Source organism: Gavia stellata, chromosome 3, assembly GCF_030936135.1.
Source record: "Gavia stellata isolate bGavSte3 chromosome 3, bGavSte3.hap2, whole genome shotgun sequence".
Classification (NCBI taxonomy): Eukaryota; Metazoa; Chordata; class Aves; order Gaviiformes; family Gaviidae; genus Gavia; species Gavia stellata.
The window spans coordinates 36,689,360-36,833,538 of NC_082596.1; the positions used below are offsets into that span (position 1 = coordinate 36,689,360).

The 144,179-nt window shown below is 39.8% G+C and overlaps 1 protein-coding gene across 9 annotated transcripts; it reads left to right on the forward strand.

The window, feature by feature from the left end:
• Positions 1 to 1,697: 1,697 nt before the first annotated feature.
• EYA1 (EYA transcriptional coactivator and phosphatase 1) lies at positions 1,698 to 83,956 on the forward strand. Of its 9 annotated transcripts, XM_059835957.1 has the most exons (18): positions 1,698 to 1,825; positions 2,385 to 2,399; positions 14,574 to 14,654; positions 16,543 to 16,612; positions 16,995 to 17,137; positions 21,324 to 21,485; positions 27,857 to 27,939; positions 28,361 to 28,528; positions 35,690 to 35,693; positions 40,120 to 40,259; positions 41,403 to 41,486; positions 47,571 to 47,660; positions 72,302 to 72,360; positions 72,558 to 72,718; positions 72,928 to 73,042; positions 73,327 to 73,448; positions 75,414 to 75,514; positions 83,876 to 83,956. In XM_059835957.1, exons 1-18 carry the CDS (start codon positions 1,702 to 1,704, stop codon positions 83,954 to 83,956), a joined length of 1,803 nt encoding a protein of 600 aa, XP_059691940.1. In that variant the 5' UTR covers positions 1,698 to 1,701. The 9 variants fall into 9 exon arrangements, with proteins under 9 accessions (XP_059691940.1, XP_059691938.1, XP_059691939.1 ...); XM_059835955.1 differs by lacking the exons at positions 2,385 to 2,399; positions 35,690 to 35,693 and adding an exon at positions 3,637 to 3,699 and having other exon boundaries at positions 16,992 to 17,137; positions 21,348 to 21,485; positions 28,361 to 28,547; XM_059835956.1 differs by lacking the exons at positions 2,385 to 2,399; positions 35,690 to 35,693 and having other exon boundaries at positions 16,992 to 17,137; positions 21,348 to 21,485; positions 28,361 to 28,547.
• The last annotated feature ends 60,223 nt before the right edge of the window (positions 83,957 to 144,179 follow it).

Sequence of the window (144,179 nt, forward strand, 5' to 3'; positions counted from 1 at the left end):
TGGCCGCCGTCCCCCGGCGCGGGGAGGAGGGAGAGAGACCTGCCGAGGAAACAACAGTTGAGCCTTCAATTTAAAGACAATGTGCCTTTCACGAGCACCGCACCCTCCTCCTCTCCTTTTGGGTTTAAAGGACAGAATTGTCATCCGCGGTGATATCCTTTCTTTAAATTAAGGCCTCGTAGTAAAGTGGAGTAATAGAGGCTTCTGTTTGTTTCCCTGGTTTACAGGTGCAGAAGTCCCAAACTAGTTCAGATGTTGCTGTTTCCTCAAGCTGCAGGTAAGGATTTGCTTAAAAATTGCTATTTTTCTGCAAGCCTTTTTTTTTTTTTTAACTTCAGGTGATAAGTAAATATTTATTCTTGTTTTCTACATTTAGCAGATGAGTAAGTGCTGGAGCGTCGCTTTTATGTGCATGCGACCAAGTCTGTAAACCACGAGCACATACGCTTTTTCATGAAATTCTTTGACTTCATATTAGATACTGGCTTTTCAAACTCGTTGCGATATCATCCTTTTTTATGTGTCGATTGGTTTAGGTATGAAGTATAAAAGAAGGATTTGTGTTTAGAACTTGTGATAAAATCTCAGTTAAAACATGAAAACTTCATAGCCGAAGTGACACTTATGCATAAGGATATTTATACCATTACTGTGGGAGGAATTTTTTATATATCATTTTAATAGTCTTTAAAAGAGCCTAAGCATTTCTTTTAAACAGAAAAATTACTGGTTCAAATGCCTTGGAGGCACAGTAACCTATGAAATTTCTACTGGGAGCAATTACTTAGGCTGAGTACATCAAATAACATTATCAAAAGTTTTAGGTATAAAGGAACAGAAGGATGGGGCACTTCAATCGTAAGCTTCCTCAACATCAACCAAGGCTTATGTCATGGTGGTGATGGCTGTTGGCCTTTTTATATAAGGCTATTGAAAACGCAGATTGGAAATATTCAACTGCTTGTATGCTGTATAAACATTTAATTTTTGCTTTGAATCGGAATTGCTCTTTTCTTATTTTGACTAAGTGACAGCTGCTGAGCTACGGCAGAGTGGTAGAGCATACTAACGCCTATATGGATTCACTGTATGTTGGTCATATCCCTTTTCAATTGGGCACGCTTTATGTAATCCACAAAGCAAACAAGTGAGCAGACATAATAATGTTTTAATGCTGCATTTGTTTCAACGGAAACAGAGGAACAATTAAGTAGTTTGCCAGAGTAAACACATACATCAGGAATATCTCATTCCCTGTCAGTAGATGATAGGTTTCCACAATTGCTTCAAGTGTTTTATTTGGTTTGGAGGCCCATTATATTGCCACTGAGTGGTAAATCTTGAAAAAGCAGAGTGTTAATTTGTTGTTAAGAGAATATATGTCTTCGTATATTGGCGATTCCATCTTCATGTGTATCTTAAAAATACGAGGCGACATGAATGTCTAAAGTACAGTACTTCCTATCTAAATTTTATTCTGTTAGAAGCTGCAAAAATAATTATGATAGCTGGTCAGTCATGTGGGGGGAGGCTACAAAATGAGTTTAGCACTAGAAAAGATCAAGTTGGGAGAAGCTGTTCATTTTTTACTAAGCATTTTCGGGTTGTTGATTAATAGTGGGCTGCATCTCATATAGATGATTCCTCTATAATCCATGTTGAATATGTCACTAAAACTAGTTGCATCTTGTTTTCAGGTCTATGGAAATGCAGGATCTAGCCAGCCCACATAGCCGACTAAGTGGTAGTAGTGAATCCCCCAGTGGTCCAAAACTTGATAACTCTCATATAAATAATAATTCCATGACACCCAATGGCACAGAAGGTGAGCCACCATTTTTTTTAGTGTTTCATAGTTTGTTTTTTCTCCTTTTGGCATTGGTGTTCTTGCAGTCTGTAAGCCATATAGAGAAAATGTTTTACTATTTTAGGTGTTATGTGTTTATATAATATGGTGTATAGAGCTGATGTTCAATGTTTATCAGTAGTTACTATTATCAAGTTTCAGCAATAGCTTTCATTCCAGGTTTAGGTTCCTTTCATGGAGTTTGAATGGACCGGGCAGGTAGTACGTGCAGAGCTTAAAAAAAAAAAAAAAAAAATCCAAAACCCCCGAAAAGGTAGTTTAGTGATGAGAAAAAAGGAGGTGTTTACAGTTGTCATGCTATAAAAGGCAATCTTTCTGTCTTTTCCACTATTTCAGTATTTCTTTATGTTCTCACTTTTTGCAAGCTCCTAAGGCTATGAAAGTTTTGTCAAGTAGGCTAATAAAACTGAGTGTTGAAATTTCCTCAGGCTAGCTTGCTGCTCCGATGGAGTGGCCAAAATTCAAACAGGTGTAGTAATTCAATGGGGTAAACTGATACCTATTTTTCAAGAAGCAGTCAGCCAGTTGATAAGTTATGTTTGTTCTCAGTAGAATACTAAGAGCAGAACGAGCTAACAGCTTTGCCAATAAGGACATATAATGAAACGCAGAAGGGCTTATATAATAAGCAGTGAAAAATACTCCTTCCTGTAATATTTCTATGGCAATAGTAGGAAAGATCTTGTATAATCTTTGGCTAGCTATGTGGACAGAGATTTTAATATGTTACTAGCAAATAAAATCACACATCTTCAAATAATGCTTTTCAATATAAATGTACAGCTAAACAACTGTAGTAGCAAAGATACGCCTTTTTTTCCTAAGAACTGGGTCATATTAGTGCTGTCAGACTGTTTAAGATTATGGACATGCATTGCATTCTTCCAGGAAAGGCACATGTCAGTCAAACAGATGTCGTCCCCCCTCAATTCCCCAAACATCTCTGTTATTCATTCTAATTGGAGTCCTCTGTAGTGGGGAGGGTTTATGGGTTATCAGATTAACAGGCGTTTGTGCCAGAGCTGTGTATAACTTACTTTTTGCTATTGCTGTAAAACTATTGCCGCAATTGAATTTTAAGCTGTTTGAAAAAGGAAAAAAAAAAAAAAGGTAGCTTTTTAAAGAATAAAGAAAGTGTCTAATGCGTTAATGTAGTTTAAGCAGAAAAATACTTCATGCCCACAGATGAGCCGCCTTCCTTTTTAATACCCAAGTATATTTTTATACTTTTATATCGTATTATCAGGTGTGTACCAGTTTTGGTACAGGATAAAATTGCTTGACCCTTTCAAATTAAAATTCCTCTGGCTCACAAAAGCCTTTGCTGTGAACCTCATCAGCTTTTGTACCTTCTGTGTAACTTCAAGGTTCTTTAGTAGCACAAAAATAGAGAGTGTTCCTTGAAACGCTGAAAGACACTCGCCATCTGGCTCGACTTCTTGTTCTAAGTAGTTGTTTTGTGCAGGCATACACTCTGAAAAATGGGGTGCTTAATATTACCTTGTCAGTAAATTAGCTGTATATTGTATCTATTCATGCACTGACCTCAGGTAGCAAATAATTTTGGAAATGATATCCCAGCTTCTCAGTGGGTATCATAGTTTGTCAAAGAAAGTAAATCATGGTAATTTATTTATCTGACAGTAGAATTCTAAAGTTCAGGCTTATTCGTTGTGAGTGAATTCTACCAAGAGAGTATGACTTGCGATACGTGTTTACCTTCTGAGCCGAAGCCAAACGGTTTTCTTTTGTTTGCAATTTTCCCTCAGGTGACATGACCCTCCTCAGCACTGCAGACTGGTTGCTAAGCCCTAGCACACAGAGCCCCGCAGGTTTGGGTGGCTGCGGTGGGTGCCGCAGGCGTGGGCACTCAGCATGCGTTTTCAGATGTTGTCCAGAAAGCGTCCTGAGAAATAGCTTGTGCTTGGCGATTCTGATCTAAACTTTCTAAATTGAAAATTCCTGTCTCTGATTGCTCTTAAGTGACAAAGAAGGAAAAGTTTGTGAAAGAATCATAACTGAACAATTTATTTCTGAATTAGATGTGTGCCAAGAGGCAAAATTTGTGAGCGACGCAGATGCCTAAGAGTCTGAAGGTGGAATTTTTGCTGTTAATCTGTTTTATCTTGAGAAAATGTTTGGTTTGGGTTCCTTGAGCTGCTAAACAGGCTTAAGAAAAAATGGAGTGAATGAAGCAAGGGTTTCCTTTCTCTTTTTTAGTGAAGGGTGAAGTGAAATTATTTTTTCTGAGATTCTTGAAGCAGAATCCTGCTGAGGCACAAGTGGCAGATTGTATGGATGCAGTCGTAAGGGCTTGCCAAACACCTTTCTTAAAATGCTGCAGTGTGGTTTGCTTGCTTGTTGCACGTGGAGTGGAGACGTGGGTTGCTGAACCTTCACGTGTTAAGTATCATATATGAAACCAGCTTCTAACCTACTACGCACTCATTCACACTAACATGAAAGAGCCCTCCTTTTCTGGCATAAGGGACCTTCATGTGAGCAAGAAACAGGGCCTCTAGGTATTTGCATGTTATAAATATCTTGTAAAGATATGTTAAATTTGATTTGACTATGGGTGTGATTTCGGCAGGTTTCCATACCCTGAAGTTCAGGATATGTTCACTAGATGAAGGGGAGGGAAAAAAAGAAGAAAAAAAAAACCTGTCCCAAAGTGAAATGGCCCCGTTTCAAACAAATGTTCATTAATTCCTCTAAGGCACACTTTCAGACTTGTCTCTTATTGATGTTGTTCTACAAGAGGATGTGGCTGGAAGATAGCTCACTGTTATTAGCTAATATTTTTAGCTTCACTCTTAGTGGTAAATTTTCAAAGCACTGAATGGGGATTTAGTTGTGTGATTGAGTCTGAGTTTAATCTCTGTGTGCAGCTTTGATATAATAACTCTTTGTGTGCTTCATTTCACTTTGGTAGAGCAAAATTACTGTAGTGCAGAACTGACCAGGTAGTGCTGGCTGAGGACTGCAGCTGATGAAATTCAGGGGGTTTTGGGTGACTGCTATTTATTTCCTTCTATCTAAACATTTTTAAACAAGTCAGATTTACTACTTCTTATCTCAGATAGCAACTCCTCTATGGGATTCTTTTAGAGCATAGTGATTTCTGTAGAACAAACACTATTCTTTTAAGTTTGTTGCAGATCATGAGACAGTCTTCATAGCTCTGGATGTATGTCTGGTGAGGGGAAAAGTAACATTTCCTTAACATCCTGATTAAAAAAAATAAGCAATAATTACTTTGCTGGTGTTTGGTTTTTTTCTTCCTCTTCTCCTGGCCAGGCAGCATGGTCTTCAAACCAGTGATGGGGAAGTAACATGGAAATTATAGACCCTGACCAGGCAGAAATTTCCCAGGATCAAATGCAGAGGAGTAACACTAAAATATCTGGCTAAAGACAGTCAGAAAAATCAGTTCTGGCATGCCAAGATGGTGCTGATGATGTAAATACTGCAGTATTTGAGTTTTCCGTGATCTCTTTAAGTGTTTTTCCATAAAATACCCTCTGTTGTAGGGAACAGCAGACACTGGACACCATTAAAAATTTGGCCCTGTATGACTTGTCTAATAAAATATGTTAAAAAAAATAAGAGAATTGAAGTAGGGATCAAAATGTTCATATTTGTGTAATCTTCCTGTGTCAGCAATTTGCTATAGTGTGTTGATGCTGAAGGAGTTAAAGAAACAATGACAACAAAAGCTAATAAAATTGCCATTCATTAAGTTTTATCAGACAGCTAGTGGCTATTCCAGCAACAGTGCCCACTTTGGTAGATATGCTTTAGAAAGGGAAGGCTGCATGTAGTCAATAAATTTGAAAGGAGTAGCAAAGCTGTTTTCCATAGCAGACAACTGCATCCAGTTTCTGCCTATAGTGATTTTTACTTTTATCTGAAGAATGTAAATCATTTCTGATGGATTACATAGAGTCAGGAACAGAAGCCTGTGACCCATCGCGATGATGTTTTATGCAGCTGGAATGGAAGAGAATAGATGAAGATTGGGAGAAGGAGCTGTGGTTTTCCAAGCCACTACACTTCATTCATGTTAGGAGCATGGAGCTGCTCCTGCCCTCATTTTCACGTGTTCAGAAGGAAGAAGAGAAGGCATTTTCATATCAAGCAGGAAGGGAAAATGGGTAACAAATTGAAGATCAGATTTTCAAAGATACATAGGAAGGGAGGCTTCAAAGGCAGTTGGACATCAAAATTCCTTTGGAAAAAAAGGTTCTTGCTCTTTAAGTACCTGCTGCAACATGAGAATGAGATCCCACACAAAGGCATTCAAAGCTCCCTACTACGTGACTATCTGATGGGTGGCCATTAGAAAGGTTGTTTTAAGTCTGGTGAACGTAAATCCATCTTCAGGGTTTCAAAAGGCAGCATCTGTAGTATGTTTGCTGTCGAATTGCAATATTGTAGAATGGAGAAAAAATTGTTTTCAGTATTTTCTGAAGTAATGGTGGAGTAAGATGTTGAAATCCATAGAAAGAGTATGAGCTGGTCATTGTTATGGAACATGATGTAGACTTCTGTAAGTAAATGATATATTGAGTATTTGTTGTAATTCTAACAGTACTTTGTAGCACTCAAAATAGTCTTTCAGTATTGCAATTAAACCTGCACATTGGCAGTGAATAATTTTAATTTTTGTATAAGTTATGAATAACCATTAAAAGTTATGAATAACCATTAAAAATTATGAATCATTTTGTGTACTTTGGGGTGCAAAGTTGTGTGGTAGGTGATGGCAATCAGACAAAATGATACTCCTTTACGAGATGTTTGGGTTCTGGTGTCTTTTAATTCCTCATTTCTGGGGTTTCTGCCAATTATGTATGCTGAAGTTTCTAGACTTGTATTTGTGATGGAGAGCTTGATGGTATCAAACTTGTAATTGATGCAGGGATATCTCCATATTTAGACACCCTGAAATAATAGCCTGGTAAAGGTGAATCTGATCTTTGCATTTCAGTAGGGTGTTAGCAGTGAATCTAATCTTTGCATTTCAGTAGGGTGTTAGTATCAAGAACTATTTATGCTAGCTTTACTCAGCCCCAGAAGAGCGCAAGAGGACAGTTGTGTGGCCAGAGGTGAAGACTGCAGTGGTCCCAGGCCCCAGTCTGGCAACAGCAACCTAGGGGTCTGCAGGGGCTAGTAATCTGGTCTTCAACCTGCTGCCACTTCAGGAGGGTAAAAACCAGATACACATCACTCTGCCCGTTTATGTAAAGGCAAGGGGCTGACTTGGACTCTCTTTTCTTCCCTGCTCTTCACCTTTTTCTTCTTGCTGTATTGCATTGGCTTCCTTCCAGACTCTTTGTCTTATTTGTGCTTTTATTCTCCTGCTTCGCTAAGACTCCTGTCTGTTCTGAGCACATGTAGCATAATGCTCTATTATTCCTTTTTCATAGGGTTTTGGCCAGTGAAATAACTTGTCTACTCCTCTGTTCGCTCACTCCAGCAGCTCCTGTTGCCAGGTCTAGAGGAGAAGACTGGCCAATAAATATTTATGTATTTATTGTCTTTTCTGTATGTATGTGCATCTGTTTGTGAAAGCTTCACCATTTTGTTTTTCCCCATAACATTGTCCTGAAAGAAAGGACCTCATTTAAGTGAGAAGTCAATAGCAATACTGGTTCCCACGGACATTTGAGAGAAAGGAAAAACGACAAAGGATCTTACAAAAAACCCAATGGATCATCTTGGAAGCACCATTTTTTTAAATATAATTTGTTTTTGCAAGCTTCTTATAAATGTTTTTGCAGCAAAAGCCCTGCCAGACTGTGGATGGAGAGCGGTGGTGTGAGAGCACTCTCTGAGCATGCCTGAGGCTCCCAGTGCCCCGCTGGCACAAGTAGCTTTGCACAGGCTGCAGGATGTCAAGAACCTATGAAGATATTCACTACTTCACTGAAAACTGTAACTGCAACACATCGTGCTAGGTGCGGCATCTCTCCAGTGGGACCAGCCGGTTATGCACCATCTGCACGTGTGCAAATGCGTGATTGTGCAGCATAACATAGGAATGTCATACACCTGGCCAGTAATACAGAAGAGAAGGAAATTCAGCCCCTGCTGTCGGTGTTCACCAGCAGAAACTCCAGGGATCAGGAGTAAGACATCTAAATCTAGTCTAAGATAGTGCCTTAACAGGCAATAGGGTGATATTTGAAGAGCCTTAGCAAATTCAGAGACTTGTGACCCTTCAGACAATTTAACACTGCCATTTGCGTCTTGTAGTCTTCTGAGGGGTTTTTGCTTACCACAGGTAGATAAAAAAGCATGAAACTTGGTTACACTTCAGGGTTAGCCAGGTCATCTGACCCCATGTCAGTGAGTGAAGTACCCGTGCCACCTGGTTTGATAAGACAAGCTGGGGAGTCTGCTGCTGCTGCTGCTGGGTGCAGGGGAATGCAAACTGGCGCTACCCCTCTTGGTCCAGGTGATGAATTTGGCTTTAAGTCTGGCAGTGCTGGAGTTCAGACCCTGGCCAAAAGTAGAGGATATTATTTCCCATTTATGAAAGACCCCACCTGCTTTGTCATTCTGCTTCTGTCTTCACGTCTCGGTCTTGTACACCTACATGGCAGAGCAGGCTTGACTTCTCCATGATGCTCCCGGTTCACTTGAAGCCCTCCATGTTCCCAGAAGGTAGCTGAAGACAACCTGTTTTTCATTAATGGCTGGGTCTGTGATGCTGTGTGGTTGTTCTGTCTGGCTTTCGTTAAAGAGTACAGATATTTTACATGCAGGTGGTGCAAACCGTTACACATGTGTAGGGGAGTTGCCATGGTCAGATTCCCAATCAAGGATTTAAGAAAGCAAAAAAAAGGGAGATAGACCATAACACCTCTAAAAGGATTGTTTCTGGATATATGCTGCCTCCATTTGCACAGGAGAGATACAATCATTCGGTATAAATTGACAAGAGAGTGTGAAGGGGTAAAAGCATTAATTTTACTCAGATATTCTCATCTCCTAACTGCAGTGAATGAGACTATTTTAACCCATGACACTACTTCTCGGTCGAATATCCAGGTTAAATCTTGATTAGCAGCTACAAATACTATCAAAACTTGTCTCCACCTACATGGTTTTGAATTGTCTTTCTGATTTTGCACTGTAGTAGTGACGCCATTTCTTTGTAAATTTAAGGTTTTTACTGCTAGATGAGCAGGTTACAATGACATTAAGGCTCTTTCAGTTGTAATGTGTAACGTAAGAGGAAGACGAGGGTCGTGGGGGAACCGTGCACGCAGTGAAGGCTAGGTGTTAGCCACAGCCAGAGTACTGCAGAAGTTTTGAAGCCTTCTCACATCAGAGGAGAGGAGAGCAGGAAACAGTCTGGGCTTGAACTAGAATGTGCTGCTTTGAGCAGGGACTTTCTTTGAAAACTGAACATAAATTTAGGCTGGAAATTACCTTGTAGTAATTACCTTCTGGTAATTTCCAGACAAATGAGATTCAGGAAGAGTCCTCTGCTTTGCGAAGCAAGAGCTAGTAAGTTTATTGGGCTTCATGGTCAGGAGCTGATGATTTGATAGTCTGTGATAAAAAGAGAGATTTTGGATAGGAATCAGTATAATTGAGTAACTGGATAGGAATTAGTATAATTGAGTAACCTGTTTACAAGGAACCTGTAATCTTTAGTAACCTGTTTATAAATGCAAGATTTTTCAGTACAAAACAGTTGAGACTTTCAGTAAAATAAAGGAAAATATCATCAGCATAGGGACTCAAGGTAGAATTTTTGTCCTGTTGTTAATGACAAATAATTTTCTTTGAGCTTTCAGGTGAGCTTTGGGCTTCTAGTGGGTACAGAAAGAGTATGGTATCAAGGAAAATAGTGTATGAATAGTAATGGGTACATAAAATACTTAATATATAGCGGTGCAGAATCTGTCATGAAAATTTGCATCATCATAGTGTTTAGCTGCTAACGTTATTTGAAGATGTCACCTTGAGACAGAACAAAATAAGGCTAGAGATTGTATTTATATGTATGTCTGTAAACAAACTAACAGCCTTGCTTACTTTGTTGAGATTCTTTGTGCCCTGTGAACATTGACAGCTTTCAGCCAGGAATTATTTCGTTTTGTCCACTTATTTGCATAATACAAAGTCTATAACATTATAGGATTAATTCAGTCTTAAAACTGCAAAATTAAAACTGACCTAGTAACTCAGACATGTTTACAGTATTTCTATTCTGGTTTAATGAATATGGCATGGGTGTTAAAAAAGACAAGTTCAGTAGAGCAAGCCTTATATGTGTTTTAGATAATCAAAGTAATTTTAAAAAGGTATTTAAAAACCTTACTTTTTGCATGCTTGAAGGTGCAATCTTTATGATGTATTCATATGACTTTTGTGTTAGGAATGCCCAAATGTTAGGTCTCTAAATCCATATTTAAAACAGCTAGCATCTTATTCCTCTTTACTGCTATATATGCCAGTGACTGCGTCACAAGCTGTGAACTCAGAAAATTGTTAGTTGGCCAATGAACCACATGAACTTGTGGGTTCTGGTCTGAAGTTCTCTCTCTTGATGGAGTTCAGAAACTACTGTGTAGTCATTATTAACTACCTTTTGTAATGTGGCTGACAAAACAGGGCACATTGCACTTGCTATCTCTGAATGTCTTGAGAAGAAATATCTTGACAATCAATATAACGTTAGATCAGCAGTTGTGCTGTCTTGGAATTTTTGTGCTTTTTTTCTCAGAGCTAGCATGTGTGTTATTATCTGCTACTCCTATTTTTTCTATTTTTCTGTTGTGTTATTTTCTTATACAGTTTCTTTTTAAATCTTGATTTTAGAATCTCATAAATGATTAGAAAAAAAAAATAAGGAAGAAAAATGTCTCTGTTGACATAGCTTCTTAAGCTGCTTGGTATATAAATCAGATCTATATCAGTAAGTCTAAATATCTGTTGAATTTTTGCAACAGATTAAGAATACATTAGATTTCTTCTTGAACTTCTTGTTGATAATCTGTTTTATTACACGAGTGATTTTGCTGGCACTAAAACTTAGTAGCATATTGCTAAATCAGAGTCTGTCTCCATAATGTAAGTCTGATGACTCTGCACCTCTGTAAAGGTCTGTTTTGATAAAGGAGCAGCAGAAATGGGGACTCTCCTGTTTCACTTTCTGTGGTCTCTGCCACGACTGAGCATGCTGTTGGAAGTTACTGGCAAGCTCTCAACGCGTTCTGTGTAAATGTGGCAATATTCCCACTGATTGCCCAGTGTCATCCTGTGAAAGCTTAGGACATGTTGCAGAAATGTTAATTGTCATGGAAAATGTGGAGAGCTGAAATCCAGAGCACGCTTAAGGAGCACGCGGCAGGGCCAGATCCGTGCCCTACCAAAGCCTTGATTCCTTGGACAGCTCCATACGTCTCTCATGATAGACATAGATCACTGACGAGCTACTGTGATAGAGTGGCAGACTTGTCACCTTAGGAAATCTTCTTTCCCCGTGATTCTGGGGGGAAATAGGCTCTGTTGCAGGTCAGTTTTTGTCTTGGGCAAATGAGAGACCTTCCTTTGCAGCAAGAATCCACGTGCTGAATATTTCCAACTGGTAAAACCATGGCTGTTTCTTCTCAGTTTATTTCTTTGTATAGCAAGCTTTCATCCTCTTGAAATATTTTGAGGCTCAGATAGAAGGAAGTACGCAGTCATTTTCTGGCATTTTGATTAAAATGCTCGGGTAATGGAGGTCTTTTCAGTTCTTATCCATCTTTATTAAATTCCTAACTAACTGCGACACAAGGTCTGTTAAGGTCATGGTTGTTCCTAAAGACAGCATGATAGGGCTTATTTATGATCACCCTACTAATGGGTATCCAGATCAGGAATAATGTGAACAGCATTTCTTATCCCGTTTTTTCATATATTCAGAAATACAACAGCTGAGAGAGGAGACAGTTGTTATGAAAAATTTGTGAGCACCTCAGTCAGCAACTAGAATTAATGTACATCAAGAAGGCACTGCAGTGTATTTCATGTATGTTTTCCTGTATCTTCAAAAGTCGTATGTTTAATAAAGAGCATTCAGTTATAAACATGGCTGCACTGAAGCATTGCTCATGAGTCATAGAGACAGAAATTCCATTTTGATGAGGTTTTTCCCAAAATGGTATCTTTAACAAGGATCTGAGATCCAAATAGGTGGCAAACAGTGCATGTGAAGTAGGCTTTTAAGCCAATGGCATTTACATCCAGTTAGAACGAAATTATCCTAAAAATCTTTTATCTAGAACAAATGATGCTATAGGTCTTGATATTGTGTGAGGTGGCTCAAGCATAGTCCTTGGGCTGCTAGTTTGCAGTGATCCAAACAATGTTATTTTATTTTATAAAAAATATAAAAGAATTGTTTCTCCAGTAGAGAAGAGGGGAAAAGTTTGGAGCAAGTGTATACTGAAAACTTCCACCCTTTACCACAAGTTAGGTTGTTCTGTCTCATCTTCCTCTCTTTTCCTCCCCCACAGCTGTCAGCTGTAGAAAAAAGCATCATTCATTGTTATTTCCAAAAGTGTAATTGCATTATGGAAATTAGGTTCAGAAGACTTGCAAATTTTTGGGAAAGCTGGACTAATCTATGAGGGGAGTATTAGTCTGACTGTAAAGTGTAGCTGTGATAAACTCCTAAGAAAAAGCAGAAGATAATGTAGATGCTATAATTCTTGGTATCTAGATTAACAAACTGTGTAGAACTTGCTGTAAAAATCTGGTAGTTTCTGGAAAATTACTTGGGATAGACACTTTGCAACAAATAGTTTGTTGCATCTGTATGTTAGACTTTCAGTATTTAGTTATGAAATGCTTGTTGGATATGTTATATGCTGTGTTTTTTAAGAAATACATTTGTATTAGAGTTGTAGTCCAGATCGTGAGTGCGCTCTTGAAGTGAACCTCTTGGCCACCCCTTCTTACCACACAATAATTCACCTTGTGGAGTCTCTTGAACTTCACTTCTTTCAAAAATGTGCTCTGCAGGAGTGCAGCTAATGTTCTCCAGCTGCTGGTGGGTGCTCACTCCTTGGGACAAGACTAAACTTAGCGTGAATAACCCCCTCAAAATGCCTAAACTGTGGATACTGGACCCTCTGCACCAACCATTTCACTCCATGAAACTTTTCTTACTGGGCTGCACTGCTTGCTAATGCAGATGTAGCGGAGTTTTGTGTGGAGCTGGTATTGATCTCCTGAGTTAGTCTGTGCAGACAAAACATCCTGCGTGAGAATCAAAAGAACATGGTGGGCAATTAGTAAAATCTTGAGAGATTGCCTGTAAATCCCTTGGATGAGGTTAGGTGAAGGAAATAGTGAGGTATGCGGAAATAAGAGTTTGGATTGGCAAGGAAAGGAAAGGTCCTTTGTCAAAAGGGGATCCCTCACCCTTTGCAAACCTGGCACCAAAAGGGTTTCTGCTAGTGATGGTTGCAATTCCTGAACACATATGTGTAGACAAATATACATGCACACATGCACGCCTATGTCAAGATAACACTAAGGCTTTACGTGTCAAATGGGGTGCAAGGTTGCCTTGGTTTCCCTGGATTCACTTTCTGCAGTGTTACGGAACTGCCTCGCTGAAAGGTCAGGTATGCACCAGCACTTGTGTGTGGGAAGCAGCGATTGTCTGTGTCAACAAGAGCGAAGCGGTGGGATGTTGACAGTAAGACCAGCTCTGTTGTTTTCTGAAACGTCATCCTCAGTTGCTTTTAGTGTGCTGTAACTCCAAAAGCTAGGTATGTAAAAATGGATTTGAGAGATTGCTGTGCTGACCTGGTAACTCCCTGGGAGTAGGTATTGTGCCTGTTTGCATCCATGCCGGGTCAGCCCCATCCTTGCTCCATGGGCTGGAATACTGTTGTTACCGAGATGGCGCTGAAGTAACCGAGAGGGAAATTTGCTTATTTACTTGAGGCTTTATTAAAAGTCATTAATTAATAATTAATTATGAAGCAGCATGAGCCAGGAGAGAATCTCTCTGACTCTCATTCTTTTTCACTCTCTGACAGCTGTGTTGGGTCAGGGGTGCAGAAGGAATAAAATGTAAAAGCATTCTTTGAAGTGTCTGGTGAGGACTGTGTCCCCTTTGTTTATTCAGGGTTGCTGAGTATAAAGTTGGTTTTCATTTTGAGGGGAGAAATCCACCATAAGGAAAGTGTTTTACTTCATTAGAAATTGTCATTTTTCCTCTGAAAATTTACTTGGATGGAAAAAAAAATTGAACAGCCCTCAGAGAAACCCATTTAAAAATGATTTCCTTTTTTGTCTTATTCAAATTGCTGTCTTTCAAGCCTGTAAATGTCTGTGTGACCTGATCTAAATGTGGACCCTTATTGTTGGGTCTGCAGGATTAAGAGGAATCAGGACAGGTGCAGAGAGTTGCATGGGGACTTCTGGTTTGTTACAGTGGCTCTTATTCCTTGGGGACAGAAATAACCCTCTTGATCATTTTATATGTATGTGTAAATCATAGCTGCCAGTAGTTTGCATTGTTTGTATACAGAAATACATAAAATGCAAAATATTGATAGCCATGATTTAAAACGTTTTCCGCAGATTTTTGTTTTGTTGAATTTGTGGCTGTAGTGAGTGTGTGTGCATGCGTGTGCAAGAATATTAGGTGCATATAGAATATATTTTATTTATATTTCTATAGTTAAAACAGAACCAATGAGCAGCAGTGAGATTGCTACTACTACTACCACAGACGGGTCTTTAGACAATTTCTCAGGATCAGGTAAGGAATAAACAAAGGTTTAAGCTCAGCATTTTTTAATTTGCTATTTTCTTATCCCATGTGGTCTAAACCTGTGCATAGCTGTGGAAAAGCCTTGTGTACTTTGCAGCTTATGCCTATTTCTGACAGCGTGAGTCAAATAGGAGTTTTCCCCGAGTAAGGAGCATTACAGCATCAGGCTTACTAATGTCCATTGGTGTCTTCGGTGGGAGTCTCACCAGGGAGTATTCTGGCCCAGAGTAATTACTCTTTTGTTTTCTGTGAGTAAACATACCTGCCTCTGTGATTAGTGTTGTAATTGAGGGGTAGGTCTTCCTCATTCGTTGTAATTTATTATTATCAAGGTATTCATTCTTTTGTCAGGCTTTTTTTTTCCTTCCTGGAAGCCACACACATCTTAGCTTCTAACATACAGGAGACAAACACTGTGAGAAAATCCTAAGATGTTTGCACAGTTTTGCATACCCATGGATTAACAGTGGTATTTCTAGCACATCATTTTTACGGTGCAAATCAAATAAAAAAAGGATCTAATACTGTGTCGTGGGATTGTATTTCCAGAGTGGCAAATTTTGACATCTCGGCTCCAAGCAGCCAACCCTTTTCTGGTCTTGTCACAGCCTCCATTTTCCGCGCGTGCTCTTGAGTATGAAAGTATCAAACTTGAAAGCCAAAGAAAGCTTTCTAGAGTATTTTAAAGCTCTGAAAGAAGAAAAAGTAGTATGTTTAGTAGTAGCGACGTACATCTGTGGTGATCTGACGAAAGGTCGGACTGTAACATTTGACGTATCTGCAGGCTTGCAGGCCACAGAAAGGAAAACTATCAGGTGTGGAAGGCACGGAAAGAGATTCCCTGCTTCCCTCCACGCTTCGCGAGCGCTCCCGGAGTGTAAAAATGATGGATTTTCCCTGTAGTTGGCCAGGAAAGGGGTAGCTGGCGAAGGGTAATTATCCGTGCCTTGTTTATTTCCAAGTACTTAGCAATAGGGCCTGTTGTTTCTCCGGCTGTCTGATTTTACAGTAGTCTCATAACCTGCTGCTGACCCCTTCCTGGCAAAGGCTTCGAAATCCACCTTGGGACCTAGAGAAGAAATGGCACCCGAATAGTAACCAGAGAGAGAAGGGCTCCCAAAACTAACGCCCGGAGCAGGGCATGCCGGCACATCCGCCACGCTCTCGGCAGCACCCAAAAACACCAAAAGAAAGCGGGATGGGTTGGCATAAAGCTCTGTCTCAGCAGTGGGGGAGAAGCTCAGGATTTAGCCTCCTAGGCTTAAGTGTTTCACTAAGAAAATTTGCACATTGGTCATGGCATCTTTATACAATACTGAGTGTTTTGAAGGTCTGAAAGCATTTTAGCAAGCAGATAAGATGGGGAAAAAGAGAAGGAAGTGTAATATAGTAGTACGTCGTCTGCATTACGCAATTATTTAAAAAAAAAGAGACACGTGCTCTGAAGCTGGCCATATGTTTTCAATCGAGGCATGCATAAAGCTCCTTCATAAAATGTAGGTCTTAAAAATTCTAAAAGTTAATAAAATGTTGCACTTGAGATATCAATAATCCTTTGAAAATATGAAGGGAAATGTTTCCATTAGGAAATAGATTGTTTGCATTGAAAATGTTGTCTGCGTGCAAGGAAAGAATAAACTATTGCTCGGGAGTTGTACAAAGGGGCAATTTAGTATTTGAAATTTGTAATCAAGATTTTAATGTTAAGCATTCTTGTATAGTTCCTGATAAAATATTATCTTCTATCTAAGGTATCAATGATATTTGAATTTAATTAAAATCTTGTTAATACTCTGAAATTCTATTAGGAAAAATAATATTTATCTTTAGCGTGTGTATTTACACTTCTGTGTGCTTTCTTTTCTCCTTGGTGCAGCAATTGGAAGCAGTGGTTTCAGCCCAAGACAAACACATCAGTTCTCCCCACCACAGATTTACCCTTCCAAGTATGATATCTTTTAAAAATAATAATAGTAGTAGTAATAATAATAACTGAAATAGGCAGATTTTAACCTCATTTGAAATAATAATTGGGTCCATCTGTTAAGTCATAATGTAAGCCACAGCAGCTTCTAGGGAAAAAGAATATTTTTTTTAAATGCTAAGAATGTATTTGAAAAATATTTGGAAAATTCTTATTTTACTTATTCTTTTAATATTGATTTCTTATTGTTGTTTTGTCTTTGTCTTACAGTTTCTGTTGTCTAGCACAGCCTATAATTACGTGTTAATGAAGTAGCAGGTTTATAATAAGGCTGAAAATAAGTACACGCATGTCTGTCTAATGCAGTGTCTGTCCTATTTTCTGTCATTTGTAATCAATAGCAGACCATACCCACATATTCTTCCTACCCCCTCTTCACAAACGATGGCTGCGTATGGGCAGACACAGTTTACAACGGGGATGCAACAAGCTACAGCTTATGCCACCTACCCCCAGCCTGGCCAACCTTATGGAATTCCTTCGTATGGTAAGAAACCATGTCTGTGTTATTTTATTCCAGAGGTAAATAAATATTTTTTAGAAGAAGATTACGTGACCCTTGTGTCAGTCCTTAGTGGGACAGCTGTGGTCTCGAGCATTTCTTGTCGAAGACTGGTAATTTCCCCATTGGAGTGAGTGATGCTTAAATTATGTATTAAAGAGCTAAGAAGCTACTCAAGAGGATGACTGTTTTGGGATCAAGGAGAGAGATTCATTAAGTTTTTATTGGTCATATAAGAAAACCAGCACTGAAACGGGAAAAAAGATCTAGGGACTTCCATTACACAGGCACAGCTCCTGGTGACTTGCCGAGGAGCTCTGCTCTCCAGCAACGCAATAGGGTACGTTGGTACATAAAGGTCTGAATTTCAGCTGATTCAGATTACTGGAACCCAAGTGAATCAGTGAGGCTGCACTGATTTTCAGCAGGTGAAGAACTGATTCAAAAAGACGCCCACCAAAAAAATCTCACTTTCAATGTTTTAAAACTCCCTGGAGGTGAAAATTGAGGTAAATTGCCATTAAAGCTCTGTCTGCCTGATGAAGGAGATAGTACTAAATAGCAAATACTTCCAAAAAAATTTAATTTAAAAACAAGCTGCTGTGGGTGAGACCATTTTGCTGCCAGACTGTCTGCTGGCAGACCACATAGCAGTTCAGCAGCAAGGATGTATTATTAGAAAATAGGTCTTATATTCCTCTGGGGGAATATATTGAAAATATACAATCCACATGCTTTTAGCAGTATATTTTGTAAAGATGTCTTCAGGTAATGTAAGTTTTATACCAAAAGGACAGAACTCACAGTACAAACTGTGCCCCTTAAAATCATTAAAACTTTTATGTGCGAAACTGGTGAATCTTTCATCCTGAAATCTGCAAGTTGAAATCCACTGGGTCTTAAGCATATCCTACAGCAGATTGTTGTGAACAGTAGGCAAAATAAATAGATTATTATTTCTTCTTACTTTAAAAAATGTGTTTCATTAATATGTCATCAATAATTATTCTTCCTGTGGCTACAGCCTTGATTACTTACTGCCAAAAATAAGGTTATAAACATGAATTGGATGTTTCAGTTTGAGTTCCATTCCACGTATTTTAAACTTAGACAAACAAAATACTCTAAGGACATTTAAACTACATTTTCAAGACTAAGGAGATGGGGATTCTTCCTCCCCTGCCGCCCCCCACAAGCTCATGTTGCTGATGAGAGCTTGTCTGCTATTTCCAGCTGGATCAGGTGGTGTGATAACAGACGACCCCTTTCCCCACCGCGCTCTTCGTGACCCGTTTCTCCTGCGGACACCTCGTGTTCACACTTGGCTGGCTGCAGTGGCTTGGGCAGCCCAAACAGTGACTTTTTGTTTTTTGCTTGGTTCCTCTGGATGAAATCCTGACCTCGCTGAAGTCAACTATAAAACTCCTGCTGACTTCAGCCAGGCCTTGATTTCACTACTTGAGTTTAGCTGTCTTGCTGTCGTCGGAGCTATAATTGAGAGTTGCTTTACTTGGCGACTGCTCGCCAGGGGTTAACGTGCCTGCCCGCTCTTTTGTTTTGCTTTGGTTTTTTGCCCACTCCATCCCCCGTGCCTAGGACTTCGGATAATTTTGCCTAACGTTTTACATTGCAGAGCTGCTTTTGACCACTGAGCCCCCCGGCTCCTGAGCCAAGTGGATTTTAACGCGTTTTGTTCTTTTCAGGCAGTGCCTCGTGACTGGGGCTAAGGTGCTCCTCGCTGATGTGCTCTATAGCAGTAATATTTAAAAGCAGATAACCACTAAAAAGTTTGGGGACCTAACACCACATAAATTTTTGCATATTTAAGGCACATCATATAGTCCGTGTTCCCAAAATAAATTACGCGGGGAACACTGGGATGCTCATTTGCCACAGGCAAGCACTGAAGCCTTGTTTAGAGCCAAAATTCTCCTCTTGGGTCTGCAGCTTAGACCCCCGTACCATCTGCCTTGCCTTTCTCTTGTCCAGGCAGAGAGCTTCCGGCAGGTATAAAGAGAGGAGACTTGTGGCGTATGTGAAAGGGAAAACTCTGAGTTGGAGTGGGGGCTTTCTTTCTTTTTGTTTCTTTACTCTGGGGCTTCCTGGAAGAAAAAGTATTCGTGAATTCACGTATCAGCGTCCCTCAAGTTTTCTCTCTCGGGCAGAGTTTGGGAAGGTGCTGGCTCAAACGCGCCTCTAGCCTCCTCGTTTTTCCACTCCCCCACCTCCACGGGTGCAGCCGAGCAGGCAGGAAGCGGGGTGGGGGGAATGCCACTGACAGCTGCCTCCCAGGGGCTCCTGGCTCCGGTTGATCTGCAAAGCCCCTGAGGAGGCTGGAGAATTTCCTGAAGCTCCCTCCTCCTGCCTCTCCGGTACCAGCATCTAGCAAAGACTTCGCTTACCAGCTCTTTCCTTTCCAGTTACTGGCAGTCCCCTGATGCTTTCTCGCTGTCCCTTCCCGCTTCCTTGCATACATTAGACTTGGGAGAAGGAGAAGAGAGCGTCAGGGTTTGATGAGTGAAGGCCTTCTGGATGAGAGCAGGTGGGAAGAGTAGGTCCCAGGAGATGAAAGGCTCTTCATAGCACGGAGGTTTGCAAAAGGGCACGTCAGTGCCAAGTTGTCTTCACTCAAGTGGCATCCTCCTGCTGCTGCCTTTAATCGTCTTCCTCCCTCTTCGTCCGAGATGGAGAGGTGAATCAGGCCGTTAAAGCTGGACTAGAAATGTAACGCGTGATTTAGTTAAACTTTCTCTAAGCAATGTTTAATCAGCATTTCAGAAGTCCTTTAAACAGGCAACAAATAGGGATCGTTGATACTAAAACATCTATGGCAGGAGTTTCCCCTTGGAAAGAAGGTGTCAGATTCATCATTGGGATTGTTTAATTGTAACATGAAACAGAAGCAGCAAGTAAGCATCAGGGAAAAACAAGCAAACAGGGTTAGTCTGGCAGTTAGCAAGTCTGGCAGAAGGAATTAAGGGTAATTAATGACAGCAGTTGAAAAATAATGATTTAAATGGCAGAAGAAAATATGCTGCCATTTGTATATAGGGAGATACTGGAGTTTTGCAAACACAGTAACTTCTCAGCCCTCCTCTACCTTCAAACATTGTTGAATATTGTTTAAAAAAAAAATCCAACCAGGAAACGGGCTTAGATTAATAGTTATTTTCAAAGGAACGTTACTAATTCACACTTAGTTAATTCAGTTCAAATAACGGTGGTTTCTGAACAATGAGGTATCACTGAACGCCACAGTGAAACCTAAGAGTATTGTATTACTTTTCCATTGCTTTGGCTATAATTATTTTTAAATGGTAGTTCATGTTGGGACAACCTTATAATTAAAACTAAGAGACAGAGGCTGAATTGTGTGCGTTTCCTCAGTGTTTCACTTGCTGATATTTACGTGCTTGTTGCCTTACAAATTGGGGGAGGAATCACTGAAGTTGGGAGGCAAGTCATTCATTTAATTGGACTTTGGATTCTTTTATTACTACATTTGGAAATGAGAGGGTAATGTGATGTGTAATGGATTTCCCTGTCAGTGCAGATTAATGACTCTCTGCTATGTTTTTCCCGGTTTGGGAGATTGCTTCAGGAATAGTTCCTGTCTATTAGGTGTTTATTTGTTAAAAGACTGAATGCCTCCTATAGTGTTTAATTAGCTTTGAAAATCATCATTACACTTAATGCTGCTAGTTCTCTTTATCCACTCCTAATTCCTTAGAAAGCCATTGCACTTGGAGCCATGTAATTTTCATGTAGGAATATTACACAATGCAAATCTCAGTTATGTCATTAATGGGTGGATGGCAGGAGAGCTTGGCTATGCTATGCTTCATTAAAATCATATAAAGTTGCTAATCTACCTCTGTGAAATGTCATGAATATATGGAAAAGTTAGCCTCTGGCAGGAAAGGAAAAAAGGAATAATGCAACTTCCTGTTCATGTATAAATTTCTTTTGCAGTTATTGGAAACACAGTTTTAAATTTAACCTCTCCCTGGTGAACTTCAGTTTTATGTGTGCTTTTAGACTGCCCTTCGCCCGTTCATTTTTGCATGCTCTTGGTATTCGTTCTCTCATGCACGCAGTAGTAGGTATATGTTAAAAGTGCTGTTAATTAAGTGATTTGATTTTCCACCCCTGTTTGAATATGAACAAATAGATTTGCTGTCACTAACTGATTTAGGTGCATTGTGGGCAGGCATCAAGACAGAAGGTGGATTGGCACAGTCACAATCACCTGGACAGACAGGATTTCTAAGCTACGGTGCCAGCTTTAGCACACCTCAACCTGGACAGGCTCCCTATAGCTACCAGATGCAAGGTCTGTATAAACAGATATTACCATTAATTAGCTATAGTTAATGCTATGGTTTTTTTCTCCCCCTTATTTCTTTACATTCCTAGGGTAAAAATGAATGTTTGCTAGAGCACTTACCTCTGATGTTATTGCAGTTGGAGCTGAAATGATGATTGCCTTTGCTGAGAGCAGCGACGGGCCAGCTCTCAGCAGTTTGGAAGATCCCTCGCTTAGTGACTTCATTAATTTTTAAATAGTGAAGTGTTGTAGTGTTATTACAGTAAAAATGTGTCTCCGAATAGCAATAGTTCAACAAATAGTGAGTGTGACAAAGCGAGTCCTGGAAAACGTGTCAGGATTATGAATTTAGGAAGTGCCAAATATAATTTGACACCTGAGTGTGTTTGGGGAGGGAGAAGAAGATAAAAATACCTACTGCAGCTGTGGAGGTAGCTAAGTAATGATTGAAGTCTGTTTCTTTGAAGTCTATTTAAAAGCTGTAAGTCTTTGTATGTGCGGGCTATTATTATCAATTATATTTTGTAGCCTTACTTGCCTGTTTAGTTTACTTAATAACTTTCCACCTTGTTCTCACAATTCCTTTTTCCCCTTCTGTACCGGGAAGTCGCCGGGTGTGCCCGATTCTGCATTTTCACCACTTTAAGGGATATTTTAAAAAATCTGTGTTTACTACAAATAGCTAATTTTGCATGTCTGCTACAGTACTTTTTAACCCTGAATTTGACAGTAGAAGTCAGGTGTGTTGCAGATTTTAGAATTGTTGAAATAAGTGATCACTCACAGAATTGGAACACATTTTCTAAAAGTTTAGCACCTCTCTTTATTATTATCATGCTCCATTTTAAACTCTGCCCCATCATGTAAACGCTCCATGAAATGTCTTGAGGCAGAAGTGCTTTCAGAGACCAAGTGAATGAGGTTTTGCATTTGTCGCATGGCTTTAAGGGTATATTGATCCAGTCCTTCTCTCAGACAAAGATGTCCTTCACTCAGAGAGATGTTTTTTGGGTGTTTTTAAAACCCTCTTTTGAACCGTGTGTTGAGTAGCTCTGTAGGTCAGAAGCGACCATCTGACATCTGAAGTATTGCTTACTTACAGTGTGCTCTAACAAGTAAGAGAAGATAGTGCAAGAGTAGTATGCAAACTTTCATCTACATGCTGAATAGCCGTGAACTTCTACTCACCTGAGTAAACATAACCACAACCAGGTTATCGGTTTTGCTTTCTGCAGATAGAGACACTAAAACAAAAAACCCTGGAAAAAACCCTACCTCTCTGTAGGAGAGAGCTCAAAATGCTTTCCAGCAGCAGCTATGAGGAACTCCTAGATTGACATTCCAGCTTTTAAGGAACTGATAATTCATGATCACTAGGAAATAGAGTTATTGAAAAATCACGTTGTCTGTGTTGCCTATAATTTCTGTTGCAGTAGTGCCTTCATGCCACAGTCTTGTATTGGGATTCTGTTGTGCTAACTTATACAGCCAAATGAAAATATAGTCCCCATAGAAGTTGGAGGCTAAAATAAAACACACAGGCTTATTAGGGCCTAATATAACAATAAAGCTGACACTGTTTAGGCATAATAAACAGTTGTCACCCCATATTGGTTATCTAACAGCCGTAAAGGTGGGGTTTTTGTAAGATACAGAGCAGAGGGATGTCAGTAAAAAGGGATTTTAGGGATGACAATGAAGTGGTTTTGCAGATGTCTATGGGAAACTCATTCGATGGAGGGAGGAAAGGGGGAGCAGCATGGGATAATGAGAGAGAGTGCTTGCTGGAAAATTTTAAGAGTAAGCAGTGAATTCTGGCATTAGAGCAAAGTTAGGACTCAGTCAGTGGACTACATAGAGGTCTGTCATAAAGGGTATTGCTTTGTTTTCTGCGATATGCAAAATGTGTATAAGACCAGAATTGTCAAGGTGATGAAAGGGTGGCGGCTGTCAAGAGATGGAACAGTAAGATCTTGGACAGCATTTCAGCTGTACACATTGAAAGGCAAGGATCTAAAAATATTCTGCAAAAGAAATGTGTTAAAGATGACCCAGTTGTGAAGCTCTAATGAGAGGAGGGTCAGAGGCATTGATTTCACAATAGTATTGTCTGCAGGGCTGAGGGAGGAGGGGTCTGAGTCAGGGTTTTGCTCCAGCCATGCCATGCTTGGGCGAAGGGCTGCCCACCCGTGGAAGGCAGCAGATCGCTGACAGTCTGGTTGGGTGGAAGAGCCACAGGTCAAAGTGGGGGAGCCTGGGGGTCCCCGTGGTGTGTATGTCATTTCTCTTGTGCTCATGAACATCACGGCATGTGGATGAGGGAAGGACTGGTCTCCTACAGGAATCTTACAGACCCTAAGAATGGAAATAAGGAGACTATTTCAAATGAAAATAAGGAAGCTAAACTGACTTAATTCTTTCTTTTGATTGAACAGATGTTAGAAGTAAACAGGAACATTTGTTTCCCTTTCCTCATTTAATTTTGGAAAGAGAACCTATTTGTAGTTTCAACTATTATTTAAGGACAAAACTGATTCTCTTGACAAGAGACGGGGGTAGTGCCGCTGCTGTTCAGCAGTTTGTGCAGAAACCTCCAGAGAGGGAAATGAGTTTATTCTCCCTTTCCCCTCTAGCAGTATATGAGGAGGCTGCAGCCTCAGCCTTGTCATAGCCTGCAGTAGCCGCTCTTCATCTCCTGTGTGCGGCTGCTGAGCTGCTAAATGGAGATAATGGATCCCACAACCTACTTCACAACCAAGCATTACATGACAGCGTGCTCGGGGCCCTGCTGGCATTCTTGCCGGCAGTCAAGGGGATTTCCTAGCAGCCTTGCAGTTGCTGTGCTCGTGCTCCCTGATTGGGGTTACCTCGCGCTTGAAAGCTTTGGATTTATTCTGGTTCCTCTCCCTGGGGTGAATGTCTCCCTGCAACGTAAAGGCGCTGCCTTGTGGTGCGTGTGCAGGCAATTAAACCCAGTGCTTTTCCTGACCCTGCTAAAATTACGGTGTGATTAGTCACCGAACAATAGCTGAGGGAGAGACTGCCAACTTTTGAAAATGGTGAGGAAAATCGCTGCCTGTGACTCCTTGCTAAGGTTATTCTGGTAATTGGATTTTTGTTTGTTACAAATTTATCATCCCTATAACGGGGGGCACGGAGGGGAGAGGGCGGGCAGAGGACCTAGGCGGTTCTGCTGCCCCGTCTCCCCACTCCCCCCCTCCCTTACTTTGATGAGTATGTTCCTTAAGCTGTATTTCATGTAAGTTGCTTCATAGATGTTGAAAGACCACTTACATGACTAATGGCTGTGGGAATGGGCCGTTGTTCCTATATTGGCAGAGTTATAAGGATTGCTCAGTGAGCATATATGGAGCGGAGAAGGGCTGGGGAAAGGAAAGAACTCCGTTTGCAACTTTCTTCTTGAGTACCCTTTGATTTTGATAAAAGCGTGGCTTTTACCCTGCACCCGAGTATCCTGCTGGTGGAAGGGTACTAGACCTGTGATGAGCACCAGCATTGTTTTAGTTACCAAGACTGTGATGTTTGAGAATATGCTAACCAATTGGTTTGGGAATTCATCCATAAAAAAGTAAATGTTAAGGTATTTGGTTATTATTATACAGTATAAAAATATTGTGCTGGATGGCTAAGCAGTTACTAGGACAACAAGGGGGAGTTTGCCAAGGATTTTTAAACACTGTAAGCAAACGGAAGAAGCCTTGAGTTTAAATAGCCCATCTGGCCGTCTTAGGCTTTCCCAGGAGAGCTGCGCTAAACTTCTGCCACATACATTGTACCCTGATGATAGACATAGCCCATGGCAAGGAGACTGAGCTAGGAAAGCAAATGGACTTCTGTGGCAAATACACAGGGGAGGACCGCATCCTGCGCCTCGCGGCGGCACGGGGGCGAGCCCGGTGCCTGGAGCCTGCGCCCTGGCCCCAGCAGGGTCCGGCCGTCTTCCGACGCTGACTGGGATTCCCAGCTTTAATGTGGGTCCGCGCTCTTTGCAAAATAGACCTTTGACCTGCAATTTACAGCTTTTATCACATTTTAAAGCTACGTAGCGGGCAAACTTGGGGCAGTAAATCTTGTGCGTTTTGTAAAGATGCTTATTTTTGTGTTTGCTCAGCTAAGGCAGGAACAGCAGCTCTATGCTGTGCCACGGCCGATTATTTAAAAAACAAATGGCAGAATTGGAGTATTTTAAAAACAACTTTAGGCCAGTAGTTCTGGGTGGCCCACAGAGCCGTTTCTGAGAAACCTGCTTCATGTTTGTTACGGTCTAGGAGACCCCTGCCCCTCCTCCACAGGACCCAGCGCTGACCATGAGATGAAAGAGAGAGATCTGTGTGTTAGTATGTGTGTGTCTTTGTCTGAGAGGGAGAGATGCTGGCTGGCATGTAATTACTTTCCTCATTTGCTCTTGCAAATTATTTGCCAGACTTTCTGTGGAAAGGTAATGTATTCATCAAAAAAAGTTTTGGGGCTTTTTTTTGCTTCTTATAACTATGAGAGGCCTTTTATATCTTTTTGGAATAGCTCAAGCCATGCACCTATAAAACCTGTGTTTGAATGTATTACTACATCACTCAGAAATAACTACAGAAATAAAAAGGGACACTGTGACTTACATTCTTCCAGCCAAAGCACTCTCAGAAATAAAATAGCATTTCAAAGTTTTGCAATTTAAAATATTTTTCAGCTGTATTTTGGCTCTGGGGTTTGTTATAATAAAAAATAACATCTGTTTTCCAATTTTAAATTAAATTTAAAACAACATGTTTTTCTCATTAGTACTGTTTATCTGTACTATCTGCTAAACTTGGATGTCAACTCTCCTGCTGAAGTAATCTGATTTTAGTTCACAGGATTAGTAGCATCTATCAACAACCACAGAGCTTTTGCACTAATAGCGAATACAAGAGAAGTGTTTACAGTCATTATCGCACATTAAGTTTAAGCTTCATCTTTTACTCCCACTGCTGTTGGACGTACTTCACATCTACTTTGAGGCTTAACTTGTGTGCGTTTTTAGTAACTTTTGCAATCAAAGCATTTAAATATTCTTCCTTCTGACTTCTTATAGCTAGGATACCTATTGGGTCTTTTTTTATTTAAAAAAGTAAATAGCTCACAAATGCCCTTTAGGGATTGGACTAAGCATGCAGCCCTGCCTGCATTCCTCACTGTTTGGAGTTGCAAGAAATGTCGCTTTTCCCAATGAGGAACCACTGCATAGGATTTGGTTGTTAATTGCGTTGTGTCAGGTACATCAGAGGATTGGTGCATCTGTACGCCTGGCTCCCTGTTGATTTCCATCCCTCCTCGCCTCCTTTGCTCACCTGCAAGCTTTTGCTCCCCAGGTCTCGCTATATCTTTGCACTACGGCGGGTTTTGGTGGCGAGGGAGGCCGTAACCAACCCGCACTCTTTAATGCGAGCTGCTCGCTGGCTGGTGCTCTTCTGCTGGACAAGTTCAATAGGTTGCCTCATTACAGACTTTCTGGTGGCTTATGTAGCTCCACCCTGCGCATCCATATGTCTCAGCTGGTGGCTGTGTCACTCCCGGGTTATAACCAGTGAGGGCAAAACAGCTGAAAGGGGGTTGCTGCCCTTTTAGCAGAACAGCTTCTCAGGTTAGGTATTAAACAAGAGCCCCATCTGTCTATTTTTGGTGGCTTGTGAGGGGAGGAGGGAGGTGAAGGCAGTAATTCAGTCTCTGGGCTAAATTCAATCTTGGGTCTCCCTTCTCAGAGAGGTGCGGTTTTTTTCCCATGTGTCATGCCCAGTAGACTGTCAAAAAAGAAAAAGGTTTGCGGCCCAAGGCTGTCCATGATCGATTAGCAAATCCTAATGGCTTCGCAGTGAGGCTGAGCTGTTTGGAGCGGGGAGTTACGGCTTTTGCTGTTCCTTCGGGTGCTGGGGCTCAGGGAGAGGAGAGGACCCGGTTCTCGAAGGTGGTAGGAGAAATGGAGCTAGTAGGCTTCAGTGAGGGGAGATGGCATCTCTTGGGACAAGCCTTGCAGTTATTGTTCAACAAAAACTGAAAGTGAAGAAACCCTCATTACTTCCACAATGCTGGGGATTATTCAGAGGGCTGGGATAGCCTAATGTTCAGTCAGACCTGAGGTGGCTGCAAATTCCTGTCTAAATTGCAAGTTTTTCTTTTTATTGCAAATAATGAAACACAGGGTGTAGGAACGATGAATTATCACTTTCCCTGTATTAACATGTTACAGAGCTGATGACAACCAAATCGGTCAACATATGGGAAATATTACAAATATGCCATATCCTTATGATATAATCGCATGATGGAAGTTATTTTACGACACTGTGCTTTAGTAATTCACATAATTTTTCATTTCATTTCAGGCAGCAGTTTTACAACATCATCAGGAATATATGCAGGAAATAATTCACTCACAAATTCTACTGGATTTAATAGTTCACAGCAGGTAAATTTGTAAATATGAGTCAAGGAAACTTTGGCAAACTTAGAGTTATCATCCACTGAAAAAATGTAACCCTTAAATAGCTTTCTGAATGAAATTAGCATCATTTCAAGTTAAACTAATGTTTATAAATGTTTTTCTTCAATTCATCCTCTTCCAATAATAGAACTAATTCTCTGGGTTCGATGTTCTTATTCACACATCTTCAGTAGTGTGCCTAATAAACTATTTGTATGAGAAGACATACTAAATTATGTGTAATTTAGATTTCGTTTTACTGCCTCACAGCTTTAGGTCCTACAGCATCCAGTCCAGGAAGCGTACGTGCTGAAAGTCTGACATGTGTTTGTAGTTATATTTTGGAATTTATACTAAAAAGTAGCAACACTTTGATGGACTATTCAGTTGCTTTTTTGTCTTGCAGGAATATCCCTCTTATCCCAGTTTTGGCCAGGGCCAATATGCACAGTATTACAATAGCTCACCGTATCCTTCACATTATATGACAAACAGCAACACCAGCCCAACAACACCCTCCACAAATGCAACATACCAGCTTCAAGAACCACCATCTGGCATCACCAGTCAAGCGGTTACAGATCCTGCAGCAGGTAATTACATGGATTTTATGGTCCCTATGAAGCACGTTTTTGTAAGCTGAAATAGGGTTGAATTGGATTTTTTTTTTGTGTGTGTGTGTGTAGTTGCTGATTTTTTTTTTTATTATTTCTTAATCCTGAGCCTGTGGCACGTCTTGCACAGATTCGAACAGAAAATAGACTAAAGAAAAACTGGGATGAGTAAAAGTTTAAAGCTTGTACGAAACAAAAATTGTTTGTATTTATTTGTAAAATGCTTGTGTTAAAAATTGCAGGATATGGGAAGGTCTTTCCACTGAACCAGAACCTGATGCTTTTAAGCTCTGTCTTCATTAAGATAAACTCCTTTGGTTTTTCCTAAGACAGACTGTAATTGAGAGGCCTTCAGACCATAGCCCAACTGTCCACTTGAAAGAGAGCTTTTGTGTTTTTCACTTTCGGAGGACATAATAATGCTTGTAATGGGGAGTTGAAATTGCACAAGTGTTTCCATTTTAAGAAAAGATTTTCGGTGGCTTGTCCTTCTTCCCAGTCGTTTTACCTTTCTTGCTGGAATTTGGCAGTCCTTTACTAGTTGAGATTTTTTTTTGAACATTTATGCCAAACTGCTCCAGCTGTTTTTTGGAAATGAGAGGTGAAAAATACTTTTCCCATTATTAAAAAAAAGAATAAATACATTTTTAACAGTTCAAACATGCCAGTAGTTAGTAGATGGCCGAAGTTTGAAATCTGTCAGAGAGAAAGTCCAATGTTGCCGACGTGTTTCTCTGTAATGCAGTAAGAAGCAGCTATGATTTGGCAATGTTATCGGGAGGTTTTGTTTTGGAGTTTTGTTGGGGGAGGTTGTTTTTAGTTTTCTTGAAGTACTTGATGGGACTGATCTTGCATGTGCATTGTGAGCTTTAATATAATTTGCTAGGACTCTCTTGCTTTTTTGCATGAGTGTGTACCTGAAGAAAATGTATGCAGTGTTGTCTCTTTTGATATATTTGCTGAAAGTAAGTAAGGAAGAAAATACAGCTGGTCTGTGTGTTTGATACCCAAGATCACATGTGCATGCAATATATCTGAGAAAGGAATCTTTCTAAATACATGAATGCAATATTGGAGTCTGTGGCTTTTAGAATATATGGATTCGTATTGGAGTCTGCATAATTACTCTGCTTTTCAACTTGTAGTTAATTTTTTTTGTTTTGTTTTCTTGTGGGTTTTTTTGCTTTTCTTTTTAACTTGGAAGCAGTAAGTTCCTCTTACCCCAAAAAACAAATGTGATGAAGTTTTAGCTTTTATCAAGATACTAAAATTGAATCATTGTATCATCTGGGTCTTGATCTTTTGCAAAATCTTTGCATATATTTTTTTAAAGTAGTTGATACTTCCTAAAAGCAACAGTAAACAGATATACAGAGAGAGGAGGTATATTTTTCACAAGCTCAAACTTTGTGGCTTAAAGGCTGTCTTCTTATTTAAATCGTTTTCTGTGCTCTATAAGCCTGGACAGAACTTTTGTATCAGTTCCTTTTTAAGAAGTTTTTCTTTTCTCAATCCTCAAATCTTCCACACTGTTGTTAAGACAGTTTTGTCTAAAAATTTCAAAGAAGGTGGGCTTTCTCATGGATGGCTCCTACACCTAAGCCTCCTTCTAGTTTATGCTTTCATGTATTGAAAGCTGTACATCTGTGGGTGCCCTACCACTGCTCCCCTAGACATGTTCCTTGGTCATGTGCACACCTCCTCTGGCATTGCTGGAACTGCGGTCTCTTTCCCTGAGATATTTATGTTACTGATTTAACAATTCTGAAAAAGTTCCTTCAAATGGTTTGCAAATAACAAGCCTTAATGTAGGTATGGGGTTTTCCTGAGCTGGCTGCCTGTACCACAGGCAGGGACGCATTTAGGAAAGTACCTGCTGTGGGCCACGTTCTATTAGGAGGAGCTAATGGAAGCCATCTCTCTGTTCCCCTTCACCAACACGGTCGCAGTTGGCAGAAGGTATAGGGCTAGACTGAGATTTCTCTATTTACCTTTATGCACATGTCTTTATGCATTTAAGTTAGGATCAAGCCCATTTAGGCTCATTCTGTATTGAGTGGAGAGAGATGAGTACCTCTATTTAGAGTTCAGTTTAACTACAACCTTAATTCTGAGGTGCCAAAGCCTCTCCACTGGTATGAGAGCAGTTTAAGGTGGCTGACATACGAGTGTTGGGTTCCTAGGTTAAAGTCAGGTGAGAACCTTTCACTGCCGCACAAACCTTCAACCCTGGTAGAAGGGAAGTGAGGACCAGCCAGTGAACCCAGTGCTGTGCCTGCCATTCCCCCTTGGACAGTGTCATTTTTTTTACTTTATTCTTGCTGAAGCGTATTGCGAAGCCTCAGTGGAGCTCATACACGGTATGCTCGGAAGATAAAGGAAGGCTGGGGTCAAAAGAGGAATCAGCATAGAGGAAGAGAATTCTGGTAGAGTGGGGACAAGTGAAAGGCATATTAGAGAGAAAGAAATTCACAGTTGGGTCAAAAACACAGAACAAAGGAGCAAACTAACCAAATTTTTATTGCAGTTAGTCAGATTTCTCTAGGATGTTTTGCCACATCTGGTCAAGTTAGGCAGCTGATTCTCCACCGCAACTGGAACACTGCATATGAGGGATGGCGGGGAGCAGTGCAGAGCCATCATGTTAGGCTACTGTACCCCTTTAGTGGGATGGGCTCCAGCTGCTGAATTGCAGCTGTTCTTGCTGGATGTTGATATCCCTAGACATCTTCTATATTTAAAAAAACCATGTAATCTATGCGGTTCTGAACTATGCCAGGACAAGCACAGAACAGCCTTCAGACTTTGAAGAGGCACCAGAATAATTTGACAGACATAGGTGGTTCCTATGAATCTGGGCCAGTAAGTGAAACAGAAGAGTCTGGTAAGAAACATGTGAAAAGCGAGAAAGTAATTATGTGCTCTTGTGACGTTTTTAGTAGAGTTTTGCAGACTCAGAACACTCAGATAATTTCACTTAAAATATGTTTAATTCCTTGTCCAAATATAAAATAATCCTTTTATGGTTTCCCACAGTTCCTAGTTAAATATGCAAGTTTTTGCCATGCAATCCAGTACATCCAGGGATTCTTGCAGAAGAACCTGAGATTTTCCATGCCCAGTGTTTCTTCTTTTTTCTTTCTTTTGTGGCTCTGAAAAATTTCTTGTACCTCAGTCATGACAAAACCTTTTTATTGCACAGAGGTTCATAGTCCCTGTCTCCATAAATCAGACATAAAAATCAATGTTATCTTCTTGTGAACAGAAGGCTATATTTTTGCTAGTGACATAATCAGAAAATTATTAAACAAAACAATAAATCTCAGTGTGACATTTCAAATTTTTAATGTGTGCTTTGCTTCAGATTTCATTGGAAATTTTGTTGCAGTTCAAAAGTAAGAATTTTCAAAGGTTTTTTTTTCCACTTGTAGAATTCTAACTTTTGCTTTACAGAATAAAATGTTTTTCATCAAAATATCAACAGAATATTTATTAGCTTCCTTCTGCGATGACCTTTCAATCCATACATGGATAGATTATCCCAGGTATGAACAGCAAGTTGCTGATTTTTCATATGAGCTGTAGTATGTAAGAGAAGTAATAATAATTAAAATGACAAAAAATATTAAAAGTAGACTAGTGAGCCAAAATTCACTCTCCCTTCCAATACTCAAATTCTTTGAAGTAGGTTCAGAGCAAACAAAAGGAAATATTTCTTTATGTTGCGTATAGGTAAACTGTGCAGCTCCTTGCTGCAGGATGTTGTGGGTGCAAAAAGTTTATGCCAGTTCAAGCATTGCTTAGACAAACTCAAAGATTGGATTTACACTGATACCAAATTCAACTAAATAAATTCTTGACAGAAAAAATCACTGGAGACAGTGGATGAATTAGCACTATGTATATGTCTGTCCTTTTTACGCTCTCTCACATAGTCACCTGCTGTTGGCCAGTGTTGAAATTTATCCTGGATGGATGGAATTTTGCCCCAATCCATTATGCCTGCCCTGATGTTCTAAAATAATTAGAGGAACATTCATAACATGTATTTCTAAGAGTTAATGTAGAAAATGACTACTTTTTCTAAAGCTTTAGTAATTTTCTCTTGCAGTATTTCAACTCCATCATCAGAGCTGGGTACAAAAAATTCTTCATTTGGGCAAATTTTTGTTTAGAAATGCAGTTGACAAAGCTGAATTTATTCTTCTATTTCATATGATGCTGTATTTATAATTTATTAAACAGTGTTTCTCGCAAGAGAGACTTGCATTGTTCTTGAGATTTGATCTTCTGCAATAAGTATGTTTAAAACATTACTGGAAGGTTTTTTTCATGTTACTTACATACTTCACAATGCAGATTAAAAAGCCCACAAGGGCTTTGCTAGCCAACAAATATTGTTCTCAGCCATGGGTCACCATTTTGCTCTTAAAGACTAAACTTCTTTTTCCTTGAACACTATATCACATTTAGTATTGCAAAAGGGAAAGCTACTTTTACAGTTTCTCCTTATCATATTTCATAACAATAAATTAGAGACAGGAAAGCGAAACAGAGCAAACAGGCTATATAGGCAACTTTTCACTAATACTTGTATGGAAACAAATACTGCCGTATTCACAGTACATTACTGGCGTTCTAATGTTTGCTTTTTTCAGAAATGTAAATGAAGAGTAAATCTAGAGTATGTATTTATATAGGAAGGAAACACAATGAAAATTCTGTAAGAACTGAGAAATGAGATTGGATCTGATAATGAATGGCAAAGTGCAGCACTGCTTTTGCTTTTCTGATAATGGTTGTTCTCCTGTTTTTGTGTTAACAATGTACAAATTTCAACTCTTTTGCATTGCATTCAACAACATATAGCCTGACTCGCTGTCACAAGATATGTTGAGGCTAAGAACTTGATGCACTTTTCAATAGATTTTTTTAGTAGATAAATACTATGTTCATCATTGTTTTTAGCAGGATTAAAAGTAACAATGATTTCAAATTGTTTGAAACCATAAATAATGAGTAAGGAAGAAATGCCTACAATGGAGAGAGGTACTACCTGCTCATTATGGGGTTGCTTCATCTTTTGTTCTTCAACATTGGAAGTTGGAGAAAAAAATTCTGGACCACTGCAGGGCTTGTTAATATAGTTGTTGTCATACATACCTAATGTATACTTGTTTACAGGATATACACAAGATTATATTTTGTAATTATTTTGAATATATAATCCTAAATCAAAAAGTGGCCCAAGTCTTGAAATAAATTGGCATTTTTGCCAATATTTTTAACAGATTATTGAGGGTTTTTGTCAGGTTTGTAACAGTATGCTAGTAGTCCTCCACAGACAAACATTAGATTTGTTTTTTCAGAGGGAGAAGATTTTGACATTTTGTCAAAACAGCACAGATCCTTCTATGATCCTGTCATTAGACATTATTGTATTTCTTGCAATACTTATGTAGTAGTTTTTCTTACTTACTACTATAGTAGTAGTAGTAGTCTTTTTTTTATACAGAGAAGTAAAAAAACCACCTCAAGTACCTATGTGAATCTGCTGCATTGTTTGATCCTGGTCCAGTTTTATGTAAGCAGTTAAGCAAGAAGTTTGTATAGTGAAATTTTCTGTTCAGCTTTATTTATGCAAAAGTAAGAAAATTATGGCTGAGACTGACGTATTCAAACTATCCATATCTTATACTTTTAATTTGGTATACGGGAGCTGAAATAACACTGGCCTGAGGATTTAAGGTCTTTATTTGAAATTAAGTATAAGATTTGGAGGGAAACCATTAGTTTGGGCACAGTCTAATTGGAAAACATTTGTACGTACCTTTTTGCAGAGACATTTGACTATAGTAGCTATCCTAGACCCATCTCATCCATGTGATTTACATCGTGACATGAGATATGATTACTTTGATAATGTGCGTCAACTCCTTTTTGCATATCCTTTTGGTGTAGTAGGGAAAAAGTCTGATGAAATTTGCATGCCTTTGTCAAGAGCAAGAGCTCTCACACACTTGCCAGTCAGATTTACCTAGAGATAGACTTGTTTTTGCGCTTTCTGGGACAGCTAGTTTCCCCCAAATTTGTCATTTGATCATATTGCTGTATAGTACATTGAAATCAATAGTAAGAAAATACAGCAATTACTTAGTGGGATTTCTGTAACAGAAAGGAATTACAGAATACTGTGTTGCAAATGGTATCTCTGGGGCTGTATTGTCTATTCATAAGTAATCGAAGTATTCTGATTTATGACATGGTGGAAAATTGTCCTGTGTGATAAAACCATCAAAACTGCCCACTATGATGTGTAATGGGGAAGTATATGCTTATGTTATTTTATGTCAAGATGCAATAATATGGTTCCTTGTAGCACAGGGGAAGGTCTGCTACTGTATGGTTCATATATTTTAGGTAAAACAATGAAAACGTATTTTATTCCTCACAATTATGTTTAGGTTGGAAAAGGAGGTATACATTTATAGAATCTGGGTTAAAAATGTTTTTCTTACTGACTAGAGAAGTCAAGATTGGGTCTATTATGCTTGGTCAAGGTTTGGAAGAGGGAATTCTGAGTGTGTGAAGCAGAAACAAGCCATAATACTTGGTGTCAGACAGCCTGGGGCAGAGTGCAGAGAGGTGCTGTAGCAGAGAGATCTAAAATTAAATGTCTGTTAACGGATGCAGAAGAATGACTGTTACTACAATATTGTTATAATTTTGGAAGGTGTAGGCAACACACAGAAATGGCTTTAGCGGTCCAGACTTACGGATCAACTGACTGGAAGGTGTCCTCCTGGAAGGTGTCCTCCCGGACAGCTCCTAATTCCTCCAGCACCTATTGAGGATGCTCAGGACACCAGATCAGGCTGGACCTACAATTAAATGACCTCCCAGAAAGAGGCAGTGAAGTCGTTGCCACCACTTCTTTGTTCCACAGACCCAACCTACTAGTTCAGACATGGCCATCCTCTTTTCCAAGGATGTCTCCAGGCTCCTCTTGAACCCTTGTAATCTTCTGGCAGCCTGGCATTTTTTGAGAAAAAGTGCTACAAATCTAGCTTTTTTTTTTTTTTTCTCAGACTAGCTATAAGGAAGAAATTTTTTACGATGAGGGTGGTGAAACACTGGAACAGGTTGCCCAGAGAGGTGTTCCCTCTGGCATTCCAGGATGCCCCATCCCTGGAAACATTCAAGGTCAGGTTGGACGGGGCTCTGAGCAATCTGATCTAGTTGAAGGCGTCCCTGCTCATTGCAGGGGGGGTTGGACTAGATGACCTTTAAAGGTGCCTTCCAACCCAAACTTTTCTATAATTCTATGATTCTTTTATCTGAACTCCACCTTCTAGCCTTTAACCTGGCTGCTGCCAGCTTCCTTTGGTGATCTTGCTTTAGTATTGGGACAGGCAGTGCAGAGCTGATCCACACCCCCTTTTCCACTCATGTTTTTGTGAAGGGCTGGGTTTTCTCCTGCACTTCCCTATGTTTGTGATGCTCAGGAACAGGTTAAAATTAAATTCAATGCTTTAGAAACATAATCATTTCCCTTGGCCAATATTAAAGTATGCCTGTTACTACGAAGTTAGCTGAGGTTGAACAAATTAACCTCCTCCTATCAATGAATGTGGAATAATGGGTATAACAATAACATGTTTTGTGGCTATATAGCTTGACTTCAGCAAGGCTTTTGCTGCCCTGACAGTTACATCTTTTCAGTTAACAATCTTATAAGCAAACTAGGCTAAAGCAGTCTAGCAGAAACTACAGCAGAATAATATAAAGCTGTTTAGGAAACCATGTCCAGAGAGAAGTCAGTGAGAGCTCGCTGTTAAAATAGTGGGATGGCTACAGCAGCATTCCTCAGTGTCTGCCTTGGGCCCAGCATTTTCATTAATCATTTAGATGACGGAACAGAATGTGTTTGCCTATTAAATATGTAGATGACACTATGCTGAGAGGGGCTGCGAGTTCTTTGGAGACAGGATGAGAACTCAAAAAATGGAGATGTGATCTGAATAGTAGCAGGTGTGTGGTATACATTTAGGCAGGAATGATGAACTGCACAAATGTGGGATGGGGAATGTTGGCAGCTCCTTCCAGGCTCTACCTTTCCCTGCGGACCGCTCTCAGTACTCCAAATATTAGTGGCACACCGAGTTCCCTCAGCCGCTGTTGTTTTTACTGCTCCAGAATTTGTCAGGGCTTGGGCTTGTCAAGGCTCAGGGCTCAGCTGGATACTGGATTCTTTAACTGGGTTTCCTTATGAGGACCTGAGAGCGACCATTGGACAGTGAGCTGGTAACCCAGCTGTGCACATGGAGGCTGCCCTGTCGAGCAGCCTTAATCCAAAGAGTACATGCTATGGTTTCCCTTTACATACAAGGAATAAGTTTCTTACACACTATGTCACGTTTTCCCCCATTGGTTGCTGCCATCTGTCACACTGTTCGTAACAGACTGGTCTCCTGAGTAGGCTCAGAAGCTCCAGGTATTAGCAATGTTGTGTATTCAGTTCACGTGCAATACTTGGCCAGGTCTCTGCGAAACGACCAGTTAGGTGCCGCTTCTTCCTTGGAAGATGATCTAGGGGTCCTGAAACTAACATTTATTGAAAATATGGCAGAAAATACAAGTTGTCCCCTACCACGTGGTATCCAGGGGATGGTAGTCTGTGGGACATGGGAAGTAAAGCTTTGCTCAACTTTTCTTTGGATTACTGTGTCCAGTTTGGAGAGGAGATAGAGAGCAATAATCAAAGCCTAGAAAAGAGGATCGTCAGGGAAGGGTTAACCTAACAACAAAGGGGATCTGCGAACAGTCTTCAAATGCATGTAAATACCAGGAAGGGAAGAATTTTTCCCCCACTTCCACAGATGGAACTTAAATTGCTCTAATGAATGCTGAACTTGTGTGTTTTGTTTCTAATGGTGTGTCTGTTAAAGCAGCAGAGTAGATTGCCTGGAGAGATCCGTAAGAGCAAGACAGACAAGTCTCTCTTGGGAATGATGCAGGTACAGTGGGCCCCAGAAGGGTGGGCTATGGTGTGCCCAGCCAACCTTGGGGTCTCGAGGTAGGGTTGGGAGTCTTTCTGTCTGGCCCATTCAGACAGATGCCTTGCACCTGAGAAGGGGAGATGGAAATGACTCTCCACTCAAATTTGCAGCCCTGTGTTTGAAATTTTGAATGCAGTATGCTTAAATGAAAGTGTTTGCAAAAATGGAAAGCTGGATGGCTCTTACAAACAGACTTTCTTCCCTGCCCTCACCACGCTCTGCTCTGCATACTCACTTTTTGAGGTTTACTTGGTTTTATTTGTCATGAAGTTTTGTTTATATTTTTTCCATGCTGTCTGTTCCCTATTTTATTTAGTATTATTATTACTACCCTAAGTTTAATACTTAAAGTTTTTAGACATATCATGTTTGTGAGAAGGATTTTGAAAACTGGGTTCTAAAGCCAAACTCCTAAAAATACTGTCAGAGACCAAAAGCAACCCTAACTTCAATTAGTCAATGGGAAATGCAATTTTTCATTATTTCTGAATTTTATAGCACATACTTAGAACATCATTGGCCAGTACACATGTTGAAGAAATTCCAGTCTATTTATTTTACTCGGTTATAATTTATTTCAAAGCTTTTGTGCATTGTTTTCTTTCTTTTATTTTTCTTTTTTATTAAGGTTTTTAAGAATCAAATAATGTATAGCAGATAAACTCATTTAAGTTCTAAAGTTTGGGAAAATTTGTACTATTTGAGTTATGATTTCTTATTTACGTTTCAATACAGTAGGTGAAAGAGTGATCAGCAGTCAAAGTATTAGATTAGATAAATACTCTGAAGTGTACATTGTCATAGGAAAAAATGTATATTATTGGAATGTACATGATCTTCAACATTTAAACCTCTGTCTTTAATTAGGTAGACTGACGTGGCTGGATGATTTTTGTTGTTTGGCACATACGCAGAATCATTCTTTTAGGATAGGTCGGGTATTTTTTGAAGATTCTTTGTTTTACCTTGAGTTACATCTTAAGTTGTTATTCTGCTTTGTTTAATGTAGCCTGAGATACTTAAGTAAAAGTATAATGTAAGATATGTAATATATACTAATTTTCATTAAGTGTAGATTTGAAGGCTGAACATGAGAACTTCAAAACCCTTTCCTTTCATTCAGCACAAGCAACCTTTATTATTTTGAGTAATTGTGAATATGTGGTGTTACACAGATGTCCAAAGTCTCCTCCTTAATCTAACCTTTGACCTCAGCAGGATGTTTTTTTAGGAGAAAGAATCACTTGTGTGAGAAGTATACCTGTCTGTTCAAATGACATGGTCTAGGCTGATTAAAAAGTAAATTAATATTGATACAAATATCCACACCTGCTGAACTCTAAAGAGTAGTTAATGTTAACTGAGAAGTGAAATTGATAAATATATAGTATGCTGAAAATTCCAGCTGCCTTCACAAAAATAGGGGGTTTTAGGAAAAAAAATCAATGATAACCATCAAAATAAAAGTCTTTTCTCTGTGAACTTAAGACTGTGAAAGGAGTCTTGAAAAGAGATTTAAAAATATGTTGTATTTCTGAGGAGTATGGTACTTCTAGTTATATGAGTTAGGAAGGATAATTTATGCTGGGTGTCTGCTTTGTTAATGTTCAAGCACTTCACTGTTACTCAGTCTATGGATGTTAAGAATAGCGAAACGTCTTCCACCTAGCATGTTTTCAGGAAAACTTTGTTGTTCTTACATACATAAGTCATCATTCTTTTTTTACCTGTTCAACAACAGTAAATATTTTTGTAAATAAATTTTGCTGAAGCATAATAATTAGCGTACCATACTATTTATAAAGAATTGTATCCTGACTTGAAGGTACTCATTGGAAAAGTTCAGTGTTGAGTTGGCCTTTGAAGAATACTATAAATTTCATCTTCATAGTTGATGCATATTTAAAACTTACTAACTGAACGTACCCTGGAAAAATAAGGACTCTATTTTATGCCGTATTTAGAAAGAATTCTATTCATCTCACTCAAATGTAGCGATCTAAAAGTAAAGTGTCTGCAACCAGGCCATTTGGAAAAGTTTTCAAGTCCTATATGTTAATTTTTTTCACACCTGGGTGTTTTTTTCCTACTAGTCACCATAATGGTTATCTTAAAGTATGTTTGAAAACTTAAAATTAAATCAACGTTCTTTAAAAAAAAGCTGGTATCCCTTAAAATTGTTCATTTAGATTTTAATCTTGTCTAAGAAGTGATATGATCTTCTCTATGATTTGAAGGAATGAAAATTATTTTACTCACTCCTTTTTTATTTGTTTAGTGAAATAATTTATCTTTCTGTTTTTACATATAACTTGAACTCGATTTAATTAATTTATGTATCAGTATTGCCACTTATCATTGTATATTTAATTATTTTAGTTAGGACTCTTTAGCAAACATCCTGATTTTAGTGTCACATGCAAAAAGCAAGTAAGTTGAACATTTTGAAGTTTAAACTGAAAGGTAAAAATGTCATTTCTTTACTACAGCAGAATACAGTACAATCCACAGTCCATCAACACCCATTAAAGATTCAGATTCAGATAGATTGCGTCGTAGTTCAGATGGGAAATCACGTGGACGTGGCAGAAGAAACAATAATCCTTCACCACCACCTGACTCTGATCTAGAGGTACTTTATATTAGATGTCTTTGACCTGTTACAGACTTTATTTTTATCATTATTTTGCAGAGAGAAGTATTATTTACACATCAAAAATAAAGTGGCATTGGAGCTCCCTTTTTTTTCCTAACAGTATTTTTGTAGAGATAGAATTTTTCTTCTAAAGAAACTTATTCATGAAAAGCACCTACTTTCTCTGAAAAATACTAGGGGATTCTTTCCCCTTTTGGTTAAAAAAAAAGCAAGCTTTTCCCAAGCCAAAGAAAGGTTTGTGTTTGGACAGGAGACACTTCTAGCACAATAGTGCTTTTTGTTCTCTCATGCTATGTTCACATTCCCCTCAGTGGCCCATGCTTTGTGTTGAGAACACATCTCCAGTGACACACCACAGTTATGAGTGTCCACACTGCATTACTTTTCCTTTCCAAAAACTTAGCCCATTTGTCATCATGGGAAATACAATATCACCAGGATTTAAAATACTTGTATTTGAACACTTTATTTTTCATTAAAATATCATCTTGTGTGTGGTCAGAGGACAAATTTAAAACACATCTTTTCCATTGGCTGTAAGCAAAAGAATTATTTACTAATGCCATGAATTCTTACACATGCAACATCTAAGTTCATAATTTTCATTCTTCAGGTGCCTAAAATCCATTAAAAATGAACATAGATTAAGGGGATTTAAGTGCTTAGCAGAATTTGTTTTATTTTGGTTTTAGAGGTCATTTTCAAGAGCAGTTATATGAACTTTGTTTTGTAAGACTTGCAGAAATACTGAATTCAAACCCAGAAGATTCAATTTTCAGAGGCTTCTCTTCATTTATTTCAGTTTCTATCTCACATCTGGCTTTAAAATAATACATCGTACATCTCATTTTCTGTGTGTATTTGACAGTAACTATAATTTTATTCTAATAGAATAATTTGATATAATAGTAATTGTAGTAAAAAGCTAACAGATTGTATTACCCTATTCTGGAAAAAACTTGTTAGTTCTGAAAATAAATGGCAAGGAAACTATGGTTTTAATATATAACCATTTCAATACAATTTTCTCATTTGTGCGCTTACTGATTCAAATTTTAACTTTCCATTTCAAGTATCAGCTTCACAGAGGAACACATTGATTTGATTCTCTTTTTACAGAGAGTATTCATTTGGGATTTGGATGAGACAATCATCATTTTCCATTCCTTGCTTACAGGGTCCTATGCCAACAGATATGGAAGGGTAAGTGTCAAGAAACTGATGGAAATTTTCAGTAATATTTGCTGGTTTATGTTTGGTACACAAGGAAGACCAGAACATTAGTTGATTTTCCAGAGGCAAAATGGTACTGGTGTTTCAAGACATAAAAAATCAAGAAGTAAAGCTGTTTCACATGTCCATTCCTTGCATGTAGCTCTTATATTCAGCAAATAATTAAATAGCGTTGGGAGTAATACTTTGACCACTTGAGATTTGGTTTGTAGGTACAGAGTGTCTGAAACCTGTTGATATCATCAAAATCTGCAAAGGTTTAGCTCCCCTCAGAGTTTGAAGAACTTACAGGAGTGATTGCTAAAATAACATTTTAGTTCTGAGCGATCAGCAGTGGACTGTGCTCTGTATTGAGAAGGCAAGAGGAGGAATGCTTTTGGACACAGACAAATTAGTCTAAAATTTTTTACCTTAACTTTTTTTTATTCTACATATTGACTGATGTTTTTGAAAGTCTGCTTATGAGTCAAATCTTTCTATTACGCACAGTCTATAAATCATAACTGAACTGATGAATATGCCTACAGACTGTGGGTTTCCTTGGTAATTCTCAGAATAGAAACGCGGTCTTAGGTGAATAAGAACAGTTTATGAATGGACTGCCCTTGTGAGATCAAACTTTGTTTTTCCGGGATTGTGTTTGAAAGCTGATGTCTCAGCTTGTGCTAAAATCTGTTGTGCCATTTTATGTTCACCTCATGTGAGGTATAACTAGAATGTGATTTTTTGGTAACCTTAAATAATTCTGCATTTAAAGAGCAACCAGATAGTTTTGTCTGGCTTCATGTAATCACTCTGTCTTCTTGTAAAGCTTATATTTATCACTAAAAGGTTTTATCCTACTCCCAGTTGAGTGAAGGGCAAAGCTACTACTGATTCAGTCTATGCCTGGGTCAGGTTTTGAATTCCTCCTAATAGTTTTTTGCATTATAAAAATCTAAAGTAGTACTTCTTTGCAACCTTTCTTGCTTGTTCACATGTGGTGTATTTTCAGAAGTGTTTGCTGTAATAGCAGCTTACCTTTTTGAGGAATATAATTGGTTTTTTTCATTATTGTCAGAAAAGGAAGTTAATTCAGCAGCCTTGGCTTCCTATGTGTTAATAGTTTCTATTTAGGTAGTAAAAAGACACTAGAACTTTAAATGTTTCAACAATTATTGTATGGATACATATAGGCAGTAGCATTATATAGTATTAAACATTTACAAAAAGTTGTTTTCCATTTCTCAGCTTTCTGTGAAGGTATGACAAACTCCCTCCAAAAACAGCCTTTGCATGGCAGCCCAAAATCACCAAATCTGTGACAGTTTAGTTCAGCTCAGAATGAGGAGAACAAATCCCAGTGTTCACAAAAAAGCTCTGTGCCAGCAGAATCTCACCACTTGCTTTTGGGCAGCAGAGTAGGGCTGGAAAAGCCTAATTAGTCATTGCCATAGACGTACTTGTGCAAGCACATTTTTTCCATTTGTTATTAGTTCCTTATAGTGGGTTCATTAATTGGGGCCCGAACATAAGCACCTTTCTTGCTGGATGCGTGAGGTTGAGGAAAGTGGCTAGTATTCAGCTGTGAAGAGATCTTAAATAAGTATGCTGCAAGTAGGTGGGTGACTCCTGATTGCAGCTCCATCGCTGTTGGCACTGTTTACTCGAGATGTAGCTTTCTCCTGTCAGGCTCTGATTGCATGGCATGTGGCAGAATATGTCTGCATTGCTAAACGACAACTGACCGTTGATGTTAAGAGGGATGATGGCATTAGTGCTTATGCTGTGGATAGATACCCCTTTTTGGTGAGGGGTAGCAACATGCATGTCCTTGGCTCTCAGATGCAGTCATGAAAGTGTGCCATTCTTGCTTTGTTTTCTTAAAGTTTCATTCATATCATAATTTCTCTTGCCTTATTGACAGCTTCAGACAACAGTTAGCAATTTCCATAGACCTTAGAGGAAGGTAGTGTCAAATGTTCAAAGCAAACATGCTAAAACCTGTATCTGTCGTATGAGAATTGTAGGGTTTATTTGCAGCAATGGGAGGTGCACATTTTTTTAAAGTGTTTCCTAATGATTTCTGGCCTTTAAAATCAGAAATCCAGATCATAAGTCAAAAAAATAAAAAACTGTTGAGGGCGATTTTTGTTCTTTTCACCTGTATTCTGCTTTTTGAGCGATCTAACATCACATTCTCTTATGTTTCTGCACTGTGGTGAGGGCTAGAAATGCCCTTTTAAAAAATTAAATCTAAGCTGCTCACATAATCATTAAAATACAAAAGCTGGATCTTCAAACAAACAAAAATACCCTAATTAAATAGTAGGGGATTTGGCAACTTGGCATTCAGCTCTTTTCATAATGCCTGAGTGAGTTTCATGGTGAATGACTATGAATGATGAGCAGCCCTGCTGCTGAAGGGATTGATTTTCTTTTCCTTATTCTCTACCTCGTTCCTCATAACTTCTTGCTTATGTTGCCCTTTTCTGTATATTCTTACTTTCTCATCTGTTTTTATCACCTGCTCTCCTTTTGCTGCTATTGTGCTCTGCTTTCTCCCTGCTTTTGTCCTTCAGCTTTGTTGGAAAAAAATAATACCCTTGAATTCCAGTTTGCGCAATCATGATATAAACTGCTACTTTTTTGTTTAAGCGTGATTTGAATTTGTGAATTTCATGGAAATGTATGAAACTAGCATAGGAATATGATTTGTACTTCCAGAAGAGAAGAAAAAGAAACAAAACAAAGTATTTCCATTTGCTTTTGGCATTTTTTTTAGCATGTACGACGAGAGATCTGTTGCTCGAATATCAAGTTATCAGTTGCTTTAATTGTCATTAGAGCTTCTAACACCTCAAAACTTATGTTTTGAGACAGATGTAAACTGATTAAGTTTTGGAATTTGGAAAAAGTTGGAGCCCTTCTTTAGTATCTTGGAGCAGGTGGAAATACATCTCAGTATTGGCACTAGAACACCGTGGTCTTTACGTACGTTTCCATTCTCCGTAAAAGCATTTATATTCAGAGGCTTTAAAGGAATTTTCCTTTAAATTATAAGCTATTTTAATGTGGTTTAATATATTTTAGAGATTGAGAAAAACAAAGCCTGGTTTCACTTAACCCTTCATTTATGACCTGTAGGCTTAAGTGGAAAATAAGCCTTGTACCCAAAGTGAACTTTCCTGTTTTTCAGCTTCTTGTTTCTCCACAAAACAAAGAAATCAAGTGGGTAGAATTTAGAAATGACATACAGACAATGTTTTGGCTCCAATACCAGTATTCAAAACAAGAGGCCTGCTTAAGCAGTTTGACATTGGTATTTCTTTTCTTTAGCTAAACTGTACCTCCCTCAGAGATTTGTACCTGATTTTGACCATACCTGAAAAGACACTCCACCTGAACCTGCAAATCCCAATCAACAAGAACAGATTGTTAGCTTTCCTCCTCATTGTGTGACACCTCACAATAATTAGTTAGCAATTAGTGGCTTAAAATTGCAAAAGAAGGTTCGGTATGGGATTATTTTTTTAAAAACCTTATTCTAGCCCTGTCTTTTTTTAAAGTTTTCAGCCCCCACTGTAATGTCTGACATCAGAGGTTTAATCTGCTGCAGTGCCTTAAACCAAGGCTCTTGTGCTTTTTGCTAGAGCAGTTGCAAGATTGTGACTACACAGCTATTTAAAACCCTAATGCAGATAAGGCTTTTGCTTCTGTTAAATATGTGGGTATCCAGAGCTGCAGCTTAACACAGTTTTTATGCTAAGTGGAGTTTTCTATAGAAGAAGATTGTGTTTAATCAAGGAATTAAGGGTTCTTTGAAAAGCAACCTGTTTTGTTTCTTCTCTTAGCTTTTATGGTATTTAACCTGACATTTTCAGTAGGTGCCGATGATTTTCTTATTTGTTTTTCTCCTAATTAAATTAACCTAATAAATGGCATTATTTTAATATTACTTTAGAGAAATCCCCATTCTGTTTTGTCTGCCATTTAAAAATACCTTGGAGTGAAATGGTTCACGGAAAGATTTACAAAAAGCCATTTTTTCAGACTCAGAAGTGTGATAAAAAGTTTAATAAAAATGTTTAATTTAAGTCATGTGTACATTGAAACTTAAAATATATATTCACAGCCATTTGTTTAAAATTAACCATATGGCTTCATAACCAGCATCATGTTCTGTCTGCTGATTTACTCTGCTGTTCAAAATGATGTTCCTAGTTATGGATGGAAGCTCAGAATGGGATTAGTTCTACACTGTTACGTTGGCAGTTGATGATCAAGACGTAGCTAGTAGTCTTCATTTGCATTTTAGACACTTAGTCCATCTAACTCCTTTTAATAACTGGAGCAGAGAATTCTGTGGGGCGACTTCTGTTAGTGTCCAGGCACAACAGAAATCCTTGTCTGGTTAAAAAAAAAAAGAGGCTAATGAGCTATGAAGGATGGTGGGGTGGTAACTGGGCACAAAGATAAGCAGGAATGTCAGAGGGAAAAGTAGCCTCAGGCCTAGCTAGAGAGAAAATATCACCTGCTTTCCACCTCAAATGCCTACAAAAGTGAAATAAAGGAAGACATAGGTCTACAATAGAACAGTATTGAAACGGAGAGACAGAATACTTTTGTTCATATTTTACTGTCTTTCCATTTGAATTAAGAAGCTAAATATTCTTTTTTTGGCAGTGCCAGTTTAAATAAAAGGCTGATTTTTAAGGCCAAAGTTCATCAGAATAGCATGATGCAATTTTTCTTTCCCATTTATAACGGCTATTTTTTTGATACTAGAAAACTTATTTACTCTTAATGTATGTGAGTTCAAGAATAGATGTTTTGTCTGTTCTACGTAGCTTTGTTTCTAAATGCTTCTTTCCGAAATTCTTTTTCGGGTTAGTTTTACTTAGGTTTTGGCATTTCCAGAAGGAAAACAAGCTGCCAAATCACCATTCTTTTCCTACTCTTTGCTACTGACACATTTTGCCTTTTAACCAGTAGTTATAGAAAAATGTTTGAAAGTTCAGAGATCATGTTGAAACACCTATTAAATTGATTGAGAGGTGGAAAAAGAAACTAGGGACTGCATCTCTTGGTTTTTAACTTTGAGTTGTCATCAGGTTTAGAATATTAACTTATTTTAAGTAAAACATGGGTTGTCACTTCTGCAGTTCTATGTAAAATATAATTCCTAACAAACTAACATTGTTAATAGAGGGTGTTATGAGGTAATATAACATGTTCTTTCAAATTCATGCTTCTGTGTGCTTGGATATACTTGGCATTATAAATGAGAAACTCTATATCAAATGTATATATTAGCCTTTCTTTTTGATTTTTCGGATTGAAAATATATAAAACACAAAAAAAAATCAAAACAAGACAAACATCTGTAATGCATTTGGTAACCACAATGCTGAACATGCTTTTTGAGTTTATTAGCTCAGTAAGGAATAAGTTGTTATGGTAATTTCTGTAGAGAAGTTAAAGTGTGTTATATATTAATAACAAACAATAGATTTGTTCACTCTGCATGGGTGGGCCAAACTGAAAACATAATTAAAGCATGGTTTTGTGGAGAATCAAGGAGTGGTTTTAAATATAATTGCCATTTGCAAATAAAACATTAACAGTGATTTGCTTTAAAGTCACTAGGTATTCCCAGGACCCAATACTTTCACTTGTGGCCAGTGAGAGTTTATTTTGAGTAACAATAGCATTATCGTGCCCCCAGTTGATCATAAAACTTGTAAACAGTTGTAAAATCTGAGAAGTTTTAGGTGAAATGGATTTGCCCTTTCTGCACAGAGGGCAGAGAGCCCATGCCAGGGATGCACGAGGGTGACCACAGAGGTCCCGCTGCAGAATCACAGTATCAGTTGAGTTAAAGTCATATTTTTGAGTGTTACTGATAAGTGTTACACTACAGGATTAGAGAGTTGCTGAAGTTAAACTGAACAAGTGGATGTTGCATTTAATACATCAAATAATCTCTCTTGAAAAGCAATTCCTCCAGTTTGTATTCTGGTATGTATGTTAGGCATGGTATTGACGGTGTACTTGCTTAACTTCTTCTTTAAGGATCCACCCACCTCTGTGTCTCTTGGACTCCGAATGGAAGAGATGATTTTCAATTTGGCGGACACACACCTATTCTTTAACGATTTAGAAGTAAGTGTTCATTCTTTGAAAACACACAGAGGTGATTTAATATTTGTTTCTTTTTCCATGTTAATAATTTGTTTGACAATTATTTTTGGTTTCATGGTTTTAGTATGGAAATGTTTAGAAAATACCTGTATAATTTAGTCATTAGGATATATAGTAATATCTACACTAAATGTCTGCACTGGCATTCAAATGTTACAATAGTTTAAATGGTAGGGTTTTGTCCTCACAGGTCTTAGTATATGTGACCACAGTAGACAAGTTTTAGAAGTGGGTACACCAAAAGCGTCTATAAACATTAGAATTCAATAGTCTGCACAGGCCATTAAATATTAAACTTCAGCTTCTATAAACAGTTAATGGCTGGGTACAGATTTCTCACTTCCATCCCGCTGTGGGCAAGTATTACCTTAAACCTGAGGGAAATCATTAATGTTGTATATGCTGTCCGTCTCAGTGGCCTGTTACTGGGGGTCCTCTGCCTTCCCCGGCGGCAGGTACAATTTGTTATGCGCTAGAGTTTCTCTGCCTCTCCCCTGCGGCGTGCGGCGAGGAGCTGGTGTCGGCGTGCCAAGGGCTTTTTCAGCCCACGTAGGCTATGGTTTGGCGACGCTTGTGAGATCGTTCTAAAACTATCCGAACTGCTGAAAGAGACTGTCACCATAATGCCTGGCTGTTTAATCTTAAAAGGGAAAAAAGCAATTTCTGATCATATTTTAATAACACGAAAACATGAAAACAGTCAGATTTCTTTCCCATCATAATGAAGACAGCTGTTTATTTAAAATCCAACTGTTAAGCAAGCTTGTGGCGGGGCTGCCAACACACATTACTCATCAAGTTGTTGTTTTGCTAGATTTTAGAATAGTGTGTTATTCCAGACAGGCAAAAGAATCTAAAAGATTCAAATGCAACTTTTGCTGATCAAAGTTAATTGGCAGCAATTGGCCTTTAAATATTTCCTGATGTTTCCCTTTTCAAAATCAAGCAAAATACACCTTATTTAATAGATGAGCCAAAATAATTTGAAAAATGCCAGTGTGTGATAGACCTCAAATGTGGTTTGTCCAACATCTGTCCTGTATTTTGATTTCTTTTCATCTAAAAAGAAACCACTCACAGATGATTTGGCATCTTAGAATGTAATGAAATTATTTAAATGTGCTTTATTTTTTCTTCCATTCCTTAATGGAGTATTCTATTTTTTATACTTACAATAAAATAGATGATTTCTTTAAATTTTAAAGTACTGTTTTCTTTGAATAAGTTAGCTGTATGTAAAGATATGATTGTTTTGGATATAAGAAACACCATTAGTGAGTTGCATGTGTAGGACTGATTTTTCAGATTTGTAGAAAAGTATAACAATGCTAATTATTTTCCAAATCTGTTTCTGATTTCTGGTTATATTTCATTTTATCCAGAGCAGAAAGAGAAAGTACTACTGTATCTTACCAGTATATTCAGTAAAGTTCAGTGTGTTTTCATTTGCTGTGCATAGCCAGATACTTAGTAGACTTGTAGCTACGTCTTCATACATGATTGTCAACGTCACTGACTTTAAAGGAAGTTAATCAACTGCATCTTAGGGGTAGTAGATTATCTTTTGCTGATTGGCATGTTACAGCCTTAACAGTACAGCATAGCAGTTTATACACTGAAGAACTTCAAAGCTGCGTACGAAAAACGTACTGAGCCAGGTGGTTCACGGAAGCAGAAGAACTCACTGGATGAGCTTGGTTCTTTGCATTTTCCCTATAACAAGCCAGTTTATCTTGCGTCTCCAAACTCAAGTGTAATAGTCTGTGTCTATACCCTAGTCTGTCTTCTTCATACACAGAGGCACTTAGGAGTGAGCAGTTGTGTTCATGTCCTTATACACGAGCTCTAAGTCCTTATTTCTGAGGAACATGACCTCCGATCTGAAAGATCATGGCCTGTCCAAGGGAGAGGAGAGTATGTTCAGCGGTGCAGGGAATGGGTTTGTGCTTGTGGATTGCCATAGAGAAGTCTTCAGAGAAGTACACAGGGAGGGGGCATAACAGAGCCTGTACTTTGTGGCAAACAGCACTTAAGGACTAGACCTGGTCACAGACTGAGGCTTTCAGTTCACCAGAAATTTCAGGTTTTTTGAAACAGGTTGCAGACACGTGGTGTTTTTGAAGGAATGTTTCCTCCTGGAGCCGCAGTTTGTCGTTCTTGTGAGTGTCACCATTATTAGCAGGGCTTGCTTGGTTCCCAAGACCTGTGACCTCAGGGCAGATTCCTCGCATCCATCTCAAAGTCCTTGCTTGGTGGTTTGGAAGCTCATGCTGCCCTACAGCTTGACAAGCTTCCATGAAGACTGCGGGCAATTTGACTTGGCTGTGCCTCAGACTCAAAGCATCTGTTCTTGCTGATGAAGGACTGAGTCTGGAAGATCTAGTGGTGACCCTGCTCAGGCCTAAGCTTTCCAACTCATGTGCATAAGCATCTGGGCTGTTAGAAATTGAGAGTTTGTAGGCAACATTGCCAGCGAGCCTCAGAGCTTGGGCATCCTTGCCCAGAAATAGTATGAAGACAGGCAAAGCTGGATTTGGAGCATGTCTAACCCGCAGTGCAGACATGTCTTTGGGTCTAGGCATAATTCAAAGTGGGAACCTGAAAGCTGATGCTCTCCGGCTCACCCAGGCTCAGAAGGAACCCTTCCTGGCATATAGAGAGGCTGGGTTTATGGGCAGGCAATCATCTGTCGTAACTTTGGCCTATCATGCACATTTTTCCAGATACCACAAGTTAATGTTTTTTGATAAAAATCTTCTTTTCATCCAACACATTCCAGAAAGCCCTAATCAGAACAGCTCTCTTGTTATCCAAGTTAGGATAGTCCTCTTATAAACTGCTGAAGACTGATTTAACATTTTGAATGCAAAAGGCAGAGCTGCAGCAATGATCTCCGAAGCACTGCTTGATTTGTGTATGACCTAACTGGCTTTTCAAAGCTCAACCTAGAGATGTATTTAATGTTGTTAGGTTAAATTCTAAACTTCAGCAGTCATTTTATAGTCTGTATAAAGTGAATCAATGCCAATGCATATGAGTTGCAAACTAGTTTACCCATCCTAATTTAATACAGGATACAGCCAGGTAAATGAATCATCTAATTTCCTATATGTTGCTCTTTATGTAATAATAATAATGGTATTTGTAATTGGCATTTTTCAAACTCAGTGAAAAAATTCAGTCAGATCTCACCGTCTAGCTCTGAAGTCAGTATTCTGTTTATGAATGGGTGAGCTGCACTTAGATTTACAGTTAGTTACTGCACCCTTGGTTTGTACTAGTTCTTAGTTTATTGCTTTGAGAAAAAGTGAAAGAGATGGCTTATTTCCTTCACTTTGCACAGATTTATTTGGAGTAATTAATTCCAAATTGATGTAATAGCAAATAATTTCAGAACTTGAAGGAACATTTCTTAAACAGCGTATTAAAGGGGTATGACAAGTTTTTTAACATACTGAAAGGAAAATATTACTGTTTACTAACGTACAATTTGATCTAAGTACCATCATAAACAATGTTTTCTTGCATTAATAGTAATTTCACAGTGAAATTATAGAAGTATTCTAGGCCAAACAGTAGAAAATAGTGCAGTGTTCTCAAAATTTAGATTCCAAAATCTGCATTTGGTCTTCAAAATAGGAAGTTTAGGTTTTTAGTGTTGAAAATTTTCATTTAAGTATCTCATACTCTGTTCTATAGTAGAATTCTAATTGCCTGCAGGAGGAAATAACTACACTGATGTAGCGTTCTCAAGAGAACCAGAGTTATCTCATCAGAAGAGAATGTGTGATTTTACATGCTGATTATGTTGTGATAGGGATAATAAGGTATAATATTTTAATGGTATATATGGAGCAGTTACACATATTAGGAATTTTAGGATGTATGCTCTGGCATTTTAGGGAAATTAGCAACTTGATGATAGGATTGAAACGTGACATCTACCTATGTGCATCTTTAAAGATTTCATATATTTACATATTTATACAGACCCTCTTGAAAGATTAGTTTATTCATTTCTTTGGTATATTTGGTGTATATTATAGCTAGGTATGTTAAAGGAATAATTGCTGGTAGTGAATGATTATGAACATCTTATTTGAAAAAGTTAGTTCAGTGCTTTGCAAACTCTGTTCTCAACTGCTACCATCTCATTAGATCTGTACCTTTGGAGATATTTACTGAAGCTGAAAATGTCACTTACGAAGCCTTTTTTTTTTAATCTTACCTAACGCTTTTTTATCAATAAGATACTTTTTTTGTCTGTGTTGAATTCTACTGAAGTAATTAAAACCAAATTAATTTCTAGTTTTATTTCATGATTATTATTTTTTTTTCTTTCAGGCTTTTTATTTCTGTTTGTTCATTTCAGGTTTTTGGTGTGGGCTTTTGTGGGGGGGCTAAAAATAAGGTTATATATATTAAGATACTATAAAAAAAATAATTTTGACACTTCCAAGAAATGCAATGATGCATAAGGGCACAATAATGATGATTAGCATTAATTTTTCTTCCATCAGTGAAGGGTATATAATGTACACTCATGCCTTCGCAATTCACTTTTGTTTGTGGAGTCTCTATATGCAAAGTAATGATATGTGTATGGGAGTCATTTACAATGAATGGCACTACGGTATGAGTTTTTCAGCTACGTTAATTGGTGTATTTGTCTTAACGATAAAACATGAGGGAATGCTATCAGGTATTACTCTGGCGCAGTAACTTTGGGGTTTTGGGAAAAAAACAGAAAATTAGTTATGTTCTAACAATTAGGAATGCTGACCTTGATTAATTTCTCCTCAGATTCTTACTTAAAATCCACCGGGATGTATATTAATGGGTTCCTGATGAAAATTCAGAGCATAGTCTCTTCTGTGTGTCAAAAAGAGCTGCATAACTGCTTTATGATTACAAGCATGGTGTTACTTCATAGTAATGAACCTTTAAGGCATCACATTAGCATATTGCTATGCACAGACCCCTCTGGAAAGCTGTCTGCATTGAAGCTGCATGTGATTTCCATGCGATGCAGCTCTGTCTGTAACCGCGGCAGGCTGGAGCGGCAGCCCAGGCAGGCGGGGGCCGCGGGGCTCCCGTCCCACCCCCGGGGCTACCGCGGGGCACCTTGGCTCCTCTGTCCTGCCTGCCTGCCACCGGACAGGCTGCCCGGTCCTCCCGCCCCGAGGAGCACCAAGAGCAGCCGTCTGCGTAACTCTAACTCTCCTGCCTCTTCACTCCCTTAGGTAAAGTTAGATTAATAGAGAAACATTTTACAAATCCTGCACTTCACACATACGGGAACACACCCAGCTCTCATGAAGTATCGAGATACTGACTTACATAGGTGCATCTTTTCACGGTTGAAAGCAAAGAATAAACAGCATTTACATCCTTGCACTCTCACGCTCTGTGTTTGCCCTCCTCCTTGTACCCATAGGGCAGTAAATCCTTCCAGGATTCCTGCTAGCCTGTAACTGCTAGCTTGGGTTTACTCAGGTCTAGAAGTTGGTAGGGAAAAATTAACTGCCAGGTATTTTTCATGAAAACTGCCCATTATGGATTGTTTCCTGCATAATTTACTATGGGGGTGTGCCAGCTCTCCTTGTTCGTAGCTCCTGGTCATCGATCGCGCTGTCAGTATTTATCAACACTACTTCTCCCTCATATTCCTTTGCAAGCTCAAGGCTGTGTGGAGGGCAGCTTTTCCACTTGAAATGTGCCTGGGGTGTCTGACACCCAGCAGTATGCAGAGCCCTTCTGTTCCCTAAAGAAAGGTACAGGACCTCTAAGGCCCATGCTGGAATGCAGGCTCTCATGGCACTAAAGCAGACGGTGATACCTTCTGTACTAACACTGGGCGTTGAAGGATTGCTGCAAGAAGAGGTTCTCCAGGGAGATCATAGCGGGAGCTCAGGCCTGAGAAAGGGAGCAACAAAACCCCAGCACGGCAACCCTGAAGCCTGATCACAGAGCAAAACTCCTCCAACGTTAGTCCTGCTTTGGCCTTTGCCTGCAATTCTTACAGGTGAAACGAGGCTGCCTCCCTGCTGCTGGAAGCAAATGCACCATATAAATCACTTCTAGGCCTCAGGGAGACCTTTTCTTCATGACAGGGACATATATTCTTCTTTTCATCAGCCTGAGAATTTTCTCCTTGTAGGTCTCAGTAACACCACGGGAGACTAAGTGACTTTCCTCCCAGGTCCTTCAGTGACCGTGCACACAGCTATGTCCCCAGCGTACCACGCAGTGCCCTGTAGGAATGCCTTTGAAGCAATACAGCCATATGTTCTGTTTCTTTAATCTGAAGGAGAAAGGGAAACTATTTCCCCTCCGACCTTGATACTTTAATATGCCACAGACTCAGACTGGTAACTTTTAGCACAGTAGCACTCTGAAGCATGATTTGGGATCGTGGGCATTATCATAATACACATTATCGAATAATAGCATTCTGCAGGCTTACTGTGTGCAGGTTACTGCACATCTCAGAGAACCATGACCACTCTAGGGTAAAATGCTCCTCTTTCTGAAAGCGTTTTAGCACATCTGGTCCTAGAGTCAGGTAATCTAACAAGTGAACTGCTTGGATGCAAGCCAGCCCTTAAGTGCAGGCTTTGAGCAAGCTCCAGAGTAAGCTGGGAGAGCAGGTTGGCCACTATTAGTAGTGTGGAAGTCCATCATTTATTCTCTCACGCCTTCTGGAAATGTCGTAGAGCCAGCTTTGGGCAAGCATAGTAGGTATGATGTTGCCTAGGTTTAAACTTAACTAAGCTGTACAGAGGTCCACAGTCAGTGATGGGAGCTGGGGGAGCTGCAGAGACATAGCCAGGAAGACCAAGGAAGTAGAGAAGGAGGATTGTGAAAACAGGATCACCAGAGAGAAAAGCTTGCTCAGCTTCTCTGCATAGAAAAAGTCAGATCAAGATCTTTTTGTGTCTGAAGCCACGCTCCAAGCTCTCTGAAGCCACGCTCCAAGCTCTGAATGTTTACAGGGTAAGCCTTTGCTGGCATTGTCTACTAATCAGTTGTCTGGTGCATGTATTTTACACACATATTGGTGTAGAATGAAGTGAGACAAGGTCCATTTTTGTGGTTGCCACTACTTTGTAATTCCTGATCACTGTGCCTTAGTCTCCTCATCTACAGATAGGGATGATGATGGTGATAAGGATAGTATCTACAGAGACAAGGATAATTCTGTCGTAAAGTACTCGAGAGGGAAAAGAGACAGCTGAGTCTGGTGATTGTAGTATTTGTTATTGTATACAGTTGTAGTTGGCTTTCTAACAATGCTTCAGCTTGGTCTCTTTAATGTCTCACTCCTTGGGAACATCCTGGCATGAATGCTCTCTCTGCTGACATGATTAGAAAATGTGTGTATTCAAACAACTTTAAAAAAAAAAAAAAGACAAAAAACCATTGCAAATAGTCATCCAAGAAAATTTCCAGTTTTCCATTGTATTTGTTCATTTGTTCTCTATTGGTTTTTATTTTGGATGATTTTTGTAAGTTCTAATTGTTCCAGTTTAAGTTATTCGTACATTTCAAGTAAAGTCCATTTTTTAAAACTGCAGGTTAAAAAAACCACCCCAACATTTAGAGCAGAAGGGCATCAGTCATCACTAATCATTGCAGTATTTCAGGTGTCTGTACTTGTGAGCTAGTAACCGGTATGAATTCCATGTAGTCTACTGTTTGGTACTGGGGCTTCTGTTCGGGATGCCTAGATTTTGCTGTAGTACAAATGAGCGAAAGAATAGGCAGGCATGCTTTGTGAAGAAATACATTGACATGCAAATTGCCCAGTATAGTAACGAGCATCTCATAGAATCATAGAATAGTTTGGGTTGGAAGGGACCTTTAAAGATCATCTAGTCCAACCCCCCTGCCATGGGCAGGGACATCTTTCACTAGATCAGGTTGCTCAAAGCCCCATCCAACCTGACTTTTAACACTTCCAGTGATGGGGCATCCACAACTTCTCTGGGCAACCTGTTCCATTGTCTCCCCACCCTCATCGTAAAGAATTTCTTCCTTCTATCTAATCTAAATCTACCCTCTTTCAGTTTAAAACCATTACCCCTTACCCATTGTCCTATCACTACGGGCCTTGCTACAAAGCCTGTCCCCGTCTTTCTTACAAGCCCCCTTTATATATTGAAAAGCCACAATAAGGTTTCCCCAGAGCCTTCTCTTCTTCAGGCTGGACAACCCCAACTGTCTCAGCCTGTCTTCACAGGAGAGGCGTTCCATCCTTCTGATCATTTTTGTGGCCCTCCTCTGGACCCACTCTAACGGGTCTGTGTCTTTCTTGTGCTGGGGGACCCCAGAGCTGGATGCAGTACTCCAGGTGGGGTCTCGTGGGAGCAGAGTAGAGGGGGAGAATCACCTCCTTCAACCTGTTGGCCATGCTTTTTATTCAGCCCAGGATACAACTAGCTTTCTGGGCTGCAAGCGCACATTGCTAGCTCATGGCAAGTTCTTCTCTGCAGGGCTGCTCTCAATCAGTTCACCCAGCTTCTGCTAATACAGGTGATTGTCCCAACACATGTGCAGGACCTTGCCCTTGGCTTTATTGAACTTCATGAGGTCCACACGGGCCCGCTTGTCAAGCCTGTCAAGGTCCCTCTGGACGGCATCCCATTTGTCCTTGGCATACACGCCAGTGAAAAAAGGTTTGTGATAGACAGCAAGCTAACTTTTAGTGGTATTAAACCCATCTCCAAGATGGTACCCTAAAGTAATTTCTATCAGATAACATGTTTTATCTACATAGTCTCCCAAATTGCATGTTCAAAGGTGTTCCTTCCAGTGACAGAATTAAAGTTCTTGTCCCCTTCTCAGGAAATAAAATACCAAATGCTGACATACTTTTTTCATGGTAACAATTGTACCTGCCCATTACAGCTAAGTTCTGCAGAGCCTGAAATAATCAGATTTAAGGATCGGCCAGCTGTATTGAAGGGCAGCAATAAGGTACCTGGAAGTCATTGTAATATCTTCATCAAAGCAGTGTATAGACACGGCCTGTTGCTGGAGTGACAGATCTATCCCAGATATGGCAGCTTTAATTGCAACGGAAACGTCAGTGTTGTGCTGCAGTGGCAGGCTCTGAAGGGTAACATAAAAATTGCTATATGATGAATGACGTGAGACAGCACTTTGAAAATTCTCTTATAACCAATAATGAAACAATATAGTTGTTCTAAAAACCTGTCTAAAGCTTGGTGGAAATTAAAAGATGCAAAACTCACTGTAAGAAATTTAACAGACTGAGAAGTTTTTCATGCATTTTCATGCATTTTCATGCTTTTGGTGTCAATCCATTAGCAGATTTCAAAACACTGGCTTATGTTACATTGCTGACACATATAAACACTTGCCCTTAATGAATTTTTACTTTTGAGGGGTTGCAAAGTCCCTGATACATGCCACAGAGCTCTTCTGCCAATGCAGATCGCGCCCTAAGCACAGATGTGATACACTGCTTGATGGTTCAGCATGTTAGATCCAAAACTAGCTACTGATGCGATTCATCCCAAAGGCCTCTTAGTGCCAGAATTGTCATTTCAGATTTGAATAGGCTCTTTTTATTATTTAAATTATCCCAGATGTCTGAAATAATAGAACAGTGATGCCAAATGAATGAATAAATAGTAGATACTATTGGTAAAAGTAATTAATATTGCTATTAATTAATGTCTTGCTTTCCATTTATTCTTGCATAGAGAGGCTTCTCTTTGGCTTTTAATATTTCACGGAACTGATGTGAACAAAATGTTTTTTACATTTTCTTGAAATATTATGAATACCACTGAACAAAAGCCTATCTACTCCTACAGATGTTAATACTGTAGTTATGACTCATTCATAACACATTCGTAAGTTTCCTAAGTAATCCATTATTAGTATAGAACCTAAAAATCTAAGAAGTTTCACAAATTCAGATAACATTCCTGAGCAGTAGATTTTGTGGTTTGGTCTCTGATTAAGCTGACAGATGTGTAAAATCGCATGCAGCCAGTCAAGTCCCTGGTGCAGCTGCAAGTGCTGAAGAGTGCAAGTTATTCCAGCTAAGATCAACATTAATTTACACTCAAATATCTTTCCCAGCCCACCCTTTCTGCTCATGTAATGCAGTTATTTTATGCTGATTCCACCACTTTGAGGAAAACAATTTTTTTTCTTCACTGGACTCTTCCAATGCAAAACCCAGAAGATAAACTGAAGAAAACATAGTAGTCACCTTTAAAAAAATTCTCTTCTTGTTGATTTGGTTACCATCTTAAACCGCAAACCTCAGATTTGCATTATCCAGTTGGTGTTTTAAGTGGATTAGTCTCTGAAAATGATGTACCTTTTATTTTAGGAAAGCTAGGTGAAACCAAGTGTCATCCTTACATGCCGTTTTGCAGGATGAGAGCACATTAGCCAATCCTCACATAAGTACAAAGATTTGAAACCACAGCATAAGCATCTTAGCAGTATGCATGGTAGGTAGTCTCTATCAACCTTTTCAGCCTAGGTTTAATTTTATCACAAATTTGCAACGTTATCAGTGCAGTTGTCTGGTATCTTGAGAGCCATCATGCAGTTTGTGCTGGTGTGGTTACGTGTGACTACTAGGATTGTAATTTAAATTTTAAGAAAATATGCATGCACGTGTATTTTAAACAAATCTGTTTGGGCTGGGTTTTTTGTAGGAATCATATTAAAATGTTGCTACAGGGAGAAAAATTAAGAAGTGTCTTTCATTCATTTTGTTTTAAAAGCACGAAAGGAGTGCTTGAAGTTGGTTCCCAAAATGTTTGAGTTTCATGGTCTCGGGAGATTTCTACTGTTTCAGTGTGGTTACAATAAGGCCTCTATCTGAATTTCATCCAGTTCAATGGTCTAATGAAACTTTAAAAAAGGGGGGAGGGGATTGTTCCCTTTACTCGTTGCAGTACCACTTTTATTTTTCTGTGTTTTAAAGTAAAATTTGACTGCTGTTAATTGTATTTTTCAAATTTGTCTTTAGATACGGTCAAGAAGCTGGGTGATTTTGTAGGGGACTAAAGCGATCTTAATGTGTGCTGCTAAAGCATGAGGATTTAATGAGGATTTTTAAAAATGTAAATGAAAAGCTTAACAAAAGAAACAATGAGATATTGAAAGAATGGAGTATTTGTTTCAATTTTTTTTTTCCAAGATCCTTGTCCAGTCTGAACAGGGCAGTCCAGGCACTTTCTTAATGTTACCTGCAGTACTATCTGCAATCGGGAGGTGATAGTTCTTACGTGTTCACTGACAGCAGAGTACAGACTGCTGACATGAGTACTGAGCTCAGCTGAAATATTATTGCCACAAGAAAGATCAGCTATATCTAAGCAAATGTTCCTTTCTGAATGGTAGAAAATCACTTCAATCCGTTGAAAGATCTCCTCTTTTTCTTCTGCATATTTATATAAGTCACATTGCGAATGTAAAGTAGGGATACACAGGGGAATAACGCCTTCCCTAACATTGGTAGGCAAGGGGGAGAGCCAACTGTAGCAGCAATTATAACTAAAGTAAGAGGTTTTCTAAGAATTTTCTCTGACTGAAAAGTTTAAGAATACAAGTCAAAAATTTAAATGAATTTATCAGAACAAAATGTGCATATTTTTCTTAAAGTTGTGTTCACAAGTCCAAAATTCCCATTACGGCCTTGGTCAAATGAATAAAGCATAAATAAAGCCGTAATTACCTACAAGTAAAGGCTGACGAACAGAACAAAAAAGACACTGAAAACACACACCAACTTTTTTTGTTCCATCACTTTAAGAAATTCAGACAGAAATTTGAATACAAGCAACCTTTGACTCCCAAACTGTCAAGAAGACTGAATGATAAAACTAATGTCTCTTTCCTGAATCTAATCTCCACTAGTTTGGTGTTTAACAAAGCAAATATAATGACTAACAGAAGTATCTTTCACAAAAAATCATAAAGTAAACAGGTTTTTTTCTAATTGTTCCATTATATTGTAAATCCATACATCTTTCCTTACCATAAGAAGGTAGGAAAAATCGAGAGGAAAAAAGATTTGTATGACTGTAGATTTTTAGTTTATAATCAAAACCACACTCAAACATCTATGCTAATGTATTATTTCATGTATTGGGAAAGAGTCTGTAATTTTAAATACAATATTGTGTATTAAGAAGAAAACCCAAATACTGCTTGATTGATTCCAATCCAGTCTTTTTTTTTTCTTTTCTTTTTAGTTAAAAGAAGTACTGTGAAAAAATAATTTTAAAAACTTGCCAACAACAAAAATGCTTTTACTAAAGCATTAAATCAGCAGTGTGGTAATATAGCTTTTATGTATAAACTTCATATGGTCATGCAAAGGGTTAAGCTATGTGATTTCAGGATAAAAGGTTTCCTGAGTTGACTATTATTCCTAAGGTCTGCCAACAACTTTGCAATAAATGGAATGATTTTTATGGGAATGTGGTTATTCACAGCAAGACTACAGTTGGTGTCAGTATGAAAAATTCTTCTTTAGTAGATTCTCTCAGCAGGGATAACAGATCTGAAAGAAAGGCAAAAAGTAGTTACAGAGAACTCTGGCTGGTGCTGGTGACAAATTATGTTTACAAAATGATGGGGTAACCCATTGAAAAAGAAGAAATCAGAACAACAGTAAATCAGAGTCTTGCTCCTCTAAGTACTGCTGTTCCAAAACAAGTTACTTGTGATTGTGTGTATCGTTTAATAGCTCCCATTTCTCTTGTCCATAAAGCAAGTGAGACTTCCAGGCTTTCAGTTGCAGGGGTGTGAAATAATGCTTCAGAAATCAGTAAAATTACTGCAAAGTTATACCATTGTCCTTGAGATAACATAAAACATTGGTAGGTATGAATTAAAATAATTCAGGAGAAAGGAGAAAAATTTCCTCCTTTTATTAGATTTCAATATTATTTTATAATTATTTTATAATATTTATATATTTTTATTATTTCTTAGTATCACTTGACTATTTTTTACTTCTTTGGTTTTTTGAAATAATATTATTAGAAGAAAAGTGTGATGGAGAATGCATTAATATATTAATGAACGTAGTATGAACAGTTACTGCACTTAGGTTCAGTTTGTGGTAAGCTTTCAGAATGCTTAAAAGATTAAACCATTGATTAAGTCTGCAGCACCGCCATTAGAGCTGGTATTATCTTCCATTCAAGATGAGGAGTAAAGTTACATAGAATTTAATGATTTTCCCCAAACCATACAGCAACTTTAGGGGTTTTAATTGTTCTATCATTCATAAAGAAAGTTGTTGGAGGATGGAGGGGTTTGTTGCTGTTTTGGTTGGGATTTTTTTTTAAAGCAATAGGTAGCAGCTGTTTAAGAGGTAAGCATGGCAGCTTTGAGTGCTTCCTGCTCTTTGTTTCCCTCATGCACAATAACACAGTTCTAGTTAAAACTTTTAATTTGCGAACTTGTCTCAGAGCATTGCAAGACCCCCATGTAGCATTATGGCATGAATTTCCTTCGTTGTGCTGGGATCACCAAGGAAGAACATCAGCCAGGAAGAACATCAACCTAGCTGTGTCAATGTCAGGGAAAAAAAAGATATTTATCCAGTACAGAGCAACAGTGTTGTTGATAGGTGGAGGTTAACTTCTCTTGAGGTAAAGGGGTGAGTTTACTGACCCAAAAGTAAATATTGACTAAGATGATGCCAAAGAAAATAAATTTCTTAAGAACATTACTTTTCACGTTCTCTCAAACCAGAAAAATAGCATGTGCATTCTTTAATTTCTAAGAAATATTTCTTCACTAGAAATATTTAAAAACCATTCTATGAAAGAAATACTTTTTGTTTGAAAATAGTTTTCAGAAGAGTGGGATAGTTAAGATGCAGCTGAAAGCAGAATCAGCTCTTGGTGACTGTTGAATGTAATCATTCATGTTGGTCATGTGAATATTTATTGCTGGTAATACAAAAATTGAGAATATTACAGTCCAGCTTTTCATGAAGTGGCAGGTTTTGCCAGATGGCCTTCATTTGGCAATGAACAATGGACAGAAGTTCATGTTCAGACCACTAGGTCTGGTTCTATTGCTGTGAGAAATAGCTGTTTTCCTTGAGGCACCTATCTGATTTTGGCGGAGTTAGTCTGATTTGTCTGTGATTGGAGGATGGATCCTGGAAAGTCTTAGCAAAACTTTGGCCCTTTACATCCTAATTGGTTAGCTGAATGTTAAATAAGAAACAACTGTAGTCACTTGTAGTCACTTATTACAAAAACAGGTAGAAAGGACCATAGAACATACTGAAAATAGATTTCTGGGCCATCAAACTGAAAAAAATAAGCAATTACAGGAAAGGCTGTTGAATAAGCTTTATTCCTGGTGAGATATAAGGGATGGTCGCAGGGAGAGGAAAACTTCAGACAGATCTGGCTGGATTATCTCCCTCCCACCCCTAAATACCATAAGGATGGCAGCTGAACTAATCCCTGGTCACCCAGAGTAGAGTCATCCAGGGCCCTACAGGGGAATAGCTATTAAAAAATGCCTTTTCTCATTTGGCTGAAATAAGAGTGCACCTCCTCCTGATGTTTGTAATGTCTGTAACAGGAACCTCCTGACCAGACTGTGGCTAGGTATGCTTTATGAGGAGCCCGTGATTCAACTTCTGATAGCTCACCTTCAGCAACAGAGAGTTCTGGGAAAGCCAAATGTGATCATTCCAAGAGCTTCAGCAGAGCTTCTTTTTTTACAGCACTACATTTATTTGTAAAGCTAATTTTTAAGGTACTTTAAGTCCTATGAAGAGCAGGAGAGTTAACTTTCTAATGAACCCATCAACAATTGTGGACTCGCTTCCAGCAGGCATTGCAGCAGTTAGCTTAGCACATTCAGACTGAGACACAAAGCCCATCTATTTGCATTTAGTTTTCCACAGTAGCAATCCAGGAACAGCTCAGTTTCACTGCAGGAAGGAAGGAAAGGAAGGAAAGTAAGGAAAATCATGGTAAGGAATTTCTCCTGGTACGTGTATGAGGGAATGACTGGAAATAGTTTCTCATCTACGTGATACTACAACCATGGGTGACTTGCAGAAAGCTCATGAAGTTCCACTTCATGAATGTAGGACTAAATTACACCGCACGTGTAGCTGTACGTAAATGAACAGAAATGCAAAACAAAATCTTTATTCATAGGCAGAACTGGGGCTTTACTGGTGTGTGCAAAACCCAGCTAAAAGATTCAACCCATCCGAAATGCGTGATGCCTGGCGGTTGTGGAATGTGCTGCTGTGGTTCATGAGGTTAGAGCTATGAACAAATAACCTCCTTAGCTTACTTGAGAAGATCATTCCTATAGCCTTATGCAACTCATTAACCACTTAACTTTTTCATGTGGCCAGTGATGAGTACCTTTATACTAGGTGCCACTGAACATAGACCCGATATGATTTCCTTTCTCAAGAAAATCAGATGGAGTGGTCTTTGCACACGTACAGCTCAGCTGAAATACATGGGAGCCTACGAAGCTCGTAGCATCACTTTATCACTGTATTTACCTTCCTGTTGCTTCTCCCTTTCTCTAAATGTAAGGCTGTAAGGTGGCACAAAATCTCTTGCCTATCCAGTTGGCACTCCTAGAGCTCTGGCAAAGCAGATAGTTCTCCTCTGCTCCAGCTGGGCAAGGCAGCAGTGCCTCATCTAACCCCCTGCTTCTGCCACTGAGCAGCGGCACAGGGGTCAACATCTGCCCCACAACATTGAGGGGGGAAAGAAAAGGAGGACAAAAATGCAAAGTGTTGTGTAAAGATCTTCAGGCTGCCCATAGTAGCAAAAGTTTTGGCTGTCTGTACCGGCAAGGTTAGCAGAGAGAATTTTAATCCCCGTCTTCGTCCCATTAGCAGATAATTACAATGATGGGAGACTCACTAGCCTGAAGCATTGTCACTTTCATTCAAACACATGCATTTAGGAGATGATCAGCAGCACCAAGGCACATGAATTGGTTGCGCAGGACTGAAAGAGAGACCTTAGGTCTTTTTGTGAAAATTTCCATGTGAACCACAAGAGCACTGTCATTTCCTGAGATATAAGACATTGTTTTCAGGCTTTTATGGAAAAATCATTCTTTACATAAGTTTAATTTTGAAATTGTTTAAAATTTAAATATATGTGAACAACCACTGGTATATAGTTTCAATAAAATGTGTATGTTCCTAACTTTCAAGTTAATACATTTGGGAATAATTCATGACATGCTGACCAGGTTCATGGCTTTTGTTACTTCTTTAAACACATTCATATTTTATTTTCACTGGCTTTCATTAGTCATAGAATTTTTTTCTTTTTACAAAAGTATATATCCGCAGATAACACGAATCATGTCGTAAAGGAGGTATTTACAATGTGAAGTGCTGAACTTTTAAAATAAAGTGAATTTGACATTTTGAACTTAACACTGTCCTTTCCAGGAGTGACACAGAGTCTTTAAACAGATAAACTTGAGTCGTATTTAGCTGTTTCTATCTATGGGTAAAATTCTTTCTCTGACACCCTCCTCTTCCCTTCTCTTTTCCTGCCAAATATACAGAAATAGAATAACAAATTATTTTGTCAGATTTGTAGCAAGAATTGATCGTTAGAGAGGCACTTCAAAACACTTCCCTGAGTAAGATCATACATTACAGAAATAGAATAGTTTTATGTTTTATCTTGTCTGAACAGCTGAAGTGTAATGACCATATTCGGAATGATAGGGTTTATCTCTGAACTGGAACGCAAATAACAAATCTATACCCTAAAGCAAGCGAGAAAGCTCTGGGGTTTGGAGGACTGCACTTACTGTGATTGTCCTGAGCTCTGCTGACCCTGTGCTAGAGGTATGGTTTTACATTTTGGTCTTCCTTTTCAACAGAAAGATTTCAAGGTATCGAGTAATATATACTGAGACACTCTCAGTTCTTGAAATACCTTCTTCGTGACACTTATGAGGTAAAGAGAACCAGCAAAATAGAGTTTTCTTTTGCTGTGGGAAAGTAACTGTCATGTTATAGTTGCTATGTGGATACTTCCTTAGGTCATATTTTATTTTAAATTGGATTCTTCCAGTTACAAGGTGCAGCTGAAATGAAAATGTAAACCTTGATTTTAGTGTAGCTACTTCAGTAAACACAAGATGCAGAATAAGATCTGTATTTGTTTTGGAACAAACACTGTTTACTTTAGGGGTATCATATTTATTCCAAATGCACTTGTTCATGTGAGGAAGCAAAACAGGATTTTAATCACTTTTTCTACTAGAAAAGAATGGCATCCATTGTGCGCTCTAAAAAGGTTACGTGCCCAGTGTGGGAGAGCATTGGCTAAGTCATTGGCTGTGAAAATGAGTTTGTTAAATAATTTTAGTTCTTAGTCCTCAGTGTTTATAATCGTTTATATAGCTAATAGCCTTAAATTTCTTTTTTTATTTTGATGTGCTATTTTAACAGTAAAAGATGGGGTCTGGGTTTTTGTTGTGATTTTTTTTTTTTTTTTTTTTTTTTTTTACAATATAAGCTTCTCTTTATAGTCTTAAGTTTAAAATGGGAGTGTTGTGAAAGCCTTCACAGCCTGATTTAATTCCTTGACTGTTCATCCACAAATTGTCAGACAGAATGAAGTGGATTTCAAGAACTCTCTTTGTTCTTCATATCCTGTGCCTGACCCACAGGTAATCTGCACCTTTTTTCTTCAGCGCCGAGTAATTGTGGTGGGAAAGAAGAGAAAATGTTAGGGTCACAAAGTGCAGGCTAGACAGAGATGACAGGTCCTGCCAATTGAGTGCCAGTATTGAGAACCTGCGAACCGTAGTCTCTGCTTTTTCACATGGATTTGCGCTGTATGTTAACAGGCGCTCCGCGATGATGGGTTAGGAAGTTCAGCACTTCAGCCTTTATTGCCTCGGCTTGAAAGGAAGTGCGGAGGTTTTTGTATATTTAGCGAGTACAGTAGAGGAGCGTTTGGCACAGGCCATACACATATATATGGGATATAGGTGTGTTGTTCTATGTAATGTCAATTTTCTAACCTGTATGCAAACTAGAGATTTTGCTATCCTTCTAGTCAAGTAAAAAACAGAGATTTACTTGTCAAGTTTAATGACTACTATTAAATAATGTTGGGATCCTTGCAAGTCATTTTTCTAAAATTAGAATAGAGACTAGTTGGAGCAATCTGCTTTTTATTTTGCAGGAAGATAATCACAGCTGTAAGTAAAAAGGTGTAGAACCAGCAGATTTAATAAGATAGATGGTAATTCACGAACTAGCTTTGGAATATGCAATTGTTGCTTGGAAAAACATTCCTTGACAATCTGTAAGCCTATGTTTCCCAAAGAAGCACGTTGTGATGGCTTATAGAAATTATGAGTATTTGTGGAGCAGATAATAATCTGAAAGGGTATATATCTTAAAGGGTATATATCTTATTTCTGGAAAAGACATAAACAGAGATACCGCTGTCGTAAAAAGCTGCAAAAAAACCCCACAGCAGTGTACACTAGAGGATTTTTTTTTCATTAAAGTTTTTTCAGATACATCACATTTATAAAGGATTGCAGCTTTAACTTGTTTTGCCAGATCTGTTCTCACATGTACATGACCAAGTTTCTCTACTGTTCAGTAGGGAAAATGAAGCAGTGAATATAATTGCGTAATGACAGATACGAGAGGAACAGAGAATCCCAGCAATCATTTCCTGCGAGCTGGCCAGCTTCCAGGCTGTCTCAATGGGCACGCTGATGTAAAGGCAATATGAAAATAGGTTGTTCTGAAGGGTGATTGTTGGTTTTTGTTTTTTTCCCCTCTCTCATTTGACTCTGCAGACTAAGGTATTGAAACAATTAGTTGACAGTGTGGTGTTAGTTTTCTCATGGTAAATTAAGAAGATTAACCAAATGTGGAAATGTATTTTAGCTATAATCAGCAGATTTGGGTCTGTAATGCTTCGGCATCCTCTGAGGTTATGTTCATAATATTATTCACGCTATTCCTTTTCATAATGTGCAAACTTGTCCAGAGTTATCTTACACTCAGTGTTTATTCAAAGGCAGCAGAATTATTAGATTTATTTTTGTTAGTTTTGTAACACAGAAATGTAGATGATCAGCATACTAGCCGTTACGTCACTCCACTTGGCATGTAGCATTGGCACAGATAAGAGGAACTCTCGTAACAGCCTTAATCTCTTTTTTTTGTTATTATTAATTTTTCTACAGTAAATTGAGTAGTGAGGCATATTTTACATAATTACAGCAGAAGTGCACAACTTGACGGGTGGTAGCGAAGGAGCAAAGTAATATAAATATTTGCAGAACATTTCTGCCATAACTTAATGCTTTGCATATGAATCTTTATAAAGATCCTAAGTTAGTTTAAAGGAATGATTCCAGAAGACTACATAGGTCCAGGCATTTTAAGAGCTGTGAATGATGACTGTGGAGCATCTCTGGGAGTTTTTGGCTCGTCATACAAAAACAGAAAAGAGAAGGAGGAAAAGTTAGCAGGAAGGAGTTAGCAAATGCTTTGGGGATGGAGGAGAGAGAAGACACAAGCTTTCTATGTACAAGTCTTAGGCTAGACTCATCTAGTCATTCATTTTCAATTGTTTTTCTTTGGCTTACTGCATTTCACTGGAGACATATATTCACTTAGCAGATGATTGCAGGAGTTTTACAGAGCTCCTGCAAGCATGTATCCACTGCAGCTTCAAGCCCCAAAGCAGAGCTGATGGAAGGGAATGTAGAAACAAGTCTCAGTTACTCCGTGCAATGTCTGTTGGTTTAATTGAGCTGCTGTAGGAGATTTGTTTCAAGCTAAGCTACCAGTTGTGGCACTGAAAGGTCTGAGGGCCACAAACACATGGATCCATGCAAGCCAGCTATGCAAGAGAACAGCAAAGGACAGCATGGACAGTAACTTCCTAAACTACTATAGGTAGGTTTGCTATTACACATGCTGACGATCTCATTTTCCCTTAGGCTAATTGGTAAGTCCACAAACAACCCCTGATATCACCATTAACATCCTATCTTTGAGCATGCTTTGAGCATGTTACTAATGTTTTATATCGCCTATCTGGCATCCTCCCTCATCCAAACTGGCACTTTATATATAGGAAATGGTATGTAGGAAATGTCTCCCTTTTCTCCCTTGACAATAGCTTTTGCTGGGGTCTCCTTCCTACAGGCTTTTAAATGCTTCTGCATTTCACAGCTTCCTGTCTTTCGTGCTGCTGTTCCTGAACTGAAAAGACATGCTCTCTCCCTTTGCAGAAGATTAATTTTCTCTCTGCCTCGAATTCTTTCTTAAAATGTAATTCTCCATGAAGCCTTTTGAACAAGCCTCCCCAGCTTCCAGACGGCACTTACTTGACATAGGCTCTGAGGGTGCTGCCTTGGGCTGCTGCCTGGAAGACCAGTCCCATTCCCACTGCCCAGCCCCGCTCTCCTGCCATTTCCCACAGCGGCCGTCAAGCTAGTGTGCTGATTGCACAGAAAACCAACCAAGAAAAAACAACCACTCCAGCTTTCTGACCACCTTGCCCTATGATTGCTGGCCACAGCTGCAGGGGATCTGTAGCAGAGACCTGAATCAGAGCAGCGTCGCTTCCCTAGACTAAATTACCCTTTGTGAATACCTGTTCTATCCCATGTCTGCCCCTCATACACAGAACATGCATGCAGCACCATGACTAAGGTCTTTTAAGGTTTCTGTATGCTTTAGTAGCCCAAATCGCATTTTCAAATATGAATTAAGCACTTTGGCAAGGGTTTCATTAAAATCAGTGCAGTTTACAAGACCTGTGTGAGAATAGGGTTTAGATGCCTAAGATGCTTTGCCCTTCTGAAAGTATTACCCCTGAACTATACCAAATGCATGTCGCTTTTCAGGGATTGATCTCAAAGTGCAGACCCTTTGAGATCTTTGAGATCAAATCCACAGCCTCTCAGCCTGTCTGACTGAAATCCAAACCTTCAGTGCAAACATGTCATCACTTGTAGTCCCCTCATGAAGATTTCAAACTGGATGCGCTGAAGGTGCAAGGTCAACACCTTTAGGAGCAAAACACAGCTTGCTGCATAATCTTTATACATAAGCCACAGGATATTTTGCTCCTTACTTGCCAATTCATCCTATTTTAAAAGAGTATCCAACAATTTTATTGTTCTGCTTTGGAGCTGACTGCTAAACTGATTCTATCGTAATAAAATACATCTGCCTAAATAACGTGTATTTATAGTGTTTCTATGGGCACTTTCAATATTAATTTCATATATCACTTTGCCATATAAATTAGGGGGAGAATACTAGTACTGTATTTCCTATGAAAATTTTACAGAAGTGTCAAATATATCTGTAAAAGTTTGATATGATAAGCCTGCAAACAAACCAGATTTGGTGGGGTTTTTTTCTGAATGGCTGTTTAGCTCTACGTTGGCTCCTGTCACATAAGCTTTTTTGGGAAGTTCTTGAGGATTTTATGAGTCTTTGTATTTTTATTAAAATACACCTTTGCAAAAATGTACTGGTTGGAAGTGCACACTTTATTTGTGGGTCGGTGTCAAACTTCATTTTAGCATATCCCTGATTATGGTGCATATTGAGTAAACTGCTATTTTAAAATGTTGAATGTGTGGGTGCTTGCTTATAACTAATCACGGGACTGAACAGTGTCTCAGGTAGTCTTTGCTCACAAACAAAATGCTCCATACAAAGAAAGCAAGCAGGTGAAAACAAAAACAAGGTGTTCTGAAGGAAGGTTGGACCAGATCAATTAATGGTGGGCAGGTAATTGGCTTCTTTGAAGAGGTATTCCTAAATAACTTTACTGCTAAAAGAGCAATTGCTAAAGGGGTGTTTTTCCTTCCCATGTTCAGGGGTTGAAAAATGCACCCATCACTCATTAGCCCAAAGTCCAAGTCAGCTAGACAGCGTGAAAAAATACCTGGCACTCAAAGCTCACATTTAGCCTCAAAGCTGTGTCCTGCCACTCAAGAGGAACAAAACAGTCGTGCACTGTTTGTGACCTTCCTTTAGTTGTAATGTAGTGTCAATCACATTGCTCTTTAATCCTTTCCAAATTATAACATGTATCTCTTGTGCTTTAATTTTGCTTCATTCCCTTCCTGACTTCACTTTTTTCATCTTTTATTCCTGACAAAAGAGGGCATTATCTCTCTCCATTGTATTCAGTAGTTCACCTGAAATTTGTGATGTTCGTGACCTTTTCTTCACTTTGCTTGCTTTCTTGACACTGTTTCTATACATTTACCCCACCAATTTTTATTCTCTGATTTCTTTTCTGGGTTTTTGTCTCCAAAATCCCTCTTTCTCTCGATACCATGATTTCTATTTCTAATGTATCACTTCAGTTTTCACTTTCTACCTACCAAGCAGATGGTTAGACAAAAGGGGAGAATGACTGTGATTGTCCAAAGACCTTGTAGCGTAAATTAAAATTCCAAGTCCTCAGGTCCTCTCTAACTGTAGGATCTAAGATGTCGTAGTGTCATCTTTCCTGCCTCTATCTTTTGCCTGAGAGAACTGAATTTGGAAGTCTGTTGAGTTATTCCTTTTTTCAACGGCTCCTGTGAGAAGCTGATCTTCTACTCCTTCCTTCAGTTTTGTGGTTACTAAAAATTGTTTCTTTTTCCCATATTTCTATTTTTAATCCTCTCCTCCAGCACCTTGTTCCAGTTGTCATTCATAGTTTCCAAGCTAGGGGAGGAGGCTATCGACTTGGTAATTTTCACTGCTACATTGACAACTCAGGCTTAAGTTTTCTATCCATGGAGACTTTGAGAAGTCACTGAGCGGTGGAAGAGTAACTGCAATGGGAAACTTGTGAATTCAGGAGAGTGTCCCTTCATTAGCTTATACTCAGTTCGTATTTGAATTGTTAACTTCGTAGGCATTTGGATGGAGAGTTCCTTTCAGTTTTAAACAAAAAACTGTAATTTCTGTGAGTTTGATAACTTGCTGAAGAAGCTTCCGGCTTTTTTTTAGCTAAGTTGATTTTCAAAGCCTGGCAACATATGTTCACACTTGTAGTTTCAGCTGTGTCTGTACATCTAATACACTTTGTCTGCCTGAGGAGGAAATTCACTGTATAGTGGTTAAATATGAGCAAATGTAGTATTGTCTTTCCTGTGCTGGTTGTTGCTCTTACCTCTCTCTCTAGCACCAGCTACCTATGCGTGAAATACAAAAGATTTACAGTATTACAGTAACAATAAGTACATGTTGTGCAAATGCAAAAGACCACACCTTATTCTTCAAAGCATTTGAAATTTTTCTGAGGTATTTTTCCTAGACCTGTGTTTTTAAAAATCTAGAAACCACAGCCATCATGTGAGGCCAAATAGACTTCTTCAGCTTTTTTCTTATCTGAGGTTGTCGACCTCAGGAGAGGAGGAGAAGGTTACAGGGTCAAAGTCTTTTCCTCCTTGGAGCTTGCTGCTTGCTGGGAGAGGGTTGGCTGGAAAATAGATGTTTTAGAAAAAGGGTTGAGGGTCATGATTTTAATTCTGTTAGGGAACAGCTGGTTTGAGTTTCTTTCCACTTCTATCTTCCCTCCCTTCCTCACAAATCCATGGAGAGAGAAAAATTTGTTCAGAGGAAAGCAGTAACACAAAAATAAAGGATTGCAGCATTTTCATGTTTAAAATAGATCATGTTTGTTATAGGACTTCACATTAAGAGAGAGAAGAGGAAATTATTGAAATAATTGAAATGTATTATTGTTTCAAGCATTGAATTGAGACTGATCTAGAGTGCCAGAGGTTTATTTGTTTTCCTGCCAAAACTTAAATTGTTAATAATAATGTTCTAATGTTTTTTTGGTGGATAAACTATATGCATTACGATTTTTAATTTAGTGATGGACAAAGCTAATTATGAATGTGCCATGTTAGTTTGCATACAAATCGCTGAAGAAAGATGGTTTGATTTGGCTATTTCTGTTCAGATTTTCTTCATCTTTGCATGCTGCTTTCATGCACTAAGACCAAAGAGAGAGAAGGAACTCACAACTCTCAAATGAATGGCAAACTAGGAACAGATTTTTCGTCTGCACTCCTCTGAAACACTGGCCTCAGGCTGTGTTGGTGTGTGGCTCAACAGCAATCAGAGGTCATAATTTCATTGGCGGTTAGCATCAGGTTTAATTTTTCTAATATGTTACATTTACCAAAATGTCTGGTTTCAGTTACACTTATGCACTGGCTGAATCAGCTTTGAGCAGCATGATGTTTTAAGGTACCTGAAAGGCTACAAGAACGTTTATGGAACACATATGCTAATTGTTTTTAACCACTTTCCTTTCTAAACACAAAAATGTGTTTTTGGAAAGCCATTTAACAGTAGTAGCTAATGATGGTGTGCATTTATTCTAAGAAATGAGCACAAGGAATAGGTAAAATAGTTGTTTTAACAAGACTGCCATCTACTGATTTCCACAATTAAAAATATCCCTGATGAGTAGATTGTTCATAGTTTTTTATAGCTTTATTTTCTCGATTTGCAAGATCAAGAAAATTATAAAGTCTTTCTGTTGCCTTAGGAATGTGACCAGGTTCACATTGACGACGTGTCTTCAGACGACAACGGTCAAGATTTAAGGTATGAGAGAACTGAACAAGACAAAATGTTGCTTTCCAAGTTTCTTCCTGGGAAAGCAATGAATTGCTGTAATGCTTACAGTAGTCCGCTGTCTTTTTAGCTGTCTTAGCCTTTGCAACCCAGCAAAGTGAGTAGCTGGTGGTGGAATGTAGTCTGTTGCCTTTTGTTAATCTGGGGGTTTTCTTATCTCTGAATAGCACCTATAACTTCGGAACAGACGGCTTTCCTGCGGCCGCCACCAGTGCGAATTTGTGCCTCGCGACGGGGGTGCGTGGAGGAGTGGACTGGATGCGAAAATTGGCTTTCCGCTACAGACGAGTAAAAGAAATATACAATACCTACAAAAATAATGTCGGAGGCAAGTGACTCTGAAGTATATAACAAATATAGATGAGAAGTAGTAAAAAGGAAGAACTTTCAGCTTCTGTTCCTTTTTTAGCATGGTAGTGTTTAGTGAGCTGTTTAGTTTGCGGTGTGTGGAAAATTGTCTCTGAGCTAATGAAAGCAAAGGAAAATGACAGAACATTACTTAATTTCGGTGCAGACATGCCCTTATCTACTCCACAGGTCTTCTTGGTCCAGCAAAAAGAGAGGCTTGGTTACAACTAAGAGCAGAAATTGAAGCTTTGACGGATTCTTGGTTAACACTTGCACTGAAAGCACTCACCCTTATTCATTCGAGGTGAGTACGAAGAGTACGGGGTAGTTAAGAAACTTTAGGATGATCTAGAAGAGGATGCCTGGTCTGGTGGGCAAAATGCTGAACCTGGAGGACCTTCTTCTCATTCCTTATTCTGGTCTGACCATGCCACTCTGTACCTTGCTCTCCTGTAAGGTGGAAAAAACCCCCTTTTTTTGTAAGTGGCAGTAATAATGGTGAGGGGTTCTGATGGGAGGGATAAGGTTTTCCTTGTCGTGGTTTTTTTTTTTGTTAAAAAAAGGATGTTTGCATTTTCTCTTCCATAGGACAAACTGTGTGAACATTCTTGTAACAACTACTCAGCTAATTCCAGCTCTGGCAAAAGTCTTGTTGTATGGACTAGGGGTTGTATTTCCCATAGAGAATATTTACAGTGCAACTAAAATAGGTGAGCTATTTTTATAATGTTGTAATACATTTAAAGCTGTAATTCTAAATAAAAAGGTATTGTAGTGTATACTTATGTATCACGTGTTTTCACTGTAGCAAATACAGAGGTTAGTAATACCTGATCTCATGAAACACTTTTCAGGCTAAAGCATCCTAAAAGTGCTTTTCAAATGTTTGTCATGATCCAGCACAGAAAGCTTCATATAGCTCTATTAATGCTGCTGCAGCCTCTGTTAGGAGGAAATATAATTGCTTTTTTGTCATCATTTCTCAAAACTGTGAGGCTACATAGCAGTTGAGAAGGTTTTTTAGTAGGCTGTGACTACAGAACGCTGAAGTCTCCCCAGATTAGCAGAAGAAATTCTGTAAAGGTAAGCCCTGGCTCCATTAAATGTTTTCATGGGCTCTGGAGCAAATTTTGGTAAACAATTTACCAGAAGCAAGAATGTTTTGCTGCAGAATGTAATTGTTTACGTTCATTCATACTGACTGTAATGAGCTTCAGCCGGGCAAATGTTTATTTCTGTTTTCTGGTTCAATATAAAAGATGTTATTCTGAGTATGTAGAAGTACATAGGACCAGATGGCAACAGTGCTTGTAGTTTTTAACGTGATTATGACATATCTGTTCTGTCTCAGATTCCCTCAAAATTGTGGGCTACATGAAAACAATTTTCGTGTGTTCTTAAATATCTATAATACAGGAAGCTCAAATGGCTGAGAAAAAATGGTGTGTTATTTTTGTTTGGTTTTGTTTTTTAAAAAAGACTTGGGTGAGAGTTTTATGTAGAAATTTGAAAGCATTACCGTAAAAGACTTAAAACTGTTTTTTGGATAGAAATGTTATGGTACCATCTGTCAAAACTTTAAAGTAAATTGAAACTTTGAATTATAATACTTTAAATACACATTTTAATTAAAACAAATTTTAATAAATATTTACTTGTGACTTCACGTACACAGGACAGAAGGGTATTTTTGGAAAACTGTATTCAGTCAGTGACTGTCACAGGAAATCATGACATTTTTGTAACATGACACAATTCATAATTTTCAAGCACTGTTTCAACCTAGTTAATGTTGGAGGTTTCTTATGCCTGGCGCTACTGTTAAAAGGTGTCAGTTGAGTACTTTGGCTTCTCTGCTGGTTAGAAACCTTTTTTTCATTTCCAACCTGTTTGTTCTTAAACTGGTATTGTTCTGTAGCTGAAATAACTATTTTAAAAAACATGTTTTTTCCTGACGGTTGCTGTAGACACATAGGTAAGCATGTACCATGACCAGACTGAAGTGATCTTTCAGAACGGGGACATATGAGAAAACTGAATTGTAAGCATTCTTTCTGGCTTCCCAGTACCAGTACCTGAAGCTTCCCAGTATCAGTACCTACGTCTGTGCAGTGAAGTAATGAGCCACGTTAATGGATCCCAGTGCAGGATCAAGGACCTTGCCCATGTATTGGATTACAGGCATTTAAATCGAAATCTTTTGGGTGACCTTCTAAGTCAGGATACTACTGTTTCAGGAGCTGTGATTAATCTTGTCACAGGTTGTGGAGAAAAAGCTAGAATTTCAACTCAGATTCAATCAATTTGCTCAGTTCAGGATACTGTCCATAAACAGCCAGTAGAAAATTCTCCTGGTAGGGAAATTCCCCCCCAAAACCTGTCTCAGATTAGGGAAGGAGACAAGAAAGGTAATGTTGCAGACCTCTAGTCCGCTATGTCTCCATGGCATGTGTACTAAAGGACCTCATGGAGCAGATGTTAAGGTTGCCTGTCAGCTGCTGTAGTGGGAGCAAAGCTGCAACCGGCCTTGATACACCATCCTGCGGGAGAGGCTCTTCTCTCCCAATAGCTGTAATTATGTATTCAAAGTGTTGGGGAGATCCAGGCTAAAAGGTGGTTTATTTGATGTCATCCCATCACCACCTATCCTGAATAGTCTGATCTTTTTCTTTCAGGAAAGGAAAGTTGTTTTGAGCGAATAATTCAAAGATTTGGAAGAAAAGTAGTGTATGTTGTTATAGGGGATGGTGTCGAAGAAGAACAAGGCGCAAAAAAGGTAATGGTCCTTTTTCAGTGCGGGTTGATTTCAAGAGACTGAAAGCAAAATTGTCTTTTCTTCGACACAGGACAGCATGCATTGACATTTGGGTTTTGCATCTTTGCTTTATGAAATATGTTTTGACCATATCTAGTAGAAAGCTGCATAAAAACGTAGATAATAATGTGCCCTGCTGTTCTCCAAAAGACACGTAAAGCTAGCTGTGTATGTTTGATGTATTACAAAACGGAGCCAGAAAATGGACCCCAGCTTTTGTGCCAGGAACTAATAGTTCTGTTTTCATTGGCATCCCAAAATACCACATAGGATGTTATGAATATAAGCAAAAAATGGCAATTCTTGCTGATCAAAGGCAGTGTGCTGTTTGCCTACATGAAATATGTATATGTCACACCTTGAAAAGGTATGTAGGACTGGAGTATGTATACATAAAATTCGTGTGCGTCCATAATTTGGATTCTGCATTCAGGTAACTACTTGTGGCTTGTCCTGCATTCATAACCTCAGTTAACTAAGCGGAGGATACTATTTGACTATTCTTTATTATTTTTTGCTTTCCTCTGGGAAGAAGGGAAAAATTCACATTTTTCTTTCCCCAGTGTGGCCTAAGCTCCATAAAAAGCAATACTTCCCACTGACAAATAATAGGCAGTATTCCTAGCCTTGCTATTCTGCCCAACTCCAGCAGATACAGAGTCTTCGCTTGGAGGAATAAGGCGTAATATTGGCTATTTGAACAGTAGGAGGAAGAGTAGGAAAATGGGCATTTCTGTTCTTGCTTCCTTTTGCAGGTAAATTGCTTTTACACAGCTGCTTTTTTACCACAACACTCTCCGTGGTCATTCTGTAACTGTTTCCACTGTGACTTTCTAAATTGAAGAAGTGAAACTAATTAGTCCGCATGGCGTTTTAACAACCATTGACTGGTTTTGCTTCATGAAATCTGGGTTTTGAGCCCCCGAAGCATTGCGGGGAGGTTCCCAGCTCGTCCCAGCACTTCGCAGAGTCTCAGTTTCGTATATCCCTTTGGCGGACTGACGGGAACAGTTTGCTCCTTTCTCCTTCAGAAATTAATGCCTTTCATCTTCGCGGGGAAATGTTTTCCCGCTGTAAATGATTACATTTTAAAAGCTGCATTTAAGATCAGGGGGAAAAAAAATTCTTCTCTTTGTTCCTTTTCTGTTGCTTGGTGAAATAGTGTTGTATATGATAATGGCAGGAGTAGTCCTTTCGGTAACATTATCTAATTCAATGCTTTTTTCAACAGGAAACATGATTCAGAAAAGCATAAGAAAAAGCCTTTCCAGTCACTAAGAGGAGTAGCAGTATAGAAAGTTCCTTTGTGCCATTACTTCTGTGTATTCTTTCTTGGTGGAAGGAATTTTCAGATTCAAAGCATGTTAGATGCTCTGGATTAAATTATCTGCTGCAGCAATGTCAGAGGAGTCAATAAGTAGACCAGCAGCCCTGCCTTTCTACAGAAACTATTAATTTGATTAAGGAAAATGCTTCTGTGGTTCTTGTCCTGCTTCTCACTCCGCCAAAAAAGAAGTCACCATTTCACACTGTGAAAGCAGGATTTGCCTCTTAAGTTTTGGCCCTTGCATCCTGCAGGAGCAAGAACCACACGGTGCCTTGCAGGACAAGGTGCTGCTCCCAACTCAGATGATGCTGTTTTTGTTGTCTGCTCCACAGGTTGTTTTTAGCGTTATTAGGAGGAGTGAGCATGGGAATGCACCCTGGTGTATACTGTGCTTCAGTTTAAAGCTGTACGCCCGGTCTAAGGAATAAATGATGTTGCTGTATTAGAAAACAGTAAAAGCCTAGACCTTCTCTGGAGAGTCTGCAAACAAAAGAGGAGAAGATTTACGCCCACAAAAACACCCAAAGCCCATCAATCCAAAGTGGCATAACTGTCCCATGATGTACCCCATTGCCTTCCTTATCCCCTGAACCTTGTTAGCTGGTTCCTTCCTACCTTCCTTCCCATCAGCACGCTGGGTTTTGTGATATTCTGAGGGCAGGGACAGCTTTTGTGTTAGCCCTTTGCACAGTACTTTGCTGAAGGGGTTTGGCCTGTGGTAAAGCCCTTAGTATATGTTTATTTACACTACGTAGAGCTAAGGCAGTACATCCTTCTTTAAATGGCACTGCATTGATTACATGTAAACTATAATGAGTATTTTTAAGTGAGCATATAAGTTCAAACCTATTTAATTTGAGAGATTTTTAATTCTGTGTTTGTTTAGTGAAAAGAGCTGAACTTCAAGCTTAGGAGGTAAGAAAGTTATTAAAAATAATTTGCCAGTAATTTATCAATTGCTTCATCATAAAACAAGATTTTCATTTATGTCCTTCATTCGTGGAAAATCCTGAGTCAATACAACAATAGGAAAATGAAGGACACATTTAAAATCTTTTTATTATTGTCATTATTGTAAAAATTCCTAATAGAAACTTTTTAATACCGTTTAAAAGATCATTGCTCTTTTGAGAAGCTTTTTTAGGATAGACTGTTTTTCCATAAAATGCCCCTTTTGATTGATGAAAATAAATACAGTACACTGAGGAAACCGCATGCTCTTACATTTCACGTAGCACAGGACAAACCGTGGTATCAACACCTTTGTTTAGCTGTCACTTCCAGCAAAAAATTTTATAAGACAATTAAAATTCTCGGGGCGTTTGCATTGCAGCCTGAGGAATAATCGTACCCTTCTGGATCAGTTCAGCACACAGCCAGGGTGGCTGTAACGCCAGGGTTCACACGGAGGTTGCTACCTTCGGATCAGCTTCCCCGGGAAAAGAGGGAGAGGAGGGGAGAGAGAAACTGGTGTGAGAGCCGAGGGGTGCTCGGGGTGGCTGCCGGCATCAGTGCGGGTGCCGTGGGGGTCAGAACCGCCGCATCTGAGTGCCACTGCCGTGACACGGCTATTTGCAGAATAAGTTTCTGGGGTTTTCTGCCAGAGACTCCATTGTCTTGGCATTTTGTTTTGCTTTGCTTTGTTTTGTTTCGTGTTTTGTTCAGTTGTGTTGTGTTGTGTTTTGTTTTGTTTGAGCTCATCTTTTGCCTTTGCCTTTGGAGACACAGTCGAGAAATACTCGTAAAGCAGAAAAAAACCCAACTCCTGAGTTTTTCTACTTAGGAGAATCCTCCAAAGGATTTTTAATTTGCAAGAGGAGACAAAGGAGGAGGCTCTCTGCACTGAGGAGCTGGATTTTACATCAGGTGATTCGGGAGAGCCTGGGCAAATCGGCTTCTCTCTTTGTCTCCAAAATGGTCATGCTGCCTCGGAGGGAAATTAGGAGGAAAAATCGTAAATCTTTGTGGAGCAATAAATAGAATATAAATGGGTATCCAATATGCCACTGCTTTTAAGCTCACAGTCATACTGTGCTGGTCAGGTTTGGGCTAGGAAGTAAAGGCGACCGCTTAGCAAATCTGGCAGGAACACAACAAAAATACTGTGAAAGATGACAGAAACTGATGAGTTTTCTATTCAAATCCGTCACAAACCTCAGGAGTAAGGTTTTTGTATAAATATGTATTCATTTAAGGGAAGGAGGATAGTCTGCACTTTTCAGCGTTGCCTTCAAAAAATGGCTTTGTTCTGCACATGTATTAATAGAAACACTTTATTTTGTGGAATAAAATAGTTGAAGTTTTGTTCTTTTAGTAAGTACACAGCAAAAAATAATATTGCTTCAATTTCAGAAATAAAATACCTTCATATTTTAGGTTATTTAATAATATTATAATTACTAGATTTACTAAATTAATAATTTCACTTTTCATGTATTTTGCACCAGAACCAGATTCAAACTTTTGCCACCATATTTCATTTCAAAACGTCATCAAAATTAAATCATTAAAAAGTTCATAAATGTATTTATTACCAAGTATTGTCTACAAAACAGCTCAAGTTTTTTTTTAAAAAAGCTTCATATTTACTTGGAAGATGTTGAAATAGTACACAAAATCGTTGTTTTACTACCAGTCTAGATGCATATTCCTCCAATATGCAATAAGAAAAGCTTTCTTATAGTTTCATTAGATACTAATGCATCCAGTTACACCACCTATTTATTAGCGGTTAGCATTTGTCATCCGTTCTCCCACAGCAGCAAATCACAGAATCACAGAATCACTAAGGTTGGAAAAGACCTGTAAGATCATCAAGTCCAACCATAAATGAGATATACTAGCATTCTGCAGTGTGCTTAGAACAGAAGACACATGTTGTACATAACGTGTGCTAAGTGTTGGCAGGGATGGCTTTCTAAAGGCACTATTTAGTAAATATATAGACAAAGAAACTCTTGCCCGGTCATTTGGTAAGAAAAAATGTACTACTGTCTCATGGGTGCGTTGCCACTTTTGACAGGGCTGCATACTTGTAGATAAATGGGGCATGTTAATACAGGAATAACGTATAAGGTTTTGTATGATAATTTCGTTACTTTAAATGTTTTAGTTTTGTACAATCATTTGTTATCTTAGATAAGGTGAAAATTACTGTATATGCCCCGTGAACACACATGCATATATATGGACACATATGTGTGTGAGACTGTATATACATACAGATCTATATATGTCTACATGTGCATGTTTGTGTATCATCGGGTTTGTTTCCACTCCTCTTAGCTAAGAAGGCTGTGCCGTAGGGTCAGACTGATAGAGATCTGAATCGGCCGCCTTCGGCTGTGCAGAGAGCACCAGTGCAGATTCCAGCCCCGTGCAGCCACCACGTTCCTGGCATGCTTTATTTCTTGGGAGTGTGCTGCTGTTCTTTTGACCTATATGTGGGAGAACTGAAAATAAGTATAATCCTGACGTTTATACAACCTCTTTGTTTTCATGAGACTCTCCAGAATCATTCCACACCTCACTCCTGTAACTACATGGAGTAAATGGAGGTATACTCCTTTCACAGACAGACATAAATAAAGCGGAGGACACTTAAGTGAATTTGAAATAGAAAGATACAGCCAAAATAATGACCACTTAAAGTTTTGGTTTAAAATCTGACCATAAACAGCTGAGGGTAATCCAAAACTCGATATTGCATATGGGCATCTAGCAAGACTCGCTGTGATTTTATTTAGCAGAAGCTAAACCTTCTGTTAAATCAATCAGGGTCTTTAACTGCCCTAGCTGCCTGGTGTGTGTACGCTCTGTGATGCTGAGGTTGTTACTAGGGAAGCAGTATAATGCTGGAGCTGCATGAAATAGGAGCTGGAAGCCAAGAATTTATTACTACAATTCTCTCTATTCATTAGTTGGTTGTACGACCTTGGAGGGCGTCCATGTAATTGACTCTTGGCTACTGCAGGGACACTATGCAAAGGCAGGTGTCCACCAAACTCTTTGCCATGCCGCATCTTAGGTATGCTACTTACATCTCCCTGACCCGGTGGTTGAGGCAGAGCTGGTGCCAAGCTGACTAAGAGAAGCAGGGAGCTATGGCTGGCTGGCAGGGGGAGCAGGTAGGTCCTACCTGGCAGGCTGCTTGTGAGAGAAGAAGGAAACTGCAGCAGCGCAAGAGAGGGAGGCAGCACTGCTGAGCACCGCCGGCCAAGTGCAGTCAGCTGGGAAAGACTGCACGGACCTGCTGCAAGCACAAACCTGTGCCCGTTTGTCCTTCATGTATTACCCCTATCAGATCTTATAAATTCTTCCAGGAAGACCTCACAGCCTAAATACGAGATAGGTGCACAGAAGGTTTTGGAGAGTCTGGAGAACAGCATGATTAGGAATTTTTATTTCATTTTGCTCTTGCTGGTTCATTTCCTGAACATGGTGCAAGAAATGAATCTTTAGGAAAGATCTGAGTTGGAAAGCAGCAGTGTCTGACCTGAGAGAGTGCAGAGGATAGACTGTCTGTATAACGTAACACAGAAGATACTGGGACGTGGAGTTCTACCTGAGTGAGCTAATTGCATCTAGTTTCTGTTGCTGGCAGAGGGTAGAGACAGTACAATGGAAGTCTAGATTGAAGGTGTAGAAATAGTAGGTGTTGTAGTCAGTGTTTAACACTTCCTTCTTAAAGAGGATTAATCTGTAAAAGTGTTTTGGAAATATCCTAAGCGTTTTTTCCAACAACATCTCAACTGTCTCTGAATTGTTTCTTTGTTTGTTTTGTTCTCTCTATAAGCAGCTATTGCTCATGCATTTATCTTCAAGCTGAGATTTAGTCAGCTGTTTCTCAAGGCTTTGTAACAACCTAGAGTAAAGCGAAGCAGAACAGAAACTCTTCCAATGTTCTTCCTTGGTTCTTCCTTGGTTCTTGGTTCTTCTTCTTGGTTCCAAGGTTCTTCCTTGCGAGTCATTTTATTGTCTTCCTGAAGAAATTTCTTTTCTCTAAAAGCTAGGCATACTCTGAATATGGGCATCTGTTGATGATCCATACTACATTTTAATTCAGATCAGGAGTGTCATTCCAGTCATTCCCCCTCACTATGCTTTGTTTAACATCCTGGACTGGTTTTGGGGGGAAAAAAAACCCAAAACACAACAGATTTCTTTTGGATAGAACTGAAGAACAATATATTGTCCAGGTGCTCACCAAATGCTCTCCAACTGCTAATGGGCACTTTTTCACAATGGCAGACTAGAGCTATTCTGAAGTGAAACCGTGAAACATGGGCACTGGTTGCTCAGCACCACCTCCTTCACTCTGCAGTCCCTCTAATTGTGCAACTCTACTTGCTAACACTTGTCCTTCATCGAGTGCGCATTTTCCAGATTCCTTACAGTGCTCCCTTGCTGATCATGTACAACTCTTTAGTCTAGCGTATTAGTATTAGTTAATTCAGTATATCTTCTTAGACTCTCGCAAGAGCAACAGTTGATTGTTCCCTAACAGGTGCCATTTGTCTTCAGAGAGACTTGACACTACTTACATGGTTACATTTCTTTTTAAAATCTCTGCTGTATTTCTATAAATGCAGCCCAATTTATCATCACATCATTATCTGGACTGAAGCAGTATTCTTCTAAACATAATAATAATTTATACACTGACAGACAGATGTTTACATGATCATCTAAAGACAAATTTATGATAGGCTCTGTGCTAAAGTGTTTGCTTTCTGAGATAGGTATAAGGTAAAATTACAGGGCTTACAGTAAACACGGAGCTGGAAACAGAGAGTTTCACATTGTTTTCAAAATTTTTCTCTTACTTAAAATTTGAGGAGAAGACCTGAATGAAGAAAGGAGGTCAGCGTAGAAGTGATAATCAGAAGAGAGGGAGTTTTCCCACTGATTTCAGTAGAATTAGGAATTTACTCAGGAAGTGCTGAAGGAGGATGAAGAAAGCCTCTCTGAGAAGTTGTAGATAAAATGCTTGGGGAACTCCGAAGCTATTGTGATAATAAATTGCTTGTGGTTTGCCTCCTAAAGATGCCAGGACACAGCTGACCCAATGAAAAGGTGAACATGATCATGTTAGCCTTCAGAACATTGTTCAATTGAAACTGTTTTCCCATGGGATTTATAGAATATTTTCCTGACGAAGGCTGATGGTTATCTTTTTTTTTATTTATGCAAAAGTTCTTGCTGACACTGTAATCCCTGGTTTAGAGTATAAAGGTAGTTCTTAATCAGATTTTTACCCTTCATGGATGAGGCAATGTGTGCTTTTTCCTGGTATTTGTGGTTTTGGTTTATTCAGGTTCTTTGCAAACGTATTTGTGCTCCAGACAGATTTTATTACAGCTAATAAGAAAAAAAAACATATTTATTTTAAAATTGTCCCATATGGAAAAGATGTTTTAAGATCAGTGCTAACAATGAGCGATGTTATACAAACCACTGGGACAAAATTCCTTTCAAAGTGATGTGAGCAATGCATGAGCTATTCTGAATCACCATGGCTATGTTCTTAACTCACCTGCCAGGGATAGTTCCACAAGGAACAAACACGTTTTGATAGTAAATAATACTGTCACTTCCTTTATTTTTTGGTTTTGATTCAAGTTCTGTTCCCTTCCTCAAACTACCCACACGCTTCATGTATAGGTTATTTTTCTTAATTATTTTCTAGAAATAATATTTTCTTCTGCAATGTGCTGAAATGTGTTTTTCTTATAAAGAGATGAGAAACCCCCCCCTTCCTTATGATCTCCTGACACGTTTGCTGTTGTTCCTGTTGGTAAATAGGTTTGCTGTTATTGAGAATTTATGCTGAGAGGGTGGGTCAGAGAAACCAGGGATAAATATGAAGTGCTCGAGGTTTTAAGAGCTCTTTTTCTCTACTCGTGGTGTTCCCTTATCCTTGCGCAAGACAATGGGTGGGTCTAAATACCAGAATGCTTGGGGTTATTTTTACATGTTGTCTGTGCTGTTCACAGCATGCTATGCCATTTTGGAGGATCTCGAGCCACTCTGACCTTATGGCCCTTCACCATGCCTTGGAACTGGAGTACTTGTAGCAGCTCAGCAGCACTTTGAAACCCCAGAGCCTCCTTCTGCCCATGGACGGGATGCCTGTGTCTTGTGTCAGCATTGGACTACAGAACTTTGTGATTTCAACATGTTGACATACAGCTGCAATTGGTCTTAACCCTTGCCCTTTCAGTAAACAGAGGAGCATGTCTTTTTCTTCAGAACAGCTGTTGATTCTGGTACTGCGAGTCCAACGAAAATAAGCCATGCAAATGTTTGAACAACTCATCTTTACCATATTTGCTACCAAAAAGAAATAGAGAAGGAAAAAAAAAAAAGGAAATAAAAGGTTCATACCTGTGAAGAAAAAAAAGGACCTGCAAATCCTTTGTAGTTTTTAGACTCTTCAATGTGACACACACCATTTCTTCAACACAGCAAACTTGATTGCACAATGAAGACTGAGATTTTTCAAAATACCAGTGGAGTAATTTTCTTGTAAAGAAGGTTTACTTTTTGGTTTCTCATACCCAGGGTACTCTGTACATCTTTACTTATTTATGAACAGACTATATTTTGACATCATATAACTGAGGATATGTGTAATAGGATTAAAGGCTATTATAAGCCTTTGCCTTATGGTACAGCAACTACTTTTGATTTTAGCACATTACAGAGTAGTTTAAAATATGTCTAATTTAAACTAATAGGTACATCACTGAGACAATCATGTACAGGAAGAATTTTTTGTGTAAATTTGTAATAATGAATGATTCTTTTACATATTGTTAAGGTAAATGCTATTGAAAGATAGTAATGCCTTGTTGGTGAAGAATGAGGCCACGTGTGCACAAACTGTTGTGCAGTGCCTTATCAATGCGTTGGATATAAATATGTAGATAACGGATTTTTTTAGATAAATTTGTCAAGACCAAAAGCATGGATGTCAAGTGTCAATAAGAATTGGGTTTTGTTCTTCTCAGCTGTTTCTCTAGCTTTTCCTTCTCTCACCTACTCTGATTATGAAAAGATTGGTTTCTTTCCCCCCATGAAGGAAATATAGATAAAACACAACTGAAGAGGAGTCCTTTGTTGTCTTCTGTTTCCTCTTTTAAAGTTAACACATTAACCCTTTTTTAAAGTATTGAAAAATGAATTAGAAGATTCATTCCATAAAGAAATAGAAAGAGAACACAAATATATTTTAAGACATGACTTAAACTGGAATCTTGATACCGAATAGTTTTTGTCTCATCCAAAAATGAAGGAAACTATCAATATCGTTATTTTTAGAAATTAGAAATGGGAATATTTTGGAGAAATTGAACAAGAATACTCATATACATTTAAGTTTTTTAATCCTCTTCCACCAGGAGTCAGATTTTCCTAAGATATAACATCCATTGCCGGCAATGGAAATACTGAAATAGTTATCGCCAAGGAGTTAAAATTTGCTTTTGTCTATACCCATTTACAGGACAAACCTCGACTGTGTCTGTCTGTGACTTGTGACTTTTCTAATCTTGAAGGCCATGAGCTACTTGGTCAGATAAACTGTTAGTCTGACTTTTTGGCTTGAATTGTACCAATTCCCTTTACCCAATTTAAATCTCTTCATTAAAAAGAAGCCTCGGCTTTGTTGGTTCATTCTCCAGCTTTTCTTCTTGTTTTCTTTTGCTGAAAACACCAGCCTTGAAACAGCTACCTGCAAAGCTACAAAGACCAGTGTAGCTACACAACAACACCCTTCTCTATTGGAGGAATCATATTGCTGCTAGGATTCAATGTTTGTGGATTGCTTTATTACCAACAGAGAGGTTTTTATCCTACCAGGACTTGCACATGTGCTTTACTTTACCCAGTATGAGTCCTGGAATTCACACAGTACTCACATACGTACATAAAGCACGTTGTGGGTAGTTTTTAGAATTGAGACTATAATTAGCCTTTTTTTTCCTCAAGCAAAGTAGACAATGATGGGGGTTGGTTGTCTTTTTTTTTTTTTTTTTTTTTTGGCTCTTTTCAGTTTTTAGTCACTTGCGGACTGAAAAAAAAGCAGTTTATCTGGGCCTCATTGTACAAAAAGTGTGTTGTGTCCACAATTGTGTACAGAATTTTTCTTCATCAATTTTGTTTTAAATTAATAAAATTGATTTGTGAACGTATTAAACAATTGCCTTGTATGCAAGTCTATGATATTTCTGCCCTCTAGGTCGGGAACGAGGAGACATCTCTCATCTCTTTGCTGTCACAAAGTGAAAGTTGTTCACCTGCTTGTGCCCAGCTGAGATGTTAAATAGGATGAAAAATATCTGCATCTAGTTTTCAAAAGGCTCAGTTAGATGGGCAGCAGTTGTTTTGCTTATCAACAGGAGCTAGAGAAGGTCAGTGCAGAATAGCAACTAGGTGCATGGTGTCCTGGAAATGTGTGCCTAAGTGGCTCATGGAAGTAAATACCTGAACGTTAAGTGCTGCAGTGCCTCTGAATGTCATCTGAAGCAATCCATGTGCTGAATGGATCAGTCCCATTGTTCAGACATCTCACTCAGGGCTACAGCAAGTCTCCCATCCTCTGAGGATCTATAGGCCTGAACATCTCTGGGAATTCAGGACTGGTATTTATCTTTTGCAAGCATGGAGCAGGGCCACCCACCCTTTAAATCAGGGGAAGAGTGGCAGTGCCCACCATTTTATAGCAGACGCTTTACTGTAGACCCATGAAATATTGGTCCACAGTGTGGGTTTGATTCACTCTTCTAAGGAGAGGGAGGGGCATGCCCAAACCCACATCTTGCCTTCCGCAAGTTTATCCTAATTAACAACTGTTAATCTGCCCAAGAAACATCCTCCACTCCTCCTGGTACTGCTGTGCCACCCTGCACAAAGGGATTAGTTGAGCCAGAGGCTGCAGAAAAGAAGTCAGTGAACCGAAGAGTGAGTATGGCTGCACTAAAGGGAAAAGCAGGATCAGCCCAGAGGAGAAAATGTGTCCATCAACCATGTATGGTTGTTTTGCAGTGGCTGGTGAAGAGCCTTCTTTGCTCCTCCACCCATGAGTGAGAGCCTTGAATGGAGGCGAGTGGGCCCTTGTGCTCTTTTTCTGGTCTGGTGAGACCTGGGTTTTGTTGCTACGTTGTAGTACAGCTTCAAAAGGAGAGATGGACAGTGTCGCAAGCTAAGAAAGGCATGGCTTAGTCAAGTATGGGTTTGTGTCTTCTCAGAGAGAAAAGGGATTAAGTCAGCATAACTTCTTTTTCAACTGATTGTCCAATTATAACAGTAGTGACCAAAAAGAGTGCATTGCACCCATTTCCTGCATGGCATAGAATTAACTGATATCTGCCATGTTTTCTGAGCAACTTGATCGTGCTGGCATCTGAGATGCTGAAAGTGCCTGGCAAGTCAGGTCCTTAGGAGATTTAGGAGAAAAAATGTCTACTTTCCAATTCTCTGATGGCTGTGGGAGTGAGCCGGGAACCAAGACTGGGCATATGTAAAGAGGTGAAGCAACTAAGTGCAAATAACTCTTAACTTTACAAACTGCAGTATCTGATAATTTTAGGCAAGGAACAGGAAGATAGTTTCATTGAGAGTCTGTCTAAGTTTCACTTTGTGTAACTTGAATTCTCTCTGTATCTAGCCTTTAGCAGCTCCCTCAGTCCTGTGGAAGAGGAAAATAACCTGAATAAAAGCTTATGGACAACAAACTAAGCTGTAGTATTATCAACCTCAGTGTGCCAAACACCTTTCCTTTCTTGTATCTTACGCACTTTCACCCTTCCTCCGACAAATGTTTACTTGGGTTTTGCTGCAGTGTAGCTTGTTCTTTGGCAGTGCTTGTTTCAAGATCTCCAGTCCCACTATGTCCGAAGGACTCAGTTCCACTATGCCACCAGGTGCCAGAAATTGTCTTCCCTTAGGAAGGCTTACCCTCAGAAGGCTCAGAGTGGAGTTTTCTCTTACAGAAAAATTAAACAAATTCTTCCAAACAGTAGAACTCTGGAACAAGCATAGTGGCTGCAATTCCATGAGGTTTTGCAATTTGCTTCTGCAAACAAAGCTTAAACAAAGGCTCTGAGATTTGCTGTTTCTTTTGATTACTAGGATAGAGGTCTTTTGGAGACTGAAATCCCCTTGCCAGCTGGCCACGCTTTAAAAAGCCACCTCTAAAGCTATCTCCTCCCCTCAGTGCACTGAATGCAGTGGTCAGGTGTGCTCCTGCACTGCTCATGAAAATGCACTGACTCTTCTATTGAACTAATTTTGGAGGGTTTGGTTCTTAGGCTGGTGGATGATCACAGTGTTTTAAAGACATGCTCTTTCATCATTGCTTCTGATCTCAGATTAGTCTTAAACCAAGAACATGAAATTGCAAGTGTTGCTTAGCTCCAAACATTTGCTTCCAGAACTCTGAAAGGCCTGTAGCTAAACATTATCTGACATTACCAGTGGAGGCTATGCAGCCTAAATATTCTATGCTGTGTATCAGATCCTTTGATACATGAATACACATACTCGTATTAAAAAATGTTGCCTTGGGTCCCTTGTTTATTTCAAACTTTTGCATCTTAAAATGATTATATGTACAGTACTATTGCTGGTTTTGAGGCAAAAGAAGCCAGATGCAGTATATTATTCTGCTGTAATCCATTAGAGCATTGAGTTTACAGCGGCAAATCACAGTTACAGCTTTACAAACTTTTACTTATAATGTGAAGATGAAATTGAGCTTTTTGTTTATATTTCCATCCCTTTCCTTTAAAGCTGACAACCTAACAAATGGAAGCAAAACCAAGACCAGCCAAGGAACTGCTTCTATGTATTTGGCACCGCCATGGAAGTTGAATGCTCAGAGTTAAATTACGTCTATATGTTTTCAGCACAGCGCCAATGGCACTAGGCCAATGCAAAAGGCACCTAAATCCACTCAAGTCAGTGGCTTTCTTTTCTGAGCCTCTCAATGCTCAGAAAATTAGTTCTTTTTTAAGGAACTTCATATGAAGACCCTACTTAAATCAAAATCTTGTAAGCAAGCAGGGATTCCTGTAGAGTGAAGGGCACCATCTTGTGATGTAGGTAGCTCATAAGCTTGGCGTCTGCTTTTTGGAACATGTCAGTACTGCTTAAAATTTCATTTCTTAGATGCTCACTGATAACAATGTTCAGCTGTAATAGCTTTAGTTCTAAGAATAAAACGCATCAAGATCATTAGAGCTATGTACTGAGGTAACACCAAGAAAGTAAATAATAAAAGTTATTATTTATGTCTTTCGTGACTGGAAGGCATGCTCAGTGAGTGATATCTTTGCCTCAAAAATGCTTACAATGCAGGCCAATAAAATATTGTTAGAAATTCTGTTTTGCCTTTCCTTCACATTTCTACTTCTCTCAGTGTTGTGATTCTTGAATTCTGCCCTGCAACATGAGCAGAGGATGGGTGTCAAGAGACATGTTGCTTTGCGTCATGTGCTAAGGGAGAGGCACAGTCCTGCACCCATCTTCCTCTGTTCTTTGTCACTGGCAAGGCTGCCACTTTTGTCGTTCTCCTTTTAGCCAGGGACTGGCTCTAACAAAACTGTCCAGCTCTCTTGTGCCAGCAAAGGGCTAGAAGAAAAAGGGAAAAAGCAGGGGAAAACATTCAGCTCCCAGGTTGAAAAAAAAGGGAGAGGTGTGAGGGTTGCAAGCATCCAAAGAGGGTCTGTAGGTAACCAGGGAGGGTCACTGAGCAGAGCACCCAGCACTCCCAGGTGGCCTCCCAGCAGCTGCCCAGTGCTCTGCCCAGGGATCTGATGGGACAAGGGACTGGCGAGAGGCCCCACAGTCTCTCAGCTAACCTATTCCTCCAGCTTCATGGTGTGGATGGCCAGCTCAGCCATGGCAAGGAGGACAAGGACATGCTGTAACTCAAGACGGGCCTCAGATGAGGATGGTGTAATCAAGAGGAGGCTGGTTGCAGTCCCTCCTTTGGCTCCTCCTGAACCTCTTGCCCTGTCCCCATTAGCTCTGCGCAGCTGCAGCATAGCCTCTCTTCGTGTGCCAGAAAGGCTACAGCAGGACGTGGAAATCTGGGGTACATGTCCCGGAGTCCCACCACAGCCTATTAACTGTGTAAACCTGTACACGCACACACACATGCGTATGTATATGTGGCCAAGCTTGGTTATGACAGCAGAATTAAAATGGTGTGTCATTGAGCTTGTTGACTGACTGACTTTAAAGCAAATGGTTTGCAATAGAAAACACCCCTTACTCTCATTCTCCAGCAGAGCTATAAGAGATAAATAAAACTCTTACTTTTCCCTACCCAGATCATCCTTCTTTATAGCTGTTCGTCGGCATTTCATTTTGTGTTAGTGCAAATAAACTTGCACATTCTGATACACTGGGGAAAAATGTATATTTCATTCTGTACTAATATTCTACATTGCCATTTCTGGTTTTTAAGTGACTATTAGTTCCTGCTAATGGTCTTAGAATAACAGTGGAAGGAAAACAGAAGATTTGGATTTATCCAAAGGAAAATACAGCTCTGCCAGCTCTCATGGAAGCCATACGATGTTGCCAACTAACACCTTGTGGAAGTCAGCCCAAGGCACAAGTAAGCATGTTATTAGCGATCTGCCCTTTTCATTTCTTCACTGCCACTAGCAGTTTTTTTGCTGGGAAGAGGTATTTGTGGCTTGGGTTTTGTTTCTCACGCGCCCTTTGAAATCTTTTGCGTGGACTGCTGACTACTACTCCCCGAAGGGCTGGCCTTCGACACTGTGCTATTTCCAGTCTTATGTATAGATGCAGCATTATTTTCCAAAGTGGGAATAGAAGCATTTGCAAAGGAAGCCTCAGTCTGCTTCATTTTCTTCATTGCCAACTCATGTCAGATTTGACATGGAAGTGAGACGAGATCTAGAGATTGCATTAAACTGAGTAGCTGGGACTGCAGAGACAGGAGCTATAATGCAGAGGAGGTGGAGAATGGTTAGAAATAGCAAGAAGAAAAAGTAATTTGATTTGAAAAATGTGAGATAATAGATCTGGAGAAAAATAATCCAAAGCAAGGAGCGAGGAAGAATGCTGAGTTGTCCAGCATGGAGTGAATTAACTTTACATTTCGGCAAGCAAGTTTCATTTCTTGGCTCTGCCACAGAACAGCCCAGGCATGTTGTTAGGGCCTCAGCCCAAAAAAGGCTTGGACTCAGCAAAGCTAAGTGTGGCTGTGGCTAGCCACCAGCGGGGCATCCAGAGCTTCAGCGAGGCACGCATGCTGTCCATGGAGAGAGCTGGGAGCCTCAGGGAGGAGCTGCTGAAGCCAGCTACTGGCACCAGAGCTGTGCACGAAATTGTGCCCTCACTGGGAGCTTGAGCATTACATTTTGCCCCTTGACTGACAGCTGGGAGCCCTTTCCAGTGCAGAAGCAGAGGCACGTGGCAGGAGGTGCCCCATGTCCTGCGTGGCTCCTGCTGCTCACCCGCTCTGCAAAACCTTAGTGATTAGTGACCACTCGCACAGGACTTAATCAAAGTGACTTAATCAAAGTCCGCTTTCAACCCTGTCCAGATCTATGTGTTGTACTCCTGGGAGGCTGCTTGCTGTTGATATTCTCAAAGGGTCAGAGGATTTTTGTGGGAGTGGAAGACAGGCGAGAGGGAGCAAGTGAGCATGCAGGCTCTCAGAGAAGCACACGAGGATGGTGATTACAGAGCAAGAACGCTTTGCCTCTGTATAGCTGCTTAATGCAAAAAACCAGAAGGCCCTGGGAGCTGGCACTTCTTAGCTTGGGGCTCACACCGCCAAATTACAGCCATGCCCTTTGCTCTCCTCAGCAAAATACAATGGGTGGACTGAAACGGATTCAGCAGGAGGGAGTGACAATACCTGTTTTCACTCCTCTCTGGAGTAAACAAATGCAGTTCTGGGTGCAAAGATGAGGAACTGAAGAGAAACAAAATCATGACATTCCCTTTTACCTCAATAAATGCTGTAATTCCAGAAGGGATTATTAACCTTGCATTAAATTCACGTTCCAGCTCCTAATTCTATCTATACAGTCATTATTTACATGTGACTCACTAAACATTCAGTAGAGCATCTCCATCATAGATATCAGAGGTCTACTTACATGCCATTTAGTACTTGTCATTAATTTGGGGTCACAGGAGGTTAGTCCAGTAATATCTCCACTACACAGCAGATAAATCCTCTAGGACTGCTCCTGCTATCTTCTTATAAAATGAGAGTTTGAAATCCAATTAAAAAGGCCCAGATTTATTCCCAGTAACAGCCTTCCTGGGCCTCTTGTTTTAAGACAGAAAGTATTTGAACAGGAATTGAAAAAAACCCTGAAATATATACTTAGTTCTCTAGAAGACAAGGAAAGCTCAGCAAAATAAAATGAAAACAGAAGTAATCAAGGTTGCAACATCCCTTTTAAATGGCAATTGTGTGGAAAAAATAAAATCTTGTAAATGTTAGCAATCCTTTTTGTATTCTTACAATCCAGCTGAAATCCATCCTCTGTAATCTTTTGGTCCACATTTCTCAAATACTTGCTCTTAGGCCACTTGATTCCTCTCCCCATTGCTCCAGTTCCTGTGTGAACCAGCAGGTCTGATGATTTTGCTGAGGGTCTTTGGGTATTTCCCTGCAGAATACCCAAACCAGGAGATGGGTGTGCAGAGCAGGTAACAGAGGCAATGTTAATATCTTCTTGGGAGTGAAGGTGCTTTTGTTACCATTGGCTGTTCTTGCTTAACATAGGGAACAGGCTAGTATTTTTGCTTGTTAAATGACAGCTGAGGAGTTCAGTTTCTGAACTATTTTTTGTAATTTTCTTTCTTATAGGTAAGAAGAATTAGAATTCATTTACGGTGGCTATAAATTTACTTCCATTGAAGTCAAAGACTAAATTTCCATCAAAACCTGAACATAAACTGTCTATTACAAATCCCAGACATTGGGTCACCCATTGGTTTCTATAAAAGTTATGAGCATCTGTGCAGATCTGTAACTGTAGCAGACCCTGAAAGCTTTTTGGCATTTCTGCTTAATATTTGCTCTTTTTTTTCCACTAGGAATAGAAACGAGACAAACCTGATGATTGCTATGGCAACCCCAAGCCAGAGCTTTTTCTGAAGACTTCCATTTGGTTCTTAAACCTTGTTTTGCTTGGGAATGTGGTTTGATGTTATTTCCTCCTTCCTGCTGAGCAGTCCAAGTCCTGAGCTGGGCTGCTGGGTGATGAGAGAAGATACTGACCTCATGCTCCTTTTTTTTTTTTTTTTTTTGACCACCTTTTCACCCACATTTGTCTGTGAAGTACTGTTCTTCTATGATCCTGTTCTTGCCATTTTAACTTCTTCCTACTGGGTGCAATGTCCTCCTCCATATTCAATGATACTGTAATGTTTTAAACATTGACATCTGAGACAGAAGCTATTTAATACTTCCATAATAGTATATAATACATTTCCTTCAGTTCTGAGATGGAGAATACTGTACCTGAAATGTGCAGAAAAAGTTACAGTTCAGATACTAATATTTTCCACAGGCTTCTAATTACTCTTTCATCTGTACCAAATATAAACTGATGTCCAAACCTTGTGTAGGTCTCTGGCAGCACTTTGAATGGTTATGTTGTCTCTGGTCAGGTTTCTAAAACCATTCTAGTAATTTTGAAAACATGCTGGCAAAAGGAGTCTGTTCCACAAGACACCAGTTTAATTCTTAGACAGTGGCTTTCTGCTGAATATTTGTGGTATTGTTCTAAAGTGTGGAAGTACATGGGATTTCTAAACCCTCAGTTTCCTGGTGGGAATAGTTCTGGACAGATGGTTTTACTATCCAGATGACAAACTAATTGCCAATAATTTGTAGAAATAAAAATCTTATTTGAAATGATGACCTAATTGTTATGTAAAAGAAGAATAGACTATTGTAAATGCTTCATTGTGTGACATAAATCTGAAGATGAGTTATGAATGCTGCTATCAAATCAGTCTGTTAACTAGACTTTATTAGACTTGTAGGTGAGATTCAGGGGTATGTGTTCGTTCAGAGGCATAAAGCATAGGGAGATTTTGGCTCTCATAGATGGAAAAAAATAATATTTAATCCACTCCTTTCTAACTGGAAATGGAAAGTAGACCCCCCTCAATCATACTTTGAATCAAAAATGTGGGACAGCTACAGTCTGGGGTTAAATCCAATTATTCCCACAATTCAGTAGAGAGATTGAGATTTGGATTTTGGCCCTTTGATTTACTAATCCACCTAAATAACCAAATTACATTGCTTTTCATCCATGAGAGGGTAACTAAGTGAGAAAAGCTAACCAAGATGCAGTGTGTTTGTGCCTGAACTGGTACATGAACATGCTTAAATGCGTGTAACAAGGATGCCCTAGATCTCTAACTCTGTTTCCATTCCCAGTCACTCAGCTTTCACTTCCAGCATCAGTTGCACAGTTAGTATCAGTGTGGGTATGAGGAGTTCCCAAACAGACCCAGGGCCACCACATGTCCTTCCCACTCATCTTCAGGTAGACTCTGTTGTGAACCTACATTTATGCAGAAATCACTATTTTAGCCACCAACCACCTTCATCTTCTGTTATATCAGTCGTGTGACACAAATGAGGAAGCAGAGACAGCAGCGTATAGGTCCATGCTCATCTCATTAACAGCCTCAACACCATATGTGCAAGGAGTGCTCTGTCATGGCTGGGTTCATTATACAACCCTATTTCATGTATCTACAGTGTACATTCCTCACCTCCATTGGTCTTGGTCTTTTGGTATTACATAATATTAATTCCCTACGTTCACAGTCAGTGTAGTAATGCTGCAAGAATCTGAACTGTGAAATGGCAAAGCTGTGGCTTGTTGTCACGGCATATTGGCTCTTCTATGCTGGTTGGATTCCTGTTTATTAAATTCAAGTCAAGTCACTGAGACACATGTCAGATCCTCACGTCTCCTTCATTTTATATCTTCACTTGAAAGAGAATTTTCCATTTCTTCTTCACGTTCAGGGTTTGCCAAAGGTGGCCCGGGTAAAATAAACAAAATGCCATGTATTTATGTCTATGGCTAGAAGAAAGATTTTGTTTTAAACTCATTACAATACTCCTTAACAACAGTGTGCAAAAGTTAAGACTGTCTAAACAATGCCAGGAGGAGACAGTTGCATTAAATGTATAAATAAAATTAATCATTGGTTCTCCAAAACATCTATTAAGCATGCTGTTAGTGAAAAAGCCCATGAAAAAATAAACTATGGAGCCCGAGCGGTCAGACTATAACCAACCCTGGCATCCTTATATATTCTTGTAAACCTACAGTGGTTTGTAGTTTTCTTTGCTGCAAAGAGGAAGGCAAACAAATATAAATCAAAAGGCATTGCTATGATTTGAAATTACTCAACCAAAAGTTGAACCCATGCAACTGTGCAATTTTATTTACCCATTAGCACTGATGTTTTGTTCTGGCAGAACTCCCCAAATCCTCAGATCTGTAGCACAAACAGTAAATCCTAAAGAACCGTGTTTTAGTAACACTAGTTGGCACAGCTGCTGAAAAAGACCAAAGACCCAAAAAACCAAATAGGATAATGGTAAAATCTTCTGCCCACAAACCTAGTTTGTGGTCTCTGCAATTTTGCCACAGCATTTCAGTTTGCCAGATGCTGACTGCATCAGTGCGCAAATATTCTACTATTCCTTCATTTAAGAGTTGTTGAGGATGCTTGGTAAATAACAACCATTCTCCATCTTTAAAAATAAAAGGATAGGATAGGATAGGATAGGATAGGATAGGATAGGATAGGATAGGATAGGATAGGATTAAAACCAGCAAAATAAATGGTTTTTATTGAATAATACAACTGCTGGAAAGACAGCCATCATTACTTATCTCACAGAAACTAAAAGGTGGGCAGCAGTCTAGGAGAAAGGATCAGCTAGGCTAGGAGAAATGATTTGGCTTAGAGAGTATGTTGTGTGTCATGCCAGCACCTGTGGTTAAGTTTAGAGTCTGTGTTAGCTGAAATATGTTGTAATAGTTTAGCTGGGACTTAACCCATCTCTCTCCAGAGCAGGAAGAAGAGCAGGTAGCGCTCCACAGCTGGAGCAACCAGGCTCATCCAACTGCAGTGCGGCCACATATGGCCCTCTCCTGAATCAGACATCTTTCCTCACACCTCTGCTGCACTTGCAGGGACAGCTGAGACCCTTCAGAGCTAAAGTCAAAATACTGGACACTGTGAAGTGTTCTACAGTGTGTGCATCCCCCGGACATTGCCCTAGGTCTCATAGGAAGGCAAAGCGTGAATACAGCCAGCAGCAAAAAGCCCCTATCCTTATCAACTCTTGTCCTCCAACCAACACAAGGCATGGAAAAACATTTTTCAGTTGGAGCTGATATCTTTTGTGAGTCAACAGTAGTGCATTGGAAGGAGAACAAGGACTGATGCAGCTCCAGTATCCAGGATGGCTGGGTTGTATCCTCTGATTCTCCAAGTCGTGCTAAGTAAGTGACTTATTGACCCTGTCTGACATCTCTTACCTCTTACTAAAGAAAATATCATACACAAAATAGCTGTTGGGACACTGGCATGATTACAGTTGCGAAGCATTGTGCGCTTCTCAGACATACAAAAAAGGTCAAATGTTTTCAGTGATGTCACTATTCTATTTTATGTACATTGGCATTTTAATTGTAGTGTTATTTTGATTTCAATTGTTTTATTTTCTTTACTTGCCACAGATCCCAGTAGGTCAGCCAGATATCCTGATGCTTGTGGACAGTCCTCCTCTTTCTCCTCCTCCTCTTCCTCCTCCTGCTGAATCTCCATGTCCCTTGAGAGGGAGCCATTGTGGCCCAGCTCTGGCTTTCCATGTGGTGTGTAGGGTGCAATAAGAGGTAGAGAAAATGGTCATCCTTGGTGGCCACACAGCAAAAGTATATGGAGATGACAATTCCTGCTCTCCCACCCCTCTAAATTCAAGGCTGGTGGCTCTGCAGAAAGGAACCTCATCTCTTGTTGAATTTGGTAAGGTATTCGGAAGAGAAATCCTCCTACAAGTAGAGCTCATAACTCCACCTCTGTCCCTGGCCATGGCTCCCAAGTTGGTTACTGTCAAGGTGTGCGCCAGATAATTACAGCCCAGCAGCCTTTCACATTTCATGAAATTTGAACTGGAATTGAATCCTAGAGCTACCATGCCAGCTAAACAGTAAGGGTGTTGTGAAAGGTTTGCTTTTGTCTGGTGGGAATGATCTGAGAGAGGGAGGAAGAAATAGTTATACAGAAAAAGCTGCTTCAATTCCAGTGTTATTAGACCAGTTCTGACGCCACTTTTCTCTCTCCCTTACTAAATATAATCATCAAATATTCATAAATCTCTTTTTCTTCCTCATATTTTTCATGCACACTCGCTACCCAGTAATTGGGATGGCTGGGCAAGGAGTGGGGGAATTGATTATTTTGTTTTCCTCAGTATTTGTTTCTTAAAAACTGTGAGGATAAATGGAAAGGAAGTCTTGATGATATGAGCATTTGATTAAATAACTGTTAAAAATAATATGTAAACAGTTTTCTGTAACATTTGTTCTAAAATGTAGTATCTAGCAAGTCAGCTATATCTAAAGCTGTAAGTGGGTCTTAGAGATTTATCTCAGCAAGAGCTAGTGCTTTGCAGGTTCTTCTGGAGGATGCAAAATTGTTTAACAGGGATTTATCCATTAAAGTAATGTGAACCTTTAAATGCCTGTCAGGTGCTGGCAGAGATTACAAACTCCATGAACAAAAGGGAAAACGTTACCCATTCTACCAGCTGACCTCCATGCGTTGAAGGAGACGCCACTGCAGCAACAGTGTCTAAGGAAAAGATTTAGCTTAGAAATGCTGTCTTCTCTCTCTTGGTTTTGTTGCTAGCGTATTTGTGTGGGCACCACAGCCTGGATCTTTGAAGCAGGTTGGAATGAGGACACCTGTCTCACTCAGGACGATGTCATTTCTGCCCTAATTTGTGTTCATACAAAGCTCACATGTTATAAAATGCCAAGAATATGCTCAGGCTGTGATCCAAAAAGGGGTTCGTGGGGTTTTTTCCCTGCTGAAAGGTAAATGGGGAGCAGGACTGGAACATGGAAGAACCACACTAGATTTTCTGGAATAGCTGGGTTTATCCAATAGTCTAATACCTATTCTGCCTATCTAGTTTCTAATCTTTTTGGTTTAAATCCTGCTTTGCATCTGATTTTGTTAAATGTAATAGTCCATCAATATCACTATATATTTTTGTTTCCTACACTTTGTGAGTCCAGGTTCTTCTGCTTGCACTAGAACTTAATTCTACTGATACCTATACTTGTCAGCTAGGGAAAACTAGGAGTATCTTATGCCAGGTGAAATTTTTCATTCCCATCTACCCACCTGCTCTACATGCCTATGGTCACCTATACCAGTCCCACCCTTCTCCAGCCAAGCTCTCACCCATCCCAGGTGCTGCTTTCATGCATCCTTCCTTCCTTCAGATCATTCCCAAGCAGCAGCAAGGGGAGAGGCTCTTCGTCCGTTGCTTGTGCCTGTGGTAGCATACTAGGAATGCATTTCTGGTTTTGGAAAGCATCTAGTCAAGCAAAATCATTTCAGCTATTTTCACTCATACTCAGAAATTCATGATTTTTAGAAGGAAAGCACATAAATCAGGTGGAAGTTGCTAGAAATGTTTTATTCTTATCAGCATGGAGTAAGAAAATTTGTGGTCTGATATTGACCGAACAAGGCTTTTCTGGGTTAAAATACACATTTACCTCTGCTACTGGTTTAGAAATGCTTTAGGAATACACAAAGGATTTTTAAAAATAAAAGCATGGTGCCTCAGGGAGTACCGCTAGTTTAAATAACACATGAAAAGTATTTATGAGCCTTTTTTTATGAGGTGGTCAAAGCAAAGACCATCCAGCATGTAACATAAGACTGGCTAAAGAAGAAAGGTTTTTCAGAACCACATTGGAGAGTTAAGCATGAATGGAATTTTATTTCAGTCTCTATTGCTTATTTAAATTAATGATGTTTTCAGGTGGAGACTAAATGATAATACAGATCAAGGTGAATTTTGCCAGGGAGCTGGACACTAGTCTATTATTCAAAGAATGTTACTGACTAATGTTGAAATAATCCTAAACAGATAATAGGTTTAGTGAAAGGAAATTTTTAAATAGTTTTCAAATGCACTGGAATTGTGTCAACTCATTCTTTAACAATGGAGATTAATTGTCCTGAATAATCCCATGTACCTTAACGGCAGATCTCCCAGTATTTATCCAGTGTGCCCAACCACAGCAAAGTGCAGAATAAAGGTCATTCCCTCTTGTTTGGTCAGGCAGTACCAGCTCAGTAGTTCCTGCTGTGTTGTTGTAGAGTTAATGAGGTTTTCCCTACTACAGGAAGAAGCTCCAGTCCATCCCCATGTCAAGGGATCACCTCTGGGTCTAATTCCTGAGCTTGCCAAACCCTGGCCCGTTTCTTGGAGCCCCTAGAGAGGTTTCAAGTGCTACCACTCCAAACTGGTCTCTTCACATACTTTCCTTCCACTTCGTACACATTCATTCACACTTTGGTTCCAACTCTTCTCTTCCTGTCCCTATCTTTCTTACCTCCACAGAGGTGTCTGAGCTAGAAGACTGAGTACAGAAACTTGTGACCCCATGTGTTGCTATCAGCATAACCTCTCCCCAGACTTAGACTCACTTCCAGTCCTATTTCCTGCCATCCCCAGCCAAAATTTTCAGTAAAGGTATTTACAGTTTAGATATCCTGCTTTTCTGAGGTGCTGCTACTGACCTAATAGACCAATCTCAGTAAGGTGGGCTTTATACTTCTTGAATTATACCTCACTAACCAGGGAGACTGCACTGCCTTCATGTTATTCACTGATTCTGCATTAGGCTTCACTGCAAATATGCAAGTACTTAAAGGGTTTGCAGAAGTGCAGGTTGATGAGGAAAACTTGTGAATGGACATTTTTTTGTTTCTGCCTTAATAATGCCCATACATATTTAGCTAATCAGGACATTCATTTGAAATTACTTTTGCAATTAGTATGCTAGTAAGTAGGGCAGAATTGAACAAGATTGTTTACAATGGGACCACCCTTAACTGCTTAAAGTAAAACACGGACATAAAACCTCAATGTATCCAGAACACACTTTATCTGAAAAAAGGATAGCTTCTAGCATGCTATTTGTGTGACTTCATTGTGAATAGGATTGGTGAACTGATCTGGATGCAAAATCAGTAAAAAAAATTTTTTTGACCATGTTTTGATTTGTTTTTTTAACTGGGGAAATTTCTCTTAAGCTGGTATCACTGTTGACCATTTTGTTACATCAAACCACAGCCTCCTACAGGAAATGTAAATAAATCCTGCCAAGGGTGGCATGGAACTTCAATAACTTTAAACCATTTTACACCTACATGAGAGCATCTGTGGAAGGGATTAGCATGCTGTAATTTATGCGCAGTGACTTCCCACCTTGAGCTGGTTTGCCTTAACTGTCTTTCCCCTGTGTCCCTAGGCAGATAAGCAGATATGGAAAGAGCCTGGGCTGTGCTGGTTTAGTCACTTCATGGAGAGATTCCACAGATCTAGGTGTTTGAAACCGATCCTGCACAGAGACTCCTTGATTTTGGTGGAGGAGCTTCACTGAACAGACTCACATCACTCACAGCAACGCTGCAGCCGAGTAGGTTTTTCAGCAATTTATCGTTAATGACAAGGGCAGTACGTCTGTCTTGGTAACTATTGTCGTTCAAGAGCATGCTGTTGGCTATGGTAATGGAGATTAAAAGCATCTTAAAATGAAACAGCTGCAGCCTCTCAGTTGTTATTCATTAACATTTCATTGTTCAATCTGTTTTATTGATTTTCATAGTGCATAAAATACACAAAGCGAGCAGAAAATCCGGTACCGAATGAAAGAGCAATGTATCGAGAGAATCATGCAGTCTGAGGAATGGCTACAGTGAAACAGGCAGTCTGAAACCGGCTGGGCATGATTTCACCAAAGGAAGTGGACTGAGCTGCCACCTTCATTTAAAAAAGCTGGAAAAAGCTATTAAGTACTTCTGTGGAAGTATGTAGCTGAGAAGATAGCAGCCTCCCAAACCAGAACACAAGCCTATGCCTCCACTCAAAGGGGTGTAAGATCCTGCTCAAAAATGTAAACAATTTGGGCAGAAGGGCTTTGGCCCTACATAAAGTGGGATATAGTTGGGTGCATGTATATGCATGTGTGTGCACGCATGCGCGCTTTTGCTCCTTGTAGAAAAGGCTGTGCAGATGCAACGGCAGGAAGCTCAAAAGCAGAAAGGAAGTTGAAGAATGGCCTGATCCAGTAGACTCATCAAGAGGAAAAAGAGCTTTTGTGGGGAAGCTGCCCTAAAAATTTTGCTGCTATAACCAAAGTTGTCTCCCATTGCTTAATACTACCTGGGTTCAAGAACACAGGGCTTGTAGCCAGAGAGAATTGTGTACAAGCTACCTGCCTCCATCATCAATTTCTCTTCTTAAAGAGAATAACCTTCAAGCCTCCGTTTTTTTGGCATAGCTAGTCAAGTTGAAAAGGGTAACAATATAATCTGCATGAGCAGTACAAACTCTGCCTGGTGGTCAGGGAGCCAAACTAGCACCATCCAAATCCCAGGGAGGCCAATGGTATGACTCTGATTTCACCCAAAGTGTGCTTTGGGTCAAGTCCAGCAGTAGCATATATATCATCTAAGCATATGTTGCTTCCCTTGCAGGGTAACCATCATTTTAACTTTAAGTGGTTACAAACCAGCAGCACTCTGATAGCAAAGACGTTACCCTGTCACTATGCTGCTAGTTAAAGACAGAGAAGACGCTTTACATCAGTGAAGCACTTCATCCTGCCAAGGACCGCTCCTGCTTCACAAAGCAGGGGCTCTCTCCAGTGCTGCCTCTGTCCCTGCCGGGGGTCAGGGCCATGAACGTATGCAGTCAGCATGTGCCCTGACAGGGATGGGAGCATTTAAGGCCTCCGGGCAAACCTCATGAAGTTCCCTAATGTGATTCCCAGACCATTTTAGACACTCTCTTCCCTTGGACTTCATGCACAACAAAGCCATAATGGGATTCTCAGTGTGCCTGGGCTCAGTGCCATACGAACAGCAGATGTATCCTGGCAGAGGAATGGTCCAGGCCTGGGCATTGCTTTCCTCTACTTTGGGAGTATTTCAGGTCTGGTACCTCTATGAAATTGGTCAGAGAATAGCATTTGGCTATGTCACCTGTGCTGAACACATTAATTAACTTTCTTATTAAACCACATGGCTTTTTCCGTAGCCATGAAATGTTAGTTTGTAATACAGACTATCAGCTCTGTTCTGTGGAGCCAAATACTGACCTTCTTCTATTTCATTCTCCCAGAGCCTCTTTTCCTGTGATTTTCATTTACATTGCTAAAGAGTCCAAGCATACTTAGACTACTATCTGTCTCTCTCTAGAATACAACAGGCACTTATCTGGCACTATAAATGTAATAATGATAATAACAGAGTTGTCTCTAAGTGTTTATTTGAACACACTTGGTAAACCCAAGGGAAAGGCTGAATGCAGTGCAATATTTCATTAAAAGACAACTGATGTTTTATTTAACTCAATAATTGAAAGTTTTACAAAGATCACCTCAGGGTGGTTTTTTAAGAGCTCAGTTTCAACTGAATGCTCAGGTCAACAGGTATGATAATTGTCCAAGAGAATAATTTTAATATAAGCAATAAGGGTTCTTACAGTTTCAGATATGTTTCCCTCAAGACAATGAGAAGTGTTTCTATAGAGATTATGATGACTGTATAAATTAGTCCATCACTCCTCTGTGCACAAGCTAGAGAAGGCTCCCAAATGATTTGAGTAGCTTCCTGCGGCAGGCCAGTGATGGTATGGAGCTGTAAAACAATGGTACTCAGCCACTTTAGCTCCCATTCAGAGAGGATTTTTCCTTATTGGAAGGACAGTATTTTGCTTAAAGTAGAACACAGAAAGGAAAGAGATTCCGACTGCAGTTGTCAGCTTGCTCTTTTTTTTAAGAAGTAGGTTGTTTTTTAAGAACTGAGGACTTCTGAAGGGACACAAGAAAAGCAGTTAGCAGGGCAATGTCTTAGTGAGAACATGATATAAAAGGGAGATTAAACTCTCCTTTTGTCTTAGCGAAATGGATGCTAGCTCCTGCATGGTCTATTCTCAGCCTGGTTCAGAAGCTTGACAGCTCTTCTCATGCATTAAGTGCTATGAAATGTATTCTCATGCTGTCTCTCCAACTTCTGCTATTAACTTCACCCTTTTCATGTCCTTCCAGTCTTAGCTTTTTTTCCCTTCCATGCTGCTGTTTTCTAGATGAAATAGTCTCCTATGCCTTTTGTGACAAGTCACTTCTCCTTTCTGTCTCCCAAGGGAAGAACTAGTTGTTATGACTGAGCACATTTCTCTTATGCATGACACGTTTACCTTGCAAACCTTGCGGTGCCAGAAGATGTTACTCACCCTGCCAGATGTTTGCTATGCAAATACAGCCTCAGCAGTAAGCATGGCGAGTGTTTGCTAATCTGCTTCAGCACAGGGTTAATGGATTAGCGCAAACCACGTTGATGAGTTTTGAAGTTTTATCTGGCCACATTTACCCTGAGCGGCCTGCATAACGCGAAGCTAAAGGCTGGGAGAAGGTCTTCAAGTACTCCAGTTTGATCTGGCAGAAGACATCGTTCCATGCCCCAAATTTTCCTTACAAGCAAACCCTGAGCCCTTAGTATTTTATGCCTTGTCTTATACATATTTAAATAGGGCTGAAAAATATTTGCAAGGCAGGGATTTCATGCAAGTATATGGGCTCCACCTGGCATCAGTAGGTTACACCAGTATTGACCAGCTAAGAGCTTGCCCCTTGGTATTTTAAGCACGTGTATAATGCTATACATATGCGAGTGACTGCATGTGAATATTGCAGTGTAAAGGAGAACAATCATAATCTTAGTAAAGTATGAATATGAATTGTTATAGAATTACCATAATAGTGTTTATAGTAGTAGCTACAAATGGTGCCATGAGGCTGATTAAAGCTAAAGAGCTGCTTTTCCTGCTCACTGATTACAATTAGCTCGTCACTGAATTGCTTGCCAAAGAACTCCATTAAACTACAGTCAATTGACCTTACAGGCTGTATTTTCAGAATGCATTAAACGTACAGCTGAATTTTTTTTACATGGAAAACTACACATGCTCTCACCACAAGTATAGTGAGGTGAGTGGAACAATCTACCTGCAACAGCAGAAAAAGCTTTGTACATACTGTTACATTACACATTTGCAAGCTTTCATAAGCTTTTAAGAGACCAAATCTACCAACTATTTCCCTAGCATGTGTGTAAGTCCCCATCAGCCTGCTCTCGCATTTAGGTATGTCATAAGATTACATTTCAGGAGCTTGAGGGGAGGGAATAATTTCTGTATCCCTAAGGGCCACCAACTGAAAATGTGATCTGGGTGTTCAGTTTCCCAAAGCCCATATGCTACTCATGGTAAGTTTTAAGACACTGTACTTGTATTCGATCAGTCCTTATTTTCAGTATAAGAGCAGAGCCTTTCACCTCACAAATCTCACTTTCTCCATTTCTTTCCTCCAAACAAAACCTCCCCTCCCCTTTTTGGTAACAGCCGCAGTCCCCAATACTGTAGTTGATGTATAGCCAACTCTGTACTTTGCTGGTATCTGCTTTTGCTTTTGTAACTCAGCAGGGTCTATTGCTTCCTCCTAGCCCCACCTAAATTTAACATAAATTTTCACAGCCTCCTCTTTGTTTTAATATTTTATACCCCCCCAATCGTCTTCCCTGCAGATTTTCTTAAAGCACCATGAAGGCTGATTTTGATCTTGCTGTGAATCTGACCAAATAAGATTGGCATTTAACAAAAAACCCTTTTAGAAACAAAGCTCAGAAGACTAAATGCAATCATGCTCATTCTGAGAGCTGCAGTCATTTGTCCTTGGCTTGTTTTTCCCAGAAATGACTGGCACAGGCATATTTTTTCATAAGGGTAGTTGGCTCTGCTCTCACTTGGCTGGTCTTGGGAGATGATTTCAGTTACAGTTTTATCTGCCAAGTCCCATATTCCCTTGTGACCTAGTTTGGATTTTAGTTTTCCAGCTAGACCACCTGCCTGGTGTTAATTAGTTATGATTTCCTTTTTATATGCAAGATTGTTTTAACTTCATGAGCTGGCACAGATTTGCCTGGGCTTCCCTCCTAGTCCTACTGTACAAGCAGCGCTGCCTGCCTAGACCTGTCATCTGCACTATAAAATCAGCCAGACTCAATCAGATATGACAGATTGTTCAAGGGGAAGGGGTAGGAGAAGAGAAGCAGCAATTAACTTTTGTGTTTCCCACTTTGAGGCTCTCTGGACTTAGAAAATCCTCTTCTGACTGAGTTGCTGGTCTTTCTTCTAAAAGTTGCTGGTTTCTAATCCAAAGCAGAAGGAGAGATAAAATGTCTTTAATAAGTACTAGAAGTCCATGTGCCCAGCTATTTATAATCAAGCTATACAGCTCTGGCAGGGCTGTTCTTTCACACCCAGACTATTTGCTGTCTACTTGTTACTATATCAGGCTGGACTGGTTATCCTACTACTCTGATAGGTACTCCCAGCAACCTCTGTGCATCCTACCCAGTCCATTCCTGTTGTAACTGGTGTTATGGGTACTGTTGCAGGCACACACCATGGAAGAACACCACCAGACAAGCTGCATGGCACTGAGGGTGACCACCAGCCTGGTCCTCACAAGGATGCTGTATTAGCCCTCAACATTCTGGGCTTCCTCTCATCTGAATGAATAGCCAGACTCTTCTTTGCCTAGCTGCTTTTTCTTGACATAGGTATTCCGTCTGCCCTCTCTTCATAGCAGCTTTTGCCTTTGGCCCTGACCAACAGACTTCCCCATAGGTTATACAGGTTTTATTTCCCTGGATTTCATTTCTCCACTTCAGGGGACTCAAGATTTACAGTTCACTTTTTGGAGGTTTGTCATTGTTGATAAATGATGGTAAAGGTTGTAAAAAAATGTTTATCTTTTCTAATCTTCTGTCAGCTTTCTCAGATGCCCTTCTAATCCATCCGAGCAGAAGTTGCCTATTTCTTGGTCAGAGCTGCATTGCTTAGGTATTGCAGTGAGTGCTTGGCTACCCTGAGTCTGCTAGAGTTGTCACCACATCCAGAGTTTCATGTGAATAAATGATCATCAAAGTTCAGTTATCTACCTGGGAATCCCTTTGTGTCATGGAAAAGTTTCTGCTAACACTTCTTACAAGCAGCAACGAAGGCAACCAAGACCCGCATTCAAAACAACATTGTAGTTTTAGCTGTTTGGCACAAAGGCTGTCCAATACCAAATGACGCCATGTCAAATACTGGTGCTGAATATGTGGCGTTGGATTCTGGTAGACACAAACATGCAAAGCCATCTGTGTGGAGTATGCCTACTTAGGTCTTGCTTGTTTCATTCAGTCCATGTCATCTCTTTGCAAAATTTCATTGACCAGTATCTTTTAAACCCAGAGGTACCGTTAAGTTCCTCTATTATGAACATAGACCACAAAATTTCACTGAATAATTCCAGACCCATTATATCTAACTGAAACAGCATCTGTTTTTCAGAAAGATGTCCAAATCCTCATGTAAGGATTGAAAGTAGGATTCACTTCTGGCTACGACACCTGCCAGTTTTGAGTGAGCCATGTTAGCCTTCATCTATATGGGCCTTGTCCCTAAACTGCAATTTTGAAGATGCTAATTTGAATCACAACATGGGTGCTGTCTTCAGTCTGCTGAGACAGGTGACATGAGGCATCACCTGATGCCTTTTTCCATTTGTACACTATGCAAGTTAAATCTAGAGTAACTGTACAAGTGGCCAGAAACTGAATGTTTCACAGAATCACAGAATCATTAAGGTTGGAAAAGACCTGTAAGATCATCAAGTCCAACCACCAACCCAACACCACCACGGCAACTAAACCATGTCCTGCAGTTTCCAGTACATGTTTCCTGCATGTTTCAGTACAGGTAAAGAGAGCAGTTGTGCTAAAAAAGGCCTCCTTTCTGAATTTGGGCTGAATTTGTCTTGTTTCTCCTCAGATACTTTTCACAATGTAACAAGAGACTGTCCTGTGAAGATCCAAATTCAGTGAGGCCAGACAGCTCAAAGCTCACATACTTTAGGTTCCAACCCAGAGATGTGACAAGGATGGAGCTGACCTCAAGCACATGAGTTATGCTGCTGACTGTCACAGAACCACTTACTTGGTTAAGTGTCTTGGTACATCAAAGTTTCTGTGGGTCCATTAACAGTTCCTTTGAAATGAGAGGGGTATTTTATAGGTCCTTCAGATATCAAAGAGGTAGAGGTCCCCTAATACCACTCAAATTGTGTCTGAACTAATAAACTAAACGTGCTTGGAATCACTCTCTGGCAGTGAGCACAACTGGCACTTGGGTTCACATTGTCATACTCTTGCCCTCTAAAGCAGGGTCCCTGCTTTCAGTTTGCTCACTGGGAAGACTTTCTGTCCCTTGCTAGCCCTCAGACCATGCCTGGGTATTGTCCAGGAGAGTGCTATTTGATGTGAGCCAAAACCATCCCTGGGACCTTTTTAAAAATTTAGGAGTACAGGCAATTGAAGCCCAGTGCCTGGGAACATTCCTTGCCACTTTTTAATTTACTAGAATAGTTGCAGCCTCAGAGACTGAACACTCATCTCAGGTTACTTACACAAGCATGCAAAGAGGCAGGAGAAAATTGAGAGGCAGATAGTTAGGAAAACAATCACTTTGTGCTTTCTGCAATAGCTGCATATACTTAACTGTGGTAATATGGACAAAAGAAAATGGACTTCCACCAGGCTGTTGAAATGCTGAAACATTTCAGACCATGGAACTATTTGTGTACTAAATTCAAGTCTTTATCCAAGAAATACTTAGAAGCTACAGCTATTAAAAAAAAAGTTAATATTTGTTATAAAGTCAAAAATTATTTTGTGCACTTAAAAATTAATAGATCATGTTTTGTAAACTAACGGAAAAAGGACAAATGGACAGCTGCAAAACAAAACAAAACACTCCTTCAGGAGTCTAACCCTGCTTGAAAGGCAAAATTTTTAGAACAATAGCAATAATGTAAAAGGCGAAAATTCCTAGGCAGCTGCAAGCTGCTGTAAATCACTAGCATTACTGTTCTTATCATATAGAATTGACAAGCCACCCACTTCCATTGGGTTAATATTGTACAATCATGAAGAAAGACCATCTGCACTGAAGAGCCTCTGTTCTGAACAGACCAAGTACAACATCCTTATCCAAAGTTAGCAAATACCTGCACACAACTTACTGTAGGATGTACAGCAAGCCAAATTGCACTCTGTGAAACCTGTACAACATATTATCTTTGCAGAGCATTTCAGAGAGCAGAGTGTGGCCAGTTTCAGCCTATGCCCTCATTTTTGAATTTTCGCAAGAAATGCATCCGTGCTTCAAAATAATGGCAATCCGTTCCCTTCTCGGTCAATGCTCTCACTGCACTTTCAGGCCATGTAAATACTTTGCTGACGTGCAAGCTACAAATGCAGCCCTGCTACCTGCTGGCCCTGAGGCCATTGCCTGAATTTTCCCTCTTTTCAACTGATTTATGTATACTTTTGTGAAACTGGATACATTTATCTATGCATGCTTTAAGAGTACCAGTTCTTTTGAAAACTGTTCAGAAAAGACACCAGAGCTGATGTACCTTACAGTATATGACTCTGCTGAGAATAAATGAGGGGGAAGTGAACTGAAGGAAGGGAAGGAGGATAGCTGAGAGTCCCAGCAACAGCACAGACCTGCAGGAAGTGGCTAATGAAACCGAATCCAACAGCAGCTGTGCTGTGTTGCATACGGTGTCTAGCAGAGATTTCACTGGACTGTCCAGAGGATAACAGGAGGATGTACAGCCTGGCATGCTCGTTACAGTTTGCAATTAAAAAGTAGTTATGGAACTTTTTTCAAGGGACTACTTCACTGAAAAATACCAAAATAAGCAAGGTGTGTTTGAAAAAAGTAAGCATCTACTTGCAATTTGTGCAAGTTCCTGTAGGGTATTTTCAATAAAGATCTTGTCAGAAGGATTTTCCCTTTGCAGTATTCATGCTGACATAGAAGATGTTCAGCTGGTCCAGTTGAATTATTAGAAATGTAGTTACGTTGTTTTACCAGCTAAGATCAAATAAGTGATCTCTGAAATTCCAGAAGTGGTACAAAATGGAAACAACCTAAGTGGCTCTGTGATATACTTCAGGAATTGAAAGTGGAGAACACTGTCACTTTATAAATTCACCAGTTTTTGAGGAATTACTGAACTATCACATGAACAGGACAGGCTTTGAAATGCTTTCCAGGTCTGTAGGTTGAAAGGGAGGAATTTCGCAGAAAGAAGAGTAAAATGAAACCTGTAGGGTGAGGAGGAACCATCCCACTTTCTAATTCATCATACATAAAAGCCAAGTGCCTGCCACAAACTGAACTGAGATTACTGTGGGTCTTTTAATAAACGACAGCCTTTCTAGGGCAGAGTCTTTGCCAAAGACTATCTGGAGTCTCATTTGGGGCTGACAGGGAGTAAGATCACACAAATTTCATTACTACATAGTTAACTTGTGTGATACAGCCTTAGGTTTTGAGTAACTAGTGGATACTGCTGTGGATGCAGCTCTGCTTGAATGGAATGCTGGCCTGAGTACTTGACAAAATTTTTTATAAAGGCAGGTTTTGTAGCCTGAGTTGAGCTCCCTGCTGCTGTAGGTACTTGTTAGCATTCTCTGAGCTAACTAGTTTAAAGCCAGTGTGGCCATATTTATCCTTTAAATATGCAATTAATTTCCCTAGATTTTAACCATCTGAGGTTAGAAAGATAGTCTAATCTAGCCGTCTGGGATAGGGAAGCTTGACTCTAAACACGGGATTAATGGCTATAATGGGAATGGCAAACATGTCAGGGAGCATGACGGGCAGAAAGTCTCCTTCTGTCCCGCTGTAGGTTTGAAATGGATAAGGGGGTCTAAGAATCATAACAAGGAGGAAAACACATCCTAGATTAATCCCTTGCAGGGTATTCACTGGTGTTACTAAAAGCTTGACAAGATAATGGCTTGAAAGCTTTCTTGGATCCCTGGATGTCTCAGACCAATCCATATAGTCTGGTTGCCCTAATCTGTGCATTCACCATCATCCAGGGAGTCAGAGTGAGATTAGTTGCTCTGAAAGCACCTAAGACAGATGAACTTCCTTCTGGAGATGCTTGTCTCTTTTCTAGACACCAAAGGGACTTTAGCTCATGAGCTAGGACAAGCTCATAACTTCTAGCTGGGTAGATGTATGTGAAATGACTCCAGTGTAGCTAAGCCCCTCCAGTTCATTGTTGCAACAAGCCGAAGACAGCTGTGGTAGGCAAATTAAGTCAACTGCCACTGATGCCCAGTTGCTTGCTCCCACCCTCTTCCCCGAGGCAATTGCCTCCTCAGTTCTGCTGGTGTAACTAGCTGTCAGTGAAATTTGCTTTGGGTTTGTGAATGAACCAGGGGGGAAAAATGGCTGGACAGAGTGATCTGGGGTGGAAACAACCAAATGTGAATCAGCAGCAGCTGGGCTACATCATCTGACCATGACTGAAGCTTTAATTCTGTGGGTTTGAGCCTTGGCCCTGCATGGAGGAGTATTCTGTATATTATGAAGGTCTTCTTTCCCAAGGAAGGGGGGAGAGCATTTCTCCCCTGTATGTTATCACAGGAGAGAAGCAGAGAAAGCCTGTGGTAGCTTCTCAGGCAGGCAGCGTGAAGCAACGACCCTGTGAGGGTTCTTCAATGGCAAATCTGAGAAATCAGTTGTGCCACGCTGACAACTCAGCACCACATGGTAATAAAAGGGTGGGTTAAACAATTTTAGCTGTGAGATACTTCCAGTTAGTTATACTGTGATAGATTTCCAGAAATATCTTCCTGTCATCTGCAGAGAAAATGCTCAGTGGTAGGTCATGAAAGAAAAGCAATATGTGTGCATATTCAGTTCCAGCTGAACAGCTCTTATTTTTTCACTAGGTTTTTCTATACACAAGATGCTACAAATAATATGCAGATGACATTATGTCGCTCCTGGTCCCCTGAATCCCTAGTGGGTTAAAAGCTGCAAGCTCTGTGTGCTTTCACATCCCCTGGAAGAACTACAGTAATATGCAAATGGCACATGTCATCACTAATTCCTGGGAAAGATAGAGAAAATATACAAAGTGTTTAATGAACGGAAGAAGAAAGAGAAGTGGTAACTGACATTTCTAGCTAGGGAATATGACAATCAGCAGCAGGGTTACCAGCCAAATCCTCTTACAGGCCCAAAAATGCTGAAAGCTTTAGCTGAGTGTAAACAAATGCCATGTTCAGCGAAAAGCAGTCTTGAGGGACAGATCTGTTAACCATCAGTGGGCATGTTTCATCTCACCGCTCCTTGCGAGCCAGTTAAAGGGAGCTTTGTGTACCTGCTTACAGACAGGAGCTGTGGCTCCGTGACGCAGGAAACCATTGCCTTCCCCTCAGGCCTAAAAGTGGAGACTATAGCTGCTGCCTACATATATAAAATATAATATAGACCATTTATAAACATAGACTTCTTCAAACGGCTTCCTTTAGGCTACCACTTTGCAATTTATATACAAAGAAAGCAAGGGAAATGTCAACTTCAGGTGAAAATGGAGGACAGATTTATTTTTTAATTCAGTGTATAAAGTGAACACGTCTTGTTACATTAGCCTGCAATAGCATGAAGTATGGTTTAATGCTTAAAAAAATGAACCATATCTCTGAAATCATGCCTTAAAAATCTGTGCAAGGTAAAGCACAAACCCAGAAAAGCATTTAACTGTTGGTTTCACCCTCAGCTCGGGAGCAGTCCCACTGAAGTCAATGGCAGTGCTCATGTACTTTAATGTCCTGCCCACGCTTTGATGTACCTTCGCCTCAGGCCTCAATGACCTTCTGCAATGAGAGAGGCCAGTCTTCCCCTTTTTCTGTAAATATGTTCTTCATACCTGCACAAGCCAAAAGTCAAGTCATTCAGATCATCCTGAGTTGTCCAAAATGTTTATTGAATTGTCACTTGTTTACAGTCGGTGAGCGGTTCAGCTGGTGAACCAGAGCATCTCAAAGCAGATATTTAGCAGCTTTGGTTGATTTTAACAGCTTTTGTAGATTTCTTCTGTATGATTTCATAGAATCATAGAATCATAGAACGGATTGGGTTGGAAGGGACCTTAAAGATCATCTAGTTCCAACCGCCCTGCCATGGCCAAGGACACCTTCCACTAGACCACATTGCTCAAAGCCCTGTCCAGCCTGACCTTGAACACTCCCAGGGTTGGGCATCCACAACTTCTCTGGGCAACCTGTTCCAGTGCCTCACCACCCTCATGGGGAAGAATTTCTTCCTAATATCTAATCTAAATCTACCCCCTTTTCAGTTTAAAGCCATTACCCCTTGTCCTATCACTACATGCCCTTGTAAAAAGTCCCTCTCCAGCTTTTTTGTAGGCCCCCTTCAGGCACTGGAAAGCTGCTAGAAGGTCACCCCAGAGCCTTCTATTCTCCAGGCTGAACAAGGCCAACTCTCTCAGCCTGTCTTCATAGGAGAGGTGCTCCAGCCATTCTGATCATCTTCATGGCCCTCCTCTGGACTCGATCCAACAGGTCCATGTCCTTTTTATGTTGGAGGCCCCCGAGCTGAACACAGTACTCCAGGTGGGGTCTCACAAGAGTGGAGTAGAGGGGGAGAATCACCTCCCTCAACCTGCTGGTCACATTTCTTTTGATGCAGCCCAGGATACAGTTGGTTTTCTGGGCTGTAAGTGCGCACTGCCGGCTCATGTTGAGCTTCTCATCTACTAACACCCCCAAGTCCTTCTCCTCAGGGCTGCTCTCAATCCGTTCTCCGCCCAGCCTGTATTTGTGCTTGGGATTGCCCCGACCCAGGTGCAGGACCTTGCACTTGGCCTTGTTGAACTTCATGAGGTTCACATGGGCCCACCTCTCAAGCCTGTCAAGGTCCCTCTGGATGGCATCTCTTCCCTCCAGCGTGTGGACCACACCACACAGCTTGGTGTCGTCGGCAAACTTGCTGAGGGTGCTCTCAATCCGACTGTCCATGTCACCAACAAAGACGTTAAACGGTGGCGGTCCCGATACTGAACCCTGAGGAACGCCACTCGTCACTGGTTTCCACTTAGACATCGAGCTGTTGACAGCACCTCTTTGAGTGCGGCCATCCAGCCAATTTCTTATCCACCAAGTGGTCCATCCGTCAAATCCAGGTCTCTCCAATTTAGAGACAAGGATGTCATGTGGAACACCGTCAAATGCTTTGCACAAGTCCAGGTAGATGACATCAGTTGCTCTTCCCTTATCCACCAATGCTGTAACCCTGTTGTAGAAGGCCACCAGATTTGTCAGGCATGATTTGCTCTTAGTGCAGCCACGTTGGCTGTCACCAATTACCTCCTTGATTTCCATGTGCCTTAGCATAGCTTGCAGGAGGATCTGCTCCATGATCTTGCCGGGCACAGTGGGGAGACTGGCCTGTAGTTCCCTGGGTCTTCCTTTTCTCCCTTTTTAAAAATGGGGGTTATGTTTCCCCTTTTCCAGTCAGTGGGAACTTCACCAGACTGCCATGACTTCTCAAATATGATGGATAGTGGCTTAGCAACTTCATCCGCCAGTTCCTTCAGGACCCGTGGATGCATCTCATCAGGTCCCATGGACTTGTACACCTTCAGGTTCCTTAGATGGTGTCAAACCTGATCTTCTCCTACAATTTAATTCAAAGCATCTCAAAGCAGATATTTACAGAAAGGGAGAGCAAAGTCTGACTACAGCATTTGTAGGGTGGGGTTGAACTTGGCAATCTCCAGAGAGTTCCCTTCCAACCTCAGCTGTTCTGTGAACCTTTAAAAAAAATCTACATGAAGATAAAGCAATGCTAAGAAACTCTCCCAAGGAATTGCTCAGACTGTGCTTGATGTACTAGGATGCCTCCTTCCTGCAGCAGTAACTTACTGGGATCGACCCACCATCACAGAGACCTGCTACATCAGTGGGGACCCACGTAGCTTCAGAGGCTGAGCAAGAGGAGGTGCCGGTGAAAGTCTGCTCAGGCATTAGTCCACTGCAGTGAAGGGAGCATCTCGACTGCAAACCGGTTCCAAGGATAGCAGACCCCCCTGGAAGCTGGTGCACTTGCTTTGTTTGCCTATCGCAGTAATAAATCTGTGGTTAACCTAGTGATGGCTCATGGTTCATAACATTAAAATAATTGCAGTTTGATGAACAAACTACTGAAAAAATGTTCTCAGCAAGAAAAAGATGTGTTTTAAAAATGACACAAATCATACAGTCAGGTCAAATAAATTTAATTTTCTGGGGCTGTTTGGCATTGCTAAAAGGGTACAGTCAGTCACACAGACTCATTCTTTATTTTTTACACTGTAATTTGAGTGGAACTCCCTCATAGCTGTGCTTTTTTTCATCCAACAGGTGGTTTTGGGATATCTGACCTGCAGACTAGGAGTGTTTACAGGTATTTGCTGATTTATTTTTTCTTGATTATTTCCCTGAATAATATTTCACTGAAAAGTTAACCTTGCTAATTCTTCTCTACAGTGGAAAATTTTCTTGCAGTACCTAAAGGTAGCACATTAATGATTACTGACATAATCTGTGCCCTGAAACACAATCTCTGCAGATATTCACATGGCTTCAGGCTTTTCTTTTCCAGCCTGAAGAAATCATTTTATAGCTTTTAATCTCAGCCCCTTGGGTTATAGGGATATATCTGTGGATTACCCACAAGGCACAGCTGATTGCCTAAGAAGTCACCCAGACGAATGAGTTTAAATCAAACCGTCAGTGACAGTCTACCTTGCTGCCGGCTAGAGTCACATAGTTGGCAGTTCCTGGGTGGGATTCCCAGGCTGCACCCCAGTCCCGAGCACATGCTGCCTCCTGCCTTCCCACAGCACGACCTGTGTCTCTTACCCTTCCTAGGACAGCAGATGTGGCGAGCCATCGCCGCTTCTCGAGAGGAAAACAAAATGCAGCGCCTGCCTGTCTCAGCCCAGCTGGAATTACAGAATCACAGAATCACTACGGTTGGAAAAGACCTGTAAGATCATCAAGTCCAACCATCAATCCAACACCACCATGCCCACTAAACCATGTCCCTCAGTGCCACATCTACACATTTTTTGAACACCTCCAGTGATGGTGACTCCACCACCTCCCTGGGCAGCCCGTTCTAATGCTTAACCACTCTCTCAGTAATTTTTCCTAATACCCAGTCTAAACCTCCCCTGGCGCAACTTGAGGCCATTTCCCCTTGTCCTATCACTTGTCACTTTTGGAAACTACCAGTGCTTTTGTCAGAGGAGAAATTTCATGTCACTGTATTTTCCAGAAATACCTTAAGGATAATTTGGAAACTAATTAATAGTAGTTCCTTCATCCCTACCTCAGAGAGGGAGGAACCCCTGCCAAAACTTGTTACACTAAGGTAAGCCTCTCTCATCCTTCTGCCTCTTTGCTTTTCAGTAAAAGATTATGGACACACTTCTTCCTGCTGAGCACCCTTCAGGCGAAGTACCCTGGACCTCTGTTGCAAAAATAAAAATAAAATCCGAACCCTGCCCCCCTCACCCAAACCCTGAGTAGCACTACTACAGGCATTTTCTTACATGAAAGCCACGAGTTTGCCTTCCCTTTCTGCCTGTCAGGACTCTGGAATCAGGCCAAATGTATTCATTATAAGAGTCATGTCTACAAGCAGAAGTGATTCAGTTTTAAGGTGTTATCACCTGTAAACATACACTTGCTTTGATAAGTTGTAGACCTACCTCAGGGATAAAGTACAGTTTGGATCGGTTACTACTTTAGCTATATCCACTAATCCATCTTTCCTAAAACTCCTTCTAACAACTGGAACTACTCTGAGAAATTTCAAACAACCTTTTTCATGTACAAGAATGATTAAGTGGCCAAAAGAGGCATCTCTCCTTTCACCTTCAGAACTGAACTTTCCTGCGTAGCCGGATAGACAAAAGCCCTCTTGCCCCACTGAACATCTGGCATAACACTGTCCATGACATGTCATGCAATTGTATGGGACAGTTTCTGTAATGGCAGGGGGATGTAAGTGCCTTCCAAAATCTGTGAAACCTTGACTAGTCCATAAAATCACACAAAAAGCCTTCTACCTTCTGCTTCTTACTGCAAACTATTATGAATGCACAGTCCAGTAACTGTACACATTCCAGGGACATTCAAAAAAAGTTCATTAAGTTAGGTAAAATACACATTTGGAAAAGACTTTTACTACAGTCTCATGTTACACATTGATTTTTTTTTTTTCCTTGTCACTGGTAATCTCACTTCAGGTTTTTTCTTTAGGAGTTTCATCTGTATCAAAGAGAAAACACGTCAGATCATAGTAAAATATCTCTCTAAATAAATTGTAGAAATAATTACATACCATAGGCTTTTTCCCTCCCTCTACCCAAGAGGTGATTTTTTTCATTGGCTTCTGTTGATGTTATATTCCTGTCACCATTCTGAGGCATATCAGTAGTGTGAATAATGTTGCAATTTTTCTTTCTTATATAAAAGCTTGGGAACTATAGAACCTTAATATAAATGGTATTGCATTAGAATAATAGCTAGGGAATTTGGGACAGTATGGACACAAGCACTTCCCACCTACTCAGTGAATGGAAAATCAGCAAGGTGTAAGACCCAAAGAGTTGGGGAGGCAGTCATGAGCTCTGATACTTGACTGGACTCAGGTTCTGATTGTAGGTGCAGAACTCGAGTAAGACAGAGCCGGTATCTGCAGTTCAAATGATTACATTCCAAATTATGAGGTGATCCTAAAAAGAAACATTTATTTCAGGAAAGATCTGCTTTAAGCTATAAAAGCAAGGAATGGGTCAAGGAAAATACAATATATGTTGGCAAATGGTCATGAAATGTGTACAAGTATGCACTGGCTTTGCTCTGCAAACTTTCCAAGTACCTGATGCTTTAAGCAATCATTCTTGGAATGTATTATTAAATTATAAATATGTATTTAGCAAACACAATAAGTATTCGAGGATGTCAGTCAAGTGTAAGGAAATATCTAAGAGAGCACAGCCAAAAGGAAAGTGCTTGCCCATTGTACAGTAATGGATGTGTGTGGGATTCAAAATATATCATTGAGGTAACACAATACCATACGGCATATGACTAGCAAAACCATAGACTTACACTGCTACTGATCTGGCTGAAAATATATTTAGCAGAGCTCTAGAACATTAAATAAGTGAAATTTCGGGTCTTAAGTAAGTCAGTGGACCAATTCAACATTTTCCATTCCAAGAATGTACCAAATCGGAAAATAAAATCTCTGTATAAACAATAATTAATTTTATTGAGTTTTTTTCTCTTGTGGAATATTTCAATTGGAAAAAAAAATATTTTTTACTGTTTCGTTTTCATGCCTGAAAACTGACATCTTTCCCTGCATAAGATTTCTGTGCTCAAATTATGGGATTTCAAGGGGAAAAGTTCAGATTAAAGGTATAGAAAACAAGCACAATAAAATACAACCCTGCCTAACTGAAGATTAACTCTTGTCTGGGGTGAATTTTCAAAAAGGTAACAAAAGAGTTAGGAACAGAGGAAAGAAGGTGCCTTCTGCACAAATGAATCCAGTCTCCCACGAAGTGCACAAACGTGTTTCTTAAGTGTTTGGCATTGCAAGGTATTGTTTCATTCAGTTAGGGAAAAAAAAAACTGATAAGAAGTCCCGGGATCTGGGTAGATCATTGTGACTTTTACCAAGGGAGGATCATAAGGCTTAAAATTTTGGCGAAATAATTGAGAATTTAATATTACAGAACTTAAAACACATTACATGAATTGGGAAGAATTTAATAAAGTGGTGTGTAAAAGTAAAGAAGAATATTTTTCACGTCTTGAACTGAAAAGAAAAAGACAAACTTTGAGAAGAGGTATCATTAATTTGTCAGAAAAAGGTAATTTTTGAGAAACTTCTCAAAACAACGTCAGGGCAGTCCAGCTGTAGGGATTTTTATTATAGAAACCGTCAAGCAAAGACAGCTTTTTATTATTGTACTATGGGGTCTCCTTGCAGTTACTGGGAGAGATGGCAGGATTTATGACTTCTGAGAAACATGGCAGATGCTGCTTCTAGCTATTCCATCTCATTACCTCCAACTCTTTTTTTCCTAAAAGATTCTCCGGGGTTCAGCCAGCAGAAAGGTAGCGACAGTGAAAAGGCTTTCTCATGCGGAGGAAGCCATGGTGGACGCGCTCCAGCCACTGTCCCCATCCTGTGCATGTGCCTTTCCTCACCACAGGAGAGGAAGGGCAACTTTTATGGCCCTACTGAACACCTTCCTGGTGGTCAGGACCTCTCTTCAGTGGCATGAGAGGAAGAGCTCCGGCAGAGGCTCACTGGCAAGAGGCGGTGTCTGCTCCCCACCTCTTCCCCTGTGGAAAACGCCATACATGGGATGCCTTAATGCTGCCAGGAAGCTAAAGGAAAGCTGTTCAATAGTAACAGGTAGCCTGGGTCAGACATGGTGATGCTCCTGCTTGCTCCCTTATGCTTTCTTTCCCAGCCACCCGGGCACAACAGTTCTCCTGTATCGTCTATTCTTTCCCATCCCAGTGAGATGAGGGAAGAGGAGCCACAGAGCTAAAATTATTGTTGAATTTAGGATTTCTAAAGGCAATACTGAAGACTTAAGTTTTATTAGCAATTGACACATGTGCAATTTATTCCCCCTGTGTAATTAAGTGCCTTAGCAGCCAGAGCAATAATGGATACCAAAACCTCAGTAATTTTCTGTAGTGGTCCTGTGAACTGATGACTCCTGAGCCACTGACAAGTAGGAGATTTCAATCAGATTACCTGAAAGGGTGCCTGGAAGCATGATAAATGAAGGTAATTAGTCACTGTCCTTGCAGGTCTGCATGGTCTGTAAAGTACCAGACAGTCTGCTGCTCCTGCAGACAGGAAATCACAGGGAATCCCAGCCCCATGCAAATGGAGCTCTCGACCCATCACCTCCAAAATTAAACATCATCAGCACAATACTGAGAAAGGAAGAGGAAGAAATGAAGAGAACCTTTTTAATGCCTTGATCTTTTCCTTATCTATAAAAGCAGCCACAAAAGTACTTTCAGCACAGGCAATTTAGGTATTTTTTTTAATACTTACTTATGCCTTTGATTTTTCTGTACAGCACGCACATAGGCAGTTGAAGCTAGAAATCAGTCTGACCCATTGGCTCAGACTGAGGGCTGGATCCAGCCTCTTTCAGAGTTCAGGGGTGTTCAGACTGAGCCCATTGCTAATAGCTATATTATTACAAAGGGACTTACAAAACCACTGCTGATGTAAGACACGTATCCCCACAGTAATGAGCTTATACATAAAGGAACATTTCCCGTAGATCAAGTTACAAGCGAGAATTGCACATGCATTTCTCTATATTTAAATTCCTACTAACTAGGAGGTGAGAGTAAGTAGTAACCACTCTGCTGAGCCAGCTGTCCCTTTATGGTTATCAAGCCATAAAGTTCTCACATGAGAAAAGGTGTCAGTATACCTAGAGACAGCAAATCATGCGGAGGTGTTGAAGAAGGTGAAGATTTACTGCAGACATATGCAGCCGGGCATTAACTTGGCTGGAAGTCATTGATGCCGTTGAAGGAGAAAGGATTTGCTTGTCTCACAGGCAGTGGTATTTTACACATTTTCCGATGTACTTTTTCAGAGCAGAAAACCATATGTAAATCTCCTTAAAAACATGGTAAACATAATTGCAACTAAATCCATTCTGGCCTGAATAGGGGAGTTAGAGGCTATCCCCTCACCTGTGATTTTAATTTGGATCAAGATGGCAGAATCAGAGCGAATCCTGCGCACTGGTGCTTTTCCCCCTGTCTCTGGGAGAGAAGCTACTCTGGAAAGAGAGGACATGTGTTGGGCCAGGGAGGGCAAAAGTCCATGAATGGGCTGGCAGCTCTTCTCTATCTCTGTGAAGTTGTGCCAGAGTTTCAGTGTCACCATAGCCAATTCCTCACAAGGTCCTCTGCACTGCTCTGTGCTGGGGAGGTGCAGGGAAGAGAAGCGGTCCCTTATCTGCAGTTAATAATTTAGCACTGAAAATGGCTGGAAAATGAACAAATTAGGACAACAAAGTGCCTTGCAATCCACGTGCAACTGCCTTCCCTTCGCCCTGTGCATGTCTCGGCCGTGCAGGAGAGCTGCTGAGTGGGCTGCTGTCTGCTTGCACAGTCACCCCAATGGCGTGGGGGTGAAAAGGAGGTGAAGGCTTTGTCCAAGGACAGCGACGGTTGCACAAAGAGCCTGCAGAACGGAGCAGACGCCAGTTTTCAGGCTTGTTGCCGATGAACCGTGGCCTCTGAAGGGTGCAGGTGTAAGCACAACCCAATGGGGTTTTGAACCTCTGGCATCAGAAAACTCCCCGTGTCCTAAGTGAGGAGCTTTAGACACTGTTATGCGATTAGATAAAGAAATTAATGTGTGGAGACGCTGGGAGAGTCCAAATTTGAGATTTACAAATTATATATGCGGATATAGCAAAGAAGCAGGGCCAAATGTTGCGCTCTGTTAGTAATAGTGTAAATCCTTATGAACTCTCTGGAAGTCAGTGAATCTTGTTGCAGATTTGTGCAGGCTTGTTCCACTATGTTTGTTAATGTATTTAATTAAATATTGTTCTACTTTGACCAACATACTGTGCAGGGAAAGTATAACGAAAGCTAGCCACAAAGTTTTAAAAATGCAGTTACTAGGCACAGAATAAGCCCAAATTGGCATTTCATTTTGTGGGAAATGTGCTAAATGCAAAGATTTTGGCCAATAAATTCACTCCAGAGAATACAGTGTTTTGCTGAAATGAAAAATATTTGCTAGAAAATATTGAATCTCATTATGTTTATATGGTATTTTTGTTGAGCAAATTGGAGACAATATGTTTTGTTTTGAACGAAAGGTTTGAATTGCGACATTTTGAATTGCTGTTACCCAAAATGAGGTTTTAATATAAATTTGAAATGTGATATTTGTATTTAGGAAACATATCAGTCTTCTGATAAAAGTGTTCACCATTTTGGTGGACAAAACAGTCAGGACCCCAAATTGTCCAGCACTTTTCGTACCATTAAATACTTCAGCTATTCTTACTTTTGGTCCAGCCACAAATAATGAGATATCACTTAATGAACTGGTTATAACAACCAAATTCTCTCTCTGCCATGAATCAGAGAACTATATCGCAATTCACACACAGATAGAATTACTAACAAAGCAGTAAGAAAAAAACCCGGGTATTTATTCCTGGAAACATTCCTGTGGGAGATGCATTTTCTACTGCTGGTAAAATTTGTGTTTACAGAATCAAGGTCACTGGAAACCCTCATAGTCTGGTCATGGTGTGCTCAGACTCAGAGCGAGCTGCATGTGTACTATAGGAAAAGTAGAATATTAGAGTACAATTTATGTTACTTTTTTCTGTAAGTAACTGAGCATTTATCACTGAGCATTTATCACTGTAGCTCTGGATTTCCTCTCACAAGAGATGGTACAGAGTATATTTGATTAAAAAAAACTCACAATGCCTATTGCTTTTTCTTCTCAATACTGTTAGGTGAAAATAAAATCCCTGACACATTTTTTTTGCATTTGACTAATACCACCTATTTTATTAAACCCTTCATGTAAAACCACATCAGTTGTACTAAGGGAAAATAATGCCCCCACCAATTTGGCTATAGTCAAATTAAAACCATTTTCACAAATGACTGGCAGATTTTTGCATTTGGTTTGCATGGTTGAGTATGTTTGGTTTTATTACTCAGTTGTTTTTAATGAGTAAATTTGTTTAGACTATGGGGAACTTAAAATAATTGTAAATATTTTCTGGGTGGTTATTGAAAGGGGAACTCAAATACTTTTCAGAATGCATTGATACATAACAAGCATAGCACTCTTTTTTATTTTTTTTTTCCCTATAGTTTCCAACATATACGAATATTGTATGTTTTTCCTAAATCTAACCCCCAGGGTTTTTCTGTGAAGCCCCAGCTGAAGACAAGGGATATAGCTGGAAAACCTGGGAGCAACTCTGATCCATCATTCCAGCTTTCAGCTCAGCGTGAACACAGGCACTCAGAGGTTATTTCAAAATATTCTCGAGACTACTAAGTTTCACAAGGAGTTTCTAGCTGTTGTAATGACGACGTTGTAATGACGACGTTGTCTTGGCGTGGTCCTGTTTTCCCATCTTGCAATTAATGTAGCTTCGTAAGACTGAATCTAATTTATTTGCCACAATGAAATTACCACACACACAAAATCTGTCAGACCCAAGTTTGAAATCCTTACTCAGATGTAATTAGGCAAAAGCCTGGGTTTAATTAGAAAAAATATCACATACCCCTAATTCACCTACAATACTTCACACAGAACACAATTACATTCTTCAATGGAAACAAATTCTAGTCGTCTACCACAAATAAGAAAACCCACCATGTGAAAGGTGATCTGTTGAAATAAAGAGTTCTTCAAATTATTTGAGTTCTAAACTAACACAAATATTCTTAATAGTAGATTTTATGTAAGAAGTAAAATATCTAAACTGTTTAACTAAGAGCATATGCCCGAGAATTCTTGTGGTTATACACCATATTTCTGATGCTTGTCCTATACATCAGGTTTCCCATTAATTTCATTGGAACCAGGATTTCCCTGGTAGTACCCTTTGTGGTACTTAACAGTTTCACTAGGTTCACTTCCCAGCTTTGCAGCTATGTCACATTCATTCATAACAAATGTAACAAGAAACTCAAGTCTCAATTTTTGCTAATATTTATCCACTATGCCTGTAAAAATTATCTCATTGAAATTAATTGAACTGCTCATATGAGTAAAAATTTGGCCTCCTGATTTGTATCAGATGTGCAGAAGATGGTCTCAACATTTCATCACTCTTGTAATTTAATAAAAATTTCTGTATGCTGAAGAGGAAAGGCTGAATACAGGAGATTCCTCTGCCAGGCTGGTGAAAGCTTAGAGCAAGTGTACAGATTTAGACTGAAGAAACACACAGGCAGTTGTGCCATGCTTCAGTTCGTCTGGTATGTGCAAGGAACCATAATTACAAACACAGGAATGTCTGCCATATACTTGCCCACATAGCGCTGCTGTATCTCTGCCAGAACAGGCAGTAAATATATGACTGTAGAGTTACATTAAAGATAATATGAAAACAATTATCATGGGTAATTTCAGGCCCTTCTGCAGGGCAGCCATGTTTACTGGTCTGTACAAAATCATTTTCCCCAAATTCAAACCAATTTGAACATGATGGGTTTGAGAGTTTAGCTTAAACACAAATATTATCCCATTTTTCAGTTGCTGAGGAGTGATTAAATGAGAGGGACAAAGAACAGAGGGAATATTAAATAAATAAAATAAAATAAAGTAAATAAAATAAAAATAAATTAGGCTATAAGTCAGCTTCACTTGACTGAAAAAATTGCTTTCAATGGAGCTAAGCTGTACCACAAGAAAAACGAGCTGCATTATTAAACAGCAACTACAGAAGTAGAGCTCACCAATTTGTGTGAGCTCACCTGTGTTTTCTGAAGATTGGAAGAATGTTATTCTATCGCAAAACCATGGCATAGGCTTCCTCTTAGTTAGAAATCCATCTTCCTTACTGGAAGTGAATTACCATGAGTAATGAACAGCACAAGATGTTGACAAATTGGAGGGGGGGGGGGGCGGTGAGAGGATGGAATATTCTTAAAACTTTCTAGCTTTTTGAAGTTATGAAGGAATATGTAAAAGTTCTCAAACATAAAAGTCCAAGACACTTGACTTACCTTAATATTCACCTTTCACATGCACATAAATTAATATTAAGAATATTCACCAGTGCAAATCTAAATGAGAAAGCTACTGAATAATTGCAGCCATCCCTCAAAATATATGAACATATTCATATACATGCACAGAATTTTATATTATCACCACTACAGTAACTAGCTACAAAAGACCCCCCAAAAATGGGGGAGGGGGAGAAGTCCTTCTCTTTTCACAAGATTATTAAGTACTGATTTATGATTTACAGTATCCTCAATACAGACACTGATTTCTGTAGTATGTGAGATATTTAGAGAATGATTGAAAAATGTGCATGTCTGTGATTTGTACAGGTGTTGCGGGTAGTAAACTGTCTCCTATAGGAAACCATAAAGGACTATTTACGGCTACAGCCAAACTCTGCTGTCAGTAGCCTGGCCAACCTTTCAGCATGAGATTACAAAACCCAAAGAATTCTGTGCAGAAGTGTGAACCTTTATGTGCCTTTTACTGAAGTGTAACGTGGTGAGCACAGCTCTGAAATGACCCTGTGACCAATTCTTTTCCAAATTTATTAAACTGAGATTTAGGGTTTGTTGCACTTGTCAGTTTGGTGGATATTTCTCAGATCCTCTACACGGTTACTGAACAGAGTAATATATATACAAATTATTTAAATATGTAGTTTTTTGAGGCATCACAGATAAATTTCTAGAGATAAGCAGGTCTGCAAAGATGAGTCAAGCACTACTGTAGGGCTTTCTACAAAGCCGCTGACGCCATGCAACAGGCACTTGCCGTGGCAGGGTGGCAGCGTGGGGACGTGGCAGGGTGGGGTGTGCCGGAGGATCTCCAGCTATGCAGCATCACCTGCCCGAGGAAGGCGGGTGGGCATGCAGCCCCCGTGGGGCTCTGCTGGCCCCGGAGCAGCTGCGGCAAAGCGGGGTGGGGGCAGAGGGGAGTCACCTCCCCCGGGAGGAAGACCCTGGCCATGTCAGCCACCCGCTCAGCTGGTGCTACTGAAGAGCTGAAATCAATCTTCTTTCCAATATTGTCATTTAATTTTCTGTTCAAAGCATATTGCTGTACAGACGGAAGAACACACACTGCAATCCAGATTTTCAAATATTTCAGATCTGTCTGCCCAGATTTTTCTGAAGCTCATGTTCAGACACCCAAGTTTTTACAAAAGCTCAAAATAGCCTACAGCCTTGCCATACCATGTTTGCAGTTGGACTGTCACAGGAACTCAACATACAACACACCGTCCTCCACAGGGGTCCAGAATGGAAACACCTTTTAAGAAAATTGTCCCCCTGTGGACAGCAGGTTGGGAGAAGGAGGAAGGCATACTGTAGCCAAGAACTGGCCATGAAGAAATACGCATGCATGAGCTGTGAAGGGCTGCATGAAGGAGCATACCGTTTTAAATAAGCATCAGACCCTCTGCACATTTACTACACACATAGTATTTGTATGTGTGCAGTAGGTCTAATGTGACACAGAAGTATTGGATTTACTCTGCGCATGCTGTAAAGCTCATCTGCGTACATGGACTGGAAATATTTGGCATTTGGGGAGCAGAACTTGGATAAACAAGAACTGAGACTAGGAAGGCAAGAAGTCTGGAAGAAAAACAAGGGCAAAATTGGGGACACACAGCCCTCATGTGTCAAACATTTCCATCACCCAAGCGGCACAAAATACCCACTGAAAATCTGAATACTGGAAGCTAAGTACACTGCTTGCTCCTAACTACTGACTGTATAACACCAGGGCAGTCATTCTAAGAAAGGAGATTGTTAGAAGCTTTTAAAAGGAAATACAACACCTTAATAGCACCTCCCATACTGAAGGATATATCACTACCACAATGATTAAACACTCCCAGGGTTGACAGTGACAGTTGACAACTCTGTTGAAACTAACCCCAATTGTCTTTATGGCATAGACATGTCTGTTCGCACTGGAAATGGCTTTTCCATTTCCTTCTCCTCTATTTGGCAAAAACCATTTTTTTAGCATACTTTTCAAGTTTGGGATAATTAGAGCATTGATCCTGAAATCTGAGCCATTGTGGGGTGAATACACGGCTGTAGTTTGTGCAGAGCCTTGTTGGGTTTCAGGCTCCATACCCTCATATCAGATTGGAGATTTGGGACCTTTTATTGTGTGTTCACACAGGAGTAGTCTGCTGGGAAAAATCATAGCAAGTGCTAGCAAATACTCATATGGTTTATAAGGAGAGGAAGACTCCCATTTTTATCAGCTGCAGTCCAGATTGTAACCCTCTGCCTGATGTACAGCATGCCAGAAAAAACTGAAAGCCTGGATTCCAGGAGAATTATTGTACCCTCTGTGACCGCCTTTTGAACTGGGAATCACTTGCAATCTCCTCCAAGATACAGTCATTCAAGAAAGAAAGAGAACTCAGGAGAGCAGACACAGAAATCATCTAGCTTACAAGTAATGCTTGCTTCCTAGAGTCTATTCATTTTCCTTTGCAAATTCATATACTGTGCTAAACTGATACATAATCTACGAAAAACAATGCCCCACGTGTTCACTCATGGTTCCACCTTTTTACGGAGGATAGTCATTCTACAAGTTGTTGTTTTACTCATAAGCAAGTGATCTCTACAAGAAGAACTGTTTCAGTTCATAAATCATAAATACTTGTACATCAAAGTACAATCTTGTACATCAAAGGTTAGTGGATTCCTGTGGCTCAGATGAGTAATCTGGATTAAGAAAGAGGAGAAAAACTGATGCAAAAGGGGCTGTGCAGGTTGTGGGCTGAAAAGGCCAAGGAAGTCTGAATACATCTCTTTTGGCTTTGGTTCTGCAGAATAATAAAGCAAGTTCAGAGGTGAAGGTCAAGATCATGAAACATCCTGACCAGTTTGTCCTTTCGGGTGGTGAGTTTCCAACGAAGATACAATCCTGCTGATACAAATCAGATCCATACTTCGGAATTCAGAACAAAATGTGACTGTAAACTCGTAAAATGTTTACCCCCAAACAAATGCAATTTGGTTTTCAATTGGTGAATCTCAGGGGGAAAAACAATGCACAAACTGAAACATAAGAGTAAATTTTGCCTTCGTGATAGACTTGTTTGCTTTTCAGCTGGAAATTTAACAAAAGATGCAGGGCTATGTAAAACAAAAGCTTCTACAAGTTATCTTGCTCAGAGCTGTTCATTTTGTGCCTGGGGGCATCCCTGTCAAATGGAAATTTTCCATTAAGTCGCTTTTGGAGACAAGTCTTCTTTTTAAGATGGTATTGATACAATTTCTATTCATCTGACATCCTACATGTGACCTATTCACTGGAAACTTTATCTTAAGTACTATGGAAGTACCTAGGAGAATGGAACTGGGAAATCCAAGATAGATTTTGGGGCTGGTTTGAAAAAGCAAAATCACTGCTGGAGGTTGCAGGGTGGTGGTCACATGGGGAGAGTCTCTGTGGGTGCTTGTTCAGCAGCCCGGGCTCTGAACTGATAAAGTAACTTTGAATACCCCAAAATTTAGAGAAAATGTACTTACTTTTTAATTGAAAACTTTATTTGCTCTAAGGCAGATATCTTTTTCAAAAAGAAGTTCCTGTTTGCATGGGAAAATGTTGGTATTAGAAAAGCTTCAGTCACTTAGCAAGGACTTATCAAGGGGTGACCCCAGGCTCGCGAAATCTCATCAGTTGAATTGCTTCAAAACCACAAGCTGAGCCAGCTTGTCACAAGACCCCACATTGCTGCACCCTACTACCCATATTCCAAACAGGTTGTAAAATATTTTGGTTTTGGTGAGGCTCCAGCTAGCATTTCCAATGCAAAGCTTGTTATCCATGCAGTTTTGATGTACCTGGAGTCCCCTGACTGATTTCGGTAAATAGCAGCTCTCCTGGGATGTAGTAGTATGTCCTGAGAGAGGCCTGAAACAGGGAGCACTGCCCGAATCCAGCTCTGTAGGTCTCTTTGGTCTCTGGTGAGCAGTGAAACAGCAGGCTGCAATGGATCGGGTGTGCTCCTGTGCTGGCGATATTGATGCCTGAGAAAAGCCGGAGCTATTTTGTCTGCCCAGCACCAGCCACTGCTGTGAAGGCTTCCAGCCCTCCCTGAGTTCTGTCTTTAGAACCAGAGCTGCCCCGAAGCCACCAGTTTGCCAGACCAGGGTTTGTTATTATCCCTCTGGCACCAGAAGCCGCAACTGAAGCTTAATGCACTTGCACAAGGCTTGGACAAACGCTGAGCCCTTCCTTACACCCCAAGTCATGCAGCACACCTGCAGAGTGTCCTTGCTCAAAGTCCCAGATCCCACAAGGATGAGGTCCTTAGTGAGGCTTGGGATACGGCCCATGCAGTGAGGCAGACTACTGCAGCCATTTTATTTCTTACTTCACACCTCTGTAACTGTCTTTGTATCTTTGCAAATCCCTTCTGAAAATGTCGTCTTCTCCTCTGACTCTTTAAATGATCTTCCAGAATATCCTCTGCTAGGTTTTCTCATTGCTGATTTATTTCTTACTCACAGTTATTTCTAGATTTCTGTGCCCTCTGCCCGCCTTCCCTGGCACTTAACTGGAAGTGTGGTGCAAAAAAAATGTAGTGAAGGTATTCAAGACGTGCCCATTACCCTTGACACCCAATGTACTTCAAAACTCAACTCATATTCTTTCCTTTTGTTCACAAACCTAAGTCAGAATAGCTGATCAAAAAGGTCCAAAGTGAAGCAAACAACTGGCCCACAAAATCCAACAGCTTGAATGAACTTTCCACCTTTCCACAATAAAGCATTCATAAGCATGGTAGCTAGATATTCCCATTATTAATGATTCACTAGCAGTGTATTCATTAGTAATAAGCACTAGTGTCATGCCAATAGTGCATCTAAATTGAGCTAATTACATTACTTGATGCCTCATATTTTATGCATATAATTCATTCCCCATGTGATAAACCCTTGGCTTTTCTCCAAAGTCAGCCAAACAGGCCTGGTAGTTTATTCTCCACTGGAACAAGAACAGAGCAAAACCCTTTACAAGCCATTCCAGTCAGCACCCTCAGGTCTGTCCCGTGGCCCGCAGTTTGCAGGAACTGTGACATTTCCCAGTTTTTCTTGTGCACAGGACTGTGAAAGGTGCTTCTGCCTCCCATTTGCTTTGTACCCTCACTCCTTAGCCTGAACCTTCGCGGCAGCTGCAAGCCACGGCGTCTCACCCTCAGTCACCAGTGACCACACACAGACGTGTCATTCGCCACAAACACCTCTGGGAAGGAGATGGTATTGTTCTCGAGCAGTATTTTTGTGTTGCTTTAATATTATCCTAACTCTCCGTGAGTTGGTGTGCGCTTTTAAGGTTTTCCAGACATTGAAAAACTTACGAAACCTTCTGAGCTGTCATCCTGCCTTGGGTCAATTGCAAGCCATTTTCATGTCCTCAGTAAGTCAAAATAGGTACAATTTCCAGAAGCAATGTCCTTCTCTAGGGAGTGTGAAGAAATTGTTCCCGCTAGGGAAAATCTTCAAAACATTTTCAAAAGGGTTTTTTATTAAAAATAGGGACATGTCCCTTTGTAAATACTTTGGCTTAATTTTTTTCACTCTTTGACCAAATGCGGTTGCTTACGCCTTTGCATCTCCATCTGCTGGCTGCCCACTTTTAGTAGTCTAACTACGATAAAGGAGATTGGCAATACAGACCGTCATACTGTCTAAGTTCAGGAACTTAACTTGAGTGAATAATTTATGCCAGACAATTACCCTGGACTTTTCCTGTAGTCAGTGGAAAAAGATACTTCCAGGCATATATTCAAATCACTTAAATTAGGTTCCTAAGGTGGCACATCAGATGCAATCTTCTTATTTGCATTTGGGGGGGGTGATTTGCTTTCAAACAAAAGTTCAGAGAGCTTATGTACACAAATACACTGGAGCATAGTTTCTCATCTCTCTTTTTGCAGTGCCTTGATAAATGTAGGTATATGCACAGTACCCTTTGCCTAATCTATTTTAAAAGGGTGCATTGATTGTACTGAAAATAAAATGATGGACTTGTATTTCTGAAAACATTCTACATTACATCCCTCAGACAGAAAGACGTACCCCAGAGAGGGTAATATGACACAGCTGCGAGGATTTCAGGACTAGCCATGTAGCTGGGACATGGCCTAGCATTTATGCATCTTCTGCTAGCCCAACTTTTAAAAAGAGCTCCTATGAATCAGTATGTCCATCTAGAGAACTGTGTTTGCCTAAGGGCTCCATTCTCCCTCCCTATTTCTACAGGTCTGCTCTTAACTACGTGGCAAAGACATCTATGCTGTTAATCAGCTGTTCTGATTTATCACACCTGTATTGAACTTTCACTGGTGAAATTCTCCTGGCGCTCTGAGTGGGACTTTATGCTCTCCTGAAGTAGCAGAAACACTGAGGGAAGAATTGTTCACTGAGGCAAGGGGATGAGTCTTCCCTTAGACACTTGGCAATTCAGCTATGGTAGGAGGAATGAACCCTGGGAACTCCAATACATATTGTGTGCTACAGATACCCAGGTATCTTAGGAGGGTTCAAGAAATGCCTTCCTTAGTAGCACGTTTTGTGGTACAAAAATCAGTTTCAGTGGTGGAAAGAACATGAAAGGGCAGGTTTCCACAGTTGCTGCCAGCTGCCTGCTACACATTGCTAAGGGTCACGTTCTGGAACCCTGAAAACCAAGCAGGTTTTGGTGTTGTCTGCAGTGGGGCTGGGATTTTTCTGAGAGTGTCCTCCCCTCTCGCGTTCTGCTCCTCCAAGTGCTGGAAACAAAGGAACAAAGTGCTTAGAGTAAGTGACTGTAAACACCAGAGGTTCAAGACAGCTTAAAAGAAAAACCATTCAACTAGGAGTCTATGGAAAAATCTGAAGGAAGCCTTGACATAAAACAAATCCAATACCTATCCCTACCAGAGTCTTAAATTACGGTTGTACTGACTGACATACTATAGCTGGTGAAGACTAATGCTGTTGTAAAAACCCTGTGATGTTAGTTTGACTGTTCAAATGCTCATGAAAATAATTTTTAAAAAACTTTCTATGCAAATTTGACTATAAACACAATAAAATTAATACTATTTTTTACTTTAAAATACTAACACCATGATAGAAGTGAATAAATTATTGTTTCGCTTTAATTGAAATAATAGGAAAATAGCATAAACCGGGGAATAAAAACATACTGTTCTAGAGAAACATTTTTCAGTATAATTTTATTGTGCCTATTTTGCCATCAACTTAGCAACTTTTGAGACCTCATAATAAAAATATTTTATTTGATTTATCCATTCTACTTGAGACCATGAATCTTGAGTTAATGCTGCAAGGTCAGGGAAGTTTAGGAGTCCAGTGGTCTCAAATGAATGTCAGTTAGCTAAGAGGTGCTCAAGGAGGGTCTATTAATAATGAAAGCTCCAGGCAAATGTATAATGCAAGCTGTTCAGATCACAACACAGAGTTCACATTCTCTTGAGAGTCATCTGAGGAAGAGATGTTTTGTTATAATGAAGACAATATAATATACAGTAACAGAAAGAAAAATCTATATTATGCATTCTATATGTGTGATTTTATGTGACAGTATAGCTATTGCTTACATAAATAATAGCAAGAGACACCTACGACAACAGAGATAGTCAAGGCTTCAAAAGAATGACCATTTTCTAACCTGCATATTTTAATATTTAAAAATAGTAAAATGTATAAAAGGTCCAAATAGACACTATTGTATGTCTGGTGATAATCTAAATACAGAAAATAAAGTTTCATTATGGCCTAGTCCTTCAACTGAGTTAGCAACAAAACTGACTTCCAAGAGAGGCATAAATGTAAGTGTTTGATCACCAGTATATAATATGCTCAAATCAATTTATAAACATTAGAAAATAGTCCTTGTGATTTTACTAGCTAGGAAAATAAAAAATGTATTTTCTCTATTTTATGAATGGAGTGTATCAGAGTCACATAACAAATTAATAGGATAGTAGGATTAAAGTACAGGATTTACTGGTACCTAAGCCAACACTCAGACTACTGTTAATATATTATTTTTGTTTAGGATGAATATCAAGAAATATAGATGCACAGAAGTTATGCTCATGGTTTTTGTTTAAGGACACACAACTCCACCCTGGCCTCAAGAGATGTATAGGCGACCCCTGTTTTCCAAGACCATGGATGGGTCCTCTAACTTCTTGACCAGAGTGAGCCAGCTATGTCCACAGGTACAGAACAAGTTCAACCAGGGCTGTATGCAGAGGCAGCTCCATGGTCCAAGGACATGGTGACTCTACCCTTTGCCTTCCCCTCCCCGGGAGCTGCTCCTGTTTTACATGCAGGGTAGATGACACAGGTGTGCAGTATGGTTGGCACCCAAAGGCTTGCCCTCACTGCCAGGACACCTGAGCTCAGGGGCAATCAGCGCTGATGGAAGCAGGCTTCGGCTGCCATGGCTGGGATGGATTTACTGAGGGATTTACATAGTGTGGATTAATGGGGCTGGGACCTTGGCAGGCATGTCAGCTCACACATTTTATGCATCCAGCTCACACATCTGGCCCTTATTTCCACCAGCTGACTCTGATGTGTGGGCTTCAGGAGCAGGAAGCCAGCTGTGGTGCTCAGCTGTAGCCCAGGATCGTGCATGTCTTTTTGGCTGTGGCCCAGCACCTGAGCTGACGTGGAGCAGCGTGCGTGTTTCTTGTGACCCAGTGTGGCAGGGATAATTGCACCTGAGCTGTGTGAGAAAACTGCAACCATCCTGCCGTACCACTTCTGCCTTCTCCCATCACATCCCCAGGTCACTTTGGGCTGTGGGTCACGTCAGGGTTACACGGTCTTTGCCCTTGACAAACTGAGCCAACATGAATTTTTTTCTGGGGCCTCAATTACAGTTTGGTTGTTTTTGTGGTATCAAGGAGGGGTGTAAAGATCACTTTTGAGAATGACAGTAGAGTTCAGCCGTTTGTGTCCCAAAGTAAGAATGCATTTTTGGTTCTCTGTACTGACTTTCAAGAAGGCAGAAAGGTACTTCAGATGAAGACCTGAGTATGTTCAAACACTGAGGACATACTGGGCCCATCCATTTGGGCGTTTTTCAAAAAGATTGTGTTGCCTTTGAACACTTATAAAACCATTCTCCAAAGACAATGAATAGTAAAAATATTTCTTATTTTAAGTATTAAGAAACAAATATTTATTATTATTATTTCCTATTACTCTTTTTAATAACAATTCACAAGAAAAAAGAGTGCACTAGGGATGTCATTCATCAAAGCTAGTCGTCTTAAGTCAGTCAGAATTACTTAAGTCTCACTGCAATTCTTGTCCCTGGCTTCTGAACCCATACAGCATTTTCTCCAGCAACTGTTAAAACTTTCTAGTGGTTTAGTTCCACCAGTCTCCTATCTTATCAGCTTAGTATTGTCAAGACAGAGAAAGTCACAGATAAATCTTCTAAGATAGTTAACTTTCCTAATAGCTTTTAGCCCTTCATGGGAAAGGTTGTGTTTGCCAAAGTACATGAAAGGTCACCTTCTTAAGTCCCATGTGGTTTGTCTACTGGCTGCTCTTTAAAGAAAGGCTCCTGTCCCGGTTTTGGGAAATGGAAAGAGTTTCTCTCCTGGGATCTAGTAAGAGGCTTATGATACGTTTATGTCATAGGGATCAGAACAAAGCAAAGAACAAATGTTTTTAGCCTGTATCAAATGCCTGGGGAATGTCCAGACTGGTGAGATATCCAAGAAAGACTGCTTAGAAAGCTGTATCTTTCCCTTTACCAGCTTGTGGAAGAAGGCCAAGCATTTGTCATCTAGCTTTGTATGATATTTTAAGATTTTTATGCTCTTAGTTATTAAAGCTGGTCCTAGCATGAACTTGTGAGACGGAACTTCATCTAGGCATGCCAGTTGGGGAACGTACCTGTCAGCTTACACCTGCTGTTACAGAAATCATCATTTCTATAAAAGCAATAATACAATAGAGCCATAATCCTAGTCAAGGCCCTATGTAAGTGCACAAAATCTAACAGACCGATTACATGGAGAAGACGTCCGTGTAAATAGGCAGAATTATGAGGTTTTCACAGCACTTGGTAAGATATTTACTTCATTAAGAGTAGGGACCACGTCAGCCAGATTCCTGCACCTAATAAAACCTAAGAATCAAGTAGGTTACAACTGTCAAAATACTGATAGTACTGATAAACAACTGATTTTGTTGTAGCATTTCATGTTGCGATGTTCTAAGGAAACTGATTAAATTGGCATCTCATAGCATTTGGGAATTTAATTTACTCCTTCCCTACTTCGTTTCAAAATTCTAGAGGCTGTCACCCACTAATCCCTTATGTACGCTTTGCATCTGATGGCATACACACAAGAGAAAAGTACTAAAGGTCTAGTCATTTGCCAGTAGGGCTGTGGAGAGGCACTTTGTTTCAAACGCAACATGGCTTTTGGAAGTGTTTAAGGTTCCTACTTGCAGCCGTTGAAAGTTTTAAATGCTATGCTTAAATTATGACTGCTTTGGGGGACCCCAGGAGCACTTCCATAGTCTGAAGGTTTTGGGCTGCATGTTGCAAGTCCATTTCAGAAGAAGACCCGAGCAGATGTTAGCCTTCTTCCCATGCCCTACTTCTCACAGGTGCTGAGCCCAGAAAGGACCTCCATCAACTTCCAACATGTGCTCTGCTGTGAATGCAGCCATCGCTGGGGCCCAGATTAAGGAGCGTGCCACAGAGTGCCTCTTCCTCATAGGCTAGATCAGCCTTTAAAACATCCTAAAACACAGGATTATAAAGACAACTGACTTTTTCCCCTTGAGGCAGAGATAAGACAATTCAGAACTCATTGAAGCATGCTGACAGGATGTTTACAAAGAAAAATGCATTGTGGGGAGACAATCTTTTACATGCCACCATGGACATGTCATTTAAATTGTATAAGGAAGTTCTTCATCACTTTTAACGGGGAAAAAAGCAGTTTGTCTACTTTTTTCCCCACTCATATCTTGACCCCTAGTTCAGAGAGAGGGACTGGATCTAGGAACCAAAATTCCATGTTTACAAATAGCACTATAAACCCCACACAGCCATTGGTACTAGATATGTTTTTGTTGTCCATATTCCTCTAGCTGGTCTAAAAAAATTAAGTCATTAATAATTAAACATTAGCATCAAGCTAAAGAAAATTTCAAATGTAAAACCTTCCCTAAAGATGCTTACTGAAGCTCCCTTGCTGCGATTGCCTTTGGCTATATTACAGCCATTGCTTGTTTTGCAGAGCTTGAATGTCTGTAGTCTGAAAAATGGTGCTGACAGGAAAACTTAAATGTAACAAATGTCATGTAAAAAAGGGCTAACTCTGTAATGGCTATTGTCTTGTTTCCACTGTGACTTGAAATGGGAAATGAGAAGGAGGTTTAGGTTGGGGTTTAGTGAGAGATTTTTCACTTAGAAACATAATTAGGATTTTGAAAAGTCTAACAAAAGATGAAGATTCAAACAGCATGGAGTTGAACAGCAGTGAGTGGAGAGCACTTTGGGGCATGGCTAATGAATAGCAGTCCAAAGAAAAAGGATGGATTAGAAGGACCAATAGTTCTCTTCATACTAATTTCCCAAATTTCGGTACACTCTTTGGAATGGGGATTATTATTGATTAGGCTCTTGCAGCTCCTTTTGAGCTTATGTCATTATCTTGGCTAAGGAACACCTTAATTAAACATAATATGAGAAACGTGGCATTATTGAGATTACTTTTCAGGCTATGGCTGCACACGTGTACCTATGTTGAAGTCCTTAAGAAATGTTAAAAATGCAAAGTAATTGAACATTTATTGTAACCTTCCCCCTAAATCATTAGAACTCCATTGTCTCTGCTTAAATTCCTTTCATCCTGAGGACAAGGAGAGAGAAAGGCAAGTAGCTGACACTGTGGACCAAATGATCTGAAACAAGGGTAAGACCACAGTGGAGATTTAGGGGAAGTAAGAACCACTCTGCAGCAGAAAGGTGCTGTGGGTCAGTAGGTCTCGATCTGTATTAACCTGCTGGTAACTCAGGGTGTCAGCCTGTGCAGTGCCTCCGGCCTCTGGTAAGTGGCCATGGTCTTCACTTCTCCTTCCTCCATTCTTAAACAAAACAAACAAACAATCATAAAGGAAAGAGAGAGATAAATCCGTATGGAAAAAAGACAAACTCCCAAACATATTTGGAGTCTGGTCACCTTTCTCTGCACCCTGACTTGGATCAGCTTTCTTAGGCCTTTGCTCCCATACCATGACCAGGCGTGGATGGGTCCAATACCCTAGGAGACTGCGGTAGCCTTGCTCTGGAGTATGTCTATGTTGGCAGTAATCTGATTCAGACTGTCACAGGAGTTTCTTCAAACCGTATCTGATTCTTAACTAAAGATACAGCCTCATTTTAACCTCAAATACCAGCATTGGAATTTCTAAAAATCAATGGAATTATTTCAAAAATTCTTTATTATATTGGCATAAAGGAAAGAAAGATTGGACTAGAATATAAATCATTGAAAATACACTGTTGCTCTTCTTTGCTCCTGTAACCCACTCAAGGGGTGGAATAAAAGCCTTCCCAGGACTGGAATGCAGCACTTTAAACTTTACTGGTATGAAGCATTTATTTCTAGACAAGATTAGTTGTTCACTTACAGAAGATTGTAGCCACCATAAATGTTTAAATTTTGCAGTTAAAAACATTGTATAAGTGAATGTCTAAATGCAACACCTAACACTTCAGCTGCAGATATTCAAAATCATTGAATAACCACTTTCATTTAGATGCCAAAATACAGATGTAGAAGCCAAAACTCGTTCACTCAGGTTTTATTATTTGTACTTCAGACTCCAATTCCTATCTAAGCTTTATTTAGAAAAAAAAAAAATCCTAAAACATAAGCCAAATCTGATTCATTTGGAATTTTCTTGCACCTTGTGTTATTAACAGATGGATGATAATTGGAATGGGAAACCAAAGTGGAGATTGAGAAAATTACTCAGAGAGAAGCGTGAGAAATTAAGTATGAAGAAGAGAGTGAAAGGATGAAGACAAAGGAAACAAGATTAAACGGGATAAGGTCTGGGAGAAAAATCCTTTCTGGCCAGACCTATGGAAACTGAAGGCGCAGTGATTATAATTTTGTTTGTAGATTGTCTCTGAACCACTGCCAACATCAAATAATTTAGCCATGGTTGGAGTTTAGGAATGACTTACCTTTTTCCTCTGTGGAAGGAAAATCACTTTGCGATACATTTTGTAGAGCCTTTCATTAGATTCAAACTCTAGCTGAAGGTGACACCTGATAATAGCAGAAATTAATTCTTGGGCTCTGGCCACAACACAAAGAAATCAAAAGAATTAACAGAAAGATATGCGTCTTCAGAAAGTCTGATTTTCAACACACACTCATGCAAACATAAAGATACCACTCATGTAATCAGGATTCAGAAAAAAAAGGGGACATGTGTTAAGAGTGTATATGTAGTTTGTGGAGCATACCAGGAAGATATGAACAAGCAGAAGTAACCATAATGAGTGAAACAAGGAAATGAAAAGCTCCATTATGCAAAATGAATAGGAGTGCGGAACTATTTTGACAGCCCCTTTGGAAAGAAATGGTGAACCACTGTAAACTGAAGAGTAAAACATGAGTTGTTTAAGTAGGTGTTTATTGTAGCGTTTGTTAGGTTTGTTGGGTTAGCAGTCATTGTCTTCCATCACAAACGGAAAATCTGACTCTGTCTGAGAGTGGGAAAAGCATCACGCCTCGGGCTACGGGTGAGAGCCGATTGGGATAACTTCATTTCAGGTAGTTTATGACAACTTGGCGGTGAGGTGCAGGTGAAAGGAATCACAAGCCTCACAAAGTCAGCCATAAAGATTCACAGGGCTGGAAAAGCTGTCTTGGGTGATGTGGCGTTTGGGATGCTGATCTTGGAGAACACGGGTAGACATATACTCAGTGAGATGAGAACTAAACCCATGCATACTTCAGCCTGTATGTTTTAGGGCACTATATTTCTGCAGCTGTAGGGGAGCTGCTGTCCCTCACTGTGAGAGGCATCTCTTTCTTTAGACACCAAGCCCCAGAGGCCTTTGTCTCACTTGCAGCTCTGTAAATTATTTCCTTCTAAATTAATAATGAACTTTAAATAGCAGGTGACCATTTTTTAATGCTGATGCAATTTGTTCCAATTTGACTCATGCTGTGGTACTTCTCCCTGTGCCCAGTCTCTTATGTCCAAACTGAGCATGATGTTTCAGCATTGGGAAGCTGAAGTAGACAGTGCAAGCAAAGAAAATGTGAAACTATAATTGTTTTAAACGCTAAAACCTTCTTGGAAAACAGCCCAGGCTGTTCCGACTGTGCCTCTTCAGTCAGTGGAAATGGAGGCCAGCAAAGAAAAAAAAAAAAAAAGAAAAAGGGTCTGTGCTCCTGGGCTCTGCATGACCACCATCTCCGCCATCAGCCTGTGCCTTCTTCACTCACACTTAACGCCAGATGGAGGGCTCTCTGAGACCATCACCTGCTTTGACCCTTGCCTTCAGCTCCCTCTGAACACAATATTACAGCAGCCTGGCACAAAGTGCTTTGTGTAGATGCAGCAGTTTCACAGATGTATACAGTACTTCAATTTTCTAAATATAACCAAGGACAGGAAATGCTGAGCTTAACTTCTTCCCCTCTGTATAGCGCAACATTTAGTGGCATAAGTGAAAATGAGAGTCTTAAAGCAGTATCTTTGATACAGATGCTCAGGGGAGTGGTTTAGTAATATATACCATATTTTTTATTTGGTAAGAAGTCCAGATTTCTTAATGTCCTGTTACATATCTGAAGCGTTATGCACACATGCCTGAACAATTTGTTTAAGTCTATACATCATGCTGTTTCATCACTTACTTAAACTCAGTAAATTATTTCCCAGCCAGATTTCATTTTCAGATGTACCCAACCATCCATGTGAGGGCCAAAGCAAAGGAAACATGTCTCTCCCCCTTCCTCCTTTCTTCCGTAGAAAAAAATAGTTTCATAACAATGAAACCAAAATACCTTTGTTCTTGGTGCTGTTGCCATGAAATATATTCCCATGAAGTTTGTTTAACTAAAACCAAAGTTGAGATCTCAGGATGATTCCCATCTCCTAAATATATGACCCAGAAAACTGAGAAAAGTGAAGATCTAGTATAGCCAACTGAAGAAGTATCTTTAGGCTTGCTAAAAGTAATCAGGCAGGGATGCTAGACTGGCTCCGCAGAATTAGTTTTTATAGCAAGACATTTCATAACCTTTGTGGACAGTATCAGTGTACCTGGCACTCAGTAACAGCCAGCTAGGCTAACAAATGGCAACAGAGGGAAATCCTGGTGTGCGTTACAGACACTTTGCACTGCTTCAGCACTCCCAAGGCTAGTGTTGCCAGCTATATGGGGTTTTTTAAGTATTACTACATCTAGATAAGGACTTTTCCAGTGTGTTTGAATCTCTGTATAAGTGGTAGGAGCATGGCTGGAAAACAGGCATGATCCCTGGCTTCTGTAATAGCTTTTTGAAATTTTTACCACTTGACTATTGTTTCCAGCAAAAGAAGGCTAAAAGGATGTGGTACAGCCTTTCCCAAGCATATGGAAGTAAACAAAAGTAAGGAGGCAAAAAGCCCCCAACAACCAGAGAAAGTCATGAAACAGTGCAAACTTTGATAAGAGGTTTGAAGTTGTTCTAACAAAGTAGATTGTAATTTTGTGGAGGATCAGAGATGCTCTTTTAAATTGTATATACAAGCAAATGGTAGAACATGGCATATATGCAGAAGGGCTAACCTGAATCAAGAGGTAACTTGTTCTATCTGTATTTTGATATCAGCTGCAAAAGTTACATCAACAGATGATACAAATAATTAAAAAAAGAGTTTTTCTCCTCTACGTATATAACACCGATCAGCCTTTCATGCCTTCATTTTACAACTACTGTGTTTCCAGTTTACCTTCTTGGCAATCAAAACAGAAAGGGCACTTTATAACATCTGCATGCAATTTTTATAGACACTAGTGATTCATAAACTTTGATTTCAAAGACATTTCCTACAAGTCTTCTTGCTCCACAGGACCACATGAGTTTCCCCACAAAAATCCTTGATATGTTTCCAGAGTTTATCTCACAATTTCTGTTGTCTTGGGGATGAAGTGGTTTTGTTATAGCTCAATCACTGAGACCTATTAACTTAGCAAGCTCAAACAAATTCCTGAGCCAGGAAAGGGTCCTTTAACCATTTTTTGTTGCTTTTGCTAAATACTTCTGGATTGCAAAAAAACAGAAAACAAATCTAATAATAATTCTAATAATATAGTCTGCACCTTATCCATATTGTTTCCATGATGGAAACAGATAGATAAAAGAGATACTAAGATAAGGTGGCAACAAGTGAGGAAAGAAAGTTGTAGTGGGTTGGAATAAATTAGAGCAAAGGTTTTCCTAACTATAACTGGGATAGGTAAACATGCAAATAATAAAATGTTGATCTTGGCAATGCTTTCACAAAACCATACATTAAAATTCAGTCAGGGTTGAGGCTAATTTAAAGCTTAAATGCCTTACAAAACTCTCTTAAGCAACACACGTAATTTTGTAACGTCTGCTGATAAAAGCATTATGGAACCCCGAAACCATGTGGCCTGGTTGGAACAACGGCTTTGCTGCAGTTGAATTGCAGACAGGAGCTTGTCTGATCTCTGCTGAATGTAGTCATCCTTACTACCACATCAGAGTAATGGCTTGGAAGTAAACAAATGTGGAGGGAATTTCTAGCAGCTAGCATTGTTATGGGCTTGTAGTAGGGTCTAGTTTGTGCCCAGTGACCAAATATTTCTTAAAAAACAGCAACAGATAAAGAACAGGTCCATGGTGGCAAGATGTGTAGTTCCAGTAATTGTTGGCTCCAGTAAAATGTTACAGGAGAAGGAGAGATTGTGGACTCTGAGTTTTTATTGGAGCAGTTTCAGGCATTGCTGTACATTTAAATGGAGTGCAATAAAAATATCTGAAAACACGAGGAAAAGGAAACTGTTATCCAAACGCAACAGAGATGTGGGTTTTATTTGGTGGGGCAAGGCGAGATCAGGTACAATCCCATAGACATCTTTGTGGTTACCGTTTTGAAGAAGATTTTTATGGTATTAAACAAGCATAACTATGCTTTCAACCAGTTGTGGGGTCTCACTCACAATTCTAGTTTTTCAAAGAAAAACACCAAAGCCAAGACCAGAACTGTCTGTCTTTTAAATAATTCAGTGTATCTTAAGGATCCTACCTTTTGTCACCTAGGCAAGTTAGGCTGAGAGCTAGCAGATTCATCTACATTTTTTCAAACCTGTTCTTAAATGTGCCTTTCAGCAGGTGGAAGTGGATCCAAAAGATGGGAGCAGGGGTGTTATCAGGGTAAGAGTTCTGGGGTTTGCTTGTGTGATTCTTCTAGGGCCTCTGCAACATTGCCAGGGAAGTTATTTTCTGACGTGCCTCCTGTTTGCATATGAGGCTGGCTGAGAATTTGGTGCACACGGACCATTTCCAGAATGAACTGATGAACTCACAGATAGTTGTGGTAAGATTAAACACAGCAGTTGGAAATGGGATCCAAAGAAAAGTGAGCTCTTTCAGAAAGAGGTCACCTACCTCAGATGCATGCTCAACACAGATGGAATTTCCACTGACAAGAGAAAATGTCAGTGGTATAGATCTGGTTAACTCCCCAGTCATACTCAGACTTAAAGTTTTAGAGGGCTACAGTAGTAGTACAGAAGGTCTATTTCCATGTTACCAAAACTATTACATGGTTTGGGATGGAAGAGGAAAACAGCACTTTACTCCCTAACTGTCTCGGGAACCTGTAGAAGTAAAAATGGCTCTAAAATGGCCTTACAGTCACCTGAGTTGCACTTTGAAACTCAGTTCATATTTGACGCAGAGGTGAAGGGATGCTGGAAATAAGAACACTGAAGAGTGAGATGAGTCAGTCTCTGACACAAAAAAATATTGAACTACCTGAAATAATACTCCTTGGCAGCTATCTGTAGACTTATTTTTAATTTACCTGTATCAGAAAAAATTCTAGTCAAAATGAAACATACATTTTTACAAGGGTAATAATAAATACATAATAAAAAATAAATACATTTATGTATATATAAATATAATAACTAATAAATAAATAAATAAACAAACCTTGTTTGTGGCAGGGCTACACCTTCACAGGCAGACCTGTAGGTTTGGGGAGACACATGCTATTTGTACAGGTGGTCTCATAGGAGCGACATCTGCAAACACCCTCATTGAACAGGGAACTGGTTGCTCAGAGGGATTTGGTCCCCAAGGTTTTTGCATGTTCACAGTTCCTATTTCTGCTGCTGGGACAATGGAGAAGGGTGTTGCTGGAATATAGCCCAGAGCAAAGAGATTGCTCAAACAGAGGATCTTGATGTTAAAATTGTGTGTTACTGGAATTTCAGTTGGTAGTTGCCAACATCTTGGAACAGTTTAATCTTCAATATACTATTGAAATGATTTTCAGTGGGAACATCTGGAATACAAAGATGCTATGTTGTTTAAGTGAAGAGAAATCCCATGGAATGATGGGAGAAGGTATCACCTTATTATATGGTGTAACAGGGTGGTCTCCTGAAGGAATGTTATGGTAGGGGTGGGGGTGAATGAATGGGATATGCATAACGTGGAAGATTATTATTGTCTCGTTATGCCTTATCCTTTTTTTACTATTGTGTCTGTATGTGGCTGCAGTCTTTCTGTTGCCCAAACACTACATAGTCTATATAAGAAAGAGCCAAGTGGGTTGTGTGGGTTAGCCTTAAAAACAAACGTCAATTGCTTAAATATCCCTGGAAGCAGACCTGAGGAAGCTAGAGCCATTGCCCAATTTTTGTGTTTGTGAAGGAACCTGCTGAGAAAAGCGACTGGTACTTTGAAACAGAGAAATGTGTGTGTTGGTGGGATGTCTTTTTCCTTTTTCTTTGGTATAAGGGTATTTCTAAGTTATGTTAGAATAGTTTTTTAAATAAACCGGAACTGTTGCTCCATTCAGCCTGATGACATACCACTTATACTTGAACATATAAAGGATTAAGATCATGCTATAGTTTTTAGTCTTGGACATCTCAGGGTTGTGATCTAGGGCAAAACTTCTGATACACGGAACTGGTATAGGAAATATAGTGTCTTTGTTTCAGGAAGCTTGGCTTCTTTGGCCATTATTTACACTGAGAAAGAGGAGTTGTCTCATTGTTCACTTAAGCTGCATAATTAGCTTTTCTAATGCTGCAGAATGGCTGGAGTACAGGACTGTTATACCCATGGCTATCTGAAGGCATTTGATGTAGTATCTGAAAGACACAAGTTCAATGTGGTCAAAAGGTACTGATTTGAAGCAGAGGGTTTCCCCTGGTGAAGTGGAATATTTACCTGGGGACAGGCAAGACATAGGTGAAAAGTGTGCAGAGACCAAAAAGCAGTACTTGGAAAGTCAGAGGAAAAGGGAAGGTATTCCTGAAAAAATGATGTTGTTATAGCTAGGATTTCTGCTAGTAGAGCTATGCAGTTTATGATGACTTGTGCCACACCTTTCGATAAAGAATGGTTCTATGACCATTTGGCGAATCAATATGTGTCCCAAGAAAATTACTCACTTCCTCTGCTACACAGCAAAATATATGCTGTGAACTGGCAATCTGTCCTCCACTGGAAATGGCAAACCATATGGAACAGCCAAACATGGGCAGGAAAGCAAAACGGCACATTTCAGGTCTTTTCCCATTGTAGTTTGGGTAAAGAAATTCCAGATGATGTCATGTCCAGCAGGGTCACAGAAGGAAGAGTAGGTTAGTCGTACAGTGCTTCCATTTCTGTGCAAGATTTTATAATCATTATCTTGAAGCAGGCTAGCTTTCAGGTTCCCAAGAAGAGCTCAGGGGAGAGTGTGATATTTAAGCCTAGACATCTTTTCTCATCTGGGTTTCCTGTCGCAATGCCAGTGTCTGTGTGTGCAAAGTTCTGGCAACCTGAAATACTTTGATATATTTTTTTCCCAGGCTTCAAAAGAAAAGGT

Bases quoted from the DNA above. Each gene is read 5' to 3' on its own strand.
- EYA1 (XM_059835955.1), top strand. From the start codon at position 1,702: ATGGAAATGCAGGATCTAGCCAGCCCACATAGCCGACTAAGTGGTAGT. The intron at 16,613-16,991 runs GTATGATATCTT...TGTAATCAATAG, and splicing joins CCACAGATTTACCCTTCCAA to CAGACCATACCCACATATTC. The intron at 40,260-41,402 runs GTACTTTATATT...CTCTTTTTACAG, and splicing joins CACCTGACTCTGATCTAGAG to AGAGTATTCATTTGGGATTT.